This window comes from Gouania willdenowi, chromosome 1, assembly GCF_900634775.1.
Source record: "Gouania willdenowi chromosome 1, fGouWil2.1, whole genome shotgun sequence".
Taxonomy (NCBI): domain Eukaryota; kingdom Metazoa; phylum Chordata; class Actinopteri; order Blenniiformes; family Gobiesocidae; genus Gouania; species Gouania willdenowi.
In genome coordinates, this window is record NC_041044.1 from 5,265,259 (window position 1) to 5,409,437 (window position 144,179).

Here is a 144,179-nt window from a genome sequence, read left to right on the forward strand (position 1 = left end):
CTGGCACTGTTTCCAGGAAGAAGCCAAGACTTTAATGCAACAGGAAAACAACTGATCATCAGAGTGTTTGAACAATATGAGGTTTACTTTTGTTTCTACTGAAACCTTTGCATGTTTTTTTGTCCAGCTGTGCAGGGGGTTGTCACCATTTAGAAATGAACCCACCTCAGCGTCTTAGGGCCATTAGCACCTTGGTGTGGGATGGAACGCCCACAGTCTGAGGTTTTAGTTGGTGTGTGTTTTTAGTAAAGGTCAGAGGTCAAAGTAATGGATTACAAGTACTCACGTTACTATAATTGAGTTGCACTTACTCTTCTCAAAGAAGTAAAGTAATTCATTACATTTCTACACCCAACCATTACTGAGTAGATTATTATTTTTTGTGGGTTTTTTTTTATTTTTTATTTCTGTTTCATGGTCTCTTCACATTGAATATAATCCATACGTTAAATTAACACTGGCCAACCTATCAATTGTGGGTAAAAATTAACTTTGGAGGGTAACATCGTAGCGTTGCTAGCCTTTTGGGCTGGTGAAGAATGAAACAAATACCACTGCATCTGTTTGAATCGGCAGGCTGTGGAAACTCATTGTTGTCAGATTGGGCTGTTTTCTGCCAAGAATTTTGAGGGTTTTTTGTGTGTTTCGACTTTAAAACGTATGGTGTATTCTGCATGCTATGGTGTATTTCTCTGTAAGTGTATTAGTGTGTATTGTCCCCCGCTCTCATCCCTCCCCCACGGCTTAGGGTCCCATCTCACCCCGGTCCAATTGTGGAGGGTAACTTGTCATTTTCTCAGCAGCCACAGATTTGACGGTGGGCAAACTCTACGCTGCCATGATGATCATGGAATATTATCAGCAGCAGACGAAAAAGGCACTAGCGCTGCGGGAGGAACAGGTAGACTTTTACCTCAGAGAAGTTTCATCCAAGAAAAAGACCAATTTTCTACCTTAACCTTATTGAATGTTGTATTTCTGCATTGTTTTTATATTAAATGTATATGTTTTTACAATTTTAATGCATTTCTGCAATCAACTAAATTAAAGCTAGGGTCGGTGATTTTCTTTAAATACACTTTTTAAGTTTTTGGTTGAAATTGTCTTCATGTCCTGACATAAATTATGATCTTATGTGTTCTGAAAAAGGAACGAAGAAAATCCATCAACTGTAGCAGTTGTAAATCTGTAAAAACTTCAACCAATAGAAAAAAACTAACCTTTTTTTTTTTTTAACCAATCACGTCTCCCTGCACGTTCTCAATCCTTCACATGCACGAGCTCACACTGAAAGCGTGTCACCACTGACAGAGTTAAAACAGAGATTTTGGTCCTGTTTTTAACATATATAATGGTAAAGTTTATTGTGTACTTACTGCTGAATGAGACATGAGACATGAGACAACGACGTTTCTACACAATACAAGCGATGAGCTGAGCTCCTCGTCTGCAGCAGCTGTGAGTATGCATGTGAGTGAGACAGAGCATAGAGGGGAGGGGGTAGGTGGTAAAGGCGGAGCCATCAGGGAGGCTACATTCAAAATCATGCTAGCTTTTGAAAATCGCCTACCCTACCTTTAAAATCTATTTTAAAAAACATGAACGCTTAAATCTATTCTGTGGCTCATAATGTAGTTTATTTTTGATGTGAAAAATGTGGCTGGTGGAAAATCTGGTTGGCTGATAACTTTAAGAATCTACTAGCCATGCTGGCTGGGGTTCTAAAAAGATCATTTAAAGTCCTGGTTCAGGTTGTGGTTTCTATCTATTGTGTTGTTACCCACATGGCACATTTGGCACTGTTTTAGAGTTCATAAATGTAGCGAGACTTAGAGCCTGAACATTTATTTTATTTGGAATTGTATTAATTGGTGGTATTTTATTTTTAAAAGAATTGTACATTTTGGCAAACTTTTTATTTTATACAGATGCATTTGTGGATAATAAATGAAGTTCCAATTGTGCAAGATTTTATCTCTTCCTTTTTTACATGATAATTACCCAAAATAAATGTAGGGGATGAAAGTAACGAGTAACTTTTATTTTGAGTACTATTCAATTGAGTCACTTTAACTTTGTACTTGAGTACAATTCCAATCAAGTAACAGTATTTCTACTTGAGTAGAATATATCAGTACTCTTTACACCTCTTGGTAATTGTAATATCAAGAAAGCAATTAGCCCATAGTTAAAGCATGAAATGCTTTAATAAATTTAATGTCATGGTCACTGGACATTGTATTCCTGAAAAATATAAACTTTTTGAAACATATGTTTGATATTATTCATTTTATTTAATTTTTTCAGATTTCCAATATGCCGATATTATCCCACACTTATTTCAAACATACTTTTAACATAATGTCCAACTGGATCATTTACCTAAAGCATAATCTCTGCAATATAAGAACACCATTTTATCTGATGATATCGGTGGGCCGATAATGTCCCCCTTGTCTCCGTATTTCACATAGAATGCACAAATTTTTGTAAATTTATAAAAAACAGAAAACTAAGAAATCACATTTACGTAAGTATTCACAGCTTTTGCCATGAAGCTCAAAATTGAGCTCAGGTGTTTTCTGTTTCCACTGATTAACATTGAGAGGTTTCTACAGCTTCATTGGAGCTCACCTGTGGTAAATTCAGTTGATTAGACATATATATAACTTCACAGTGCATGTGAGAGCGCAAACACCAAGCATGAAGTCAAAGGATTGGTTTGTGCACAAACCTAAGGATGGAAACAGAAAACCTTCCAGAGGTGACATAACAGATTACAAGTACTCACGTTACTGTAATTTAGTTGCTTTTATCGGTACTTGTACTTTTTGAGTATATTTATGAATCATTTATTGTAATTTTACTTGTATCTAAGTGCATTTTAAAAGAAGTAAAGTAATTTGTTACATTTCTACACCCAACTGTTTCTGAGTAAATTATTTTTAGTTTTAAAATGATCCACGGAGATTGTGAAACTCCAAAAAATGAAATGACCACGCAACAATTAAATCATTACATCATAGCCGACCAATCAGATTAAACGTAATGTACGGCGACTAAACGGCATTGAATGCTGGTTATTTTCTCAGTTTTGGAGTTCATAAACGTAGCTCTACTTAGAGCTGATGATTTGTTTAATTTTGAATTGAATTCATTGGTGTTAATTTATTAAAAAAATAATTGTACATTTTGACAAGCTTTTTATTTTATACAGATGCCTTTGTGGAAAGTAAATTAAGATCCAATCTCAAATTTACTGACAACATTAATGACCATTTCTTGCAGCGCCACCATCAGGTAAAACTTACAGTTGTATAGTTACTGTATCTTGAAAATCTTTCATCCAATTTTTTTCTGATTTGGTGTGAACATTTGTGACTCTCACAGAATGAACCATATTGATTGGTGTTGGTTAGTTAAAGGTCCCATGTCATGCTATTTGTCACTCATCTCCATTTGTTCTAAGAACCACAAAAACATAGTATTTGAGGTTTATTTTCCCAAACTCGCCTGTTTTCCAGAGTTTTAGCCTCTGAAAAGTCACTTTCTGAGCAACTCTACACAAACAGGCTGATTTGCATACTACTTATGCATATTCATGAGTGGGCGTGTCTATAGACGAGACACTGATTTCCGCCTCCCCGCACGGTGACGTAGGACCAGAGGACGGCCCACTCTCCTCCCACCCACTCTGTAGCTCCTTATGCTGCTTTATAAACATGAGACAGAGCGTGGGGGCGGGGCGTTCACTGGTACATACATAGACTGTAGAAAATACATACATAGCACTGCGCGAAGAATGCTGAAATGCTCACCTTTGTGGGCGTGTCTGTTTACATGTCAATCAGGGCAGAGAGCTTCCTAGAGGCGCGGCTTCTCCAGCTCAGTGACGCGTCAAATTCATCATCAAAGTGGGAACGTGTCATTAAATTGTAGCGAGGTGTTTGTGCTCACCCTGTAGTAAGAAAGGAGCAAATCACCCTTTAACTAATGATTGATGGAATCATTGAAAAAAAAACACTTTGTACATGTGTATAAAGCTCTAATAACACTTTATGATGTTTAAAGCTCATTTAGCTTAACATGGGCCCTTTAAAGAGGGGTTTGTTGGTTTGTTTGTTTGTTTTTAATTAATGATTTTTGGTGAATCTTTTTAGTTTTGGGGATTTTTGGGGCATAATTTTTTTTATTAGGGCCTTATTGTGATGCACCTCGTTTTTATTATTATTCTTCTTACAGAAAAGAACGCATATTAGGACTGGTGAAAAATTTTATATTTTAAGGGAATTGCACATGTGAATGGCAAAATGACTCAATATGGGGGCTAATAAAAATAGTTTCACATAAAGCTATAAATATCGGTAGAATTCTGACATACGTCTCAACACTTTAACTTTTCTGCCACACCACGACGTGCAACACACCTCAACGTGCAACACACCTCAATGTGCACCACACCCTGACATGCGTGTGGTTGTGAGCACCTGTTCATCGTTGTTGTAGCTTTCATTTGGTTTTGTTTTGGGGTTATACGTGCTGGCAAATTCACAGATTTGTGAAACGGAAACCGATAAATATCAGACACACACGCATTCATGCCCATGGTGGTGGAAAGTTCTCATGAGAAAAAATACATAAACATCTAATTAGGACTCAGAGCTGACACATTACACACAGCTGATGCACATTTAAAGATAAATAAAAGTTTGCTCTTTTTTCTGTAGCTTTTTTGAGTTAGCGCTCCAATGAATGTGAGAAACCAAAAGATGACATTGTCTTTATTCAAGCACAAGTCCTCCAGTGATGTTCAGCCAACGTTAAGTTAGCAGCTGGTTGCGGTTAAAGGTGAATAAATGCTACCCGTTAATGGTCATCATATTAATTATTGAAAAGGTAATCATTGCTAATGCTGGATTCTAAATGTTTGACAGGCATGAACTCTTTCTTTAACAATTAATCTATTGTATTGTTTTAGTTGTTGGTTAAGTTAAGTCAGAGGCTGAATTTACAAAGCACATCATAAAGCAGTCGATCTAAAAGGCTGATTTAGGTTCAGGAGAAACCAGACAAACAATGAGCTTTACAACTGGATTCCCAAGCAAGCTCGCTCACATACAGAGCTGTTCTCATTCTTCTTCTTCTTCTTCTTCCAAATCACGATTCACCCTCTGAAAGATTTCTGATCGTCAGTCGTCCTGAAAGAAGAAAAATTGGGACATATTTATCAAGTAAACATGCTTATCGTCTCTATTCCCTCTACTGAGCTTAAAATGCAAAGATCTGTGGTGACGTAGAAGTCAGGTTGATATACAGTATCTGTTCTCTTTAATGATGCACTTAAAAGATTCATTCAACAATCTAACTTCATGACTTACATCTGTTTTTTTTTTTGTTTTTTTATATGTCGATTTCAAAAGCTTTAAATTATTAATAAGTGACCAATGATCATTGAATCCCCCACATTGATAATACACCTATGATTCTTAAAAAAAAATCTTATTCTCTGGTCTTTGAGGTCTCGGTTGTGGCAGTGGTGAACTTAGCCATTTGTGGGTCCCTCACACCCCTCCTTTAGATCAAGCTCTCTCTTCTGAACCCCCTGGTTCTTGTCGTATGAGTGGCCTCTACAGTTGGCAAAGTCTAATCCATGTTTGTGTCGATGCCCTAAAAAGGTCTCCCTGTGGTGTCATGGGTCGGGAAAAATCCCAAAAAGTGCTCATTAAGGGTTAGGCCTTTTTCATTTCACAATATTCTTAGCACAACGATAGCTGCTCATTGTGACTTAAATCTGGTGTACAATCCATTGTTATGGAATAGTATTTAGAATTATTTACTTTATCCACGTCGGCATCTGTTGTGAAATGAGCTCATTTTGTATTTGACAGCTTAGATATGTGTCACTGGCCTCTTTAGCAGAATAACATTCACTATTATAAAAACATATTACATGCAAACTGAAATGATGAATGGATGATCTTCAGATTTTAGAGTCAGAGTCAGTCTTTCTACTCTACAGTCCTATGGGAGCCTGAATGGTCGTGAAAGGATGGATAGAAAAGTGTGATCCTGCAGCAGGTGTCAAATAATTACATTTACCGTTTAAAGCAGAGAGCAGCCCCTCTTCTTGACCTTGGTGGGCTGAGGGCAGAGGACAGCACGGATGGCCTCGTCAAACACCGTCTTCAGACCTCGCTGGGTCAAGGCTGAACACTCCAAGTACTTCACTGCATCTGGTGATACAAAAGACAAAAACATCAATAAATAAGAAGAAAGAACCTGCTTTAGTTTCATGGAATCCATTCGCCACAAACGTAACCTAAACATCTCTTATTGTCTGAATAACACAAGCTGCATCAACACCAGTGCTTTCCCCTTTACCAGACAGCTGTAAACATACAGTGGTTCTCAAACTATTTTGAGTATTCCCCACTTTGAACGAAGGTAAACTTTATAGCTCTACCTGTGCTGATTGCCCCCCCCCAAAAAAAAACACATTTTAGAATGTAATTATAGTTTATTCATATTTTGTAATAAATAAAAAACTAAATTAAACTCATTACCTGCATTAAACACAAATGTGAAAGAACACCCTAATTTTTCCAGTTATTTATTGCAATTCAAGTCATGCAAGTCCAATGAATAGCTTGAAATGGTACAAAGGTAAGAACTGAACAGCCAGAGGTTAAAAAAAAGCTGAAATGGAAACACAGATAATGAGATTTTGTTGGGCCTAGACCATGTTGAGACAGGTTAGTTTAACCTACTGATCATGTGTTGCAATAGTTATCCTGCTGTTAAACTAAAACAGTAATCAATTTCAATACATTATTTTGATCTAACACTTAACCCAGGGGTGTCAAGCTCGTTTTAGTTCAGGGGCCAAATATGGACCATTTTAATCTCAAGTGGGCCCCAGATATAAGGTGGGAAAAAGAACAATTTTGGTTTTTAATATCAGTCATTGCTGGATGTTCACTTCAAAAAGTCTTTATTTTGTTTCTAATTTTTATGTAATTTTGTGGAATTGTTTGTAAGAAATTGCAAGATTTGTGGAAAAATTAAGTTCTTTCCACAATTTGCAATTAAAAAGACTGCATTAATATGATGTAAACAAAGGAAAACTGCAGAGTATCATTAAATTGGTATATTTGAGATATCTACACTGGGTTATTTAGTAATTTACACAATAATTCTTGATTTCTGACTCCTGCGGGCCGAATTGGATGCTCTAAAAGGCCGGATTTGGCACCCTATACCCCTATAACCTAACCTTCCTTCTCTGACTGCACATCATTGCCTGGTCCAAGTATTCCTGTTAAGACTTTGTTTGTTTATTTATTTATTTGAGCAACATAAAAAAACACATTTTATGTACAATACATGACACGTATTTAAAGGAGAAAGTGCTCAAAAGGAGTTCAAGGGACTTATACAGTAGCTGCTTACGCCTCCTTCACAGAATAACATTTTATACTTCACATTTAGTGTTTCAATATGTAAGGATACTATACAAACATATACAGTGCATATACAAACATATTATTTATTTATAGTTTATGTTCGTTTTGTAACAAAAAGTAATGAAAAAATAAACCAGAATATTTCCTCTTTGTATTTTTTTCATAAATAAATCTAGTCTTCCAGATAGTTTTGTCGTGTGCACTTCTTGTTTAACTTTTGAAAGTGTTCAAAGTTTGTACAGGCTTTGATATTTTGATTTAAGCTATTCCATTGGTCCACTCCACATCTAGTGATGCACATGCCTTACAGAGTAGTCCGACAAAACAGTTTGTTTTATTTGTTTTTGACAGGTTTTGAACTTTAATATTTCACAAAATTTCAATATCTGCATGGTCCCTGTATCCAGCAAAATGGATTGTTCGTAAAGCCTTTTTTTTGCTGTTTAAACTTGAAATAATACCTCTGTGTTGCTTTTGTACAAGTATCCCTAGACCTCTACGCAATAAGAGTGCTGTAGATGGTATGTAAGGATTTTTTATTCAAAAGAAATTTAGATTTGTACATCAACGCTATCATTTTTGTAGTTTTTGTTTTGTTTATATGGGGTTTCCAACAAAGTCTGTGATCCAGTTAAGCCAAGAAATGTATGTTCTTATGCTCGTTCTATAATTTCATTATCAATTTTAATTTCTGTTTGTAGGTTTATCTCACAATTTCCAAAGTACATAACATTCTTTTAGTTTGTCCATTTCCTGTGTAGTCTCAATCACCAGCATTAGCTCATATAGTGGACAAAATGTGTAACTGACCTATTTCCTTTGCCAAAGCCAGGCCCTGTGGATAAGTTATTGGGGCCAGCTTCTTCTCCTTCAGCTTCTCAATGGTGTCCTTCTCATCCCTCAGATCCAGTTTGGTGCCTACCAAGATGATGGGTGTGGAGGGGCAGTGGTGGCGCACCTCAGGATACCACTGAAGGAGAGAGGAATTAGTACAAAATGTGAAACAAACACATTAACATATAGGGAAGGTTTCTTGTTGTGTTTTGACCGTTCTCTGTGCACATGCATGGATATACAGTAAGGTTATTGTGTGAGTGGAATTTCTTTTGTATCCATTGGTAACAGCTGTAGGATATACCTCAGCTTATGAGTTCCTCCAGTTGGAGAATCGAGGGTTAGGAATAAAGAATGGGTTAACCCTCCTCAATGTCATTGAAAAAATGATAGTTGACTTTTTGTTATTGCTTCATATTTCTTTTCCTAATTTGATGGGTACAATTAATTAAGCATAAAATTATGATGAGAATTTTTTTTTTTCTATGTGCTTAATGCATATTACACTAATTGGTGTTCCTCTGGGGTCAATTTGACTCCAAGCTGTTTTAGCTGTGTAAAACTTGTTTGTCTGTGTGTGACCCATGTTTGACTTTACATTCTGTGTGTAATGCATTACGCACGCTCTCTCTCTCTCTCTCTAGAAAATATCCTAGAAAAGGTTTACTGTCAATGAGGTTTTGGAACAGCTCTTTCACAGTGAAAGTGACGTAGAGGATGATGTGTCTGAGACAGAGCACTTTATAGTGAATAACCCCAAATATGTTGCAAAAAAGAGATAAAAACAAGTACATGAATATGTTTATGAGAGGAAAAGGGTGAGATTGTATGAGAGTCATAAAAGTGCACCCCAAATTAGAAAAGATCCAGGAAAGGTCATATTATCACCACAACTATTAGGGTTCATACTCTTGTGGTTATTAATGTTTCATTATTTTCAAAGTTTGGCCTGATGGTGGCGATAGAGAACAGGTCATGGTTTCATTATCAAGGGGTTATTTACGTATTCAACAAATAAACAAAAACTTGGGGAACAATTTTCTGAACAAATAAATATCACTGTGGTCAGATTGGCCCCAAGGGCAAAATGTGTTGGTAATATTTTTATTATTTTATTATTATTATATTATAATAGGAAGATTAAGAAAAGTTGTTTATCAGATTTCTAACCCATGGCTGTATCATTTAAACACAGCTTTGTATTCCTGTTCAACACTGCTACCTAATGAACCTCTGACCATGCTGTTCGGGTTGGGGAGGCTAACGACTATAGACTAACAACGGTCTGAAACAAAGTGATCCTCTTTTTACAAGTTTGGTCTAAAATCTTTAAAATGTACTCATTAGAAGAGCTGTGCCTAACAAAACACATTATTATGCATCATATTCATTTAATTGTCTGCTTTACAGTTTTACAGCCTATGTTCCGCCATCTTGAAATCACGTGATTGATGATGTCACATGGCCCCACTTCCTGTAAACATCCCATTGTTTTTTTTTTTTTATTGTAGTGGAGGATTCAGCCTGCTTTTCAGATCATTTAGCAGCTTTTCAGAATATTTAGCATCTTTTTCAGTCAAAATTGCAACTATATCAGGACATTTTTTTAAGTATGCATGGTGGGTACACTAGTCATACTCAGCCACCCCATGATGCATTGCGAGCGGAATGTAAAATGGTCCTGGGATCGGCTTCAAGCTAAAAATTAAACATCCCCTTTTCAAAATAAAAGCATCTCTTCTTGTCTTCCATTAGTTTAATTTCTTATTTTTTATTTTTTATTTTTTTTTTACCACTTTTGTAAATAGGGCTCTTGTTTTGAAGTTAACCGGAAGTTTAGTCAGTTGCACAATGGAGGGTCTCCAAAAATATCCAAAATGTCGGCATGAAATTTGTATGTGAGTTTTTTTGGATCAAATGAGCACATGTTGATATTCTACTTGGTCACTTTCTCACTTAAAATGCTTTCAGAACTTTCAAAGGTGGAGAATCAACAGAGATATTTATCCTCAGTGTGATTCAGGTTTTTGTTGTTGTAGGTTCCAAATGCATCTTGGGAAACTTGGAAGTATATTTCAGTGAGAACGCTCATCATTGTAATCATATGGGCCCATCATTGAAACTAAAATGTATTATAATTTACTAATATTTATAATATTAATATAATATCCACTTGTACAATACTCAAACTCCAACTTAGTCACCAATTGTCCTAATACCAACTATGTACATATGTCTGTCTTTTTAAAGCGTTTCACTTTTGAAACAAATTGCCTAGGGACCAATCTTAATGCATATATCAAATAATAAATATGTATTGTATATATATATATATATATATATTAATTGAGTTGGTTGTGTATAGTACAGAACGTGACATTTCAAACACAGCCTGAGTGTCTTACGGACTGAACTTTGACCTTTTTGTCAACTTCCATTAACATGCTTTGTAGTGACTCGTGTTATTTTTAGAACCTTTAGAACATGCCCTACAGCTGTCAGATACAATGGCACCTGCTGCTAAATGAAATTGTAAAAGAAACGCTTGGGTTGAATTTTGAGATGATGGAAGAGGTTAATTTGTTTTCCTTCAACTGTGAAAATAGATCTTGATTTCCTCTTCTTTCCGTGACAAAAGCCTATGTCATGTAATTAATCCATGACCAGTGAAGTGCAATGTGTTCTGGGTACTTTGGATGGTTTTCATATTCCAATATTTACTTGAGTCTTTGTTTCCTTGGTTACTCTAGGTTTGATGCACTTCCAGCACACTAATGGACTTGAAGAACCTGAGTGCTTTTAAGAGAGAATGGAATAGAAAGTTTCATGGCGTTTGTTTTTTTTCCTGCGCTTTCTGTCTCAGCGTGAAGAAAACAAAAGTGTTTGAGAGCACTTGTTTTTAAGAGCTTCCATTGAAAGCTTTTATCTCATCGTGTTCAATAGACGGTTAATGCTCTTTGAGGCTGAGGAGGAAAAACACAGATACAAGGATACACGGAAAATGTAATCACCATAGACATATAACCATAGACAAGTCAGTAACAGATTATTCCTCTCATGGCTCCTGTTGTAGAAGTAGGACAGTTGAGCATCAAAGAGGCCAGTGGTTCTAAAGTCATGGTTCAGGACCCAACTGTACTGTCTTTTTTAAACAGGTAAAATCTTGTTGTTTTATTTTGAAATCAATTTTTTAATGTTGCAGACTCCCATCTGTGGCAACAATCAGGTGTCCGATGTACATTTTAGGACATCCTCAGGTCTCAGAGTGAGGTTTCATGTCGCAGCAAAACCTCCGGCAGATGAAATGGCCTCAAAAAACACAACATGGTATTTTATTTTGAAGGAACCGGGCGTACACATGAAGAAGTAAGTTGAAAAGTCGTTTTTTCCTTTTATTTTTAAAAGTTAATATACATCAACATATTGTTTGATTGATGAATATGTAAAGTAGTGCCCCAATGTTGTCGCTTTTGCGCTTTGTATTTCTTTAAAAGCACATCGCGGACTTTTTGACCTAAAGAGTTGACCCATATGAGTTATTTTAAATGATTTCTCAGGCCAATATACAGCGCTTGACAGTATTAAAGCTCCTAGTGGGGATTCCCTCTTGAAATACCGACCTTGTAAGTTTGGAGAAGACGTATCTTCTTTGGTCAGGCCATGTGACCTGGAGAATGCCTGGAGAATGTATCACTTCATGGCAGTCATGTGACCACAGGCTCTGATATACTCATTGGGCTAAGGCCTTTGCTACAATTTTTTCGCCTGTTCGACTCCTAGTCATGGCCGAGGCATTCTAAAAGTTTAAAACTGCATCTGAGGAGGCTAAAAAGACGTCGCCAAGACCAGGCCCTCTGGGAGTAGTGGGGGAGCGCCACTGACAAGGGCCAGGAGGCATGAGCACTGGGCCTTTGGCAACAGGGAGAGGAGGGCGGCGGCGGCTGCTCTTCCAGTCGCAGCACGAGCCCAGCCCCACTTCGCACCCCAGCGGGGCTGGGGATAGAAGCTAATGACCAGTAAAAAGCCCAGTAAAACTCTGGAAAACAATCACCAGGAATAAATAGTTGCTCCCTGGTACAGGGTTAGGGCTAAGGATAGATAGATAGATAGATAGATAGATAGATAGATAGATAGATAGATAGATAGCTTTTTACTGTCATTTTACAAGACAAGTCATACAATGAAATGTAGCAGCTTGCAATAGTGTTATGACACATAAAAAAAATAAAATAAAAAAACAATGAAATCTTAATAAATTAAAAGCACATTAATAATACGGTGCAAATAGTGCAATGAATGTTTATTAAAAACACAAAAGTAGCACCAAAAACCGAGCGCTGCATCTGCGTGCGCCGCCATAGCGTGCACCGCCATAGCGTGCTTATTGTATAGAAGACACTGCACTGGGTCATTATGAAGCAGATGAAGCTCTGAAAAGGTAATAATGGAGAATAAACTCACCTTTGCTCTGACGTTCTCATAGGACGCTGGGCTCACCAGAGAGAAACAGATCAGGAAAACATCCTGGAGGAGAAAAAAGAAGAAAGAGACGAGTGTATTTCTGTTATCACACTTTTATATCCACATGGTCCGTATTTGAACTAAAAGTGTATCTCTAGCCTCATCTGGAAACTTGCTGCCCTCAGGAACATTCAGGAATATTTATGTTATGTTCATTATTAGCACATGATCAATAAATACAATATTAAAAGTATATGCATCTTTATTTTGGATCGTTTTCTAAGAAGAAATATGTCAAATGATTTATCATGTTTGTAGCAATATAATGAACAATCTAAAAAGATATTATTTAAAGCAAATATTAACTGTCATGAGCAATCTTTCTTATTATGTTATTACCTAAGGTCGTCTTTAGTGTTTATTTGATTTATATATATATATATATATATATATACTTTAACTATTACTGTGGTTGTTATTATTATTATTTAGTGTTTTTTAGATGAAAATGTTTGTTTGGCTCAGCAATGTTTGGATAGAGCAAACAAACAGACAAAGATATTAACACTATTATAAATATTAGCATCATCTTTGTTTTTCTAACTCTTTAACATTATGTCCACAGCTAATAAATGAAGCTTGGGTTTACACTGTGTTATCAAAACAAGTAAATAAAAAAAAATAAAAAAATACTGTTGAAAATTGCATCTGATTTGTTTTTACTAACAAAAGTTTAGTAAAGAAAATAAAATGTGTATTTATTTAGATTCTGTGCATTTCTAATTGTCTGTCAGTGGTTTTAGTCAGTACCACATGTTGAGGATTAATATTGAGCAGAGGTGAAAGTAATGAATTGCAAGTACTCAAGTTACTGTAATTGAGTTGCTTTTATGGTACTTGCACTTTTTTGAGTGTATTTATAAATCAGTCATTTTACTTGTACGTATGTTTTAAAAGAAGTAAAGAATGTGTTACATTTCTACACCCAACCATTACTGAGTAAATATATATATTTATTTATTTTGTATTTTTTTTAATGATCAACGGACATTGTGAAAGTACAAAAAAATGGAATGACCAGACAACAATCAAATGTAACCAATGATGACAAAGCATCTGTTATTGTTGTTATTGTATTGAAAAAATGAATTGTACATTTTGACAAACCTTTAATTTTATACAGATGCAAAAATAATTTGTGGAAAGCAAATTACGTTCGTGTGTCTCTTCCTTTTTATGTTTCTACATGAGATGTTTACTGTATGCATGGGAACCGTGGCAAGATTTATTCACAAAAATAAACGTGGGGGGTAAAAGTAACGAGTAACTTTTACTCTGACTACTATTTAAATGAGCTACTTTTTACTTGTACTTGAATAGCATATATCAGTACTCTTTACATCTCTGATATTGACTGTATTTACAGTGTATTTACAGTCAGAGTCAGTGGGTGACATCTTACCGTCTGTGGGTAGGACAGTGGGCGGAGCCTATCATAGTCCTCCTGTCCAGCTGTGTCCCAGAGGCCCAGGTTCACTGGTTTACTGTCCACCATCACATTAGCTGAGTAGTTATCAAACCTGCACACAGCACCGAAGGTTATAGATTTACACTAAACTATTGATTTCAACTAAAAAAACAATCATTAAATATATTAATAAAAGTGAAATATCAGCAAAGTGAACTTTTGAGGACTGAACTGGCAGATGTTGTTTAGAATACATCTTAATAAATGCTTGGTTTTGGAACCATTTTCAAATAAAGGCATGAAATGACATATTAAACATTTGGGCAACACTGGCCTCTTGTGGTCAATCTGATAAACTACAATGGTATTATTATTAATAATAATAATTACAGTAATAATAATTTCAATAATAATAGTAATGATTATGAGCATGATAATAATAATAAAAATAGTAATAATGATTATAATAATAATAATAATAATAATAATAATAATAATAATAATAATAATAATAATAATAATAATAATAATTAAACATTTGGGCAACACTTGCCTCTTGTGGTCAATCTGACAAACTGCAATGTTAATAATATTAATAATAATTATAATAATAATAGTAATGATGATGAGCATGGTAATAATAATAATAATAATAATAATAATAATAATAATAATAATAATAATAATAATAATAATATGATCAATAGTTAAACATGTGTGTAATTATTAGTGATGAATAAATACTGAAGTAAATATCATGTTTATTGTATTTAGTGACACAGAAAAGCAGATTTGTCTTTAATAGGCTGTGTGTGTGTGTGTGTGTGTGTGTGTGTGTGTGTGTGTGTGTGTGTGTGTGTGTGTGTGTGTGTGTGTGTGTGTGTGTGTGTGTGTGTGTGTGTCATACTCACACAGTAGGGATGTATTCCCCGGGGAAAGCGTTGGTTGTGTAGCTGATGAGCAGACATGTTTTACCCACAGCTCTAAACACACACACACACACAGTGACACATGATGACATCACACTTTATTCTTTAACATGTTCTTATCATCAAAATACCAATAAATATATAAATAAATAAATATACATGTATACAGTCTGACTTTGTTTGTATGAGTCAAAGAATGTGAAATAGTTGGATTAAGCTGGAGTATTATTGATCATACAGAGCAGTTTGAGCTTAAGTGAGCTGCACATTTTAGGCAGGAAAACAAGCAATATTATGCTCTAGTTCAGGGTTTCTGAGGTTGGGACCCAATTTGGAGTCGTGAGACACTGGGGGGAGGTCGCCAAATGCATTTGACAAAACCTTTAACCTTTGCTCATTTTTACCCTTTTTCTCCAACTACACTATTTTTTTTAAACCTATTTTTATCACTTTTTCTTGCCATATTTTTGCTCCTTTTAATGCATTTTTGCTACCCTACTCCCACTTCTCCATCACGTTACAATTTTTCCACTTTCAATAGATTTTCACTACTTATAAAGTTAACCTTTGCACCACTTTTTCCACCTAACGACGCACATGTTGATCTATTATTGTCACTGTTAACCTCTTTTCACCATACTTCATGTTTATTTTTGTCAATTTGACCACATTCACCGTTTGTCATGCCCATTATTTGCCAGTTTAAACTCTTTTTTTCTACCAGATTTAAGCCTTTAATGACACTTTCAACCTTTTTTTTTTTTTTTTTTTTTACCACTTTTTCTGTCCGTTTTTAGCCACTTTGATTTTCAACTTTTCACCAATTCCTGTGGTTTTTAATCCCATTTTACCACCTTTTCCACCATTTTTTATGGTTTTCATCCTGAATGAGAAAGACAGAATTTGGAGTTTTCTTTTTTAAAACCTATATGAAGGTTCACGTGGCGTCCACTGCATTACTAAAGGTTAGCTGTATGTGTTCAGACTATAAGTGTGGCTGACTGTGTCACGGTAAAAGGACCAGGGTGGGCGAGCGCAGGTGTCAAAAAGGAACCGATTCTTTACACAAGCATCCGTTTGAAGAGAAGAGGAACCAGTAAAAATGAATAATCAAGAAAAAGAAACCGTCCACATCATGTCTTTCTATCTCTGTCTGTTGGTCTACGGCTTTGTTCTAAAGTCATGCAAATTAGCTTTAGCTGCAGTGGTTCTCAACCTTGGGGTTAGGACCCCGTTTGGGGTCGCAAAACACTGGGAGGAAGTGGCTAGACGCCTTTAAGAAACTACACAATTTTTTTTTTTTTAACAATTTGAGCCAATTTTTCATTATTTTTACCCTTTTTCTGCAACTCCACCAAACTTGTCATATTTTAACCAGTTTTCATCACTTTTTCTTGCCATATTTTTGCTCCTTTTAATGCATGTTGACTATATTACACTCCATCACACTTTGATTCCTTTTCTGCAAGTTTTTTCCACTTTCAAGACTTTTTCCATCCATCCATACATGTTTATCCATTATTGTCACTTTTAAACTCTTTTCACCATATGTCACTTATTTTTGCCCATTTACCCATTTTCACACTTTGTCATGCCCATTATTTGCCAGTTTAAACGTATTGTTCCAACTTTTTTCTCTCACTTTTAAGCCATTGACACTTTGAACTCTTTTTACCACTTTTTCTGTCTGTTTTGCCCACTCTGATTTTCAACTTTTAACCAATTTCAATGGTTTTCAAAATCCCTTTTCACCACCTTTTCGGACCTTTATTTTGGGGGTCATGGGCTGAAAAGGTTGAGGAACTACTACTTTCGTGACCTTTATTTTTTTAATTTTAATATCTTCCTTTCACCTGTTTTTGTTCACCAGATTTTCTATTTTCTCCTTCATTTTCCTGTTTATTGTTTGTCTTTTTCTGGTTGGTGGAAAGTATTGCAGTGCTACTTTGATAGACCAGTATGCTAGCACCTTAGCTTCATTGTAATAAAGCGCAAGTTTGAATCCACATTTTAACTCATTTTGAATTGATTTTTTTTTTTTTTTTTTGTAGTCCAACATCTTAAAAATACACAAGTTAAATCAGCTGGTGATTGTAGAATTGGTGATTTAATGCCTAAAGGATTGATCTGTGATTGATTAGTTCTGGTTTGCTCTGGGTTCTATAGGCTTTGTCTACCAGCTTTTGATTGACGCACACGTTTATAATGCGGTCAACATTTCTTTGGTGGTTGTAAATGTCTGTCTACTTCTGTTGGTGCATAAAGCAGGAGAGCAAACTTCCCCACAGCAGCTTTACTTCCTCATATCTGTGAGAAGAAGCCTTTTTAGTCGACCTCTGAGTCACAGAAATAAGACACAACGCAAACACAAAGTCACACAGAGGAAGCAGGGGCTGAGTTTAGCTAACGTTCAGCTATCTGTAGAGTCTGCTTTTGGGAAACTTTGGGGTTTAAAATAACTTTCTGGGGATTCCGTTTCTAACTGGCTATCAGCCAATATATATATATATATATATATATATATATATATATACATATTTAAAAATATTATAAAGGTTAATCCATTTGACTGTAGACTTTAAAACTCAACTTTAATCTTCCGGAGTGTCATTGGTGAAAGAAGAACAACCTCATCTGTTTAGTTCCATGTTTTGCTTTTGTTTTTTGTTTAGTTTTTCTTATAGTTTCTAATTCTCTGTTAATGATTTCTTTGAGCAATTTTCTATTTTGGTGGAGGTTTTTGTCAAAGGTTCAGAGACAAAATAATGTTTTTATTGAGAGATAAGTTGAGTTGGACAAAAGCAGACATGGGGAAACTGGCCCTCAGTCTAATATTGTGTGTATGTACACAAAATGACTCCAGATATTCTCAAAATGACAGAAAAATATACAAAATGATGACAAAAACACACAAAATTACAGAAAAAATATACAAAAACACAACAAAAACACAAGAAACTATGCTACATGACTCCAAAAACACACAAAATGAAACCACAGAAAGCACAGAAAGACAATTAAATAAAATATATATATACCTAAAACACAAAAGACAACAGAAGCACAGAAAACTATGACAAAAATACATGAAATGAGAGAAGAAATGACAGTGAAAACAGAAAATGTCAGTAAAAAACAAAAAAAATTACCAAAACACTCAAAACAACAAATTTATATACAAAGAAAATTTAAAAAAGTAATGTTTAGATTGGTAATGCTAACTTTAGATTCTAAATGTTGACGTTAATCCTCATAATGTGGCCCTCGGATCAGACAATCACATTTTTGTGGCACAAACAACACAAAACAACAAGATGCACACACAAAAACAAAATATGAAAAAAAAAAAAAAAAAAATACAAATTGAAAACAAAAATGACACAAATTTACTCCAAAAATAAATAAAACCATTAATTTCTGTTTGTTTAGAAACACATTCATCCACTAGATATACTTCAAACAACTATGTTTAGAGTCACGTGTTCATATCACAGTTAAAATGTATCCTGATTAAATATGATTGATTTATGAATTTATTTGAATTTGATCAGATTTGTACCAGCATAAAGCAGAGAAGTGCAACTTTTATCAGAGCGAGGGCCACACAAATGTGATTTATCTGATGTGAGGGCCACATTATCAACATTCATCTCAGCATTTAGAAAAATGACCAATGTGAGCATTAACACAGGACACAACAAAGGGTCTGTTTTGGTTTTTGTATATTTTTTTCTTTTTGTTTATATTCGGAATCATTTTGGGTTTTTTACTTTCATTTTAGGTGTTTTTTGTTGTTGTTGTTTTGTGCATTTTTATTTTCCTTTGGTATATTTTTCCTTGTAGGTTTATAGAGTCATTTTGCTTCATATTTGTATGTGTTTTGGAGCCATTTTGTGCTTTTACTTTGGGTGCCTCACAAAATTCGGCCGAGGACCGCATGTGGCCCCACCAGTTACCCATGCTCTGGCATTGAGCATAGTTAAATAATCTCTTATCTCTTCTCTTATGCGTGTGAAGGTCATTGTTGAGGAAATAACACGACAAAAACAACAACAAAAAAAACAATGAAACTAAGGCTCAGGTTTGAATACTTTTGAGTTTGTAATTCTGTGGTTTGCTCAGTGGTTCTTAAACTTTTAGGGTGTTCCCCACTTTGAAGAACTTTCAAGCTCCACCTGCACCCATTGCCCCCCAAATAATCCTGACAAATAACACATTTTCAACTATTGAACAAACAGGGAACCACTAACATCATGTTTCATAATAAATAAAAAATAAAAAAAACAAAATTAAACTAATAGCAAGAAAGTAAGTAACATTTATATGTATAGCACCACAAAGTTCAGCTTAAAATCAAAAGGTACACAATATACACGGTTTAGAATAAAAAAGTACACACATTATAAAATCATGAAATAGCTAGTTAAAAGCTTGAACAAATAAGAGTCTTAAGTTGGCTTTTGAACGTGTCAACATAGACAATCAAACACAGAGAGAGAGTGGAAGAAACAAAATGTAAAAGTACATTTGTCAAAAATACAGGAAATAATGGAGGCATTAATTTAAATATGTGTCAAAACGATTAAGAAAACAAAAAATATACATCATTTTTAAAGTTTTATTTTGTTGTTTGGCTCCACTTCACATGCTGACGTGAATCATTATTTGTGCACTTTAGTTTCACGTTACGTTTTGTTTGTGGCATATCTAATGCAGTCTAATAATTTAACACTTTTTAAATTTCATTATTACTTTCTTTGTGTGTAGGCATTTTTATTATTATTTTTTGTGTGTTAACAATCTTTATTGTCAATAAATAAACATTTTTAAAAAGTTTGGCATGAAATTGAAAATGTCCTCCTGTTTGTCACGCCCCACCTGTCATACCTCCATTCCCCAGCAGGGGGGGCGCCACACACATTGAGAAGCACTTGGTTAGCCTATTATAAATGATAATGAAATGTCCAACATTAAGGTGCTTGATGAGTAAAGTATGTTTTCTGTAATATTTTGCATTTGTATTTATGAAGTAAAGAGGTAGAAATGGGAGCAAAAATGATAAATAATGATTGTCTTTCCACTATAATTAACCTATAACGCCAAACGTATCATATTTGATACAGTTTTCATTCTTTTTGGGAAAAACCAATGTATACAATTATATACATACAATACAAGGATAATCAACTCTACAACATTATCATTTATGAGGAAAGATGCACAGGTGGTTTTAGAGGAAGAACTTTTCCAATTATGAAAATATTAAGGAAAAAACATTTAAATTTGTATTGAAACATCAACAGGAAGCGTTACTGGGTTGATAGTGTTATTTTAGTTTATATTTCATAATCTCTGTTTTAGTAAAACTATGTTGAAAATGGTGTATTAGATTTGATACAACAGGTCTATGAGGTCATGTAACTCTAAATCAGTCAATTTTCATTTTATTGCATTTCATGCATTTTACATATAATCAAGAAACAAAAAAGTTTATTTTTTATTTTTTAACTAAACTAAAAAAATGTGTATTTTGGTAATCAACATGGGAAACAGACAAACATGATTTTTGTCCATGTGTACTGTGACAAACACCAAGTGCATTTCTGTCTGAACAGGAACTGTTTTCATCACCATGCAAAAGAAATTGTTTGTGATCCAAAAAAAAAAAAAATAATAATAATAATAATAATAATAATAATAATAATAATAATAATGCATTGGATTTTATATAGTGCTTTATCATAGACACTCAAAGCACTTTACAGAATGAAGGCATTATTCTTTCACTCCACACTTAGTGGTGGTAAGCTACTATTGTAGCCACAGCTGCTCAGGGGCAGACTGACGTAAGCGAGCCTGCCATAGTGCGCCATCGGCCCCTCCGACCACCACCAACACTCACTCACACACTACATTCATACTAGGCAATATGGGTGAAGTGCCTTGCCCAAGGACACAATGACAGATACCACTGGGGTGACTGTCCCCCACTGTGGCCCCTGGAATTCTCAGTGGTCTCCATCAACTACTAACCAGGCCCAGACCTGCTTAGCTTCACAGATCTAACTAGAGATATTTCATTGTTCCATGAAAGTACAGAAAAAAATGTTCTAATGTATGTATGGAATTACCAATTTATGACAAGTTGGTTATTTATTATGTCTTTGTTGGTAAAAAAAAAAAAAAGGAAAAAACATATTTAAGCATTCAAATGAAAACTCATGAATGTGAAGTGATTTTTAATATTTTGGGTTGTTCATAGGGATCAATAAAGACTCAAACATTGAAATTTTCTGTCAGTTATTTGATAAGTCAGGCTTTACAGGGTTAAAGAAAAGAATTTATTTTAACAACTTGCCTACATGCTACGTGTGTGTGTGTGTGTGTGTGTGTGTGTGTGTGTGTGTGTGTGTGTGTGTGTGTGTGTGTGTGTGTGTGTGTGTGTGTGTGTGTGTGTGTGTGTGTGTGTGTGTGTGTCCTGTCACTGGTATCTATCTATCACTGCAGAGTTTCCGCATAGCAATGATCTAAACAGTAACAAGTTCTGGTAAACCGTCTTAATGATTGAGAAATATCCAAACTATTCTTCTTACTGTTTAGAAATGACGTTTCCTAGCCCAACACCACCCTTTGAGCCTTTGGAACCCAAACTTTAAACATGTGTTACAATATGTGAGCGTGTGACGATGACAAAATGCTAAATTGTCACTTTCTTTTTCTCTTTCTTTTTGAAGCAACATTCAGTCTTTTCACGGCTTTCCATCATGAACGAGTCTCTACACTCAACATATTTTCTTACATGTTCTGACCTGCTCAAATCAGCACCTTCACTCAGAATCAGCCCTGCTGTCCAACACAAACCAAGAACTTACACAAACACACACAAATTAACACACACACACACACACAAATACTTGGATAGAGCGTACACAAGATATTTCTTCACGTTTGTTTAAAAAAAACACCAAAACTGTGAACCAACCGTGTTTCATTTGGCTTCCCTGAAATTCTAGCCCTGAGGGCACATGATCTTTGTCACGCACTAGCTGAGCGACCACATTATTCACTACTCCCTAAAGTTACAACAAGGGTAATAATAATAAAAAACCATAAATCAAAGTGTCTTACCCATCTCCAACGACCACACACTTGATCGCCTGCATCCTGGTGCTTTAGCTTTGCTCTTCAATCTGACAGGAACACACACACGCACACACACGCACACACATACATGCACACACACACACACACACACAGGGGAAGGTGGAGATGATCATGCAGCTACCGGAAATTGTTGCACACCTCCCTCCCTCTGCTGCAACTTTTTCTTCCTCACAGCGACTTCCTTTATTTCTTCTTCCTGTTGTATTTCTTTCTTTTTTTCTTTGTATTTTCAAACAGCACACGCTTCTTTCCAAAAGGTTCTTTGTTTTTCTGAAACGAGCGATAAATGTATTAAATGCATATTTTCTTTAAAGAGTAACTAACCCCCCCTCAAACACTTCCTTTTCCTGTGTAATACAAATGTGCAAGTGTTGTTGGTTGATTCTGGTTCAACTTTTGACACAAAAATCTTATTTTCATTACTTGTGAACAAAAACTATATAAACTTCTAATGATGCAATGTTTTGTGCCTCTTTTGTTGAGTTAACCATCACTTTTCTAATTGAATCAGGTTTTCAAAACCTCAAACGTGGGCCCAAGATTTGCCTCAGGTGGAGTATCTTCATCCTTCTCAGGGTCCATCTCTTTTCTCCACACAACTATTACATGTGACCCGAAATATTGTATTGTATTGTTATTGTGACCCCAGTATCGTCTATCGTATCGTGAACTCAGTGCATCATCCCACCCCTAATATGCAATCTTATTAAAGCTGCAGTATGTAAGGCTTAATTTTTGTCAAAAGTCTATACTAACCTTTAAGCATATTGCAACTCCAAGGGGCGGATTTGCTAAAGGTTTAGGGGTATTAAAACGTGTGCAAACACCACTCCACGCGCTAATAAGGGGTACAAAGCCCAGGGAATCAGGACTGTACGTGTTCAGCGCGTCACAATGCCCCCACAATCCATTTAGCGGGGTTACATGGAAATAAATTAATGCAGTGGATGCAATGCAATCCATCAAATCTGGAACGGTTTGCGGTGACTGTTTTTGCACCAAAAATAGTACGACTCATATTCAGGTGCAAACTCACACAGAGATCATGGCTGCAGTAAATGTTGACACAAAACACAGCGGAGATGGAAAAAAAGGATCCAGTTAACCTTTCTAGTATAAGAAAATAATGTGTAGAAACAATAGTCAATATTAACGCCACTGAATACGGGGTAAAGTGTGTGTGAGGGAGGGAAGCAGCTGAACATGAGGCAGCACATGTGGAGTCTGGTACGTGTGTCCACTGCGGCGCAGACAGTCACTGTCCATAAATGTTGCTCCGGACGCACCGCTCCAGTGAGCTTCTGTGTCTTCCTCTCCATGTTTTGAATCAAACTCTTGTGTCGCGTTAATGGCAAGGAGCGTCAGGCCAGAATCAGCGTAATTTATGCAGCTGATCACATGTGAGCATGTGGTGACACAGCATTGCTCAGGAGCTCAGACCTGCTGGATGATGTTTTTCATGGTCTGATAAGAGCTGGGCTTGTAATCAGAGGGTTGCCGGTTCGAATCTCACCTGGGCCATCACAGTGGGATGTTGAGCAAGTCCCTTAACCCCTAACTGCTCCCCAGGTGCCGCAAAAATGGCTGCTCACTGCTCCTCAGGGATGGGTTAAATGCAGAGGACAAATTTCATATCTGTAATAACATACAGTATATGACCAATAAAGGCGAAAGCCCGCCAAGCCCAGCACTTTTATGTGTTTATCTTATTTTCTGCTTTAATGAATGTTTGTGCAGCAGACAGAGAAGTCCACCTGCCTCTAATATAACTTCTTCAAATGTCATTTTGTGCTTCTGTGCACTCACCTCTCCACGTTGCAAAATGTAAAATCTTCATTTAAATAGGACAGTCTCCACCACGTCTATACGCACACCTATTTGTGCTGCAGTCTTAGTGAATTCCCCACAGCAGGTGAAGAAACAGCACCACCAAAGGATTTAGGGACACGCCTGGTTTACAACCCTTAGTGAATCCGTCCCCAAGTGTTCTGAGAGGACACTGGACCTCTGCGACTTTTCAAGATGGTAGAACACAGGCTCTTAAACTGTCAACTGTGTTGTAAATATTACACTAACGTACAATACACTACAAACTCAATAAACTGTCTACTTTCTACTATAAGTATTTGGAACCTACAATGATGAAAACCTGAATCACACTGAGGATAAATATCTGTGTTAATTCTCCACCTTTGAAAGTTCTGAAAACATTTGAAGTGAGAAAGTGTGAAAATATCAACATGTGCTCATTTCATCCATGAAACTCACGTAAACACATTTCAGAGATTCCATATTGTTTACCACTTATTACTGATGAAACTTCCAGTTAACTTCAAAACAAGAGCCCTATTTATAAAAGTGTATAAAAACTAATGAAAGTCAACAAGAGATGCTTTTATTTTTGAAAAGGGGATGTTTGATTTTTAGCTTGAAGCCTGTTTCAGGACCATTTTACATTCCAGTCCCAATGCATTATGGGACGGTTGAGTATGACTAGTGTACCCACCGTGAATGCTTAAAAAATGTCTCCATATAGTATTTCTCACATACTCAATCTTTTCATACTATCTAATATGAACACACTACATACTCATTTTGAAGTCAAAGTTAGTACCAGTAGTACGTTAGTATGACATTTACAACACTTATTGTCCCATTTTTAAAAGGCAATTAAATTAATTGGGTGCATGCTATTACATTTTAGTTGGAATTTAACTTCTAATAAGTACATTTCAAAGATTTAAAGCCAAATTTGTATTAACAGTCATCATCAGTTGCACCAAATAACCACAAGATGTCACTGTTAACTGTAAATGTGTAAAGTCCTCTTACTTTCTAGCACACACACAAACACACACACACATTCATTCATTTCAATCTAGTAAAACATGACATTTGTCACATAATTTGATAAACTGTTATAAAGTTATTTTGAACAAATCCAAAATGAACCTGTTGTCTACTACAGTGGTTCTCAACCTTTTCAGCCCGTGACCTCCAAAATAAAGGTTCCAGAGAGCAAGGACCCCCACTGTAGCTGAAGGTGGTTGAACACAGACATGAACATTGAAGAACAGTCATGTGGAGACAGGACCATCTATAAGGGGGAATAAAGGGGAGAGATTTTTGGGGTCCATCCATAAAGTCAGTAAAATGATGGTCTATTGTTCTATGAATCTGTGATAACCACATTTATTAATTCATCTGAATAATATCCACTGTTATCCAGGAACGTTTATTATTATTATATAGTGATCTTAAAGATGGAAATCATTGTTTTAATCAGAATCAAAATGGGTTGAAAGTGATCAAAAAATGAAAAAGATGATTAAATGTGATTTTAAAAACCACAGAAATTGGTTAAAAGTTGCAAATTAGAGTGGACAGAAACAGACAGAAAAAGTGTTAAAAAGGGTTAAAAGTGTCAATGTTGGCCTAAAAGTGGCAGAATTGGGGAAAGTGGTGGTTGGGGTAATGTAGTTTAAAAAGTAGGAACGAAAGTGGAAAAAATGTGCAGAAATAGGAGAAATGTAGCAAAAATGCTTTAAATGGAGCAAAAAAATGGCAAGAAAAAGTGATGAAAATAAATTAAAATATGGCCAGTTTGGTGTAGTTGCAGAAAAATGGTAAAAATAAGCAAAAATGGGCTCTACTTGTTCAAAAAATATTCTTAGTTTCTTGAAGGCATCTGGCGACCCCTGCCAGTGTCTGGCAACCTTAAGGTTGAGGACCCCAGGTCTACATATATCCTAGCGCCACCAACTGAAGAATCAGGGATAATGTAAAGTGAAGTTCGGTAGCAAACAGTGAAATTTATCAAAAGTCTCTTAAATATTTAATTTGCATTTATTCGCGAATATTTTTAAGGAATTTGGGAATTTTGTACATTCATACATGTTTATAAATACATTTTCCCACAGCCTAAATAACTTCTAAATAAGGTTTTTAAAACCATTGTTTTTGGCGCTAATGTCTTTTATTTTTGCTGTAGCAGATGTATTTTGCAGAAGTCTTTGCTTCTCGTTTTTCTCTCTTTAAATTAATGCGTGTTTGACGCAGTGATGGAGAGGAAGAGGTGGAGATAAACATCCTGAGAGAGGAAACCTCTGTACGTTCACATCACACTTGAACGCTGTCCAAACTTCTACTTTCTTCACTCGTGGATGTAAATGACGGAATTCCAAATGGGTAAGACTGTATTTATCTCCCAATTGTCTTTAAATACTATTTTCCTTATGATTCTATAGATATGTGTGACTTTTTTCCTTAGTTCCATGTGACACTTTTGGTTTAGGGAAGTATATATTTGCTGCAACATGGTAATACTAAAGTTTTTACTGTTTCATTGACATGGCCCAACAGCTGCAGACGTGTTAAACATTAGGACACAAACATGCTGGTAATGCGTCAACAGAGGAACAAAGAAGTCAGTGTAATTCTTAGTTAAAATAGGGAAGAAGAAGCATTGACGTTCACACAGACAGAGGTGGAAAAAGTACGAGACTTCAGTACTCAAGTAAAAGTATAGATACTTCAATAAAAAATGACTCTACTTAAGTAAAAAAAAGTAAAAAGTAAAACAAAAGTCCCTCGAATAATACGACAGGTTTTTTTAAACCAGCAAATTCCATATATTAAATGTTTTTAAGAACTTGTAGAATATCAGTACATGGAAATTCATTAGAAAGTGTCTATTTGGTACGCTTACCAAAGTACAAGTACGTAGCGTCTTAAGTTTAGGGTTAGGGTTAGGTTATAACCCAATATTGCAATCATTTTTAGGGTTAGGATTAGGATTAGGGGTTAGTGTTAGGTTTAGGGTTAAGGTTAGGTTTAGGGTTTAGTGTTAGGGTTAGGTTTAGGGTTAGGTTATAACCCAATATCGCAACAATTTTTAGGGTTGGGGTTAGTTTTAGGGTAAGGTTTAGTTTTTGTTACGCAACCTAAACTGGCAAAATAGGGGCGCTGAGTTTGGATAGAATGTCGGTTTATTGATACAGCAACTGTATGGATAGCCACTGCCAAAAAATAAATACTCTAGTAAAGTACAGACACCAGGAAGAAAATACTTTCATTACTTGTCACCTCTGCTCTCAGAAGTCACTTTTTAAAGCTGGTATATAGTATAAAACTTAAAGTGTAGATCAGACATAGGCAACTGGCAGCCCGGGGGCCACATGTGGTCCTCAGTGTCATTTTGTGTGGCCCCTAAAACAAATCCCCACAAGTTGTATTTCAAGAAGTTGGTAGGAATATAAAGCCCAACATTATATACATAATAACTCCCAAAGCACACAAATAGGCAGCAAATTGCACAAAGTCACAAAAACACACAAAAAATCCAAAAAAACACAAAATGACAACAAAGACAGACACAACAACCACTTAAACAAACAAAATGACAGCAAAAACACAAACAACACATTACAGAATAGCTCCAAAGACATACAAACTGTTAACAAAATGACACAAAATGACAGGAAATACACACAATCAAAAATACAGAAAGTGACCACAAAACACACACAAATCGGCAACATAAATGCTGACAATGACAGAAAAATACACAAAACAACAACAAAAACACAAAAAAGAATACACACATAATGACTAAAAACTGACAAAACCCTTTTTATCCCCTGTATTTATGCTCAGATCAATCATTGTTCTAACGCTGACATAAATGCTGACATTGTGGCCCACAGATTAGATAAAGTCACATTTTTGTGGCCCCCTGCTGTGATGGAGTTGCCAATAACTAATTATGATTATTAATGATAAAGATTATGTGTGTAAGTAACTGGCTCAGACTTTAGAGACAAACGAGATTAAGGAAGTAGAAGTTCTAGATTCAGATCAGAGACCAAACCTCCCCCATATACATAACGTAAGCAGTGTCACTGACTCATTGGTTACCATCATTTTATAAAGAAAATGCTTCTCTCCATTAAATTCTGCGTAGGAGTTTAATATTATTCACTCTATAGTGGAACGTCTCAATAATCAATAAACTTGAATCCTTGAGTCTTTATGAATCAGTTATCATTCAGAAAAGTTACAGGAAATAAAATACATTCCTTTAATGCACCACAGTGCAGTCCTGTGGGTTTTTGTTGACATTTCTATCGTTCTTAGTTGTTTTTTGAGTAATTGTTGTCATTTTGTGTATTTTGTGGGTGTCATTTTGTGTATTTTTTGTTGGTTTGTTTGTTTTTAGAATCAATTTTGTGCCTGTAGTGCATTGGTTAATATCCTCAATGTATTTGTGGTAGGCTATATCTAAACATAAGTAATTGATTAATTAAAAAAATGATGTGAGTAAAAGTTGTGGTGTAACTTAAAAGACTGACTGACATCCAACATGATTATAGTTTCCTCAGATTTTACAACAAAAGAGAAGATGGAGGTGGAGAACATTAAGACGTACAGGGAATATCTTCTGGAAGACATTCAGGTAGAAACCAAATGTTTTTATTATGCTGCGTCTGATAGGAAACAATTGCTAACATCTACTATGACATTCTGCCCTGTGTGTGTGTGTGTGTGTGTGTGTGTGTGTGCAGAAGTTAAAGATGGAAATAGATCACGTCATGGGGGAAATACACAGCTTTGAGTCGGCGGAAGAAAAGTGAGTTTTTGATGGTGGTGGTGGGGGGAGGGGGTCATCCAATGAGGCTTTTTTTTAAACATCCATTAATGAAAAGGAAAAGAGTATTAAACTCATTCACTGTCAGCCATTTTAGAGCATTTTGTACTTTGACAATCTAAAATCTGAAACCAGATTCTGAAAGATTAGACTCTCTACTTTCATCAGAACATTTTTTTGTTTCTAGCTTGTTTCATTCTTCCGTAATCAGCAGTTGAATATAGGTACGTTTCACACAAACACCTCAACATCGGTTTCCTTCTATAAAACCTACATGGCACCAGTTGGTCACTACATCACGAGGCTGATATTCAAGGGAGAACTCCACCACAGTGTATCCTAGCAACCCCTATTGAATAAACACAATTAACGTATAAATGCATCAATGGCAGCGAGCTTTGGATATGAAATGACGCATATATGTGTCAATGGCAGTGAATGTGTTAATAATAAACGTTTGGTTTGCAGTCCCATAAATATCATTTGTTGGATTGTTCTGGACTTTTTGCTAGTATGTCTGGGACATGATCTCGCGATAATAACAAGGTGTATTGTCAGAGGGGGCGCCACATGAGTCGGCGGTGCTGTTTTACATTCAGATGCTGACTCTCTCTACCCTCTGTTGTTGTTTCGCACGATCTACGAGACACCAGACTTATGGTTTGGTTATATTTTTGTAATTCACATTGAGTTGTAATGCACATACCCAGAGGAAGTACCGTATTTTCCTGGCTATTGAACGCACCGCTGTATTGGCTGCATCCCAATAATTTAGCAATTTTACAAGAAAAATCCGTAACATAGGCTGCACCCTATTGGCTGATGAGGGTGCCCCTCAAACGACTGGGCCAATCAGAACGGGCTGGTAGGAGTGCTGCTGTACTCCTGTTAATGGAGGTTTCTATGTATTCTGATGAGTTTCAACAAACCGTCCATCGCCACATAAAGTCTCCTCCTCACTGCCCTACATCTGCATATCAGTCTATTTACAGCTTTCTATGCTCACATTTTATTGGATCCAGACTAATACACCCCTCCCTCCGCTTCCATGTACTATCACCTCAGGAGAGATCACGTTGATCGGACTCAGAATACTGGGTTAGGGTTAGGGTTAGGCTTCTGAACAAACGTAACATGGTTATTTGGCAACTTTATGCTGTTTATTGTTTCTTTCCGGCTGATTTTTACTTTATCCAGAGTTTTTCAGCGCTCTCTCTCTCTCTCTCTGTGTGTGTGTGTGTGTACAGTATGTGTGTTAGTTACATCAACTGTCATGCTGAGAGTCCAGTGCACGGTTGCTCCTTATAAACGTAGCAGTGATTAGACAACTTTATGTTGTTTATTATTAACCACTACTAAAAACTGGCTGAGATATCTTACATTCTAAAACGTGGCCATACCAGCCTGTCATCGCCCGATCTGGTTAGATCTCTGAAGATAAGCAGGTCTGGGCCTGGTTGGTAGATAGATGGAGACCACTGAGAATTCCAGGGGCCACAGTGGGGGACAGTCACTCTGCCTTGCCTTGCCTTGGTGGTGGTCGGAGGGGCCGATGACGTATTATGGCAGCCTCTCCTCTGTCAGTCTGCCCCAGAGCAGTTGTGGCTACAATAGTAGTTTACCACCACTAAGCGTAGAGTGAAAGAATAATGCCTTCATTCTGTAAAGCGACTTTGGGTTTCCAAAAAAGCGCTATATAAAATTGATGTATTATTATTAATAAACCTTAGTGTATTTTTCCCACTGTAAATGCATACGTGCAAACCGCTCTCCAAACCTCAATTTATTACCGGTATTTTATTTTTATTTAAACAGTCAGCAGTCTTATTTTATATATATAAATAAAAACAATTATTCAACCGACGTATGACTTACGTTACTCACTCCCACGTGAGTTATTAAAACTGAGTGTTTCACTTTCCCCACATTATCTGAAGCTTCAGTTCATTGTGATGCTCAGTACGCAGAAGTTTACCAAAAAAGTGTATCTGGAGAAAATCGCCTACCCTAGCTTTAATGAACAAAACAAAAGTTTTTCAATTTTTATATGAAAGCAACAATATGTTTTTTTTTTTTGCATTTCAGTAGGACTGCAGAGAAAGGCAAAAGATTCACGAATGGAAAGAAGAAATTCAACATGGACCCAAAAAATGTAAGTGAACGTATTCTGTCACTTTCACTGACAGAACATACAGAGAGTATTTGAGGTCACTTGGTCGCAGAGAGGCTTATTGTTGACGCCTAACAGGATGGGCCTGTAGTAGTAGTTTCACTTCTAGGTTTAGAATGTCACAGCTGTGTATCTAACACTAACACGTACAGTAATTGTTTTTCAGTTTTTACCACATTGGCCACAGTTACATGGTGTTTTTTAATCTGGAATTAGTCATTCTGAAATAGTGTGCTACTTCGTGTTAAATAATTCCTGAATTGAGGTTTACATGAAAAACCGGTTTATTCTACTTTATTCAATTCTGCTTTCTGTCTGGTGTTTGGGAAGGCTCTGATTGGACAGGGGAAGAATGTGACTGTCCGAATGTTTATGCCTCCGTCCATCCACTTTTTTCATTATGTCCATGTTTTCTAAGGCTTTTATTAAATACATTAGTTTAAAGAGGATTGAACTTTTATTCTGCTTTAAAGAGGAATTAAAGCTCCCATGTAAACGTGGCCAATGTGTCTGGGATTGGGAATGTGGGATGCAAGCCCTGAGGGATGTGACACCTGCACTTTCATAAAAACAAAAATTCATCCCCCCACACTGCTGCTCGGCCTTCACTGTAATACTGGACTGACCCCCAATTTCCACTGGATGCGGCTCAGATTATATTTAAAGTAAATACATCACCAAAAACTCATTATGTGTAAAAACAAATTCACATCCACTATATTGATTCCTCTGATACTTTAACTGTACTGGAAACTGCAGTAACTTTGGTTTAGTTCATGTTTTACTGGTGCAGTTTTATCTCTTCTCTGTTGGCTGTTGATAAAAAATGTGTCTATGACAAATCCAGAGTCCAACCTTCTTGTTCTCCTTCGTTAGGAACACTGAGCTGTTTATCTGTTTATTGTTGCGTTTATAACACAATACATTTAACCGCGTTCTCGCGCGATTATATAAATATCGTGAGAACTCCTCTGTCTTGTGACGTCACAGTCGTTCAAACAGAGCGCACCGCGGCGCACTCAAAACGCAACCGGTGTGAATTACCGGACGGCAAACAGCGATGAAATACCGGATCGGTGCCGTGGCGCAGCAGAGACGTATCCAGTGGAAACCCCGGGTGAGAGTGACTTGTGCAGCGTCTCTGCCGTACCAGGAAATAGCGATGTTTAGTCATTTGGGCTATGAAAATACTGACAGTTTCAAACTTATAGGTACTGTAGGCTATCAAAAATTGAAAAAAATCATTTATAATTATATTATAATTAAAACAAATAATCCAAATATCAATTTACCCTTGGGTAGGCACTGAATGCCGTGCCTACCCTGACTGCACGTCACTGACAAAGTGTTAACAGTGATGAGTAAAGTGTAAGTAAAGTGACAAAAAATTAGTAACAGGTGGAAAAAAAATGTCCAAAAGTGACAAAAATGTGGCAAGAAAAGAATGAAAAGTGACCAAAATTAGGCCAGAAGAAAAAAGAGGAAACAGGTGGTATATAATGGCAAAAGGTAGCTTAAATGAGCAAAATGTGTCCAGCAATAATGAAAAATGGTAAAAATGTGGAACAAAAAGAGGCAAAATGTAAGGAAAAAAGGAAACACGTGTTATTTATTGTGCAAAACGTATCTTATTTGGAGGAAAAGTGGTAAAAAAAAATGGTTAAATAATCAACAAAAAATGGATAAAAGTGTCAAAAAGAACTTGTAAAAATTGCTAAAAAATTAGGAAAAAAGGGATATTTATTGGCAAAAGGGAGTTAAAATCTGAAAAAATTCAAAACTGTCAATTTTTTTTGCAAAAGAGGCAAAAATGTGACAAAGGAAGTTACAAAATGTCCAAAGAAAAGGGAGAAAACAATTTCAACTTTCCATCTTGAGGTTTTCTTGTGGAATAATAATTATTTAATTGAAGACATAAAGAGCATCATGTTAACTATCACTGACTTAATAACAGCTTTATCATGGTTTTAGTAAATTCATTTAATAAACTAAATTGGGAGTCAACGGTTCCACCTCTGGATGCAAGTATCATGAAAAACACAACAGTTTGTGTAATGGTTTAAAATCTCTTTATTTAGGGGATCAGGTATTTAGTGGAGAACAAGCTGCTGGATGGTGGAGCTCAGTCCATTGCTGAGTTTCTATACAAAGAGGAAGGACTGAACAAGACGGCCATCGGAGAGTTTCTCGGAGAAAGGTGGGAGAGATTCAGACACACCAAGGGATAAGGTATTAATGTTGATGTGTTGGATTAATGTAAAAAAGAATGTATTTTCTTTACATTTACAGAGATAAACTTCATCTGCAGACCCTGAGAGCCTTTGTGGAACTACACGAGTTCTCCGACCTTAACTTGGTTCAGGCTCTCAGGTCAGATTCTGCTCGCTGTTATTTCCTCAGTCATTAGCAGAGTAATGTGGTGATAAGGTTTAGGTCTGTAGTACAAGGCCAAAAACGCAGGTTGGAGAAAAAAACTGGCCGTTTCACGCCGGCAGGGTTCAGCACCGCTTCTACTTCCCAACGTATTCAACGCCGTGTTCAGACCAATAATTCCATTTAGAACATTGTGAACCATGGCGTCCTCAGAGGGAGGGGCTTGTGCTAAATTAAGCACAAATAGTGTTTTTTTAATGAAAACATGAGTGAACAAACTAAATATGATATTGTCAGTTATCTTGTGATTCTGATCAGTTGACGCAGATGGCTGCCACCCCTGAGTCCGGTTCTGATGGAGTTTTTTCTCCCCACTTCATGTGAATTTGTTGGATTTTTCCTTAAGAATTTCATATTTTATTTATTATATAATCAGTCTCAATCAGCCAAGCAATTAAAAGGACCTCATTCACTTTCACTCAGGACGATAAACTGGCTGTTTGCCTCGTTTTACTGTTACATTCTGAATGTGTGTGTGTGCGTGTGTGTGTGTGTGCGTGTGTGTGTGCGTGCGTGCGTGCGTGTGTTAAGCGCTAAGATAGGGTTTTTGATTGTTAGAACACTTTAGTATAGTCCTTTGCACCTTGTGATTTCCTCAGTTGTTACTTTTGTTTGAATTGCAAGGTGTGGTTTTTAGTTGGATTTTTACCAAAATGTTTTACAACTGTTTCCACTTGTTTATTTGATTTAAATTGATCAATTTGTTGAATATTAAAGCTAGGGTAGGTAATTTTCTCCAGATACACTATTTAAGTTTTTGGTTGAAATTGTCTTTATGTGCTGACAGAAATTAAGATCTTATGTGTTCTGAAAAAGGAACGAAGAAAATTTGTCAACTGTAGCAGCTGTAAATCTGTAATAACTTTGACCACATGCACGAGCTCACGCTGAAAGCCCGTCACCGCTGACAGAGTTAAAACAGAGTTTTTGGTCACATTTTTTAACATATATAATGGTAAAGTTTATTGTTTACTTACTGCTGAATGTGACATGAGACAACGACGTTTCAACACAATACACGCGATGAGCTGCAGCAGCTGTATGCATGCATGTGAGTGAGACGGAGCACAGGGGTGGGGGGAGGGGGTAAAGGCGGAGCCGTTGGGGAGGCTACATTAAAAATCATGCTAGCTTTCAAAAAATCACCTACCCTACTTTTAAATAAATTATTCTGGTTTACCATTTTACATCAGCTTGTGTTACATCCTTAATTCTGAGACCTAAAGGGGTCGTAAAATAAGTGGGGGCTTGTCCGGGATGCTCTTTAAAGGGGACCCGAGAAAACCAAATATTATAATTATTTAGTTTGCATTTATAATTCTTGAAGTAGGTTTCTGATATTTGGGTTTTAGAGCATGTACAATAAAAATTATTTAGTAAGACAACCCACATGGCTACTTCACAGCCCCCCAAATAATCAATTTGGTCTGACATTAGGTTCCACCATTATTACCTAATAACAAGCCCAAAGCCGAATTAGAAACAAGTCCACACTAAGTTTAAGGGTCCCAACCCATGAGATGATGCAACTACTTTAGAGTGATGTCACACTTGTTTGTGTGTGTGTGTGTGTGTGTGTGTGTGTGTGTGTGTGTGTGTGTGTACAGACAGTTTTTGTGGAGCTTTCGTCTTCCTGGAGAGGCTCAGAAGATTGATCGCATGATGGAGGCGTTTGCCACGCGCTACTGTGACTGCAACACTCACGTCTTCCAATCAACTGGTACATGCACACATTAAAGTGTGTGTGTTTTGACAACAGAACGCTGTGTTTCATTGTATCTTTCACATCTCCTCCGGCTGTGCTGTGACAAAATCACAATTTTATTTTCACACTTCCTCTTTTTTTTTTTTTTTTTTTTGGTTCGTTACGTGCGTCTTCTTCTCAACATCAGACACGTGCTACATCCTGTCTTTTGCCATCATCATGTTAAACACCAGCCTTCACAACCCCAACGTGAAGGACAAAACCTCCCTGGAGCGTTTCGTCTCAATGAACAGAGGCATTAACAATGGCGCCGACCTTCCCGGGGATCTACTTTCGGTGAGAATGTAATCAATTACAAAGAGGAGCAACCGTCACGAACAGAATTGGTTGTCATCAAAGCCAGGGGTTAATGGTTTGATTCCTAGCAGCCATGTTCATGAGCAGAAGTGCCCTTTGGCCAAAGACCAAACCCCAAGTTCCCCCTAATAGATAACGGCTGGTGCCATTAGTGTGAATACAGAACACGTTAGCAAACCTTTGGGGGGTCAGAGAAAATAGAGAAATACTAGACAACCCAATGTTTAATACACATCATTATATCTATCAAGCTAAAATACTATTTTAGGCTGTCTTGCAGCAACAAAACAATCAATAACTTCAAGTCGCCATTGATTTGATGTAAATAAGAAATATCAGTAAACTTATTGTACAGAAATTATTTTTTGTGAGCTTTTGGTGTTTCTCAATTGATAAAAAACAAACTAAAAATGAATGTATGTACTGCCGTGTCTTTGTGTTAGGAGTTAGTTCCAGGGGTTAGTGTTTGTTCCAGGGAGCAGGGCCAGGGGTCGGGGGTAGGGTAATGGTTTATCTTAGCTTTTAAGGCTACGGTTTAGGGTTTATACTAGGGTTTAGGGCTATGGGTTATGGTTTTTCTTAGGGTTCAGGACTAGGAGATGGGGTTAGGCTAAGGAATAGAGGGTTTGGTCATGGATTAGAGCGAGGTCATCTTCAGGCTCTAAAATAGGGTTGAATTTTTGGGCTTGGTTTACTTTTATGTTAATTGATACTACAGTGTATATCTGTTTACTCACAGGTAACTATCAGTGATGGCATCAGGCTTTAATGTCTACCACAAAGCCACTCTAAAACATGGCCGTCCAAGTTGGGGTCAGCGGGCCAAAGTCATCCCGCAAGTGATTAGTTTTGGCTTGCTGCCCATATTTGAAATTATTTTTTATTTTTTGTTATTTTTTTAAACATCATAAATATATAATACAGTACAGTGATTTATAAGAAAAAATTGTAAAGCTTCCTGTAAAGAGTCTTTGCGTTTTCTTTGAAAAGCGCTATATAAAACTGATTTATTATTATTAATAAAGCTGAAGTCCAATTACATTATTTTTCTCGAGTTTTAAAGGATTTTCCAAGTCAGGTAAAATGTAGTGTTTTGATCATATAGGTGGGGTATGTTGTGTCCCATTTTGTTGAATATATATTGCATTAAATGTCTTTGAAGAAGATATTTAGATGTTTCATAATTTTATGCCATGAAACACATTAAAGAAAAGTGTTCTTCAATTTCAAAATGACTTTTCAGTGTTTATTTTGCACAGTTATGCTATTGGCATATCTCATTTCATGCACTGGAAGATGAATGTTTAGTTTTGGCCCTTCAACTTGATCCATGGCCATTTCTATATTTGTGTACATGTGAAGAATACTGTATTTGTGTCATTGCTTTTTCATTTTTTCATCTCCTCACAGAAACTGTACGAGAGCATACGCAGCGAGCCGTTCAAAATCCCAGAGGATGATGGGAACGATCTGACTCACACCTTCTTCAACCCCGACAGAGAAGGCTGGCTCCTAAAGCTGGGTAAATGGTTCAACATTTCAAAAATCAGAAATGGGAAGTGGGATTTGGTCACAAGTACAGTACTACAGTAGGATTCTCAAATGTGGTTGGTTTGCAAGATAAGATCAATACACCTTCAGTGAAAACCAAAAAGTGAGTAAATGTCAAGTGTTTTTTTTCTGTTCGTTCTGAAGGAGGGCGAGTAAAGACGTGGAAGAGACGATGGTTCATCCTGACCGATAACTGCCTGTACTACTTTGAGTTCACCACAGTAAGACTCTCACTGTGTTTAATCTACATCAGCATCTCACTGAAACACCTGAATTAGTTGTAATACTTTCCCTTTTTATTCTAACATCTATAGACATCAGCACAACCAAAGAGCAAAATATCACTTTCACTGATAAACAAAATGACAGCTTTAATTCAGCTTTAAAGACTTTTTAAGACAAGAGCAATTACACCCACTGTATTTGTGTTGTTGTTTTGGATTTTTACTTATTTTTTATAATTTTTTTATTTATGTGGTTTTTGTATGTGTTTTTTTTTTGTGTTTTCAATGTTTTTTTTTAGTTGTTTTTTTTTAATACTATTTTTAGGTTTTTTGTTTATAGTCATCATATGTGTCGTATGTTTTGGTTTTTTTTTGTAGTTTTTTGTCTATATTTTGCTGTATTTTTGTATGTTTTCTGAGTCATTTTGAAAATTTTTGCAGGAGGTTTTTTTTGTAATTTATTTTGACTTTGGTGAAATGTTTTTGTTTGGCGTGTTTGTGTATATTTTTAGTTTGTTGTGTATATTTGTAGGTTTGGTGTATGTTTTTCTGTACTTTTGTAGTTTTTTTGGGGTATTTTTGCAGTTTTGTGTGCATTATTGTCTTTTTTTGTATATTTTTGCTGTTTTTTGTGCACTTTTCACTAATTTTGTATGTTTTTGGAGTAATTTTATTCATATTTTTGGTGATTCTTCTGTTTTCGACTTTGAGAACGCAGCACAAACCCAAGCCTTCTGTTTGTAACGTGTCTACAGGACAAAGAGCCCAGAGGCATCATCCCGTTGGAGAATCTGTGTGTGAGAGGCGTACCATATCCTCGCAAACCTGTAAGATCTCACCTAAACACCAATCAATAAAGTGAAAGAATGAGAGTGACAGGATGAGTGTGTGGACCAGTTCTGTTTAGAGCTGTACAACCCCAACAGTCGTGGACAGAGGATCAAAGCGTGTAAGACGGAGACAGACGGTCGAGTGGTGGAGGGGAAGCACCAGTCCTACACCATCTGTGCTGCTCGTGCTGAGGAGAGGGACTCCTGGATAGAAGCCATCAGGTACACACACACACACACACACACACACACGCACAATGTGTGTCAAACTCATTTTAGTTCAGGGGCCAAATACTGGGGAGTTAATCTTAAGTGGGCCACAGATTTTAGGCAGGAAAATAAGTAATTTAATCATTATTGTGCTCTAGTTTACAATTCCAATTATTAAACAAATGACAAAATATGTACAGCACCGATAATATCAAAGCAATAAGTCACAGATATCATTTATTTGATTTTGTAGTCAATTTTTATGTAATTTGAGGACATTTTGTGAAATTATTTGAATAAAATTGCAGGATTTTGTATAAATGGAGAGTTCTTTTAACATTTTGAGATTAAAAATAACTGCCATCATGGGGGAAACGTAAGCCCTGCTAATATTGTGGAGTTTCATCGAATTTGTGTCTTATTTTGGGTGATATCTGCAACTGAATTATTTGGTAATTTACACAATGATTCATGGTTTCTCTTTGCTTTCTGCTGCGGGCCGAATCGGATGCTTTAAAGGGCCGGATTTGGCCCTCGGGCCTTGAGTTTGACACGTGTGGGTTCAGGACATAATGTGAAGATGTGGTTTGATAGATTACAGACACATAGTGTAACAACCTTTATAGATCAAAAGATACACAAGTAAAATAATAAATCCATTGATGTCAGACTCAACAAATATATTATAGTAGGGTTGTTTAGTTCAGGGGCCAAATACACAGCAGTTTGATCTTGAGTGGGCCGCAAATTATATGTGGGAAAACAACAATCTTAACATTTTTATACCCCAGTTTGATCTTTCACATATGAATAATAAGTACAGTATATAAAGCATCGCCAATAACAAGAAATAAGTGTCAAAAATGTGTGATTTCCTTGAATTTGTGACACAATCCAGAGGGATGAGAATAAAAGTGACTGCAGTCGTGTGAAACAGGCACCGGAAAATAGTGATGAATGGTTACAGTATCTACAACTGATTTATTTGGTTATTTACTGTACGTATTGATTCATGTTGGGTTTTTTGTTCTCCTGTGGAACGTTTTTGATGCTCTAAAGGGCTTTATTTGGCCCCCGGGCCTTGAGTTTGACAACTAATATTCAGTAATAAAAACACATTCTGATGCTCTACCTTGGACACATCATCAGTGCTGTGGTCTCAGAATAAACAACCTCATCTATGTTTTTCACTATTGTTTGCCACATTTTGCTCATTTAAGCTCCCTTTAGCCATTACATACCACGTTTCCTTATTTATGCCATTTTTAACTCTTTTCTTTCCACTTTTGGACCATTTTTTACCACATGTATCTAATGTTTTGTCACTTTACTTATCGCTGATGGTAACCTTCTTGGAACGGTGGTTTCGTCAAATGGCTGACTGTGATTGGCTTGATCACCATTAAATCAATTTATCTGAACCAATACATTGTCAACAATTAATCCCTCTGTAAAAAGTTCCCCTCAGGTGAGACGCGTCTGGATAGACAGACAGACAGACAGACAGACAGACAGACAGACAGACAGACAGACAGACAGACAGACAGACAGACAGATAGATAGATAGATAGATAGATAGATAGATAGATAGATAGATAGATAGATAGATAGATAGATAGATAGATAGATAGATAGATAGATAGATAGATAGATAGATAGATGGGTGGAGCACCAATTTTAAAAGTGAGGGTGTTCTAAAGGTAGGGCAACCATTGACTCACAATTTAGTTTCTTAAATGTATTAAATAAACATCTCTTTTCAGTTCTTTTTGACACTTGTATCCATTTCTTGTTGATTATTGAACCGTTTTTGCCACTTTTCTTCTAAATAAGATACATTTTGCCCAATAAATGACACTTGTTTCCTTTTTCCCTACATGTTGCCTGTTTATCTTCCACTGTTTTGCCCTTTTTCACTATTGTTTGCCACATTTTGCTCATTTAAGCTACCTTTAACCATTACATACCGCATGTTTCCTCTTTCTTGTACATTTTTTTGCCAGTCTCGACTGCTTTTTGGCGCATTTTAGCCACTTTTCACTCTTTTCTTGCCACATTTTTTGCAACTTTTGGACCTTTTCTTGCAATCTGCTACTCGTTTTTTGCTACTTTACTCACACTTTACTCATCGCTGTTAACTCTATGTTTACCTTCTCTGAACGGCTGCCTGTGATTGATCACCATTCAATCAATCTAACTGGACCAATAGGTTATGAACAATGAATCCCTCTAAAAAATGAAGACAAGTATTATTAAAGAAAGTAGAACCAAAAGCTTAAAAGTTTTCAGACTTCTGTAAGTTTCTCTCTTTCAACAGAGCGAGTATCACCAAGGATCCATTCTATGATCTGGTCTCAGTGCGGAAGAAGAAAGTGATCAACCAAACTGCTCAGGATCAGCAATGAGCCCAGCACTCACTCACTGGTTTTTTGGACATTGTGCAATGACACCAATGACTCATGGGTCACGCACCAACCGTGCACGTATGAGCTAAAAGAAGAACTTCTCCTTGGACTTCTCTTTTCTCCGACAGAGAACAAAAACGAAGTCAAATCTGCATTAGCACGACGCCTCACAGAGCAGATGTTAGAACATCTGTTTCTGTCAATGATCGACTGCTGCAGGATCCATTTTCATCCTTTTGGGTCAGATTTTCACCTCAGGAAGACAAACAACGACACTGCACACACTTAAAGGGTTGTGTCATTGAAAGACGAGTTCTAAGCTGTATAGCAGACATGGGCAACTGGTGGCCCAGGGACCACATGTGGCCCTCAATATAATGTTGTGTGCCCCCCCAACCCCCCCACTCCCAAAATAAATGCTCAAAATGACAGCAAAAATAGACAAAATGACACAAAAACCCATGAAAATGGGAGAAAAATGCTAAATAAAGAAAACTATATTATTTTAAAAAGACAAAATAGACAAATAGACAAGAAAACACAAAAAGTACTACAAAAAACAGAATCAGACAAAAATTTGTCCAAAAAACAAAATTACTGTAAAAATGCAAAATGACAAAAAAAAACTCCATACAAATGACAGAAAAATGCTAAATTACAGAAACAAATGCCAAAAAGACCAAATAAAAGTACTTAAAAAAACAACAGAATCAGACAAAAAACACAAATTGACAACAACAATAGACAAAATTACTACAAACAAACCATACAAATGACAGAAAAATGCAAACTTACTGAAAAATAAATAAAATAAATAAATAAAAAAAAGCACAAAAAGTACAACAAAAATAAAAATAAAAATCCACACTGTGAACCTGAATAAGTTACCAGAACTAATGTAGTTCCATTTACTCAAACATTATTAGTTAAAGTAACTCAAAAAGAAAGAACAACCAACTTGACATAATTAGGTTAGTAGAACTTTTTCTATAACTTTGAGTATAAACTACTTAATCTATTCAATGACTTTGAAGTTTGGGTTCACAGTGAATTAAAAACAAATTGACAACAAAAATACACAATATGACTTAAAAAAAACATACATTGCACAGAAAAGTACACAAAAGGAAACAGAAATGCAGAAAATGACTAATAACACACAAAACTAGCACAAACATTTTCAGAATGACAGAGAAAACACACATAACTCTACAAACACATAAACCCTTTTTTTCATGTATTAATGCTCATATAGGTCATTATTGTTAATGTTGATCATTTTTGTGGCCCCCACTGTGATAAAAGCATGTTTGTGTAAATGTTTAGCTCTTTTTTCATATTGTATTATCTGTATTGATTGATATGTGATTACAGAATCTCTCCTGGTCCTGGTCACACTGCCCTAAGCAGGCCAGATACCATCGCACACTGATAGCATTTACCAAGGTCTCTTCTCAGAGACTCTGTCATTGTTATGCTTAGCGCTATCAGCAGCATACAAAACCCTGAGAGCACAGAACAACGGCACATTCATTGGGACACACACACAGAAACCTCTGAATCCCAGACCGATGTCACGTACTGAATTTACCTCCGTACTGAGATTAAAACCCTAACATAATCCAATAAACAAAAAAACACATGTCCGTTCACTTTGAAAACAAAAATAAACAAAAATGAATACATTTTTTTTTTTAGCAAAATTTCACTTTTCGGTATTGCACATGTGCACGCATGTGCATATACAATTTCAGTACGATGTGAACTCAGACCATGACACTGGTCTGCCTTTAAAACCAAACCATTTGACCAAATAAACCCTGTGTCCACATCTTACCGGCAACCCTAAACCTTCACTCCATCTCATTCCATTCAAAACAACATTGATCATGTATCAGCTGATCAAACGTGAAGAACAAATAATAAATATCATAGTTTTTGGTAGCTTGCAGAGATCTGAGCTTTGCTGCTTTGACACCACACCCCATCTCACTTCCTCATTATGACACTTTATGTCACTATGTTTGTGCTGAACGGATGTTTTTCACATCCTTGCATGAGCATAGAAACCACATCTGTCTGTGGTTTGTTGCTGTAAAGGTTTCCCGTATACGCAGCACCAATAAAGACTTGCTTCAGTGCTGTGAATAGAGGAATAAACTAAGCTTAATCTAATGTTCTTTTCTCTCCTAACTACTGTATTTACATGTTTGAAACACACCTACTTTAATAACATCAAGGTTTGTCTTGTTTTAATGACATTTTTGAATTTGTTCCTCTTTTCAGTGTGGCTGTACCTCCCTATTACAATACACTGCACCAAACTCTCACTTGTTTTAATTCAACAAAACAGAATCATGTCAAAACATCCTGTAACACACCTGGTCTTTGAATTTACCAAAATAAAGCTTATAGATGCAACAGCATTTTTTTTTTTTTACTTTCCTTTATTTGAACATGATTTAATCAACTAACGTTAAGTTATTTATGAGAAATGTTAAATGTACACGTTAGTAATAAGACTAGAGAAAAGATAGTTTGGTAAATTTGAACAGCAGGTTTGGATTTTACATTATTATTTGATTATTTGCAATTCATTGTGAAATAAAGACGAGGGTTTGGTGTTCAGAGATCTGCACTAATGGAAAACTTAGGGAAGAGTTATACATAAAACTTACTTGTATTTATTTTTTTATCTGTAGACCAAATCAGAATCAGAAAAGTTTTTATTCACCTGGTACAGTTTAAAACAGCACAAGCAATTTGACTTGGCAGTTGGTGCAAAGAACATGCGCACCAACACACCGAGGCAGCCATCCGCTGCGCCATCGGTGCTTAGATGAAAAGTGTAAAACAGGATGTAAGGAGAGGGAAAAAAGGCAGGTTCTAAACTATGCTCCTTTAGAGGGGGGACAGTGTGGGATTAGGGAAAAAAAACTTCAAAAAAACACAATTACAACAAAATTTGAGGACGTAGCACCAGTGATGTGCCGTGAGCACTAGGGTTGGGTAGGCAGGGCATTGCAAATCGAGACCACCGATGTTGACACCAATGATAATTTCATATGTTTCTGCTGGCAAGTGTTAATCTAACAAAATCAACATCATAAACACCATTAAAGAAACAAACAATTATTTAATATAGCCTCCATACTCTCCCAACAAGATATATCTCATGGCACGGCAGCACATCTGTTGTTTGTGTTGGAAACACAGAAATACAGAGAAAATGACAACAACAACAACAACTCAGAACAGCCTCAGTGAGGAGCATCCACAAAGCCAATCCTTCCTTTCACTGTGAAAAGTACGAACAATGTTGTGACCTTACCTTTGCTGATGGTCTGGTAACTCAGGTGTTGGTCTCCATCTTTTAAAAGCTGTCGTTTTTCCTCAAAAAACAGTTTCTTTATCGTCTCTAGCGCTGTCATCCTGACTGTAGTGTTATCCCGCCCACTAGCTAGCGAACATAGCAGCAGCGGTCACGTGATATCAATTCACTAATGCACTGTGAACTTACATATAGCATTTAGCATAGCACGGTAGAGAGCTGCCTTTTTACGTAAATGTTTTTCATCTTGGGGAACTGACTGTGCATGCGCAAACACATAAAAACACACTATGGAAACAGAGGCAGAGCAGCAATTTGCTTGGAGGGGGTGTGGCCTCCAGGAAATAGAGATGTTTAGTCATTTGGGCTATGAAAAGCACAGAATGCTGATACTTTCAAACTTATAGGTACTGTAGGCTATCGGAAATTGAAAAATAAATCATTTATAATTATATTATATTTACAACAAATAATCAAAATATCAATTCACACTTGGGTAGGCTCTGCCTACCTTGCCTACCCTGACTGCACTTTACTGCATAGCACATACGGGGTGGGAGGCTTTGCATCATGATCCTGTTCGCTTCATCTCTATACAGTTCAGTTCATCGTCCAATGACGTGAAACGATTTTGGATAGTTCTGAATGAAAAGCAAAGGCGGATTAAGCACCTGCTTAGGGACCTGGGGCCACTAGGCGGCCTCCACATGATGGCTGTCCATTACACTTCTTTAACATGTTATTTACAGTGAACTATTACCTACTTAACACCCCCAATCTTTCAAAAAAAAGGGGGGGCGTCATTCTGCACAAACATCCTGGAGAATAGAGAGATAAAGCGGCCTTGAACAGCAGGCTGTCTGGGGGAGCCAAATGAAGAACAATTTATTTACGACCAGGTTAAGCACAATGTCTGTCAGCCTTGAAGTCCAGGTCTCAATATCTCCAACATGGTGGCCCTTAAACTTTCAAGCCTAGCTGTCAACTTCTCCAAGTTAGATTCCATACCACGTAGACGTTCCAAAGGAGCATCCTGCTTATGTTTGAGTTTGTTTATCGCATGAGTCGCAGTGTTAAGAGCTCTGCACAATCCCTCAGTAATGACAGGCAGCCTTCCCAAAAACAGTTGCCACCGTAATCCGAACTTTGCGATAAATCAGAAAACTGCCAGCTCCAATCAGCAGCATACCTGCTATCATAATTCCAATCATGTAGATGTCTTCAACATCCTCAACGGAAAGGATAGACAGCCACACGATCCTCTACTTATCCCAAGAGTCCATCGTGTATCCAGCTGCAAACGTCCCATAAGGACAGGCGGGCTCACCTCTGCCCGTTGTTTTTTGTTTGCATTGAGAGACCAGGTGATCTATTCCATAATTTTGGATAGATGTATTAGATTACATTACATTTAATGTGGGATAACTTAAAGGACAGAGAAAAAACAAATCCAACTAAGTCCGAAAAGTCTTTGTTTTTTTATGATATATAACGTATTTTATGGTATATAACTTATTTTATGATATATTTATAATTGTGAAACACTTTTCATCCGTGTTCACAAAATTTAAACAAACTAAACTAAATCTGAAGCATTATAAAATTTCCTCATTTTAACATTATGTTCACAATTGTAAAATTAATTACATCAGACTTTGGAGAAATGGAAAACATAATTTAGATTTTTTTTTATTATTATTATTGTTACAATCAGTTGAAAAACAACTACAATAAATGTTGAATACATTTAAATTTAAAGAAAAAGATAAAACATGTCTCGCAAAAACAATATTTTTACATTTTCCATCAAATAAACAATTCTGAACATTATTGAAATAAGTAAATGAAATATAACTAAATGTTTTACGTTTTATTTAAACAAACTAAATCAACTCCACTTATAAAATTTCCTCCTAAATCTATTAAATCAACAACTGACCAAACACTATTTATGTTAGCATTCTATGAAACACAAAGACTCTGAAATAAAACAGATTGTGCTCAAATATACATTTCCAGGACAAAGAAAAACAACAACAACCCTGTTTATGTTGAATTGATGGGGAGAAAAAAAACACATATTGTATTAAAATTACATTTTATCACAAGTAAAAAAGCATATTGTGGAGAATGTTGAAGCAGAAATCATCAACTATTCTTCTTCATTCTCTCTGTAAACATTTCTCCACTACGGAGAAACAGCGACAGCTAGCGGTGACTCTGTGAAAATGTATTTACACTTCTAAAGTCGTCAGTTGTTCTTTATTAAAATACACTGATTTACTCCAAGTCATAATTATTAGATAGTATGTCATAATTTTATTAATTTAAATGGTAAATGGAGTTGATTTTATATAGAGCTTTATCCCCACACTGAAACAGTCTCAAAGCGCTTTACATATCAGCTCATTCACCCAATCACTCTCACATTCACACACCAGTGGGACAGGACTGCCATGCAAGGCACTAGTCGACCACTGGGAGCAACTTAGGGTTCAGTGTCTAACCCAAGGACACTTCGACACATAGTCAGGTACTGGGATCGAACCCCCAACCTCTCGATCAGAGGATGACCCACTACCACCTGAGCCATGATCGCCCACAAATTTAATAATTTTTATTGTTATTACTGTTATTATTTTTTTTCAAATAGCAAAACGGACTTCCATAATTCATGAACTAAAAGAAAAACAGATTTCTCAAAATCTGTTTTTCATATTTGTTTTAGATCCTACATTTACAAAGTGGGGTACGGGTACCCACAGAGGTACGCAAATTGTCATAGCAGGTACATTCATAAAAAAAGATTTAAAAAAAAAAATGGAAATTAGAACATAAATTAAGCAGCAGTCAGGAGCCTCCATGCATCTCCACAAATTACACATATAATAATAATCTGTAACCATGGAAAACTATCCATGGTTACCGATTATTATTATATAGTGTTCCTCAACAGGATAGGCAAAATTCTGAGACAAATTAAAAAATAAATAAATAAATAAAGTTTGAGAACTACTGTTTTAGATTAAACTAAAGAGCTAAAATGATTTTACTAAGTTACATTGTTAGTAAAGCTTGGTCTGTTTCAAAAAACAGATTTCAGAAAAATCAAAACAGATTGAAAAATATGAGCAAAACAGAATATAAAGATATCTACGGAGCACCTGAAGAGACTAATTTGATTTTTTCTGTACTTCTAAGCACTCTAAATATACAACAAAATGCATTTAAGGGCTAAAAAAGTGGATTTAGCATGATATGTCCCCTTTAATGAGTAATTTTCTGTCATCACTTCCCACACTGAAAACATCTACAGTAATTAGACAATTACATATAATTTCAGCTTTTACTTAGAGTAGGTGGAAAAGTGATGAAAAACTTTTGTCACAGCAGGAATATAAAAATGTGATTTACTGTGACCTAAAGGTCACATGATCAACAATAATGTCAGCATTTAGAAAAATTTTGTTTTTGTTGTCGTTTTGTATATTCTGTTATTTTGCGTTTTTTGTTGTCAATTAAGTAAATGTGTGTATTTTTGTTAATGTTTTATACATGTTTCAATTATTTTGTATCTAGTTTCTGTCTTGATGTGAATTTGAAGTTTTGTGTTTTTACAAGTTGATGTTTTTGTATTTAGGTTGTCATTTTATGTATTCTTGAGTTCATTTTGTGTATTTTTGTTGTCATTTTGAAAATTTCTCCATCATTTTGAGAGTATTTCGGCATCTTGTCTGTTTTTGTGGTATTTTTTGTGTATTTCTGTTATTTTGTAAATTTTTGTATTTCTAGTCTTGCGTAATTTTTGGTTCTTTTTGTGTATTTTGATTGTCATTTTATGTATTCACGAGTTAATTTTGTTATTCTTTAGTGTTTTTCTGTACAAAGTGTTTTTGTTGATGTGTTTCAGTAAAGTTGTTTTGTGTATTTTTGTTTTTATATTTTCCATTATTTTTGTATAACTGTTGTGATTTTGCTTTTTTTTTTTAAGTCTTTTTGTATATTTTTGTGTAATTCTTGTCAACATTTTCTAAATATTCCAGTTATTTTGTAAATAATTGTTTTAATTTTCCGTATTTTTGTTGTCGCATTGTGATTTTTTTAGTGTTTGTAAATTTTTTCAGTCATTTTGTGCATAATTGTCATTTAATGTATTTTTCTGTTATTTTGAGTGATTTTGGAGTCATTCGGTAGGTTCATTTTGAGGGCCGTACAGAATTAGATCAGGGCCACACAAGGGTTGCCCCTGGTTGCCATGTCTGGTGTAGGTGAAGAAAAGCAGTGTTTAATAAAATAATTCAGGAACACATTTTCACTTTCCCATGTCTGACGGTTTTTATTGAGCACAAGATAAAAGATTTCCTCGTTTAGGAGGAAATGACCCGGGAGCATTGTTTTACTAATGAACGTTTGCTGTGCAATGACGCACATGCAGAAATATGAAATATCACGTCGGAAACACAAGATGACATTCAATAATGTAGTTTGTAAGACGTCCATGTTGGTTCTTTAAGATGAAGAGAAGGGAAACTGAAAACATTTAGTTTGAGAAACACAAACGAGTAGAGATCTCACGTACTGAGGTCAGTCTGCACCTGACAGCCGAGAGAACATTGGATCCAAGAAATTACATCAATACATCATCACTTTCTGCCCATTCCCTTTGTTTCCATCCCATAATAAACCCAGCAGTTCTTATTCACAGTGTGTGCAGCAACAGTTCTCAGTGCTCGTCTCAGGACACTTTGCACGGTTGTTTTTCTTTGTTTCGCGGGTGGAAACCTGTGAGAAAAAGACAACATTATCAGGACATCCCAAGCACATCAATCTAAAACATTTTTACCAATTGTTCTGTAATTATTCAATACGCACACTGTAAATCTTTAGTTAGATCGTATGAATACTTTTTGGGATATGGACAATATAATGAGGGGGGTATGTGTCGATTTTTGCGTTTCCTTTTTTTTCTCAAATAGGGGTATGAAAATGAACAAATTATTATTTAAAAATGATAATACCACTGAATATGACCAGCAACTCACATACCGACATTAAAATACATAAAATAAGAGGAAAATATACCAGGGTTCCCATACTTTTTTCAAAATGATTTTTCAAAACTTTTCCAAAATATTAGTTCTGAAGCGCTAAGATCTTTTTTTGCATATGCATTTCCTGGTTTTTAGCGTACACCAGCTAAGACCCGGGTTCGGGCAGGGCTCGGTCTCATTTTTAACTTTTTATTTTTTCATTTTTTGTCTCTATTACATTAATATTATTTTTTAATAAAGACAAAAACACTTCTATATTGTTGCGGTATCATTTCTAAAGTGATTTCTGCTAGTAGTGGGACGGGATATTTACAGTGTTGTGTTGCGTTTTGTTGTTCACGTTCATTGAATATTATTTGCTGATTTTGCTCATTCCTCACTTGCTGCTGGAGCACAGGGAACAAATATGATTGGTGCTTCAGTCAGGGCTGCGTTCCACGCACGTGCCGCCCGGTCTGGTCTGCATACTGTAACGAACTGGGTTCTATGTTCTGGTTATGTTCCACTTGTGTGTATTCAGTGGTTAACTGATGCTGAGATTTCCCATGGCCATGAAGGCATCACGGTTATGTGCAGCTTTCTCTGCCAATGTGTGTCTTTGTTTACATGTGTTCTGAGTGTTGATTGGCTGGGAGGCTGGGGAAAGGGCGGTGTAAGTGGAGTAAAGACTTGCGAACAATTCTGTTCCCACGGTAGTGAGTGTATGACGGTGTAAGACAGTCACGTCATTAAAATATCTTTTGGGCTGTGGTGAGTGTGTGTGCGCCCCCTCTATCCCCCCTCGCTGTGTGAGGCACAGCGCTACTAATCTACCGGCTGCAATACGTTCAATAAAATTATAATTTACGTCGGGTTTTCTTCGGGCTCAGACCTACAATTTCAGTTAATGAGTCGGGGTCGGGTCATGTCGGGCTTTATGCCCGTGGGCCCGGGTCGGATCGGGCTGGATTTTTTGGGCCTGATCTAAACTCTAACCTATGTACAATTTTGTAAATGAGGCTGAGAGTGAATTTGTGAGATCTCGTGATTCCCGCTCAATTATGCTGCCGGGCACTTTCACTTTGAGATAAGCTAAACATCTTTGGGGTTTAACATATTTAAAACATTAAAATAAAAGAAGCTATCCATAATAAACAGTTTTAAATATAAATAGTTTCAAGTGACCTGAGCTGAGCCTCATTAAAATATGTGTGGGAACAGCTTGTGGTCCATCCTCATCTGCATATGACAGCTTGTTTCACTCTGTAGTGGATCAAACTGTGACTTTTTGTTGGACATAGTATTTATTTTATTTATTATTCAGTTTATTTCCGACATGGTTACATTCACTTTTTTTTTTTTCACATTTTCTTTTCTTTTTTGTACATGCCGAAAAAGGAGACGAGAGAAGCAGTTTGCTTATCCGGGTCCCGTCCCGTGTTTTACCATCGCAAATTTACATGGGTTTACATGTCTCTCTGGTCAAAAATAGTTGAATCACTGTGACCAACGTTTTAATTAATCGCACAGCAGCAGCTGAGTGATCACAGCTGCTGTTGCTATGTGTATATATATATATATATATATATATACACACATACATATTCTGATTAAAATAATGGTTTACATCTTTAAGATTATTACATACTGTGGCACAAACAATAATAAACGTTCCTGGATAACAGTGGATATTAATCAGATAAATAAATAAATGTGGTTATCACAGATTCATAGAACAATGGACCATCATTTTACTGACTTTATGGATGGACCCCAAAAATCTCTCCCCTTTATTCCCCCTTATAGATGGTCCTGTCTCCACATGACTGTTCTTCAATGTTCATGTCTGTGTTCAACCACCTTCAGCTACAGTGGGGGTCCCCACTTTCTGACACCTTTATTTTGGGGGTCAGGTGCTGAAAAGGTTGGCAACCACTGCTGTAGATGGATGCATAGAAGTGTTTTTACTTCATTCTTACTGTGATTTCTCATGTTTGCCCCAAAAAAACTGTCAAAGTGACTTCCTAATAAATTTCTTGTGTTGTGGCAAAAAAAAAAAAAAATAAAATCAAAAATCAGGTCAAAATGTGATGTTGCAGAGTGAGGTGATGTCACTGGGAATACTGAGAACAAACTAGAACAGAAACGGAGTCGAGCCAGCCAATGTCTTCCACAGTGTTTACAGTGGAGGTAAAAACTAACTTTCAAGCAGCAATTTCAGCCTTTTACCTCTTTTTCTTTTTTCAAACTGATGTTGGATTTATTGATTTATGAGGCCTGAACTGTCTTTATATGATAAAAAATGTTCATCTCCAGTAGCTTTTGAAACAGAATCAGAAATATATTGTGATTCTTTAGAATGTATGGCTACATTTACACTGTAGGCTGAAGTGTTGTAATCCTGATTTAGTTTTCACTCACTTTCACTCACTTTTAAAACCCAATACCCAAATCTGACGTACAAATCACCCTTTGTTAAAAAATCTAACCCAAGCTAAATACATTTTAGCTCTAAAAGTGGTTCAGGTGTGTGTGTGTGTGTGTGTGTGTGTGAGATCCTGTTTCTGCAAACATCTGTGTATTAAAAGCTCAGTGTTTCTGGGTGTGTATGTTTGAATATCTCTTTGCGTCGTCTTGGGTTCTTTTGCTCAGCCTCTGGCCGTATACATGCATATCAGTTTCTTTGGTCCTGTTTGGTTTCTGCTTTGTTTGATGTGCTGTGGCAACAGGCAGTCCGGGGCCACATGTGGCCCTTGGTCTAATTTGTAAAATTAAACCAAAGTAAATGAACAAAATGACTCCAAAAACACTCAAGATGACAGAAAAATACACAAATTGACAACAACAATACACAAGATTACTCCAAAAACACACGACTATACAACAATAATACACAAATACCAGACAAATACAGAAAACAGAAATACACAAAAATGATAAAAAAAAACCCAAAAAAAAAAAACAATGAAAAGACAACAAATATACACAAAGACACCAACAAAATATACAGTATATAACAACAGATGGTGTAATGTGCATTTGTGAGAAAACTATATATTGGGATTGTTAGAAGCTCCTGATTGGCAGCTGATTTGTTTTAGTTTTTCAGCCCTACATGTGGCTCCGTTTGTGTCTGTGAGAGAGGAGGGGGGCGGGGCAACAGACACGATAGGATGGAAATATTCACATGGTAGAGGTGAGGGAAATGAGTAAAAGAAAACAAGTAGAGTTTGGTCACATTTTGTCAGTCTGAGTAAGACACTCCGCAGAGCTGCAGCTAACAAAGCAAAATGTAAAAAAAAAAAAAAAAATATATATATATATATATATATATATTTCTCTTGCCAAAAATAGAAAACTTGATACATCGCCCAAGCCTAAGCAGCTACTGGGCTATAGAAAGATTCTCTACTCACTGTTCTTGGAGCACTCATACTAAAATAATGAGTGAGTGAATACATTTGTATGCAACAAAGTCTGTAAGAAATCCTTTTTTTGATTAAGAAGTTCAGTTATGAACTACTTCAAGTAGTTTGTGGACAGTCTTTGTTTATTTTGCTGGTTTTAAAACGAGTTTTTAACTTGATCAGCCTGAACAGTTTTGAAAAAAAAGACCTAAGTAAAACCTAAAGATCTTGTAATTGTCACTCACACACTGGACATTTTCCTTCAAACCTCACGTGTCGATCGTGTGAATTGAGCATCTTTGAATTTTGACTTACCCTCGTTGTCGTGTGCAGAGTTGACAGCTTGCTCTGACGTGGCCTTTCGGGTCAGTCTGGATGGTTTTTTACTCACTTTGGGTGGGGATATCACCAATACTTCAAAGGTGTCCTCGAGACTGTCCTCCTGATCTTTCTCTGCAGGCTTAGGATCAGCCAGTGGGCTAATCGAAGGCCTACTGGAGGATTTACGCCGAAACAACTTTTGCTTCAGGGTGAGCCGTCCCTTTTTGTCTGTCTTGAGGTCTTTGGGCTTTTTAAAGATGTCACTTGGAGCTTCTGCCGGCTGCGGACTCAGCTTGTCCGCCTTCTCGCTGCTGGTCACCAGAGGCTTGTCTGGGTCCTCGTTCTCCAGTGGATGAGTTAGTGCTGACATGCGCGTTGGTCCTGGCTCCTGCAAAGAGCCTGTCGGACGTATAATGTCCCCAAACACGAGTGCGTATTTTGGATTATAAAACTTGTGAGCCGGCACCTCGATTTTCCCTTTTTTTGAATCTCCTAAGGTGACCTGAAAGCGGGATGTAGTTGCTGGTAATGGTGGGCGCTTGGACTCTGATCTGGAGCGAATCGTGTCAATGGGTCTTGCAGCCGGTGGGCTAATGTGAAACTCCTTATAGAGGTTTAGCTTCTCAGAGATGGCGTAGAGCTCCGGAAGTCGTGGTCAAAAAACTCCACAACTTGCCCGGTCATCACAGTGATCATGTTCCGATCCATTCGAGACGTGCACCAAGTGAAGCTGAAAGAGAGAGAAAAGTATTAGTAATCTCCAAACTAAACTTTACAGCTTCCAGAATTCCAGAATAAACAATACAAATAAATTTTACAATAGGTTTTGCACTGTAACCATGTTTTCTAAAAGCAATACTTTGACGCTGCGGTACGGGCTGAGTGGATGCAGAAGGTACAGAGGGAGGACTTCAACCTGACCAAAAGCATTTTAAAAATAGATATTTTATTGTGGCTGCACTGAAGAAGAGAATCATAGCCGTTTACTTTGCATGGACTGGTGCGAACTACCTGCGCCCAGACCGAGCATCTAGGAACGACACTCAACTCCCGATACAATTCGATTCACGATACTGGGTTCATGATACGATTCTCTCACGATTTATTTTACAAAATGGGACTGTAGTCAAATGATGACTGAAAAATACTATATTATTTTCCTTTTATTTTTAATTGTCAAAAGAATCCCTTGATAAACTATTCAAAACAATGCAATTTAACTGAAAATAAATCTTGAATGAAATAAATAAAGGAATAATTCAAATGAAGAAGAAGCTTATTAATTTAAATTCTGGTTCTATAGTAAACAATGCAAAACTGCATAATAGTTCTTTTTCTTTTTAAAAGTGCAACTGAAAATGTATTTTGTGCCTTAACAAATGGACTTTAAAAAAAAAAAAAAAAAAAAAAAAAAAAAAAAACAGTCATTGCACTGATTTACGTCAGATATTTGTTTGGACCAGCAGAGGGCACTGGTAACCCAGTGGTCGATTGGCATGCAGCTAATCTAGCAGTGAAGAAGAGATGCTATGCTAGCAGACAGAGCTACTAGAAAAACGTGACTTTTACAGATAGTCACGTAATATTACAAATATTCTTTCGGTGCTAAAGGGGTAAGGAATCATTTATTAACATGTAATATTAACAAGTAAGAGAAGTAAGCGGCCAGATAATATGACGATGAATCATAAACAATAAACAATAAAATATCGCACATTCCTACTGTGAATGTATGTCCACGGTATGCAATGTAACAAATGTGTGGTCAGAGAAGAGTGTCAAAGTAAATTAAAGCGTTCCTTGAGAAGCGGTGTTCAGGTGGGTGGAGCCAGGTAGAAACCCAGGGTTTCTTATACAGTTCAGTTACCACAGAGAATGTTACCATGGTGACATACTCAGAGTAGAACTTACCTTGCTTTCTAGAATCGGACACTCAGAATTTCCGGCACATACTAAGAATTTGAACATAACCCGCTTTCTGGAAAATCCCTCAGAATTTGTGCCCTGAACACAAACCGAGCCAAATAAAGGTGATAAAATGATCAGCTGTCCTCCGCCCATTTGGACCAAGTCCGGGACTAAACCAATGTTAAAGCACCCTTAGTTGTGTGAGTTTAACAATGTATGAATGAAACTAAGGGTTACGAAAGTGCCCTCCTAGATAAAGAATAGATGTGGTCCTGTTAATTAGGTTGAAAAAAAATCTAATCAAAATAAGCCATTAAGGTACGTTTGCCCTGCACCTGTTTATCAGTAAAGATGGGAACAGCAATGAATGAAACTGGAAAATAAAATCTGTGCTGCAGCTGTTTTGTTATTTCTTTCAAGCACTGTTATCTCTATTTTCATATTCCAAGTGAAAGATAAGAAAACGTTAAAGGGATAGGGAAATGTTTAACACTAACAGCATCCTTCGGACTTACCACAAGAGCTACTGCTAATGGGTTAGCAGTTCCTTTTTATTTATTTATTTATTCTGGCATTGGCAATGCAACACAGACGCACTCAAAAACCACTTCATTCACCTTTTCCCTTCTCTGAGGGTTTGAAGCATGTCTACACGTTGTTGCAGTTAAAAAAGGTGTGTCTAATAAAGTGCACTTTATTTACGAACAATTAGTGCTACTAAATGAACAAGCACGAGCAGGTTGACAAAGTAAATTAAAGCACCTTCATGTTCTGCTTTGTGCAAAATCCTCCTGAAATGTTTTACAATGTTGGGGAAGATTATCCCAGCAAACACTTTTGATTTACAGGAGTTGAATTAGTGGTTACACACATTTTTGGCTCCACAAACAGCTTACATCACCGCTTTTTATGAAAGTAGTAGGGTCTCTGATTTTATGTAATCATGGAAAATGGTGGGAAAAGGCAGAATTTACATTCTGAAAAGGAGGAAAAAAAGTATTTTACAATTTGAAATCAGAAACACCTCACATGGATGTTTTGGGACAATATCACATAATTACACAAAACTTGAGGGAGATTCTCTGTTTGGTGATATCTCACTGAAAATGAAAAGGAAATAACAGGGACTAGATCCTCACTTACACATTTTGGGACCAGATCGCACATTTTTGTGGTATTTTTCCCATAAAATGGGTGGATGAGCATCTAGCAAGTGTAGGAAACGCACATGTCAAGTTTCTTGCAACATAAATTTTAGCCTAACCCTCCCAATTGTTGTAAATCATCTGGAGTGTATCAATTAGGGCTGGGACTTTATCATATATTATTAATTGTTATTAATTTATTACAGAAAAATAATGCACAAAAAAAATAATGCAGTTAATCGCTTTGTTTTTGAGGTCCAAATAGCACAGAGTTCCCGGGATATTACCCATAATACTGATGCACAGGCCACAACACAAGAAACAGGAGAACCAGAAGAGAAGTTGTTGCTATGTTTCGTGGGCCTTCATTTTAGTTTATAACAACATGAAAAACAAAAACAAAAGCCCAGTTGTGTGCAAATTGTTCAAGAAAGAGTTTGTTGATCACTGGAGTTCTTAATGCTAAACATGTAGCAGCTAGCACAGACACTTGGACAGTGCAGGCTGATACATGCTCCGAGCAGACAGTGTCTCCAATCCACACTGACACTCAGACAGGGTTCAGAGACAAAAGGAATATATCCATGAGTGACAAATGAACTAAGTCAGTCATAAATGATTGTAGTGACAGTCGACCACTCTGTGGTAGAGGATGTGGGCGGGGCTAGAAGTGCTGCTACAGATAGCATCGTCTGACCCAACTTATCTGTTATATAGAAAAACTATTTCAGACTAAATTCATCATCTTCATCAGTTGCTCTGTTTATTTCATGATATCCACAGATATTCTAATTATTTTACACTGTTCAGTTTATAATTCTCTGGAATGTTCTGGACTAAGTGCTGTTTTTTTTAATTTATTTTAATACAAAAACACATTTGTCTGAGAAAGTTTACCAAAAATCCTGAAAAGCATGAATATAGCTTAGTTAAATTTCAGTTTGTGATTTGTGAACAATGCAATCATAATATGCTGTATTCATATTACACATTATGTTAGCACTCAGTGATGGAAATAATAAACACTATTTTATTGTTTAAGCTCATTTATTGTTTTCATTGATTCAGTCATATATCAAAATACATTTAAATTGAAAAATGTTGCTTCTCGAGTCCCACCTCTAATATAAACAAACATTAACTAGGCAAGACTTGTATTCGCAAGGCAAATACGTATTTGGCAATTTGAAAAAATTGCCAAATAGAACTGTTCATGTGAAAGACAACTTATTGTGTATTTTGTTGTTGAGTAATGTCCCTTTATGTTGTTCTTTTTACTAATTAATTTGAAAGTAATAATGCAGGAAAAACAGAAGAATGACCTCAACCTTAAATATGACCTTGAGTGAAGGTCAAGGTCACACATTGAAAGGAAATGTTGTTCAATGGTACCAGTCTGAGTACTGTATCTCAATTTGTGGCCAAGTTATAAAGAAAAAAGTATATAATTTTTTTGTGATGTCATGAACTTTGACCCAAAAAAGCTGGTCATTGTTTTTGCAAAAGTGTCAAATGGAAGAAGTTCTAACATCTATTGTTCCTCACACTAGCTTCACAGTCGATAGTCAGTCACCATTGTATCTGGATACTATTTGGATCGTGACACCGTGAAACTAAACTTAAACGTGAGCAGCTTTTTACGAGCTAAAACATCCACAAACTGAATGAAAACATGAGCAGGACCAGAAAACTGCTGAAATAAATCCTAAACAGTCCTATTGTGTGAGGAGACCTGGTCCAGAAACCAGGTGCAGTTCTCCGTAAACATCCAAATATCTCACAAACAGAACAAGTTTAACAAGTTTGCTTACCTGGTTTTTGGTTTTTCTGTATTTCTGTTTTGGTCAATTTTCAATTGCCAAATACAATAACAGTAGTTGACTCTATTAAACCTATTTAACATGTTTTGTATGATTTCAGGAAGTTTAATGGAGAGTAAAGTCATCTAAACACTACAGGGAAAGACGATGAAATGGAAAAATGCAAAATGACGCAGAAATGAATAAAGTCGGAAACAAAATTGAGGATTGACATTTTGAAACAAAAAATAAAAGGCCCTACAGTAGATAAAATGAACAGATTGTGCCTCGGACCTTGAAAAACAGGACTTCCATGGAGGATTCCAAGCATGATAGTAGTGCATTCATGCAAACAGTTTGTTACTAAAGAAACAACATGTTGCTCAGACATTTCATGCCATCACAATACAATTGTACAGTTCTCTTTGCCCACATGATCTACAACAGTGGGAATAGAAGCAGTGCCATGGGATCAGGGATAAGTACTGTATGTACTGTATATTCCATAGTACGGGAAATTATAATGTCTCCACAACCATGCAACAAAAACCATCAGCATTTTATAAAACTTGATTATCAAGCTCAACATGTTGTGGTTACATATAAGCCTGAGATGGGTGTGACCAAGGAAAGTTAGTGCATTCATGTGTGTATTCAGCAGACTAAAGGATATCAGATGTACTCAGCCAGTGGTTTCCACCTCCATATTTAAGTGATTCATTTCCGCAATGTTTAGAATCACTATAATCTTCACTTAACAGCCTCTTAACTCTGAAATCCAGCTGATCTGATTTTAATCAGAACTATGACATCACAGATTCAGTCCTCTCTTAAAGAGGCAAAATGTAAATATTATCTTAAAAGTCTCTTTTTGAACATTTTCACACATTGTATTCCAGGTGTTACAATTCCCATTATTCCAGAGAAAACTAAATCCTACCCACACTGCCACCAACTGTTACTAAAATAAACATGGGTGGAAAATGTTCAATACATTTCCACAGGAAATGAAATTCAGGAATTTTGGTAATATTCAAAACTATGCACTTTTCATGAGTATTATTTACTTGAATTAACCAGAAATTCAGAGTAACTTAAAATTTCCGATGCTGATATTTTACATCATGCTAAATTGTATGTTACCAACTATATTTAACATCTCTGTTAAGGCCCAACCTTTAATTTTGAAATATTCCCGTTAATTTGCATGGAAAGTTTCTAACTGTGAACATTCCCAGAATTTAGCAACCCACATTGAAAATGTTATGAGTTCTAACTGTATTATTTTCAACGGGTGCTAATATTTATGTTTTGTATGATAGTTATACAAAATTACTTCTAAATTCCAGTTAATCCCAATAAACATTTCCCCCAAACAGTCCCAAAATTCCAGAGTGTGTAAAAGTGTAGAAAGCACTACTCAGTGCAAAGTAAAGCCCAGAGGAAGAGAGTAAACAAGGCTTTACACCATCACGATTTTTGGGCCAATCACTGATCACCAATCAGTGAGTTTAAAAAAAACAATCCTTTGGTACTACCTGATACAGATTCACAGAAAAGTAAACAGTACCATGTTTTGGGACCTAAACGCAGCCTTGTGACTGTGAGAGAGTGGAAGAGTCGAAGAATTTCCATGCAGGACATGAACATACCATTTGTTGTCAAAGTGTGTGTGTGTGTGTGTGTGTGTGTGTGTGTGTGTGTGTGTGTGTGTGTGTGTGTGTGTGTGGCCCTTTGACTGTGAATAAATGCACTGGTCGTTCGACCACTGTGCGGAGTGAGGGGATGTGTGAGACCAGAGCAGATCAATTATAAGCTGTATGCTGTTTTTGAGTGTTTGGCAAAATAAACGTTGCAGCTGTTGAATTAACCCGGAGTCCCATGTCATACTGCTGTGAAGCAACTTCAGAGAGTTGGAGATGAAGCTGTGGAGGCAGACCACACTGGAACTACGTGAAGCCTCCATCAGCATTAGCATTATAATAGGAGCAAATACATATTTACTGACTGTGGCATTGCAAAACCTGCTGTTGCTTATAGTCCGTATTCACAGGTGCACAGTGGAGGCGGGGCGCACGCACGCACACACATGCTTCTGTGTACACCACCGCCCTAAAATGGACAGAAGTGTCCAATATGAAAGTGAAAGTAAATGGGAGAATAAACAAAACAAGCGCGCACACACACAGAGTACTATACTAACAGCAGACGCTGCCCACGCTTTCAGAGCCAGTAGACTGGGGAAGAAGTCCAGCGCTCAGCTGCTCTGCTCCAACCGATTGACATTTTCACCGTTCACTCAGATTTTGACTCAAATGTGAGCAGAATAAAGCCGTGTAAGAAAAACAACTCTTCGGTGTAAATGAGATGATAAAACAATGTAATGGGAGCATCTACAGAAAGTTTCATCACGCCAATGACATCAATGATTGGATCGGCGAATTAACACATTACAGCTGATCACATTAATTGCATAAAATGCAAAATATCGGTCGAACCAACATTGCTAATCAGATGGATGTAAAGTCGGGCTGGGATAAACAATAACTTTTTAACCGATTAATCTAACAATTCATTTTTCCAGTTCAATTCGATTAAACTCGATTCGATTATCGATTATCTCTCCATTAACTAGTAAGTAATTTATACATGTTGATTTACATATCTAAAATGAAGAAAAATAGATGAATTCCTTAACAATGCAATACATGTGTATTGCTCTTCAACTCAAAATTCCAAAATAAAGTTAAAGTATTCAGCATTCAATAAAAAATATAAAGGCAGTGGGAGTCGGCAGCCTGTCACGGGGTTCTTCCTGAACCAACAGAAGTTAGAATGTATGTTGACAACACATAGGCCTAGCTTACTGAAAAAAGTGCATATTTTAATTCTTTATTCACATGAAAATAACAACAATTTAAAGTTATACACTCTGCCACGCACATTTTTCTTAAACTCAAAATTCCAAATGCTAATAAAAAAGTGCTTTTCCAACAAACAAAAATCAACTTTCCTTTTACCTTAAGAAGTGTGTGTGTGTGTTGCTTTTTTAATCTATCTTTTTATTGATACAATTTACAATAGGTGACATTAACAAAGCAAGAGGCTTGAGTTATGTACAGTAGTCCCTCGTTTATAGCGGGGGTTACATTCTAAAAATAACCCGCAATAGGCAAAATCCGCTTTATTTTTTATTATACATGTTTTAAGGCTGTAAAACCCCTCACCACACACTTTATATACTTTTCTCAGACATAAATTAACATTTTATCACATTTCTCTCTGGTTTAAACATTCTCAAAGTTCAAACCTTCGTAGATTTCAAACATACAGCACTTCAGAGTCACATTGCTAGTGATCAGACATTGATGCCGAACACATTCAGAGTCTTTGTTGACAATGACGTCAGGCCGTCAACACGGACACTGGTCTGTCACCCATTCAACCATGGACCGGACTAAGAATGATTTGCCATGAAGGAGAATCAGTGATGAGGTGGTAGTAGCAGGTAAAAGTTCTCTCTGTAGTTTTCATCTTTGAAAGTTGGCACTGAGCAAGGATGGCATTAGCCGCTAATCACACCAGTTTTTTTTACTAGTGATTTATGTTTATGAGAGGAGAAAAAGGAGCATAGCTCCTCGATTCAGCAGGCAGTGAAAGTCACCCAGTTGGATGTGTCGCTGGTAGGCGGTGCTTCACTTCAAACGTGCATTAGAAGAGAATGGGGACATTTTTTGACCCTGCGTAATCTGCGGAACGCTTCGTGCGGCAGACACGTCTGCAGAAGACGCATTCGATGTGAACGCAGCATTAGCCAATCAGGACACAGAACACAATGCGTGTTCATACGCTGTAAAAAAAAATTCATGCAAAATTGCACTGTAAAAAAAATCTGCAAAACACCAAAGCTGTGAAAGGTGAACCGCGTTATAGCTAGGGACAACTGTACATTAAAAACTTTGGCTTCACATCAATTATTGTGTTGCGTGTTGCAGCTGCTGCTGATGTCATGGCGGCTGTTTCCTCCCTGTCGCGCTGCCGTCCGGTCATACGAGGGTTACGGGGAACAACTACCTACGACGAATGAGTGCGTATCTTCACTGCCTTGCGCTTTTGAAACTCGGAGGAGCCACTCGCGTTAGTTATTCTCGGGCACCGTCATCTTTGTTTTGGTCGGACGACACAAAAAGTAAGTAAATACAGTGGCTGTGGTTGTGTGGCGTGTATCATGTAAAGTAGAACTGTTGCTCACCTGTAGGTGCCAAACACCACTTTTTCTCCATCTACTAGCATGTATTTGCTAGCGACCGAGCCGGGCAGCCTGCCGAAGGACAGAGCAAAGCCAACGCCCTGAAGCACTCTGCATCTGATGTTCTGCAAAACACAAATCGTCACAATTAGGTCGTCAACAGGAAGTGGCAACGTTAAAGCTGTAATGAGGAGAAAATTATAGAAAAACGCTCCTGACTAATGAATGCTAAGCAACACAATGGAAACATAGAATTTTAAGGCAATCAATTGACACCATTTTGTCTAATTGATGATTACATCAATAAAAGTTTAAAGAGAAATTACAAATACAAGTAGTTACAAAATGAGTTGATTTGTTTGGCTAAATTTTTAAAACAGTATGGTTTAGCTGCTGATTTAATTTATCATATATAATAAATTATTATATTTTATTTTATAATTTAGAATAGCCCTATGTGTTTGTTTTTTTGTTTATTATATTGTAAACCAGGGATGGGCAACTCTATTGTATCTGATCTGAGGGCCACATGATCAGCATTCATGTCACCAATTACAATGACGACCAATCAGAACAGTAATACAAGTATTTTTTTGTCCTTGTCTGTGGTTTTGATGTTTTCTCAGTTTTTAGTCATTATGTGTGTTTTTTGTTTTGTGTTCTTGTTTTAATTCCTATGTATTTTTCTGTCATTTTCTGCATTTGTGCATTTTTGGGGTCACTTTCTGTATTTTTGTTGTTGTTTTCTGCATTTTCCTGTCATTTTGTGTCACAGTTTTTGGCGCTTTTGTGTAACGTGTTTTTGTAGTCATTTAGTGTTTTTTTGGGAGTTATTTTTTGTATTATGTTGGGCTTCATATTCCTTTCAACTTCTTCAATTACAATTTTTGGGGATTTGCTTTGGGGGACACAAAAAATTTGACTGAAGGCCACATGTTACAGTAATGATGCTGCTACTTTGGCACTTTACAATGCAATTCTGATAGTTTACAGATATCCTCTACTGCAGGGGTGATGAACTCATTTCAGTTCAGGGGCCAAATACAGAGCAGTTTGATCTCAAGAGGGCCACAGATTTTATGCTGGAAAACAAATACTTTCAACATATTGTGCCCTAGTTTGCATTTGTGCATATACATAAAATACAATCTCAGTCCTAACAGGATCTTCACTTTACATTTCTGAGATTTGTGACCAATTTCTATTAAATTAAGGAAAATGTTATGCAATATTTTGAGGATTTTTTTTAATATTTTGTAAGAAATTTGAGTTTTTTTTCAAGAGTTTATCATTAAAAATGACTGTCATCATGTGATATAAGCACCGGTAATACTGTAAGTCCCTGCAAATAATGTTGAGTTTCATTTACACAATGATTTATGTTTTCTCTGTCATTTCTAATTTCTCCTGAGGACCAAATTGGAAGCTCCAAAGGGCTGGATGTGGCCCTCGGGCCTTGAGTTTGACAAATGTGCTCTACTGCTTTGATAAAAGCTAAAAGAGGCCCATTTGTCTCCTGTGTCTGAATGCAATTGCTATGTTTTTCAAAAAACAAAGCAAAAAAATCCATCACTGGTTACAGTGAGAAACAAAGAAATGTGGCTCGAGATGCAACAATTCCAAATCAAATCCATCGTAATTGAATCGTGAAGTGTCTAAAAATAACCACCCCTAGTTTATAATCATTTAAAACATTAAACTTGAACTAAAGATATACCCCAACCTAAAAGAAATATGAGTTCAGCTAAAGCATTTATAAAGGTGATTAATGGGCTAATACTGGATGTAATGAGCTCACCCTCAGGTGGTGCACACCAATCTGCAGCCTTGAGCACATGTCCAGGAAGTGTGGCACGCCTTGTTCATCCAACAGAATGTAGACGGGCACAGAGCGACGCCAGGCAGCGTCCATCAGATCCTGTAGAATCTGGACATCGGTCAACAGGTCCATCACGATGGCTATCAACTGCAGGACAAACAGGGAAACAACAAGTAAATATAAAGGACTGGAGACTGTGAACAATCTTGTTCAAAACTAATTTCAACAAACAATTCTAAAAAGATTTCACTGTGTTTTGCTTTTTAAATCAGTAAAAAGATCAATTCACATTATCACAGAAACACAATCACATTATTGTGATAACAGGAGCCACAAAAACATGATCCGACCATTTTCTCAACAATCATGTCAAAAATGAGAAAATTAACCATAAAGGAAAGATCAAAGAGGTTGTGTATTTTTGTTGTCATTTACTGTAGTTTTTTATCATTTTTGTCACCTCGGCCAAGGAAGTAATATTTGTGTTTTCTTGTCATGTTTTGTTGTTACTTTGTATATTTTATTATAATGTCATTTTGTGTTTGTGAAATCATTTTGTATTTTTATATTTTGTTTTTTTTTGTTGTTGTTTTTGATGACATTTTGTCTGTTTATGCATTTTCTATACATTTTGTATTTTTTCCTCTTAATTTGGATGGTTTTTGTTATTTTTGTATATTTTGTGTGTTTTTGGAGTCATTTTGTATTTTCTTTTCTTATTTTGTATGTGTTTTTTTATGTCATTGTGTGTGTTTATGTATTATGTAGTTTTTCCTCCTCCCTATTGTATGTTTTTTGTGTTGTTTGTTGCTGTTGTTTTGTTTTCTTTGTTAGTTTCAGTTTAGATTGATTTTGCGTGCTTTTGTTGTCATTTTAATAGTTTTTTCCTCCTATTCTGTATGTTTTTTTTATCATTCTACGTGGTTTTGGTATCAAGTTGTGCATTTACATTGGGGGCCGCTTGTAATAAGGCACACGGCCGCATGTGTGCCCTGGGCCACCACTTGCATACTATAGTTAGTCAGACGCTGATGGCTGATGGTGGTGTGTTTAAAGGACTCTTTAGGACAAGCGGCTTCTGTCCATTTAAAGAAAGGTTGTTGGGAAAAGTGCCTCTTATAAGATTTACTACAAATGTTTCTCAGTGAGGAAGAAAAGGCTGTTGTTCAAACTTGGTGTGTCACTAGGAAAAAATGCTCAGTCGGCCTGGGCCTCAAACAGCATGAAAAGAAACCAAGTTACCAGAAACCATGACTTCTAACACACTGTAAAGACTTTTTGTACGAGCAGTGGAAGGGTTCTCATTCTCCTTAATGTGTCTGTTTTTAATTAGTTTTATTTTGTGCAATTGTTGATCGACCTTGCTAGTTCAGTGGTTCTCAACCTTTTCAGCCCATGACCCCCAAAATAGAGCGAGGACCCCCACTGTAGCTGAAGGTGGTTGAACACAGACATGAACATTGAAGAACAGTCATGTGGAGACAGGACCATCTATAAGGGGGAATAAAGGGGAGAGATTTTTGGGGTCCATCCATAAAGTCAGTAAAATGATGGTCCATTGTTCTATGAATCTGTGATAACCACATTTATTTATTCATCTGAATAATATCCACTGTTATACAGGATGTGTATTAGTATTGTGCCATAGTATATAGTCATTTTTATTATGTAAATTCTCGTTTTAATCAGAAATAAAATGGGTTAAAAGTGACCAAAAAAGGTGGTGAAATGGGATTTTAAAAACCACAGAAATTGGTTAAAAGTTCCAAATCAGACTAAAGTGGCCAAAAACGGACAGAAAAAGTGGTTAAAAGTGTTCAAATTGACAATAATGGCTTAAAAGTAGCAGAAATGGGCATAGGGGGTTTGGGGTAATGTAATTTAAGAACTGGGAACAGTTTAAACTGGCAAATAATGGGCACAGCAAACTGTCAATGTGGTTAAATTTGCAAGATTAAGTGTTAAAAGTGACAATATTGGGTCAACATATGTGACATTAGCAGCAAACATGCAAACAATGATGTTGAAGTGTCAGAAATTGGAGTAATGTCGCAAAAATGCTTTAAAAGGAGCAAAAAAATGGCAAAAAAAGTGATGAAAATAAATTAAAATATGGCAAGTTTGTTGTAGTTCCAGAAAAATTGTAGAAAATAAGCAAAAATTGGCTCAAATTGTTCATAAAATAGTCATAGTTTCTTGAAAGCATCTGGGGACCCCCTCCCAGTGTCTCATGACCGTAAATGGAGTCCTGAAAATTTAGTTTTTCCACCTCTGTTGTCTGGAGTTCTGTTCTCTTTTGAGCTGAGTAGGAATAAAAAGTTGACATATTGACAGTTATTTCTTTTGTTTCACACTATAAACCTGATATATGAATGTTACAATGTACAGTAACAGATAATACAGGATCTAATGCTGTAAATCTCAGGATAAAGGTTATATCTACTGCTCTGTAATAACAAGATCAACGGTCAGAGGATTTTAAAAAGAGAGAAAACATTAACAAAAGCAATAAAGAGGACGATAATTTCCAGTAAATGCTGATACATGCTGTAAAACAATGGGAATACATGACTCATGCTCCACAGCTCCTTTCTTGACCTACTTTATGGAGGCTTGACAAGTTGGGCGAGGCATGTCACTGTCAGCACACGGAACAAATGACTCAGCTTTAGCTGCAGAGAACTGAGCAAACATCTCACCTGGCATCACTGGTATTCACACACTCACACACAACACAAACTATGTGGTAGGAAAGCCCCAACATGAGCAATAGGAAGACAAGCGGGAAGCAGGGTTTCCCCCAGTGCTGTATAGGCGTGGTGGGCCACCGGGCTTTGCTTGTCTCTGTTACCTGGAGCTCACCGCTAAGCTAACCCACCGACACATAAGGCTGGGCTAAGAGCTAACGCTAACCATTGCATGAAAAAAAGAGACTAGTAAAAAGTACACAGCTTACCGTCATCAAACCCTATAGGGCCACAGATTTATTAATGGTCAGATTTAACACTTTTATGGAAGGATAAAAGCTAACATGTCACATCATGTGAAATACATTTTGGTATAAAACTATTGTTGCTATTCATCTGTCCCGACTTGTGAAACACAATATTTTTAATTATATTTTACGTGTTCACAGACAAACCTGGCCTCATTAGACAGTAATGTAAATATTGTGATTATTACCTAAATATCCTGTTAGTACTGCTCTCAGTATATTAATGATTACATCATCAGTCTGACCTAGTTTAATTATAGGAAATCAGTTAGATATTTATCAACCATAACTTTATGTAACTTATTATCAGATATAAAATAAACTAGATTCAGCAGCAGTAAAAACACTATTGTAGTTATTTTTGCTTTTCATGTGCTTTTTATTTTTTTTCAGAAAATAATTGTATTTTAAATGAGGAAATAAATGAATTACATACTATAACACTAATGGAGTGACCCACATGCACAAACATGTTGAATAATTATTTCTTCATCGACTGCTCTTTTCAATCGTAGCTTTGCTGAAACAATCTGATCACAAATAAAGAACTTCTTTTGGTAATAACATAACATGTAGGGGTTTGCCAAAATATCAATACGACGATATAGCACAAGGTTTCGTCTCGCGAGACGTTATTGATTCACTGACGCCAAATATCGATTTTTCTTCTTACTTTTTATTGCAAAATACAAGACATGACGAAAACAATATGTGTGTGTGTGTGTGTGTGTTAAGAAGAGCCACTGTGCAGTATACACTTTGTTTTACGTGGCTGTCATTTATAGGACATTGACTGACAATGTTTTGTGAAATTATTCAGTGCAGTCAGTAATTTCAGAATTTCTTCAGTGACGCAGATATCGTAATGTATCGTGGATGAAATTTCCCGCGATATATCAATTATCGCTGTATTGTGATAATATTGTTATTGTGGGCAAAAATATCGTGATGTATCATATTGCGAGCTTCCTGGTGATACCCAGCCCTAATACACAAAATGACAAAAAAAAAAAAATCATAAAAACGACAACAAAAACACACAAAACACACAAGAATATAGGACAACAAAACAGACAAAAGTGAATCCAAAAAACACAAAATGACAACAACAAAACACAAAACGGCATAACGTACAACATAATATACTAAATAACGACAAATATACACAAAATGACAACAAATCTGGTCAAAAACGGTCCCACCTGATTTGAGTTTAATGTGAAGATAAAAGAAGAAATGTCACGTCTGTATTACATCTTTAGTTTTGTTTCATTACAACTCAATACCACATGCATTACTAAACAATCAGGGCCATTAGAACTTGTTTATTTAATAATATTTAGTCCAAGTTTTATTCTGCGTTCCAAGGGATTATGTTACGAAGCGAAATTACCTCTTATTACAAAGCTAAATCACCATGGTAACTTATGCTGAATGGTGAGCCTGGTCGGGAGCAGGTTTTGCTCTGGCAAGGATTTTAGCGAGTGATAAAGTCCCGCCTCCTGACCAATCAGTTCTCTTCGAAAGCGAGCTGTCCAATAAAAGATGATGTGTGAACACGTCACTGTGTGGATCAGCATCGATGTCTAAATATTCCCTTCAATCCTTTCATTTACCGATGACATCCTTTAGGAAAGATTTAGATTTATATCTGTTGGACTGATCTACAATCAGCTGATGAAGCCTGTGTCTTGATTGTACACGCAGACACAGGCTTCATCAGCTGATTGTGAATGCATAAAAGCGTCACATTATTTATAAGATTAATCAATTAAATGGGATATCCCATCCAATGGATTAATATGATGAATAATATGACACTTTTACGCATTAACAGTGTCAGCAGCTTCCTGCCTGGGTTCTTTCATTCCTGCCTTTTCTGTTACAACAGTGTTGTTTTTGGTCTGAATTATGGAATAGAATTATTCATAATTTTAAATTTAAGCTGCCAGGTTTCTCTATTGTAGTGATTGGTCAGACGCTACAATCTCAACCCCTTTTATGTGAACGCACACGTACCGAGGCTGAAAACACTTAAATTAGCATGTTGTGATCGACTGTTGTAAAACAGCTTCTCTCTGTTGGTTAGGTGAAGCCCGCTAACATTTTGACTTATCCTCTCATAACTTCGGCATCCTTGAGCTTGGACTACAAAATAAAAGCGAGAAATAAAAATGGCGGATTGCTCGAAGTGTTGGGCCTGGAGTCGATGTCCTAATTTGGCAGTTCCGCTGCAAATATTGTGACGTTATTGTTCAAAAAATGTAATAGAGAATCGAAAAATCAAAACAGATTGAAAAATATGACCAAAACATAATATAAAGATATCTACGGAGCACCTGAAGAGATTAATTTGAACATTTCTGTACTTCTAAAAACTCAAAATATACAACAAAATGCATTTAAGGGCTAAAAAAAAGTGGATTTAGCATGATATGTCCCCTTTAAATGTTATTCATACCTTCAGGTAAAACGTGTGCATAATGATTTCTAACAGCTCATGAATACACAGCACAACTGGTTCCACTCCTTTGTAAAGAGCATTCGTTTTGCCTGAAGAGAATAGTTTAGAGTCAATGGTGTGAGAAATGATTGCTAAAGCAAACCTATGAAACAGATTTACAAATAAATCATTTAGTGTTAGTTTAGATATGAACAGCATCGACTCATCCAGAGTAGGTCCTCTGATTTTCCGTGATTGCTAAAAATGAACTGAAAATACAGAATTCACTTCCTGAAATGAAAATGGATTATGGCACTATTGTTACATTTTACCCACAATCAAGCAAGAATTGCAATTTCAATTTCACCTCATGTGAGATAGAGAGATGGAAATATTAATTCTCGTGCAAAGTTGGATGTATAAGGCGGTGTGACAGACTTAGGGGTGTAACTAAATAGTCAACAAACGGTGCGACATGTAATACGATATAGGGCTCAAGATAAGAAAAACTCACGAAACAATACAGAAAATGAAAAAAAATTCCCAATGAAGAGAAACAAATGTGTAACAAACCTTTGATGGTGAAAAACTATTTGACTCTAAAAGTGTGGCTCCTGTTTGGAGCACGTAGCTTTTTATTTCCCAACCATCGTCTCAGTGATGTGGGCTCTAAATCAGTGGTTCTCACACTTTTTGGGCTCTAATCCCCCCTCTCTCTTATTTCTGAATCCAAGTCCCCCCCTTTGTCCGACTACAACATTTTGCTTTGAAAACTATTTAAAAACAACTATAGATCATAATGATGGTATGAAAAAGTGATTACACACATTAGACACTTTATTTGTTAATTTTCCACTCTGTCTCTCAAGATGTAGTGCCATCGCGTACCCCTAGGGGTACACGTACCCTAATTTGATAAACACTACTCTAAATTGTAATGCACTGAAATTTCGGCCACCAAAAATGTTTCGCCGATAATGGCTGTTCAGTGCATTTTTGGTTATTGGCCAAAACACTTTTCTCACCAGAACACGCCGACCGAAACAGGATATTGTGAGCAAACAATCTGAAAACGAGCAACTTGTCCGCGGACTCACAGAGCGGCTGTATTTAAACACATCTGAGCAATAAAGTGTTTTCTGAGCAAAGTTGAAAAAGCATGTACGTGAGATTTATGTTTCTGTCACTTAGACACTAGTTAAGTGCCCTCTGTTAACACGGACCCCTACACTGTGATGCGTGGCTGTGCATTGGCAGCTTGAATGTGGTTTCAGAGTCAGTGCACGTTTTACAGAGATGCTCTGATCATCATCCTGACTACTGGTCCACATTATAAAGACCATTACTTGGATGCGATTAAATCAACACACATAAGAAAAGTATACACAAATACATTGTGTAGGAGCCATACAGGTTGTTTCGCACACGTTTATAAATGAGGTTCATGCATGTGAATGGGTATCGTGCACGCACTCAGAGTATTCACGCTTCTGCACCACGGTGATTGGGCGTGGCACGTGGGAGTAGTTTATATTAGTACGTGTGCTCACCTGGGGGGGTGTTTTGTTTGGCTTGCATCATGCTGGTGGGGTGAGCTTGGGACTGCAACTTTCTGTTGACCGCAACATCCTGTGATCCATCTACAATCTGCACTGTCATGAGGTATCTGTAAGGCAACCAATGCATGCTACTAAAGTAAGTGCCGATGTCTCCAACGCGATCTGGAACAGTAAACCTCTCAACTCTGTGCAATTGTTGGGCGTGCGTGTCATCACAGTTAAATCCCTCCTTGCTTAGCCTACATGGCATGGAATAACTGGCTTTTAGTCCATATGCCACAACACATTGTAGGAGTTCTTCTTTTTCTTCCGCAACTTGCTTTGTCCTAGAACGCCTCCTAGGCTATGAATCAGCACTAATGATACGTATGTAATCTCATGGGGCAATGTCAAGAATTTGCAGTCGACCTGTTTTGGAGCCAAAATCTCAAGGTCAAAAACCAAAATTTACAAGTACAAGTTTGATGCTTACATTTATGAAAAGCTCATCTCAAGTGAAGTATTTTATTTCGTTGGACCGAAGCTGTACTACCTACCAGTCAAAAGATCGGTAGGGGACAAAGTTCATGACGTCACAAAAAGGGGAAAAAAAACTTTTTCCCAGCAACTTGGCCACTGGTTCCCTTGAACAACATTTCCTTTCAATGTGTGACCTTGACCTTCGCTCAAGGTCATATTTAAAATCAAGAACTCCTCAGAAAAGTGAACAAAGAGAGACCTCAACTCTCTCAGGATGACAAAGCTCGCCCAAAAATAAAAAAGTTCCCTATAACTTGGCCACAAATTGGGATACAGTGCTCCGACTGGTACCATTGAATAACATTTCCTTTCAATGTGTGACTCAAGGTCATATTTAAGTTCAAGGTCAGTCTTCTGTTTTTCCTGCATTATCACTTTCTTTTTTTTTTTTATCACTGATATCATACACTATGAATTTTCCAATTTTATTTATTTATTTTATTGTAAAACATTGAAAAATACCTGTGAAACAATACAAATGTGTTGTATTCACAGCACATGAGGTAGTTATCTCAAAAATACATTTAAAGTTTAGAACATTGCTGTCTAAACACTGAATTATATCGCTTCCTTAAGTCTTTCATTTTTCACATTTTAAAAACAAATAAAGTGTCCCTCAGGTTCCACTGTAGAGCTGTTTGGAGCTCTTTGACAAAAATAAATGGCACAGTCGTATTTTGGTTTTACAAATAAATTAAATCACAGGGTTTGAGGTAGATGACAAAATATTAATCTACAGAACAAAACTAACAAAACATCTTACAATTTAAGTGTCTTTGTAATGAAAAAATAAAAACGCCCAAATGCAGCTTCTTTGTGGATATTTAAATGTAAAAATATTATTCTAAAAATAACGCAATATCTACAGGATAAAAGCTAAAGGTCAAACATTCTAAAAAAACAATAAAGTGCATCATGTGTAATGTTTTCATAAGTCAACGTGTAATGACAGATTGAACATGACACAGGTTAGTTGCATGAATTAGGAGAAAAATAAAGTTCCCATTTTTAATATCTTATGGTTTCATTTATTCAGACAACTGTTTTTCAGGAACTTTGATCTCCTGACAAGTTTTGACTGTCAACTGCCAGTCCTCTTCAGAGGTGTCAGCTGATCACTTTGATGTGAAAAACAGAAGTCTGAATAAATTCAACCTTAACATATTATTAAGACAAGAAGAACATGCTGGAGTTATTTCCTACCTTTTAAAATGACTGCTAGCCTTCCTTATTAAGTATTTAAGAAGTGTTTTTCTAACTGGTAGCTCTTCAGACTATACAGTACCTATGAAGTAGCTGACAGTTTCACAAAGGTTGGCGACACCTGGTTTAGGGTTTAATGACTTGTAATGACATCTGTTTAGAGAAAGCTGATGAAACAATGAACTTGTTGCGCCAAAGTAGCTTTCAAACAATGTATCTATACAGTGAGTTGTATTACTGTATGAAACAACGTGAAATGTGTATTCACTTAAATGACATTGTCCACAGGTTTGTACCCAGGGAACTTTACTACAGACGTCAGTAGTCGTTTTATCACGAATCAACCTCTCAGTGTCTTTCCCTAAATGCTCTGCATCCACAATGTTATAAAGAAATTGACTGTTTGCAAAAAATAAAAATAATAACGTAAAGCAGCACATAATTTGTAATAATGTGCTGCTTTACATAAAAAGTGTTCCTTGAGAAACAGTGTTCAGGTGGGCGGAGCCAGGTAGAAACCCAGAGTTTCTTTGATAAAACCTGCCAGCGAACAGGTTTAGTTCACGGACAACGTTACCATGGTAACATACTCAGAGAAGAACATACCTCGCTTTCAGGAATGGGATACTCAAGTTTGAACATAACCCGCTTTTTGGAACTCCCCTCAGGTCATATCTCCAGTTATAAACAAATGGGTCAGAGTCGAATCCAATGTTCACGGTAGTTGCTCGTTGTAATGCCCCGCCCATCAGTTGCATAATGTATACTGTAAAAGTAGCAGCTTCTAACTAAAACTAAAAGTGAAAGAGAAAGAAAAGCTCAGTGCATCGCAGCAAAGTTCCTAAATCTGTTGATACGTGTTACTTATATAAACAGGTTAACGTTAAATAAAGGACTCAATATAAGCCTTTAAGTGATTTATTTATAATGTCTCCAGCTGTTAGCTTCACAGCTCACATAACTATTGTGTTAGCATTCACAAACTGGCCACAGTAAATCTCTTACATATAAACCCAGAATAAGTGTTTATTGGCCAAAACAAATACAATTTGTTTTGAGAAAATAAAGGTTATTAAAAAGTAAAATAATCATCATTATTAATTTAATAAAAACACAAAACTTAAACTAAACTAAAGGTCACATTATAAATGACTTGAAAATGAAAAAAATGAGCATTAACAAAATTCTTGAACAAATTAGAAAGAAATATAATAAGAGGATGTAAATAAATAAAAACAAATAAATTATGGTAAAATCAGAGATTTGGTTTTAAGAAGTGATTCCAATTGCCAAATCAAACTCAGTTTAGTTATGGTTAGTTAAGATTAGTTAGTTAGATTATTGTTCAGTTCTCTACTGTTCTATTGTGTGGCCACATTACCTATTTCAAAAGATTTCACCTTATTTAATGATTTAATGAAAAGTTACAAGTAACAACATGTAAAATTGTCAATGAAAAGTTTAATAAAGATGTATTTTGGAGAAAATAGCATAATAACAGTGAAATTCAGGAGCAAAACATCTAAATACATTAAATAGTTTGAGATTAAATAAGACTGATTATTTCATTCAGGAGTAAACCTTATTCCTGGAGGTGCTACTGCAGATATAGTTATGTTAAGGTTTTGTGTGATCCAAAAGGTAGTGTCAGCAGTTTGTTTTTATTTAGTTTGTGGTAAATTAGTAAATCGTGGCGATATGTGTACGTGAGAAAAGGTCAACTTGGCGACCCGGGGGCCACATGCGCTCCTCTGTCAGATTTTGTGTGGCCCCCAAAATACATACAGAAAATGATGGCGTAAACATACGACATGTGTATTTTTACTATCATTTTGAGAGTCATTTTTGTGTAAGTGTGTTGTCCTTTTGTGTATTTTCCTATACTTTTGCATGTTTTTCTGCCTCTTTAGTGTGTTTTTGTTGTTGTGTTGTATATTTTTCTGTCATTCTCTGTATATTTCTTGTTCTGTTTGTTATGAAACCATTTGCATATTTTATTGTCATTTTGTGTTTTTGCGAATCATTTTTGTTTATTTTTGTAGGCCTTTTGTGTATTTTTCTGTACTTTTTCATGTTTTTCTGCTTCTTTTGTGTAATTTTGTTGTCGTTTTGTATATTTTTCTGTCGTTCTGTGTATTTTTGTTGTTCTGTGTGTTGTGAATCTATTTGTATATTTGTAATAATAAAAATGCATTGCATTTATATAGCACTTTTTATTGTTTTTTTATATCATTTTTGTGTATTTTCGTTGTTCTGTTTGTTAGGAGTCATTTTGCATAGATGTCTGTTGTCATTGTGTGTTACTGGAGTCAGTTTAATGTGTTTTGCTTGTCCTTTTGTGTATTAATGGAGGACTTATATTTGTGTTTGCGTGTTTTTTTAGTCTTTTTGTGATTATAATATGGGGTTCCAAAAAATTGGACCAAGGACCACATCTGCTCCCCGGACCGCCACTTGCCTATAACTGATTTTGATGTGTTTTTTTTTTTTTTTTTTTTGATAGACAGACAGACTGTGTGTAAGGTTGACAGGTTTTGTTCTCATTGGAAGCATAGCTGACGTGAACTGTTTGAACTGGAACCTGTTGCCTTTACACCGGTGGTTCCCCTCCAACCTTTTTCTAGTTCTAACCCCATTTTTATATCACAAATGTCTGGCAACCTCAGAGACTTTCTTTCTGTAAAACTAGTTTTTTTAATCATGTTTGTTATAGTATGTTATAAATACAAAGTGACATTATAAATTAAGCTCATAAAACTGCTTTTTATTTGAACTAGATTTATATCATAGAAAGTGAAAGTATAGAATACAGTTGTTCGAGAAATGATGTGGTGTTTTAATTTGAAAGAGAATAACTGTCCCTTCCTGCACTCTATATCTATTTCTGTGACATTATTGTCAATATTGATTTGCATATCATTGTATATTTGAACCATTATTTTATAACGTTAACTTGGGGACGTTATTGCGTTATGTACAGTAGGGCTGGGAAATATGGACCAAACTCATGTCTCAATATTTTTTTCTCAAAATGTAGATACATGACATTGATCTAGATATTTTTAACTGAGCTAAGTCTGACCAGAAAAAACAATTCTGGGTTAAATATGCAAAATGCCACACAGACACATTTATTAACAAACAGCAGCACAATATGTGCCACTTTTGGCTTTTTCTCCTCTAAGGGACAACACGTGTTAGTGAGTTCTGTAGCGTAGCTTTTTTAGGGGAAGGTCTGGTTTAGAACGCACTCAGTAATCCATCTAACTGCTTTTTATGCTGTTCTGAGAAGTAGTGAAAGCAGTGACTCCTAAAACAAGTATTTTAATACAAAATAAGTTATAAAATATATATCTCAAAAATATGAAATAATTGTAAAGAAGGATACAGTTTGACTGTACTCTTTGAATAATATTAAATACTTAATGTATGCTGTTATTTGTACTGTGATTATATAAATAAAAACAAGTTAACAAAAGAGACATAGGCGACATCGTCATTTTCTATATCGCTAAAATAGAAAACTTATATATCTTGAATCACGATATATTGCTGAGTGCTAATGTACAGTACATGCTCATGCACATCATGACAAATAAAAATCCTTGAAGCATTTATTGATTTTAAAAACAACGCATTTTTTTTTAAATAAACGCATATTTACATTTTTTTTTATTTTTTAAGTTTAAATTAAAAATATTATCAATTTTAATCAGTAATGTTTTGATATTTTAATATTACTAGACATTTCAGGCGACCCCATTTTATTTCCAGGCAACCGCACATGGGGTCACGACCCCAATGTTGAAAAACCCTGCTTAAATACTCTCTTTTCTGTCTTTCTTACCTTGCTCGCCTCTTGGATGAGCTTCCTCACCACCTGTTTGATGTGAGGCCCGTTTTCTTTGGGGGGGTGGGTGTGCATGGCCACCCGGGTCACCCCTTTAAACTTGGCCCCACTGGGCCAACCGATGTCCAGAGGCGGGACCTCCGTGTCCGACATCTGGGGCCAGTAGGTGGAGTGGACCCCGGAGTCATCGTCCGCTGTCACCGGTCCTTCCTCCCCCTCGTCCTTCCCTGCCCCAGCGGGTGTTTTGGTCATACTCACACTTTCGCTGTCATAACGTCTAAAAATGTTCAACAACAGTCGTATCTCTTTGGCGGACAGGAAGTCCTTCATGTTGTCTTCTTTGAGTCGTGTTTTAAAAGCTCCGTCGCCATTCTTCACTAGCTCCTCGATGGCCGCTCGCTGCTCCTCGCTGTAGAAAAACTCCGGCCTGGACTCCGGGACTTTGTCTCCGATGTGTCCGTCCTCCATACACATGAGCTGGGACTCGGCCATGGCAGCAGAGAGGGTCGCCCCAAGTGGAGCTCCGAGGTCGGCCGAACACCAGGAAACCGTCCCAGCAACAGTGACTTCATTCCCAGCGTACGTCACTGGGAAAGTTTCTCACCTGCTTTGGAGGTGGGACCTGGAGGTGAGCCGTGGTGCGTTCAAGGTCACCAGAACGCAACGGTTCACACTGCAGTGATTGAGCACAAAAAGTGTCGATATGGACTTGTTTTTGATATTAAAGTTGTTGTGGCTGTTAGGTAATTTTTTTTTAATACGTATAAAAAATGATAATAATGTTAGGGTCTGTGAAAAAAGTTACAGGGTGTTTAGGTAAAAAATGTAATGCAGCAGAGTTTTCCCAAGACAATTCTGTTGCCATGGTAACGACATCTGGTATTTTCTATTCTCACTTAGTACTTCAGAATACATATCCTCTAAAAATCCCCAACAAACTATTCAGGCAATAATTTTAAAATGTTCACTTCTAAAAGTTAATATAAAAAATGTGTAGTAAAAATGTGTTCTTGTTTCATTTCTGTTTGAGTTTTTTTGTTGTCATTCTGTATATTTAATCATTTGTGTGTTTTTAGTGTCATCGTTGTGAATCTTTGTTGTCACTTTGTGTAATTGTGTTGTCATTTTGTAGACATTTTTGTATGTGTTTATTTTCATTGTGAATGTTTTTGTTGTTTTTTGTTTGGTTTTGGGGGCATTTTGTGTATCTTGTGTGCTTTTGGAGTGATTTCTATTCATTTTGGTTTTCTTTTAGTGTATTTTTCTGTCATTGTCTTTGTTCTTGGAGTCACTTTTGTGTAAATGTAAACTTTTAAAATTTGGGGTTTCTGGACTCATTTTTGTGTAAACCTTTAAGCCTTTAATGTACTATTTTCTGGCATTTTTAGTGTTTTTTTATTCATTTTGTGCATTTGCTTTGGGGTCTGCACAAAATGGTGTTCATTATTCAGTATAGCAGATTTTTGTCGTTTTTTTTTTTTTTTTACTTAATTTTTTTTAATGAACACAATAATCTTGTTTTAATACAACTGATTAAAGTGATGTTGGCTGATAGGTGGCATTTTTGATATGTATAACACATGATTAATCAACTTTGACAAAAAAACAAAAAAAATGTTAATAAAAATAGTGTTAGACTAAAAAAAAAAAATCGTGTTTTTAGGTAAAACTTCAATTCAGCAGAATCTTAAAAGCGTTAGATGTCATAAGTTATTATGAAAAATAAAGAGTCAAAATATGTTCATTATTTACTGTTTTTGGAGTGTTTTTTGTTGATATTTTGTATATTTATATGTGTGGTTTAGTGTTATTTTGTGGGTTTTTCTGTTTTTGAGAGATTGTGTGTATTTCTGTCATTTTGCATATTTTTGGTGTTTGTGTGGTTTTGGAGTAATTTTTCTAAAATCTTGTGTGGAATTATTTCTATTCATTGTGGTTGTCCTTTAGTGTATTTTTCTGTCATAATATTTGTTCTTGGATTCATTTTTGTGTATTTTTGTATATATTTTCTCATTTTCTTTGTTTTTGTTGACTTTTACCTTTGGTTTGCTGGAATCATTTTTGTTGTCTTTTAATGTATTTTTCTGGAATTTTGTGTTTTTTGAGTAATTTTTTTGTGCATTTACTTTCTTTTGTGGGGGCCGCACAAAATGACATGGCAACAGGTGTTAATTATTCAGTTTTCATTTTTTGTAACGATTATATAATAGTTATCTTGTTTTATTAAAACTGAGCTATCAGCTGCATTAAAAACGTTCCTTTATTACAGCCATATAAAAGGACTTTAATAGGAGGATTTTTTACACGTGAAGCAATTTTTTTCTAAAACTCTGCAAATGCAGGGCCGCGGGAAGTGGGGGTGTCAGCACCCCTGAGTGGCGAGAGGGACATAAATGTAGTATTTATTTTACTGGCATGTTTTATTTTACGCGTGTGCGTGTATGTGTGTGTCAAATAATGTTGATATAAAACACAACCAGTAGTCAATGTGCAACCTGCCAATTAAATGGTGAATTTAAGCTACTCTATAAAAGGGTTCAAATATTTCTAAATTTGATTCTGAAAAAGTCAGTGCCTCTGTACGTTTTGTTTTTTTTTTTCATGGAAAAACTCCACAACAGATATTTTGTCTCATTTTGACTTTATTTATTCTGTATGCTATAATATTTCCATAACATGTTTAAGACTGTGTATCTGAAGCGTTCTCTCTCTCCCTCAGGTGATGAACAAGAATGGAAGTGCAGAGTTTCAGATCTCCACTAACCACACCTTCACTGTGAGCCCAGAGTTCATTGGCTCCAGGTTCCTGCTGAAGATGAGAAAAACGGCTGAACAACATCTGCAGGTGTCAGTCCAGAAGGTCGTCATCTCTGTGCCTGCAGAGTTTGATGAGAGGCAGAGAAACTCCACCATCAGAACAGCTAAGCTTGCAGGTTGTTAAAGCCTCTGCTGTTCAGATCCCACATCTTAGCTGAGATATACTCTGTATGTTGGAAATATTCTCTATATACCAGTTATGGATCCTGTTCCTGCATCAAGTCCCAAGCTGCTGTTTTTCACTTATGAAAACACAGGAAGATGGCAGGACTGTCCTTAGTATTCTGTGTGCTGGAGTACCCATCCATCCATCCATCCATCCATCCATCTTCTTTCACTTATCCGTAGTCGGGTCACGGGGGAGGCAGCATCTTAGAGTTGGGAGCTACTGGGACTAGCCGTGTTCCTCTTACCTATTGTAACTTGCTGGTAATAGGCGTAGTTGGTGGTTTGTTTCCCTTTGTTGGGAGCAACAGGTGGAAGGAAAGACTGTGTTGGAAGACGATCGGGGGTGGTGGGAAGGACTAGTCTTTTCTTTTGTTGTCTTATTGGTCCAATCGGGGGGGAGAACTACTTTGCCATCAGATTTGTTTTCCCCAGGTTTATTAGCTAAACTAGGGTGATAGTGGCTGCCGGTTCGAAAACGTAACAGGTTTTCTTGATTGCGGATTTCTACATATTCCTTATTTTTGTCCGCTATGTATTCGTCGATCCGATTGGATTTTAACTTTTGGCGATTGAGAAGTTTCTTTTCATTGTTTAATTCCTCATTAAGTTTTTGTTTTTTCAAAGACTCTTGTTGTTTCACCTGCTTTTTCAGGAGTTCTTTGTGAGTCAGCAAATCCTGTCGACGCTTCTCATCTTCCCGTTTCTGTTTGGCAAGGTGGGCCTGAAGTTCTTTGACATCATTTTCTTGCTGTTTTCGCTGATGAGCAAGTTCTGTGACCCTGCATTGAGCCTTTGTTTCCAACTGCTGTGCCAAACCTTTCTGCAACGACTTGATCTTATTTGCTTTATTCTCAGCCAACACTTTTTGCTTTCTTTTCCACTCATCGTCTTTGATTCGTTTGAGTCGTTTAAATTCCGCTTCATGGTCCTGTTTCATGTTCTTATTTATTCTTTTAAGTTGATCTGACACCAAATCAACAGGTATCTGTCGTAGCTGCTTGAGTTTTTGTTTTTTAGCAGCAATTTCTGCCTGTTGAGAATCTTTCTTATTGATCCAATCTTTGATTTGAAGGGATTCCTGTATTTCTCCCTCTAATGCTTCCTTTTTCGCACGTTTTTTCTCCCTAGTAAGAAGTAAGTTTTGTTGGGCATTCCACTTTGTTTCAGCCTTTTTGGCCTCCCTAGCCATTAAGTGTGACTGAATACATTCCTGGTCCATTTCTGCATACTCCTTTTCACAACTCTTTTTCCTATCTTCTTCTATTTGCACCTGCTTTTTGCGCTCTTCTATCTGTGTTTTGATGTACTTAGCATTTTCAGTGCAGTTTTTGTCTGTGTCGTTGACCAGTTATCCTGCCGTCTTTCCCAGTGTCGCATCCCTTCAACTTATCTAAACGTGCTTTCTCTTCCATCTTCTCAGCTTGGATTTTTTCCTTTTCAAAATCTGATCAACTAAATCACTCTGCAGCTTAAGTGCAGTAATTTGTTGATTTATGTTTTGTACCCTCTTATCTTGCTCAAATTCCTTAAGTTCTTTCTGCATGATGAAGTCCTGGTGACGTGCCAGCATCTCTAACTCTTCTTCAGTCATTGAACGCTCCTCGTCAATGTTTCTTATCACACTTGCATCATCCACGCTTTCTTTTCCTTGTTCCTCTGTCTTTTTACTTTCTTCTTCAAATGTTTCCTCTCCTTGTCCCATTATAAGTTCACCTGTTGTGCCATTGTACTTATCAGGGAGCTGACAGATCTCTTCAATTGTAATATTGTAGGGTGACATCTTTTTTTTCTTTTGCTCACTTTCTTTATCAACCTGCGTAACAACATTTTGCCGACATGCTGGCTTCATTGACTTCTCTTCATGATGTGGTTTTTTCTTCAAATGTTTCTTTTCTTTGTATTTTAACTGACAAGTTTTACGTTGTTTAAGTTTTTCCTCACCTTCTTTCCTTTGCATCTCTTTCTTTGCCTCACGCTGTTGCCATACAAGGTCAGTTTGTTTGCACTTAGGGAGGAGAAGAGGGTCTTTACCAGGAAGGTTCTTGGATGACTTTGTTGTTTTTTCTTTATCCTGAATATAATGGTTTGCACGATCCATCCTAAACCGGTAAGGTTCATAATGCCTCTTACAAAAAGCCATAGTCCACTTGGTTTTAGCCTTTTTGTCCTTTGCTCTGAGCTCAAATCTGTCTTTCTAGATTATTGGTGAGATGCAACCTCAACAAAATGTCTGACACCACTAAGGTTAAAGCTTGATTAGATCAGAGGTGAACTCTAAAAGTAACTTGGAGTGTGATGTCACAAGTTTCCATATAAAGCTCCCTCTGCTGGCTGCTGATTGGCTGGTGACACATCACCAGTATCCATTCCTTTGACGATGTCACTATTGTATTCCTGTGTGATGATGTCACTGTTTCAGTAACCAGATTTCAATTAATGTATTTATTTATCTCTGAAAAAACTAAATAACCTGCTTTAAGGAAAGTTGGATTCCTTTATTAATGTAGCCATGTGATAATTTAAAAGGTTAAAAATGTAGAGTGGTTAAAACTGTGTATTTTTGTTATTCTAAAATGTAAAGTTCATTAGAATGTTTAAAATGCATCTTTGTATTTAATTTAATTCATGTTAATTTGTGCAACCCTTAATTATTTTGTAGATTTATCTTATTATGAAAGGCCACCCTGGACACAGATGTAGAAAAAATGTGCGTTTGACGGACGAAAGGTGCGAGAAAAACGGGAGAAAGACGTGAGGAGTGAGGGAGTGTTACACGAGTAATGCAAAGAGTTTGTGTTTTACTTTTATGAAGGATTATTGGCAAGATAGTCTTCATATTGTCTGTGAGCACTAGAATGTCTGCTTGATGTTTTGAGATGCTTTTAGACTTAAATACCTGCTCATTAACCCAGTGAGGGGGAGAGAAAGTGACGTACACGTGAAGGACATCACGCTGCAGCAAGCTAACTCAGCTCGTGTTTTTAGCTTCATCTGGACACCTGGTTGTTCCTTTTTTTGACCTAAAAACCGTAGAAAACATCCAGATAGCGCACTGAGCCACGTGTGGATGCTCAGAGTTCCTCTGGCAACGTTGGAACAATCCTGGACTTCGTGATTCAGTTCGCCTGTGGACAGAGATAGCAAAAATACCCAGATTCTTTGATTGAGTAGAAGTAAAATACCTATGTAAACAAACGACTTGAGTAATCAATTATCTACCCAAATAAAAGTAAAAAGCACAGGCTCTGAAATGTACTCAAAAGTACTTTTAAGAATAAAAAGTATTTCTGTTGCACAATTCACTGGCTGCAAAGTGATATAACACAGGATCATTTATATGGAATCTGCTTTAGCAATATTATTGTTTGTACAAACATGTCTAGTATCATAATGTACAGTATGTACTTCACTATATAGTCCTTTAGGCATTTGTATTGTACACTTAAGGTTCAAACATCACACTTCTGAACATTGTGTACACCCCTGGTTATGAAATAAGGCTCTTATGTCATAACCAGGGGTGAACACAACAATTTTGATCTGGTTCTCAAGGAGCACTAAAGGTGGTTTCTTGGTGGCGCTCATTTTTTTAATGTCTGAGTCATGGGTCAGATATTTTTTCTGATAAAATAAGACTCAATACTACATTGACAGTTAAATAAAACCTACAGATAACATTTGACTGCATAAAGTGAAAAAGAAAAAAACCCACAAGTTTCACTATAATATTACTGCTGTTAACAGTACTGATTATTGATCATTTTAACAGTAGCAGCACCTAAAATCATTTCCCCAGACAATGTTTGTATCCCTGAGAACAAGAACATGAATAGCAATAATGTCTTCCCTGTAAAATGTTATGTACTCATGAGCACTAACACACTTGTGGTGCTCATTTGAATATTTTCAGCGCTTCATGTCCTTCTCTGATGTCACCTGGCTTGTTACTAACAGTGCTGTGCAGCCCTAATATCCTCAACAAACTTCTCAGGCTAGAATCTTCAAATCGTTACATGTTGTAAGTTATTATGAAAAATAAAGAGTAAAAATATGTTCATTATTTGCTGTTTTGGAGTTTTTGACTATAATAATAGTAAACTTCCTGGATAACAGTGGATATTATTCAGATCAATAAATAAATAAATAATTGTGGTTATCACAGATTCTCTTCTGCTTCTCAACAAAGGCAGTCACATTGTTTTTTCTCCCTTTCTTCCCACCCATATCTGTCCCTGCTGATACTTTGTTTTCTCTGGTCTCGTGAATCTAACAGGCGCATCCTGCGTCTCATCCAAAACTGGAATAATGGAATTGATCAGTTGGTCTCTCAATGCAATCGACCAGATTTTTTTGACAAAAAGAACGGGGAATGGTGAACCCCCTTGTTCAAGCGGGATGTTTACGGCTGGATATGCACTGGACCTTTGGAACAAGTGGAGAGTTGTGTGTCTGTCGATCCTTTCTGTGGAAGAAAGTGTTCCTTGAGAAAGTGTTCAGGTGGGCGGAGCCAGGTAGAAACCCAGGGTTTCTTTGATAAAACCTGCCAGTGAACAGGTTTAGTTCACGGACAACGTTACCATGGTAACATACTCAGAGAAGAACATACCTCGCTTTCAGGAATGGGATACTCAAGTTTGAACATAACCCGCTTTTTGGAACTCCCCTCAGGTTATTAAAAAGTAAAATAATCATCATTATTAATTTATTAAAAACTAAAACTAAACTAAACTAAAGGTCACATTATAAATGACTTGAAAATGAAAACAATGAGCATTAACAAAATCCTCGAACAAATTAGAAAGAAATATAATAATCAGAATCAACTTTATTGACCAAGAGTGTATGAATACACACAAGGAATTTGTTTTGGTGACCTGTGCTCTCTCAGATAGTGTAACATAAAATAATAACAATCAACTAGAATAAAGACAAAAAAAATTAAAAAAAGGAGTATAAAGATAAGAGTAGTTAGACTAATATGTGCAAACTAAATAAAAATAACAAGATAATAATAGTAATAATAAAATAAAATAAAAATACAATAATAATAATAAGATAGTAGTGCATTGATGAGTAGTGCAGGTGAACATTTAAATGAAAATACTATGTCCATAAACATTCTCAGTGACGGGTTGATCCAGGGTTGTTATGTTTAGTTCCAGGTTATTTCACAGTAACAGAAACAGGTCTGACACTCTATGACTGTGTAGTGTTGATCACAGTGACAGCCTGGGGGAAGAAACTGTTTTTATGGAGGGTAGTTTTGGCGTACAATGATCTGTAGCGTCTGCCGGAGGGGAGGAGTTTAAACAGATTGTGTGCAAGGTGTGAGGGGTCTGCAGTGATGCTACCTGCCCGTTTCCTGACCCTGGTCAGGTATAAGTCTTGGATGGAGGGCAGATCAACACCAATGATCTTTTCTGCAGTCCTGATTATCCTTTGTAGTCTGTGTCTGTCTAGTTTGGTTGTAGATCCAAACCAGACAGTGATGGAGGTGCACAGAACAGACTGAATGATGGAGGTGTAGAACATTATCAGCAGCTCCTGGGGCAGGTTGAACTTCCTCAGCTGACGCAGGAAGTACATCCTCTGCTGTGCCTTTTCCTGGTTGTGTCTATGTGGGAGGTCCACTTCAGGTCCTGTGAGATTGTGGATCCCAGGAACCTGAAGGAGTCCACGGTAGCCACTTTGCTATTCAGAATGGTAAGGGGGGTGAGTGGGGGGGGATTTCTCCTGAAGTCCACTGTCATCTCCACAGTCTTGAGCGGGTTTAGTTCCAGATGGTTCTGACTGCACCAGAGGATGTAAATAAATAAAAACAAATAAATTATGGTAAAATCAGAGATTTGGTTTTAAGAAGTGATTCCAATTCCCAAATCAAACTCAGTTTAGTTATGGTTAGTTAAGATTAGTTAGTTAGATTATTGTTCAGTTCTCTACTGTTCTATTGTGTGGCCACATTACCTATTTCAAAAGATTTCACCTTATTTAATGATTTTAATGAAAAGTTACAAGTTACAACATGTAAAATTGTCAATGAAAAGTTTAATAAAGATGTATTTTGGAGAAAGTAGCATAATAACAGTGAAATTCAGGAGCAAAACATCTAAATACATTAAATAGTTTGAGATTAAATAAGACTGATTATTTCATTCAGGAGTAAACCTTATTCCTGGAGGTGCTACTGCAGATATAGTTATGTTAAGGTTTTGTGTGATCCAAAAGGTAGTGTCAGCAGTTTGTTTTTATTTAGTTTGTGGTAAATTAGTAAATCATGGCGATATGTGTACGTGAGAAAAGGTCAACTTGGCGACCCGGGGGCCACATGCGCTCCTCTGTCAGATTTTGTGTGGCCCCCAAAATACATACAGAAAATGATGGCGTAAACATACGACATGTGTATTTTTACTATCATTTTGAGAGTCATTTTTGTTTAAGTGTGTTGTCCTTTTGTGTATTTTCCTATACTTTTGCACGTTTTTCCGCCTCTTTAGTGTGTTTTTGTTGTTGTGTTGTATATTTTTCTGTCATTCTGTGTATATTTCTTGTTCTGTTTGTTATGAAACCATACATATTTTATTGTCATTTTGTGTTTTTTTGGAATCATTTTTATGTATTTTTTTGTACTTTTGTATGTTTTTCAGCCTCTTGTGTATCTTTGTTGTCGTTTTGTATATTTTTCTGTCATTCAGTGTATTTTGTTGTTCTGTGTTGAATCAATTTGTATATTTTTATTGTCATTTTGCATTTTTGGGAATCATTTTTGTTTATTTTTGTAGTCCTTTTGTGTATTTTTCTGTACTTTTTCATGTTTTTCTGCTTCTTTAGTGGAATTTTGTTGTCGTTTTGTATATTTTTCTGTCGTTCTGTGTATTTTTGTTGTTCTGTGTGTTGTGAATCTATTTGTATATTTGTAATAATAAAAATGCATTGCATTTATATAGCGCTTTTTATTGTTTTTTTTATATCATTTTTGTGTATTTTCGTTGTTCTGTTTGTTAGGAGTCATTTTGCATAGATGTCTGTTGTCATTGTGTGTTACTGGAGTCAGTTTAATGTGTTTTGCTTGTCCTTTTGTGTATTAATGGAGGACTTTTGTTTGTGTTTGCGTGTTTTTTTTAGTCTTTTTGTGATTATAATATGGGGTTCCAAAAAATTGGACCAAGGACCACATCTGCTCCCCGGACCGCCACTTGCCTATACCTGATTTTGATGTGTTTTTTTTTTTTTTTTTTTTGATAGACAGACAGACTGTGTGTAAGGTTGACAGGTTTTGTTCTCATTGGAAGCATAGCTGACGTGAACTGTTTGAACTGGAACCTGTTGCCTTTACACCGGTGGTTCCCCTCCAACCTTTTTCTAGTTCTAACCCCATTTTTATATCACAAATGTCTGGCAACCTCAGAGACTTTCTTTCTGTAAAACTAGTTTTTTTAATCATGTTTGTTATAGTATGTTATAAATACAAAGTGACATTATAAATTAAGCTCATAAAACTGCTTTTTATTTGAACTAGATTTATATCATAGAAAGTGAAAGTATAGAATACAGTTGTTCGAGAAATGATGTGGTGTTTTAATTTGAAAGAGAATAACTGCCCCTTCCTGCACTCTATATCTATTTCTGTGACATTATTGTCAATATTGATTTGCATATCATTGTATATTTGAACCATTATTTTATAACGTTAACTTGGGGACGTTATTGCGTTATGTACAGTAGGGCTGGGAAATATGGACCAAAACTCATGTCTCAATATTTTTTTTCTCAAAATGTAGATACATGACATTGATCTAGATATTTTTAACTGAGCTAAGTCTGACCAGAAAAACAATTCTGGGTTAAATTTGCAAAATGCCACACAGACACATTTATTAACAAACAGCAGCACAATATGTGCCACTTTTGGCTTTTTCTCCTCTCAGGGACAACACGTGTTAGTGAGTTCTGTAGCGTAGCTTTTTTAGGGGAAGGTCTGGGTTAGAACGCACTCAGTAATCCATCTAACTGCTTTTTATGCTGTTCTGAGAAGTAGTGAAAGCAGTGACTCCTAAAACAAGTATTTTAATACAAAATAAGTTATAAAATATATATCTCAAAAATATGAAATAATTGTAAAGAAGGATACAGTTTGACTGTACTCTTTGAATAATATTAAATACTTAATGTATGCTGTTATTTGTACTGTGATTATATAAATAAAAACGAGTTAACAAAAGAGACATAGGCGACATCGTCATTTTCTACAGTTGTGTGCGAAAGTCAGGGCACCCCTTTAAAAACAGCATATTTTATATATTTAAAAAGTTATATTCATATTTACTGTCTCTCTGGTATATGGGAAAAAAAGACAATATTGTCAGGAAACATTAATGCATAGTTACATTTTATTTTATAAATTGAACAAAATTACAAAAATGAAAAACATAATTTTGGCATGTGCAAAAGTCAGGGCACCCTGAGAGTTTCAAAGTGTCAGATTCTTTTTACAAGCTCAGACCTCTACCAGCTCATTGGTCCTGAAGCATGTGTCAACAATTGTCATTAGGGAGTGCCAGCTGGTGCCAATTTGAGGGTTTCTTAAATACGGCGACTCCACAAACCTTGTACAAACACTCAGCAACCATGGGTTCCTCTAAGAAGCTGTGTAAGACAGAAAAAATGAAAGTAATTGATGCCCAAAATGCCGGGGAGGGCTACAAGAAGATAGCAAAGCGTTTTCAGCTTGCAGTTTCCACAGTGCGAGGCATAATTAAGAGATGGCAGGTGAGGGGAACTGTGGAGGTCAAGAAGAGATCTGGAAGACCAAGGAAACTCTCGGAGAGAACAGCTCGTAGTCTGGTCAGAAAGGTAAACCAAAACCCACATTTGACTTCAAAAGACCTCCAGGAAGATTTAGCAGACTCAGGAGTGGTGGTGCACCCTTCCACTGTGCGTCGATACTTGCACAAACAAGACCTTCATGGAAGAGTCTGTGGAAAAAAACCTTATCTACGACCTCATCATAAAATACAACGTCAAAAATATGCAACAGAACATCTACAGAAGCCTGATGACTTTTGGAAACAAGTGCTGTGGACTGATGAAGTTAAAATAGAACTCTTTGGCCACAATAAGCAAAGGTATGTTTGGAGAAAAAAAGGAGCAGCATTTCATGAAAAGAACACCTTGCCAACTGTTAAATATGGGGGTGGATCCATCATGCTTTGGGGTTGTGTTGCAGCCAGTGGGACAGGAAACATTGCTCGGGTGGAGGGAAGAATGGATTCAATTAAATACCAGCAAATTCTGGAGGCGAATATCACAGCATCTGTAAAAAAGCTAAAGCTGAAAAGAGCATGGCTTCTACAACAGGATAATGATCCTAAACATACCTCCAAATCCACCATGGACTACTTCAAGAAACGCAAGCTGAAGGTTTTGGAATGGCCTTCACAGTCTCCCGACTTAAACATTATCAAAAATCTGTGGGTAGACCTTAAAAGAGCTGTGCATGCAAGACGTCCTAGGAATATTGCAGAACTGGAAGCCTTTTGCAAGGAAGAATGGGGAAAAATCCCAAATAATAGAATCCAGAGACTTGTTGTTGGCTATAAGAAGCGTTTACAAGCTGTGATATCTGCCAGAGGGGGTTTTACTAAGTACTGAAGGTACTGATGGTGTAGGGTGCCCCGACTTTTGCACATGCCAAAATTATGTTTTTCATTTTTGTAATTTTGTTCAATTTATAAAATAAAATGTAACTATGCATTGTTTCCTGACAATATTGTCTTTTTTTCCCCATATACCAGAGAGACAGTAAATATGAATATAACTTTTTAAATATATAAAATATGCTGTTTTTAAAGGGGTGCCCTGACTTTCGCACACAACTGTATATCGCTAAAATAGAAAACTTATATATCTTGAATCATGATATATTGCTGAGTGCTAATGTACAGTACATGCTCATGCACATCATGACAAATAAAAATCCTTGAAGCATTTATTGATTTTAAAAACAACGCATTTTTTATTTTTTTTTAAATAAACGTATATTTACATTTTTTTGTTTTTAAGTTTAAATTAAAAATATTATCAATTTTAATCAGTAATGTTTTGATATTTTAATTTTACTAGACATTTCAGGCGACCCCATTTTATTTCCAGGCAACCGCACATGGGGTCACGACCCCAATGTTGAAAAACGCTGCTTAAATACTCTCTTTTCTGTCTTTCTTACCTTGCTCGCCTCTTGGATGAGCTTCCTCACCACCTGTTTGATGTGAGGCCCGTTTTCTTTGGGGGGGTGGGTGTGCATGGCCACCCGGGTCGCCCCTTTAAACTTGGCCCCACTGGGCCAACCGATGTCCAGAGGCGGGACCTCCGTGTCCGACATCTGGGGCCAGTAGGTGGAGTGGACCCCGGAGTCATCGTCCGCTGTCACCGGTCCTTCCTCCCCCTCGTCCTTCCCTGCCCCAGCGGGTGTTTTGGTCATACTCACACTTTCGCTGTCATAACGTCTAAAAATGTTCAACAACAGTCGTATCTCTTTGGCGGACAGGAAGTCCTTCATGTTGTCTTCTTTGAGTCGTGTTTTAAAAGCTCCGTCGCCATTCTTCACTAGCTCCTCGATGGCCGCTCGCTGCTCCTCGCTGTAGAAAAACTCCGGCCTGGAATCCGGGACTTTGTCTCCAATGTGTGCGTCCTCCATACACATGAGCTGGGACTCGGCCATGGCAGCAGAGAGGGTCGCCCCAAGTGGAGCTCCGAGGTCGGCCGAACACCAGGAAACCGTCCCAGCAACAGTGACTTCATTCCCAGCGTACGTCACTGAGAAAGTTTCTCACCTGCTTTGGAGGTGGGACCTGGAGGTGAGCCGTGGTGCGTTCAAGGTCACCAGAACGCAACGTTTCACACTGCAGTGATTGAGCACAAAAAGTGTCGATATGGACTTGTTTTTGATATTAAAGTTGTTGTGGCTGTTAGGTAACTTTTTTTTAATACGTATGAAAAATGATTATAATGTTAGGGTCTGTGAAAAAAGTTACAGGGTTTTTAGGTAAAAAATGTAATGCAGCAGAGTTTTCCCAAGACAATTCTGTTGCCATGGTAACGACATCTGGTATTTTCTATTCCCACTTAGTACTTCAGAATACATATCCTCTAAAAATCCCCAACAAACTATTCAGGCAATAATTTTAAAATGTTCACTTCTAAAAGTTAATATAAAAAATGTGTAGTAAAAATGTGTTCATTGTTTCATTTCTGTTTTAGAGTTTTTTTGTTGTCATTCTGTATATTTAATCATTTGTGTGTTTTTAGTGTCATCGTTGTGAATCTTTGTTGTCACTTTGTTACACTTTGTGTAATTGTGTTGTCATTTTGTATGTGTTTATTTTCATTGTGAATGTTTTTGTTGTTTTTTGTTTGGTTTTGGGGGCATTTTGTGTATCTTGTGTGCTTTTGGAGTGATTTCTATTCATTTTGGTTTTCTTTTAGTGTATTTTTCTGTCATTGTCTTTGTTCTTGGAGTCACTTTTGTGTAAATGTAAACTTTTAAAATTTGGGGTTTCTGGACTCATTTTTGTGTAAACCTTTAAGCCTTCAATGTACTATTTTCTGGCATTTTTAGTGTTTTTTTATTCAGTTTGTGCATTTGCTTTGGGGTCTGCACAAAATGGTGTTCATTATTCAGTATAGCAGATTTTTGTCGTTTTTTTTTTTTTTTTACTTAATTTTTTTTAATGAACACAATAATCTTGTTTTAATACAACTGATTAAAGTGATGTTGGCTGATAGGTGGCATTTTTGATATGTATAACACATGATTAATCAACTTTGACAAAAAAAGAAAAAAAATGTTAATAAAAATAGTGTTAGACTAAAAAAAAAATCGTGTTTTTAGGTAAAACTTCAATTCAGCAGAATCTTAAAAGCGTTAGATGTCATAAGTTATTATGAAAAATAAAGAGTCAAAATATGTTCATTATTTACTGTTTTTGGAGTGTTTTTTGTTGATATTTTGTATATTTATATGTGTGGTTTAGTGTTATTTTGTGGGTTTTTCTGTTTTTGAGAGATTGTGTGTATTTCTGTCATTTTGCATATTTTTGGTGTTTGTGTGGTTTTGGAGTAATTTTTCTTTTTTTTTTTTTTTTTTTTTTTTTTTTTTTTTTTTTTTTTTTTTTTTTACCTTGTCTGCACATGCTTTCGAAGGTTAACACTACAAGAAGTGCAATCTTTTGACAGCAATGCATATTTTATTATTGCAATTAAATAAATTTATTTATTTCATTGCATAATTGTGACCGTCACCAGCCCTCCCTAGGGAAGGGTAAGAAATACTTTATTAAAGGGAGGATGTAAAAAAGAGAGGGCAGTGTTACACCAAGGTGAGGGGTTGGAGGGGGGTGGGGAAGTTAGCAGGGAAGAGGGATACAAGATAGGATATGGAATGGGTGAGGAATAGTTTTAAGTGATGCGATGTGAAATTGTGGTTGTGTATATTGTGTTTATTGTTGTGTTGTCAAGCCAGTTTGGTGACCAGTGTGTGGTTTAGGAATAATGGTGGTGGCTGTGAACAGAGGAAGAGGTGAGTGGAAATTCCATAAAACAGGTATTTGGGAACAACGTGTCTAAGGTTGAGCCCAGTATGAGTGTTATCCCACAGCCCAAGGCCAGTGCATCCATGACAAATGTATTTCCAAGTACCGCCACTGCAAAACCCAAGAGCCGCCCCCGGGCCCGAAGAAGCAGTCAGGCCAGCAGCAAGAGCAGGCAGCCTAAGGGCCCCCGGCGACCACCCCACGGCCAAGCAGTCCCCCGAACGCCCCCAAGATCCCAAGCCGAGAGGCAGCCATCGCCCCCCCATACACACCCGAGAAAGCCCCAAGGAGCCAAGGACCCAGCGCACCACGCCACCGATCCCAACCCCCAGACCCCCCACCCCATCGACCCCCCCACCCCCCCACCCCACCCCCGCGCCTAACCCCCCGAGGGGAGGGCCCAGAGAACTCCCTGCCCGAGGCCCCAGCGGAGGAGCCGAAGCCCACACCCAGCAGACGACCAGAACCGCGCCGAACAGGCAGCCAGTGGGCACCCGCCGGCGAGCCCAGAGCCAGCAGGGGCCCGACCCCAGGCCAGAAGGACCCGGAACGGATGCAGCACCAGGAGCAGCCCGCCCAGGGAGGACGACCACACCCCAAGCCGCATAAGGCACCAGGGGGCCGCTGGGAGTCTCCCCGCCGGCCCCCAGGCACCCCAACCTAGCCCCCCACGGCGCCCCAGAGTAATTTTTCTAAAATCTTTTGTGGAATTATTTCTATTCATTGTGGTTGTCCTTTAGTGTATTTTTCTGTCATAATATTTGTTCTTGGATTCATTTTTGTGTATTTTTGTATATATTTTCTCATTTTCTTTGTTTTTGTTGACTTTTACCTTTGGTTTGCTGGAATCATTTTTATTGTCTTTTAATGTATTTTTCTGGAATTTTGTGTTTTTTGAGTAATTTTTTTGTGCATTTACTTTCTTTTGTGGGGGCCGCACAAAATGACATGGCAACAGGTGTTAATTATTCAGTTTTCATTTTTTGTAACGATTATATAATAGTTATCTTGTTTTATTAAAACTGAGCTATCAGCTGCATTAAAAACGTTCCTTTATTACAGCCATATAAAAGGACTTTTATAGGAGGATTTTTTACACGTGAAGCAATTTTTTTCTAAAACTCTGGAAATGCAGGGCTGCGGGAAGTGGGGGTGTTAGGAGTGCATCAGCACCCCTGAGTGGCGAGAGGGACATAAATGTAATATTTATTTTACTGGTATGTTTTATTTTACGTGTGTGCGTGTATGTGTGTGTCAAATAATGTTGATATAAAACACAACCAGTAGTCAATGTGCAACCTGCCAATTAAATGGTGAATTTAAGCTACTCTATAAATGGGTTCAAATATTTCTAAATCTGATTCTGAAAAAGTCAGTGCCTCTGTACATTTTTTGTTTTTTTTTTTTCATGGAAAAACTCCACAACAGATATTTTGTCTCATTTTGACTTTATTTATACTGTATGCTATAATATTTCCATAACATGTTTAAGACTGTGTATCTGAAGCGTTCTCTCTCTCCCTCAGGTGATGAACAAGAATGGAAGTGCAGAGTTTCAGATCTCACTAACCACACCTTCACTGTGAGCCCAGAGTTCATTGGCTCCAGGTTCCTGCTGAAGATGAGAAAAAAGGCTGAACAACATCTGCAGGTGTCAGTCCAGAAGGTCGTCATCTCTGTGCCTGCAGAGTTTGATGAGAGGCAGAGAAACTCCACCATCAGAACAGCTAAGCTTGCAGGTTGTTAAAGCCTCTGCTGTTCAGATCCCACATCTTAGCTGAGATATACTCTGTATGTTGGAAATATTCTCTATATACCAGTTATGGATCCTGTTCCTGCATCAAGTCCCAAGCTGCTGTTTTTCACTTATGAAAACACAGGAAGATAGCAGGACTGTCCTTAGTATTCTGTGTGCTGGAGTACCCATCCATCCATCCATCCATCCATCCATCTTCTTTCACTTATCCGTAGTCGGGTCACGGGGGTGGCAGCATCTTAGAGTTGGGAGCTACTGGGACTAGCCGTGTTCCTCTTACCTATTGTAACTTGCTGGTAATAGGCGTAGTTGGTGGTTTGTTTCCCTTTGTTGGGAGCAACAGGTGGAAGGAAAGACTGTGTTGGAAGACGATCGGGGGTGGTGGGAAGGACTAGTCTTTTCTTTTGTTGTCTTATTGGTCCAATCGGGGGGAGAACTACTTTGCCATCAGATTTGTTTTCCCCAGGTTTATTAGCTAAACTAGGGTGATAGTGGCTGCCGGTTCGAAAACGTAACAGGTTTTCTTGATTGCGGATTTCTACATATTCCTTATTTTTGTCCGCTATGTATTCGTCGATCCGATTGGATTTTAACTTTTGGCGATTGAGAAGTTTCTTTTCATTATTTAATTCCTCATTAAGTTTTTGTTTTTTCAAAGACTCTTGTTGTTTCACCTGCTTTTTCAGGAGTTCTTTGTGAGTCAGCAAATCCTGTCGACGCTTCTCATCTTCCCGTTTCTGTTTGGCAAGGTGGGCCTGAAGTTCTTTGACATCATTTTCTTGCTGTTTTCGCTGATGAGCAAGTTCTGTGACCCTGCATTGAGTCTTTGTTTCCAACTGCTGTGCCAAACCTTTCTGCAACGACTTGATCTTATTTGCTTTATTCTCAGCCAACACTTTTTGCTTTCTTTTCCACTCATCGTCTTTGATTCGTTTGAGTCGTTTAAATTCCGCTTCATGGTCCTGTTTCATGTTCTGATTTATTCTTTTAAGTTGATCTGACACCAAATCAACAGGTATCTGTCGTAGCTGCTTGAGTTTTTGTTTTTTAGCAGCAATTTCTGCCTGTTGAGAATCTTTCTTATTGATCCAATCTTTGATTTGAAGGGATTCCTGTATTTCTCCCTCTAATGCTTCCTTTTTCGCCCGTTTTTTCTCCCTAGTAAGAAGTAAGTTTTGTTGGGCATTCCACTTTGTTTCAGCCTTTTTGGCCTCCCTAGCCATTAAGTGTGACTGAATACATTCCTGGTCCATTTCTGCATACTCCTTTTCACAACTCTTTTTCCTATCTTCTTCTATTTGCACCTGCTTTTTGCGCTCTTCTATCTGTGTTTTGATGTACTTAGCATTTTCAGTGCAGTTTTGTCTGTGTCGTTGACCAGTTATCCTGCCGTCTTTCCCAGTGTCGCATCCCTTCAACTTATCTAAACGTGCTTTCTCTTCCATCTTCTCAGCTTGGATTTTTTCCTTTTCAAAAATCTGATCAACTAAATCACTCTGCAGCTTAAGTGCAGTAATTTGTTGATTTATGTTTTGTACCCTCTTATCTTGCTCAAATTCCTTAAGTTCTTTCTGCATGATGAAGTCCTGGTGACGTGCCAGCATCTCTAACTCTTCTTCAGTCATTCAACGCTCCTCGTCAATGTTTCTTATCACACTTGCATCATCCACGCTTTCTTTTCCTTGTTCCTCTGTCTTTTTACTTTCTTCTTCAAATGTTTCCTCTCCTTGTCCCATTATAAGTTCACCTGTTGTGCCATTGTACTTATCAGGGAGCTGACAGATCTCTACAATTGTAATATTGTAGGGTGACATCTTTTTTTTCTTTTGCTCACTTTCTTTATCAACCTGCGTAACAACATTTTGCCGACATGCTGGCTTCATTGACTTCTCTTCATGTTGTGGTTTTTCCTTCAAATGTTTCTTTTCTTTGTATTTTAACTGACAAGCTTTACGTTGTTTAAGTTTTTCCTCACCTTCTTTCCTTTGCATCTCTTTCTTTGCCTCACGCTGTTGCCTTACAAGGTCAGTTTGTTTGCACTTAGGGAGGAGAAGAGGGTCTTTACCAGGAAGGTTCTTGGATGACTTTGTTGTTTTTTCTTTATCCTGAATATAATGGTTTGCACGATCCATCCTAAACCGGTAAGGTTCATAATGCCTCTTACAAAAAGCCATAGTCCACTTGGTTTTAGCCTTTTTGTCCTTTGCTCTGAGCTCAAATCTGTCTTTCTAGATTATTGGTGAGATGCAACCTCAACAAAATGTCTGACACCACTAAGGTTAAAGCTTGATTAGATCAGAGGTGAACTCTAAAAGTGCCTTGGAGTGTGATGTCACAAGTTTCCATATAAAGCTCCCTCTGCTGGCTGCTGATTGGCTGGTGACACATCACCAGTATCCATTCCTTTGACGATGTCACTATTGCATTCCTGTGTGATGATGACACTGTTTCAGTAACCAGATTTCAATTAATGTATTTATTTACCTCTGAAAAAACTAAATAACCTGCTTTAAGGAAAGTTGGATTCCTTTATTAATGTAGCCATGTGATAATTTAAAAGTTAAAAATGTAGAGTGGTTAAAACTGTGTATATTTGTTATTCTAAAATGTAAAGTTCATTAGAATGTTTAAAATGCATCTTTGTATTTCATTTAATTCGTGTTAATTTGTGCAACCCTTAATTATTTTGTAGATTTATCTTATTATGAAAGGCCACTCTGGACACAGATGTAGAAAAAATGTGCGTTTGACGGACGAAAGGTGCGAGAAAAACGGGAGAAAGACGTGAGGAGTGAGGGAGTGGTACACGAGTAATGCAAAGAGTTTGTGTTTTACTTTTATGAAGGATTATTGGCAAGATAGTCTTCATATTGTCTGTGAGCACTAGAATGTCTGCTTGATGTTTTGAGATGCTTTTAGACTTAAATACCTGCTCATTAACCCAGTGAGGGGGAGAGAAAGTGACGTACACGTGAAGGACATCACGCTGCAGCAAGCTAACTCAGCTAGTGTTTTTAGCTTCATCTGGACACCTGGTTGTTCCTTTTTTTGACCTAAAAACTGTAGAAAACATCCAGATAGCGCACTGAGCCACGTGTGGATGCTCAGAGTTCCTCTGGCAACGTTGTAACAATCCTGGACTTCGTGATTCAGCTCGCCTGTGGACAGAGATAGCAAAAATACCCAGATTCTTTGATTGAGTAGAAGTAAAATACCTATGTAAACAAACAACTTGAGTAATCCAATTACCTACCCAAATAAAAGTAAAAAGCACAGGCTCTGAAATGTACTCAAAAGTACTTTTAAAAATAAAAAGTATTTCTGTTGCACGATTCACTGGCTGCAAAGTGATATAACACAGGATCATTTATATGGAATCTGCTTTAGCAATATTATTGTTTGTACAAACATGTCTAGTATCATAATGTACAGTATGTACTTCACTATATAGTCCTTTAGGCATTTGTATTGTACACTTAAGGTTCAAACATCACACTTCTGAACATTGTGTACACCCCTGGTTATGAAATAAGGCTCACAACAATTTTGATCTTGTTCTCAAGGAGCACCAAAGGTGGTTTCTTGGTGGCGCTCATTTTTTTAATGTCTGAGTCATGGGTCAGATACTTTTTCTGATAAAATAAGATTCAATACTACATTGACAGTTAAATAAAACCTACAGATAACATTTGACTGCATAAAGTGAAAAAGAAAAAAACCCACAAGTTTCACTATAATATTACTGCTGTTAACAGTACTGATTATTGATCATTTTAACAGTAGCAGCACCTAAAATCATTTCCCCAGACAATGTTTGTATCCCTGAGAACAAGAACATGAATAGCAATAATGTCTTCCCTGTAAAATGTTATGTACTCATGAGCACTAACACACTTGGATGTGGTGCTCATTTGAATATTTTCAGCGCTTCATGTCCTTCTCTGATGTCACCTGGCTTGTTACTAACAGTGCTGTGCAGCCCTAATATCCTCAACAAACTTCTCAGGCTAGAATCAGAATCAGAATCAGAATCAGAAGAGCTTTATTGACCAGGTACAGTTTAGAACAATACGAGGAATTTGACTAGGTAGTTGCAGTGAAAGGAGACACATCAACACACCGGAGCAGCCATTTGCGGCGCCCACATATTTAGGTGAAAAAAGGGATCAATAACAGGAGGAGAGGAGGGGTGAGGGGAAAAAAACTGCCAGTTTGAAACTGATTTCCCTAAACAGAGAAAACAGTGTGAAACCAGGAAAAAAACCGCCTCTGCAAACATAAATGTAAGCATGACACAGTCAAACAACTCGAGACAAGGCATGTAGGAAGGGTTGGGTGGGAGGTTGGCTGGGGGAGGGGGTCAGGTGGGAAGAACAACAGGAGTCCAGCCGTTTGGGGACATGGGCGTGCTGCCAGTCGGCGCTGCAACCACGCCTCCATGCAGCTGCGGTTGGGGGGTGGGGAAAGATGGCCGACGAGGCATTTGAAGTTGAAGACCTGTAGCTGCGTTACTGACAACCAGATGACGTGTGGAAAAGTTCAGCATCAACAGTTCCAGGAGGAATGTAGGGAAGGAGCGGGGGGAGGGAGTGGGGGTAAGAGCCGCCGTCTGCAGAAACTTCCTGGTGATAAGAGTTGAGACAACCTTGGCTTTAGCCTTGGCAGCTGGGGAGCCGAAAGGGAGATAAGCAATGTGATTTGATACAGGCTATGTTAATTTCCAATAGCCTTATGTCCTGGGTCTCTCTGCTGTAATCCAAGGAGTGGCCTAGTTTCCACTTCCAAGCCGGGTCTCGAACTTCTCCCAGTTGTTATCCATAACGCGTAGACGATCCAAAAGCAGCTCTTGCTTGCTTTTGATATCGATCAACACATGAGTCTGAGTGTTCAGAGCCCTGCTACATCCTTCAGAAATCACTGGCAGCTTTTCCAAAACAGTCGCCAGCGTAGTACGGACTTTTCGATAGATTAGGAAGCCACCAGCTCCGATCAGCAGCATGCCTACTATCATTATTCCAATCATGTAGATGTCCTCCACGTCTTCCACGGAAAGGATGGACAGACACACAACTCGCCACTTGTTCCAAGGGTCAAGTGTGTATCCAGCCGCAAACGTCCCGCTTGGACATGCGGGGTCACCACCCCTGGTTCTTTGCGTCGAAAAAATCTGATCGATAGCACTGAGAGACCAACTAATTAATTCCATTATTCCGGTTTTGGATGAGTTGCAGAGAGAGGCTCTTGTTAGTTTCACAAGACCTGACAAAGCAGCAGCTAGGAGAGAGATAAGACGGAAGGGAGGGAGAAACAGAGAGTGCGACTGACCTCGTCGAGAGAAGCAAGAAGAATCTTCAAATCGTTACATGTTGTAAGTTATTATGAAAAATAAAGAGTAAAAATATGTTCATTATTTGCTGTTTTGGAGTTTTTGACTATAATAATAGTAAATTTCCTGGATAACATTATTATTCAGATCAATAAATAAATAAATAAATAATTGTGGTTATCACAGATTCTCTTCTGCTTCTCAACAAAGGCAGTCACATTGTTTTTTCTCCCTCTCTTCCCACCCATATCTGTCCCTGCTGATACTTTGTTTTGTCTGGTCTCGTGAATCTAACAGGCGCATCCTGCGTCTCATCCAAAACTGGAATAATGGAATTGATCAGTTGGTCTCTCAATGCAATCGACCAGATTTTTTTGACAAAAAGAACGGGGAATGGTGAACCCCCTTGTTCAAGCGGGATGTTTACGGCTGGATATGCACTGGACCTTTGGAACAAGTGGAGAGTTGTGTGTCTGTCGATCCTTTCTGTGGAAGATGTGGAAAACATCTAAATGATTGGAATAATGATGGCAGGTATGCTGCTGATTGGAGCTGGCAGCTTCCTGACCTATCGCAAAGTCCGTATTATGCTAGTGACTGTTTTGGTAAGACTGACAGTCATTTTTGAAGGATGGGGCAGGGCTCTCAACAGTCAGACTCATGTGATGAATGAACTCAAAAGCAAGCAGGAGCTGCTTCTAAATCGTTTACACAAAATTGAAACCACCAGGAAGTTTCAGCAGACAGGACACTGTACCCCCTCCTCCCCCTCCCCCAACCACCTGGAACTCTTGTTGCTGAACTGAATTGAACTGTTAAAGGTCGTCACACGTCATCTGGCTGTCTTCAGAAATGGAGCTAAAGGTTTATTTTTCAAAGCCTTCGTCGGCATATTTAAGTTCAAGGTCAGTCTTCTGTTTTTCCTGCATTATCACTTTCTTTTTTTTTTTTATCACTGATATCATACACCATGAATGTTCCAATTTTATTTATTTATTTCATTGTAAAACATTGAAAAATACCTGTGAAACAATACAAATGTGTTGTATTCACAGCACATGAGGTAGTTATCTCAAAAATACATTTAAAGTTTAGAACATTGCTGTCTAAAGACTAAATTATATCGCTTCCTTAAGTCTTTCATTTTTCTCATTTTAAAAACAAATAAAGTGTCCCTCAGGTTCCACTGTTGAGCTGTTTGGAGCTCTTTGACAAAAATAAATGGCACACAAACAATAAAGTGCATCATGTGTAATGTTTTCATAAGTCAACGTGTAATGACAGATTGAACATGACACAGGTTAGTTGCATGAATTAGGAGAAAAATAAAGTTCCCATTTTTAATATCTTATGGTTTCATTTATTCAGACAACTGTTTTTCAGGAACTTTGATCTCCTGAAAAGTTTTGACTGTCAACTGCCAGTCCTCTTCAGAGGTGTCAGCTGATCACTTTGATGTGAAAAACAGAAGTCTGAATAAATTCAACCTTAACATATTATTAAGACAAGAAGAACATGCTGGAGTTATTTCCTACCTTTTAAAATGACTGCTAGCCTTCCTTATTAAGTACTTAAGAAGTGTTTTTCTAACTGGTAGCTCTTCAGACTATACAGTACCTATGAAGTAGCTGACAGTTTCACAAAGGTTGGCGACACCTGGTTTAGGGTTTAATGACTTGTAATGACATCTGTTTAGAGAAAGCTGATGAAACAATGAACTTGTTGCGCCAAAGTAGCTTTCAAACAATGTATCTATACAGTGCGTTGTATTACTGTATGAAACAACATGAAATGTGTATTCACTTAAATGACATTATCCACAGGTTTGTACCCAGGGAACTTTACTACAGACGTCAGTAGTCATTTTATCACGAATCAACCTCTCAGTGTCTTTCCCTAAATGCTCTGCATCCACAATGTTATAAAGAAATTGACTGTTTGCAAAAAATAAAAATAATAACGTAAAGCAGCACATAATTTGTAATAATGTGCTGCTTTACATAAAAAGTGTTCCTTGAGAAACAGTGTTCAGGTGGGCGGAGCCAGGTAGAAACCCAGAGTTTCTTTGATAAAACCTGCCAGCGAACAGGTTTAGTTCACGGACAACGTTACCATGGTAACATACTCAGAGAAGAACATACCTCGCTTTCAGGAATGGGATACTCAAGTTTGAACATAACCCGCTTTTTGGAACTCCCCTCAGGTCATATCTCCAGTTATAAACAAATGGGTCAGAGTCGAATCCAATGTTCACGGTAGCTGCTCGTTGTAATGCCCCGCCCATCAGTTGCATAATGTATACTGTAAAAGTAGCAGCTTCTAACTAAAACTAAAACTGAAAGAGAAAGAAAAGCTCAGTGCATCGCTGCAAAGTTCCTAAATCTGTTGATACGTGTTACTTATATAAACAGGTTAACGTTAAATAAAGGACTCAATAAAAGCCTTTAAGTGATTTATTTATAATGTCTCCAGCTGTTAGCTTCACAGCTCACATAACTATTGTGTTAGCATTCACAAACTGGCCACAGTAAATCTCTTACATATAAACCCAGAATAAGTGTTTATTGGCCAAAACAAATACAATTTGTTTTGAGAAAATAAAGGTTATTAAAAAGTAAAATAATCATCATTATTAATTTAATAAAAACACAAAACTTAAACTAAACTAAAGGTCACATTATAAATGACTTGAAAATGAAAACAATGAGCATTAACAAAATCCTTGAACAAATTAGAAAGAAATATAATAAGAGGATGTAAATAAATAAAAACAAATAAATTATGGTAAAATCAGAGATTTGGTTTTAAGAAGTGATTCCAATTCCGAAATCAAACTCAGTTTAGTTATGGTTAGTTAAGATTAGTTAGTTAGATTATTGTTCAGTTCTCTACTGTTCTATTGTGTGGCCACATTACCTATTTCAAAAGACGGAAAGATTTCCCCTTATTTAATGATTTTAATGAAAAGTTACAAGTTACAACATGTAAAATTGTCAATGAAAAGTTTAATAAAGATGTATTTTGGAGAAAGTAGCATAATAACAGTGAAATTCAGGAGCAAAACATCTAAATACATTAAATAGTTTGAGATTAAATAAGACTGATTATTTCATTCAGGAGTAAACCTTATTCCTGGAGGTGCTACTGCAGATATAGTTATGTTAAGGTTTTGTGTGATCCAAAAGGTAGTGTCAGCAGTTTGTTTTTATTTAGTTTGTGGTAAATTAGTAAATCATGGCGATATGTGTACGTGAGAAAAGGTCAACTTGGCGACCCGGGGGCCACATGCGCTCCTCTGTCAGATTTCGTGTGGCCCCCAAAATACATACAGAAAATGATGGCGTAAACATACGACATGTGTATTTTTACTATCATTTTGAGAGTCATTTTTGTGTAAGTGTGTTGTCCTTTTGTGTATTTTCCTATACTTTTGCATGTTTTTCCGCCTCTTTAGTGTGTTTTTGTTGTTGTGTTGTATATTTTTCTGTCATTCTGTGTATATTTCTTGTTCTGTTTGTTATGAAACCATTTGCATATTTTATTGTCATTTTGTGTTTTTTGGAATCATTTTTATGTATTTTTTTGTACTTTTGTATGTTTTTCAGCCTCTTGTGTATCTTTGTTGTCGTTTTGTATATTTTTGTCATAAAGTGTATTTTGTTGTTCTGTGTTGAATCAATTTGTATATTTTTATTGTCATTTTGCATTTTTGGGAATCATTTTTGTTTATTTTTGTAGTCCTTTAGTGTATTTTTATGTACTTTTTCATTATTTTCTGCTTCTTTAGTGGAATTTTGTTGTCGTTTTGTATATTTTTCTGTCGTTCTGTGTATTTTTGGTGTTCTGTGTGTTGTGAATCTATTTGTATATTTGTAATAATAAAAATGCATTGCATTTATATAGCGCTTTTTATTGTTTTTTTCTATATCATTTTTGTGTATTTTCGTTGTTCTGTTTGTTAGGAGTCATTTTGCATAGATGTCTGTTGTCATTGTGTGTTACTGGAGTCAGTTTAATGTGTTTTGCTTGTCCTTTTGTGTATTAATGGAGGACTTATATTTGTGTTTGCGTGTTTTTTTAGTCTTTTTGTGATTATAATATGGGGTTCCAAAAAATTGGACCAAGGACCACATCTGCTCCCCGGACCGCCACTTGCCTATACCTGATTTTGATGTGTTTTTTTTTTTTTTTTTTTGATAGACAGACAGACTGTGTGTAAGGTTGACAGGTTTTGTTCTCATTGGAAGCATAGCTGACGTGAACTGTTTGAACTGGAACCTGTTGCCTTCACACCGGTGGTTCCCCTCCAACCTTTTTCTAGTTCTAACCCCATTTTTATATCACAAATGTCACCAACAGAGGGGCCAGGCCCCCACCGAAGAGGCCCAAATATGTGAGCCAACCCACCACCCTGTTATGGTGCCTCTCCATTCCCCAATGGAGAGGCACTTCCCTATCCCCTGTGTGAGTGTGTGTGTTTAGTGAATGTATGGGGTGTAATTAAAAGAAGGGGAATGGAGGGGAGCGCCCCCCCGCCGCCAAAGAGAGCGGCCGAGCAGGGGGGAGGCCCGTGCCCGCACCAGGGCCAGCACAGGCCCACCCGGCGCCACGATACAACACCCTCCACCGGAAGGCGGCCCCGGCCCCCCCGACAAAAGAGGACACCATCTACCGCCAAGCAGGGCCACCCCGCCAGCCACGGACCGGCAAGCCCGAGTACCGAAGCACCCCCAGCCCAGTACCGCCATCCCACACCAATGGCGCCAGTAGAGCCCCCCCTGACGACCCACGCACCGGCACGAGACACCCCTCCGACGCCAGCACACCCCGGACGACAGCGGGCCCCGGGCCACCAGCCCCGCCCCGCCCAAGGCTGCGCAGCGCCACCTCGAGCCGCGGCCGGTCCCCAGGCAGATGACAGGAGAGCACGCCCCCGGACACCCAGACCACGGATCCACCCCCGGGACACCCCCGCCCCGGAATGGCGCCCACGGCGCCCCGTGCACCCAGCCAGCAGACCAGCCAATCCCGACGCGGATCCACCAGGTCAAGAGCCACGCGCCGCGCCCCCGCACACCCACCCAACACGGCCCCCGGGGAGGCCCCATAGCACCCCCCACCCCACACCCCTAGCCGTACTGGCCACACCCCGGCCATTGCAGTCCACAAAAAAAAAAAAAAAAAAAAGCCCCGGAGGGGGGCCCCGCCCGGCCCGTCACGCAAGCGACATCCCTGGCGAAGGTGCGCCCCAGGGAGCCAAGCCGAGGACCCGCAAGGGCCGACGGAGCAACCCACAGCCACACCCCGCCACCCAGCGGCCCAGGAGGCAATCGCCCACCCCGGGCAGCAGCCACCCCCAAAGCCACCCCCACCCCGGATCCCCCCGGACCGGAGCCACGGACCCCACCGCCCCAGGCCCCCCAACAAGACTACCTCCCCAGCCAACCCACCCGGCACGGCACCGCCCGCCCCCCCCACCAGTCCCCAGGCCAACGGGAGCCCCCCAAACCCAACCCACCAGGATGGCGGGCGCAAGAGCAAAGGAGGGGGGGGGGGGGGGGGGGAGGATGAGACAGGGGGACAGGGAGCAAGGGGAAGGAGCGGCAGAGGAGCACGCAGGGCCCCAGCCCCAGAGACCAACCAGATGCGCATGCAAGGGGCAACAGCGCCAAATCAAACAGCCCCGGGACCCTGTGAACACCCAGAAGGAATGCACACCCGCGCTGAGGCAACCAGGCACCCCGGCAACCCTCCCCAGCCACCCTGGCCAAGAAAGGAATTCTGCAGTCCAAAATGGAGGACAGTTTTTCAGTAATTAAAATCCAAAAGTGTAGCACTGGGGAGCAAAGCCATAAGGCATGTAAATAGGAATCCGCTGTATTCTGGGTGCACTGAGAGCAGATGTCTGTTGAGGAGAAGCCCATTTTATGCATTTTCTGTTGGGTAATGTGGGATCTGTGGAGGACCTTGTATTGAATTAGCTGAAGGTTTGTGTTTCTCGTCATCTTAAAAGTATTACAACAAATTTCTGTCCAGAAATCAATGCTCGGGGTGAGTAATTACAGTTGGTGATCGAGAAAGCTCTGTATATTTTTGAGAGTTTTTCTGATTTTGTTGAGATTTTTTTCATATATATAGCCAGTTCTGGAGGTTGTAAAGTAGTTAAGTCTAGTGGAGTAGTTTTCTTTATTGTCTCTGTTACTTGTAAGTACTGTAGAAAGTTACATTTATTTATATCAAATGCTTGGGTTAGATTATTATATGTCCTGAGCTTGTCATTTTCAAAAAGGTCTTGGAGATGAGTGATTCCACTCTCTTCCCATGTCTTCAGATAGAGTGGTGTTTTTTTATTTTTAAAGGGGGGTTGTGCCAGATTGGAGACAGTATACTAGTTTTTAATTGGACATTTGTGATGTCCAGGGCTTTCCACCATGCAGTCAGTGTGGAGGCAATTAGTGGGTTTTTAAAGCAGTTGTGATGTTTGAGGGTCGCAGTGATAAAAGGGAGATCAGAGAGTTTAATGTGTTTGCAGTCTAACTGTTCTATTTCTAGCCAGGTGTTGTAGTATTCTTTTGGTTTTAGCCATTCTGTTAAATATAATATTTGGTTTGCTAAGTAATAATGCATGAAATTAGGGGCTTCCAAACCACCCTCGTCTTTGTTTTTTTGAAGGGTTGAAAGGCTTATTTTAGGTTTTTTATTTCTAGTATAGAATTTTGTAGTTGCAGAATCTAGTCTTTGAAACCATTGTTTTGGTGGTTTTAGTGGTATCATTGAGAACAGGTAGTTTATTTTTGGTAAGATTTTCATTTTAACTGAGGCTATCCTGCCAAGCAGTGAGATGGAAAGATTGTTCCATCTCCGCAGGTCTTCTGTGACTTTGTCCAACATCGGATCATGATTTAGTTTAATTCATTCATTTAAGTTTGGTGATATGTTTAAGCCTAGATATTTAATTGTATTTGTGGTGGAGGGGTGTTGTGGATTTTGGTTTGCAGGATTCCATGAGTTTTTTGTCAAAGGGAGGATTGATGATTTTGTCCAGTTAATGGAATAGTCTGATAATTTAGAGAAGCTGTTTATTAGATTAAATACTTCCTCTAAAGAGGATTGTGGTTCTTCCAAATAGAGTAAGATGTCATCCGCGTAAAGATTAATTTTGTGTTCTGAGATGGATGAGTGGATTCCTTTAATAACAGAGTTCTGACGTACAGCTGCTGCGAGAGGTTCAACGAATATTGCAAAAAGCAAAGGTGAGAGTGGGCAGCCTTGTCTGGTTCCCCTCTGCAGTGTGAAGCTTTGGGATGTTATTTTGTTTGTGGTTACTGAGGCCTTAGATTTATTGTACAGGGTGGAGATCCATTGGATGAATGATTCTCCAAAGCCAAATTTGCCAAGGACAGCTAGGAGGAACGACCAGTTTACTCTATCAAATGCTTTTTCTGCATCGAGTGACAAGATTATTTTTTTCTTTTTAGAGTTCTGTGCCATGTTGATCACATTAAACAGTCTTCTCACTAGGGATGTAACGATTAATCGTAAGGCAGTTAAAAATCGATTTATAGGTATCACGGTTGATATCGATTTTCTGAAAATTGAATCGCAGTACTTTTTTTAACCAGCAGAGGGCGCTATCCACAAGTGTAGGCGGCGGGCGGAGTCTGCTAATACTTTCTTTCTGGCCGCCTTCTACTCTTAAATATGTTAATAAATGATTCATTACCCCTTAAGCACTGAAAGAATATCTGTAATATTACTTGATTATCTGTAAAAGTCACGTTTTTCTATTAGCTCTGTCTGCTAGCATAGCTTCTCTTCCTCACTGCAAGATATCTGCATGCCAACCGACCACTGGGTTACCAGCGCCCTCTGCTGGTCCAAACAAATATGACGTAAATCAGTGCAATCCCGGTTTTTTTTTTTTTTTTTTTAAAGTCCAATTGTTAAGGCACAAAATACATTTTCAGTTGCACTTTTAAAAGAAAAAGAACTATTATGCAGTTTTACATTGTTTATTATAGAACCAGAATTCAAATTAATAGGCTTCATTTTCATTTGTATTATTCCTTTATTTATTTCATTCAAGATTTATTTTTAGTTAAATTGCATTGTTTTGAATTGTTTATCAAGGAATTCTTTTGACAATGAAAAATAAAAGGAAAATAGTATAGTATTTTCTAGTTTTTTTCCCAAAAAGAAACTAAATCGTGAAAGAATCGTATCGTGAACCCAGTATCGTGAATCGAATCGTATCGGGAGTTGAGTGAATTGTTACATCCCTACTTCTCACATTGTCTGTGGAGTGTCTATTTTTAATAAATCCTGTCTGGTCTTGGTGTATAATTGACTGTACTACTTTCTCTAACCTGGATGTGAGTGCTTTGGAAATAATTTTTAAGTCTGTGTTAATAAGTGAGATGGGACGATAGCTTGAGGGTAATATGGGGTTCTTGTCTGGTTTAAGTAATAATTTAATGTTCGCTGTATTCATGTGACCTCCTTGACCTTTATTTTTGATCTCTGTTACTACTCTGAAAAATAGTGGAGCCAGCATTGACCAGAAATGTTTTAGGAATTCAGCCGGGAACCCATCTGGACCTGGTGCTTTGCCTGTTGACATGCTGTCTAAAGCATTTTGTAATTCTTGTAAGGTTAATGGTGAGTCTAAGGTGGTTTTCTGATCTATAGTGAGCTGTGGTAGGTTTAGTTTATTGAGAAAGGTTTTAATATCTTCAGGGTCAGGGTTTAAATTTGATGAGTATAAGTTTTGATAATAATCATGAAAAATGTTATTAATGTCCTGAGGTAAGTTTAAAGTTTGACCTGCATTATCAGAAATTGCTGCTATAAAGGAATATTCTTTATTGTGTTTGAGCTGATTTGCTAAGTATTTGCCTGATTTATTATTGTAGTCAAAGTTTTTATATCGTAATTGTTGCAAAATGAAGTCGGTTTTTTTAGATAAGATGATATCCAGATTAAGTTTTGTATTTTGAAGTTTTTCCCATAAAAGTTCAGAAGGGTTAGCTGCGTATTCTTCCGTAAGTTTTTTAATCTTTTCTTCAAGTGTTTTTTCTGCTATCTGTTCCTGTTTTTTCTTAAAAGAAGAGTATGATATAATCTTCCCTCTAATGACAGCCTTGCCAGTTTCCCAGAGTAAGGACGGTGATATTTCCGGGGAGTCGTTTGTCAATAGAAAGTCCTCCCATTCTTTTCTTATAATTTTTTCAAATTTACTGTCATTAAGTAATGAAGTGTTAAAGCGCCACAGAGAGGATACTTTCTGATTAGAGTCACACTGCAGGGTGAGGGATATTGGGGCATGATCGCTAATAATTATAGGATGTATTTTAGAGGACATCTTATGTACGATGGAATTATTTGAAAGAAAAAAGTCAATTCGGGAGAAGGATTTATGCACGGGGAGAGGAAGGTATATTCTTTTTTAGTTGGGTTATTCAGTCTCCATACATCACCTATTCCAAGATCTTCCATGTATCCATTAATACTTTAGCAGATGGTTTTGTATTTGAGCACTTACTAGATCTGTCCAATGATGTGTTGAGCGCCAGATTGAAGTCACCTCCGATGATTAAAGATGAGTCTGCAGAAAGGTCTGAAAGCTCTGAGAAAATTCTATGGAAGAAATCAGGGTCATCATTATTGGGGGCATATAGATTTAGAATTGTGAAACATTTATTATAGATTACTACTTTGATAATAATATATCTACCCTCTGGGTCTATGACGGAGTTGATTATGTTAACAGGTAACCTTTTGTTGAGAAGAACCGAGACTCCTCTTTGTCTGGAATTGAAACATGAATTATATATCTTGTTAAAATTTGAATCTGTCAGGGATTTTTCTTCTGATTTAAGTAAGTGAGTTTCTTGAAAGAAGACAATGTCTGCATTCAATCTTGATACATAGTCAAATATCTTAATCTTTTTAGCCAGCATTTATTGTTTTTAAAAACAACGCATTTTTTTTTTTTTTTTTAAATAAACGCATATTTACATTTTTTTTTTTTTTAAGTTTAAATTAAAAATATTATCAATTTTATTCAGTGATGTTTTGATATTTTAATATTACTAGACATTTCAGGCGACCCCCTTTTATTTCCAGGCAACCGCACATGGGGTCACGACCCCAATGTTGAAAAACACTGCTTAAATACTCTCTTTTCTGTCTTTCTTACCTTGCTCGCCTCTTGGATGAGCTTCCTCACCACCTGTTTGATGTGAGGCCCGTTGTCTTTGGGGGGGGGGTGGGTGTGCATGACCACCCGGGTCACCCCTTTAAACTTGGCCCCACTGGGCCAACCGATGTCCAGAGGCGGGACCTCCGTGTCCGACATCTGGGGCCAGTAGGTGGAGTGGACCCCGGAGTCATCGTCCGCTGTCACCGGTCCTTCCTCCCCCTCGTCCTTCCCTGCCCCAGCGGGTGTTTTGGTCATACTCACACTTTCGCTGTCATAACGTCTAAAAATGTTCAACAACAGTCGTATCTCTTTGGCGGACAGGAAGTCCTTCATGTTGTCTTCTTTGAGTCGTGTTTTAAAAGCTCCGTCGCCATTCTTCACTAGCTCCTCGATGGCCGCTCGCTGCTCCTCGCTGTAGAAAAACTCCGGCCTGGACTCCGGGACTTTGTCTCCGATGTGTCCGTCCTCCATACACATGAGCTGGGACTCGGCCATGGCAGCAGAGAGGGTCGCCCCAAGTGGAGCTCCGAGGTCGGCCGAACACCAGGAAACCGTCCCAGCAACAGTGACTTCATTCCCAGCGTACGTCACTGGGAAAGTTTCTCACCTGCTTTGGAGGTGGGACCTGGAGGTGAGCCGTGGTGCGTTCAAGGTCACCAGAACGCAACGTTTCACACTGCAGTGATTGAGCACAAAAAGTGTCGATATGGACTTGTTTTTGATATTAAAGTTGTTGTGGCTGTTAGGTAACTTTTTTTTAATACGTATAAAAAATGCTAATAATGTTAGGGTCTGTGAAAAAAGTTACATGGTTTTTAGGTAAAAAATGTAATGCAGCAGAGTTTTCCCAAGACAATTCTGTTGCCATGGTAACGACATCTGGTATTTTCTATTCCCACTTAGTACATCAGAATACATATCCTCTAAAAATCCCCAACAAACTATTCAGGCAATAATTTTAAAATGTTCACTTCTAAAAGTTAATATAAAAAATGTGTAGTAAAAATGTGTTCATTGTTTCATTTCTGTTTTAGAGTATTTTTGTTGTCATTCTATATATTTAATCATTTGTGTGGTTTTGTGTGTTTTTAGTGTCATCGTTGTGAATCTTTGTTGTCACTTTGTGTAATTGTGTTGTCATTTTGTAGACATTTTTGTATGTGTTTATTTTCATTGTGAATGTTTTTGTTGTTTTTTGTTTGGTTTTGGAGTCATTTTGTGTATCTTGTGTGCTTTTGGAGTGATTTCTATTCATTTTGGTTTTCTTTTAGTGTATTTTTCTGTCATTGTCTTTGTTCTTGGAGTCACTTTTGTGTAAATGTAAACTTTTAAAATTTGGGGTTTCTGGACTCATTTTTGTGTAAACCTTTAAGCCTTTAATGTACTATTTTCTGGCATTTTTAGTGTTTTTTTATTCATTTTGTGCATTTGCTTTGGGGTCTGCACAAAATGGTGTTCATTATTCAGTATAGCAGATTTTTGTCGTTTTTTTTTTTTTTTACTTAATTTTTTTTAATGAACACAATAATCTTGTTTTAATACAACTGATTAAAGTGATGTTGGCTGATAGGTGGCATTTTTGATATGTATAACACATGATTAATCAACTTTGACAAAAAAAACAAAAAAAATGTTAATAAAAATAGTGTTAGACTAAAAAAAAAAATCGTGTTTTTAGGTAAAACTTCAATTCAGCAGAATCTTAAAAGCGTTACATGTCATAAGTTATTATGAAAAATAAAGAGTCAAAATATGTTCATTATTTACTGTTTTTGGAGTGTTTTTGTTGATATTTTGTATATTTATATGTGTGGTTTAGTGTTATTTTGTGGGTTTTTCTGTTTTTGAGAGATTGTGTGTATTTCTGTCATTTTGCATATTTTTGGTGTTTGTGTGGTTTTGGAGTAATTTTTCTAAAATCTTGTGTGGAGTTATTTCTATTCATTGTGGTTGTCCTTTAGTGTATTTTTCTGTCATATTTGTTCTTGGATTCATTTTTGTGTATTTTTGTATATATTTTCTCATTTTCTTTGTTTTTGTTGACTTTTACCTTTGGTTTGCTGGAATCATTTTTATTGTCTTTTAATGTATTTTTCTGGAATTTTGTGTTTTTTGAGTAATTTTTTTGTGCATTTACTTTCTTTTGTGGGGGCCGCACAAAATGACATGGCAACAGGTGTTAATTATTCAGTTTTCATTTTTTGTAACGATTATATAATAGTAATCTTGTTTTATTAAAACTGAGCTATCAGCTGCATTAAAAACGTTCCTTTATTACAGCCATATAAAAGGACTTTTATAGGAGGATTTTTTACACGTGAAGCAATTTTTTTCTAAAACTCTGCAAATGCAGGGCCGCGGGAAGTGGGGGTGTTAGGAGTGCTGCAGCACCCCTTAGTGGCGAGAGGGACATAAATGTAATATTTATTTTACTGGCATGTTTTATTTTACGTGTGTGCGTGTATGTGTGTGTCAAATAATGTTGATATAAAACACAACCAGTAGTCAATGTGCAACCTGCCAATTAAATGGTGAATTTAAGCTACTCTATAAATGGGTTCAAATATTTCTAAATCTGATTCTGAAAAAGTCAGTGCCTCTGTACGTTTTTTTGTTTTTTCTTTCATGGAAAAACACCACAACAGATATTTTGTCTCATTTTGACTTTATTTATACTGTATGCTATAATATTTCCATAACATGTTTAAGACTGTGTATCTGAAGCATTCTCTCTCTCCCTCAGGTGATGAACAAGTGCAGAGTTTCAGATCTCACTAACCACACCTTCACTGTGAGCCCAGAGTTCATTGGCTCCAGGTTCCTGCTGAAGATGAGAAAAAAGGCTGAACAACATCTGCAGGTGTCAGTCCAGAAGGTCGTCATCTCTGTGCCTGCAGAGTTTGATGAGAGGCAGAGAAACTCCAACATCAGAACAGCTAAGCTTGCAGGTTGTTAAAGCCTCTGCTGTTCAGATCCCACATCTTAGCTGAGATATACTCTGTATGTTGGAAATATTCTCTATATACCAGTTATGGATCCTGTTCCTGCATCAAGTCCCAAGCTGCTGTTTTTCACTTATGAAAACACAGGAAGATAGCAGGACTGTCCTTAGTGTTCTGTGTGCTGGAGTACCCATCCATCCACCCATCCATCCATCCATCTTCTTTCACTCACGGGGGAGGCAGCATCTTAGAGTTGGGAGCTACTGGGACTAGCCGTGTTCCTCTTACCTATTGTAACTTGCTGGTAATAGGCGTAGTTGGTGGTTTGTTTCCCTTTTTTGGGAGCAATAGGTGGAAGGAAAGACTGTGTTGGAAGACGATCGGGGGTGGTGGGAAGGACTAGTCTTTTCTTTTGTTGTCTTATTGGTCCAATCGGGGGGAGAACTACTTTGCCATCAGATTTGTTTTCCCCAGGTTTATTAGCTAAACTAGGGTGATAGTGGCTGCCGGTTCGAAAACGTAACAGGTTTTCTTGATTGCGGATTTCTACATATTCCTTATTTTTGTCCGCTATGTATTCGTCGATCCGATTGGATTTTAACTTTTGGCGATTGAGAAGTTTCTTTTCATTATTTAATTCCTCATTAAGTTTTTGTTTTTTCAAAGACTCTTGTTGTTTCACCTGCTTTTTCAGGAGTTCTTTGTGAGTCAGCAAATCCTGTCGACGCTTCTCATCTTCCTGTTTCTGTTTGGCAAGGTGGGCCTGAAGTTCTTTGACATCATTTTCTTGCTGTTTTCGCTGATGAGCAAGTTCTGTGACCCTGCATTGAGCCTTTGTTTCCAACTGCTGTGCCAAACCTTTCTGCAACGACTTGATCTTATTTGCTTTATTCTCAGCCAACACTTTTTGCTTTCTTTTCCACTCATCGTCTTTGATTCGTTTAAGTCGTTTAAATTCCGCTTCATGGTCCTGTTTCATGTTCTTATTTATTCTTTTAAGTTGATCTGACACCAAATCAACAGGTATCTGTCGTAGCTGCTTGAGCTTTTGTTTTTTAGCAGCAATTTCTGCCTGTTGAGAATCTTTCTTATTGATCCAATCTTTGATTTGAAGGGATTCCTGTATTTCTCCCTCTAATGCTTCCTTTTTCGCCCGTTTTTTCTCCCTAGTAAGAAGTAAGTTTTGTTGGGCATTCCACTTTGTTTCAGCCTTTTTGGCCTCCCTAGCCATTAAGTGTGACTGAATACATTCCTGGTCCATTTCTGCATACTCCTTTTCACAACTCTTTTTCCTATCTTCTTCTATTTGCACCTGCTTTTTGCGCTCTTCTATCTGTGTTTTGATGTACTTAGCATTTTCAGTGCAGTTTTGTCTGTGTCGTTGACCAGTTATCCTGCCGTCTTTCCCAGTGTCGCATCCCTTCAACTTATCTAAACGTGCTTTCTCTTCCATCTTCTCAGCTTGGATTTTTTCCTTTTCAAAAATCTGATCAACTAAATCACTCTGCAGCTTAAGTGCAGTAATTTGTTGATTTATGTTTTGTACCCTCTTATCTTGCTCAAATTCCTTAAGTTCTTTCTGCATGATGAAGTCCTGGTGACGTGCCAGAATCTCTAACTCTTCTTCAGTCATTGAACGCTCCTCGTCAATGTTTCTTATCACACTTGCATCATCCACGCTTTCTTTTCCTTGTTCCTCTGTCTTTTTACTTTCTTCTTCAAATGTTTCCTCTCCTTGTCCCATTATAAGTTCACCTGTTGTGCCATTGTACTTATCAGGGAGCTGACAGATCTCTTCAATTGTAATAATGTAGGGTGACATCTTTTTTTTCTTTTGCTCACTTTTTTTATCAACCTGCGTAACAACATTCTGCTGACATGCTGGCTTCATTGACTTCTCTTCATGATGTGGTTTTTTCTTCAAATGTTGCTTCTCTTTGTATTTTAACTGACAAGCTTTACTTTGTTTAAGTTTTTCCTCACCTTCTTTCCTTTGCATCTCTCTCTTTGCCTCACGCTGTTGCCTTACAAGGTCAGTTTGTTTGCACTTAGGGCGGAGAAGAGGGTCTTTACCAGGAAGGTTCTTGGATGACTTTGTTGTTTTTTCTTTATCCTGAATATAATGGTTTGCACGATCCATCCTAAACCGGTAAGGTTCATAATGCCTCTTACAAAAAGCCATAGTCCACTTGGTTTTAGCCTTTTTGTCCTTTGCTCTGAGCTCAAATCTGACTTTCTAGATTATTGGTGAGATGCAACCTCAACAAAATGTCTGACACCACTGAGGTTAAAGTTTGATTAGATCAGAAGTGAACTCTAAAAGTGCCTTGGAGTGTGATGTCACAAGTTTCCATATAAAGCTCCCTCTGCTGGCTGCTGATTGGCTGGTGACACATCACCAGTATCCATTCCTTTGACGATGTCACTATTGCATTCCTGTGTGATGATGTCACTGTTTCAGTAGCCAGATTTCAATTAATGTATTTATTTACCTCTGAAAAAACTAAATAACCTGCTTTAAGGAAAGTTGGATTCCTTTATAAATGTAGCCAGGTGATAATTTAAAGGTTAAAATTGTAGAGTGGTTAAAACTGTGTATTTTTGTTATTCTAAAATGTAAAGTTCATTAGAATGTTTAAAATGCATCTTTGTATTTATTTTAATTCGTGTTAATTTGTGCAACCCTTTAAGTCAATTATTTTGTAGATTTATTTTATTATGAAAGGCCACCCTGGACACAGATGTAGAAAAAATGTGCGTTTGACGGACGAAAGGTGCGAGAAAAACGGGAGAAAGACGTGAGGAGTGAGGGAGTGGTACACGAGGCAGGAGTTGATCAGTTTCTTTTGACAAGTAATGCAAAGAGTTTGTGTTTTACTTTTATGAAGGATTATTGGCAAGATAGTCTTCATATTGTCTGTGAGCACTAGAATGTCTGCTTGATGTTTTGAGATGCTTTTAGACTTAAATACCTGCTCATTAACCCAGTGAGGGGGAGAGAAAGTGACGTACACGTGAAGGACATCACGCTGCAGCAAGCTAACTCAGCTAGTGTTTTTAGCTTCATCTGGACACCTGGTTGTTCCTTTTTTTGACCTAAAAACCGTAGAAAACATCCAGATAGCGCACTGAGCCACATGTGGATGCTCAGAGTTCCTCTGGCAACGTTGGAACAATCCTGGACTTCGTGATTCAGCTCGCCTGTGGACAGAGATAGCAAAAATACCCAGATTCTTTGATTGAGTAGAAGTAAAATACCTATGTAAACAAACGACTTGAGTAATCCAATTATCTACCCAAATAAAAGTAAAAAGCACAGGCTCTGAAATGTACTCAAAAGTACTTTTAAGAATAAAAAGTATTCCTGTTGCACAATTCACTGGCTGCAAAGTGATATAACACAGGATCATTTATATGGAATCTGCTTTAGCAATATTATTGTTTGTACAAACATGTCTCGTATCATAATGTACAGTATGTACTTCACTATATAGTCCTTTAGGCATTTGTATTGTACACTTAAGGTTCAAACATCACACTTCTGAACATTGTGTACACCCCTGGTTATGAAATAAGGCTCACAACAATTTTGATCTTGTTCTCAAGGAGCACCAAAGGTGGTTTCTTGGTGGTGCTCATTTTTTTAATGTCTGAGTCATGGGTCAGATATTTTTTCTGATAAAATAAGATTCAATACTACATTGACAGTTAAATAAAACCTACAGATAACATTTGACTGCATGAAGTGAAAAAGAAAAAAACCCACAAGTTTCACTATAATATTACTGCTGTTAACAGTACTGATTATTGATCATTTTAACAGTAGCAGCACCTAAAATCATTTCCCCAGACAATGTTTGTATCCCTGAGAACAAGAACATGAATAGCAATAATGTCTTCCCTGTAAAATGTTATGTACTCATGAGCACTAACACACTTGGATGTGGTGCTCATTTGAATATTTTCAGCGCTTCATGTCCTTCTCTGATGTCACCTGGCTTGTTACTAACAGTGCTGTGCAGCCCTAATATCCTCAACAAACTTCTCAGGCTAGAATCTTCAAATCGTTACATGTTGTAAGTTATTATGAAAAATAAAGAGTAAAAATATGTTCATTATTTGCTGTTTTGGAGTTTTTGACTATAATAATAATAAACTTCCTGGATAACAGTGGATATTATTCAGATCAATAAATAAATAAATAAATAATTGTGGTTATCACAGATTCTCTTCTGCTTCTCAACAAAGGCAGTCATATTGTTTTTTCTCCCTCTCTTCCCACCCATATCTGTCCCTGCTGATACTTTGTTTTCTCTGGTCTCGTGAATCTAACAGGCGCATCCTGCGTCTCATCCAAAACTGGAATAATGGAATTGATCAGTTGGTCTCTCAATGCAATCGACCAGATTTTTTTGACAAAAAGAACGGGGAATGGTGAACCCCCTTGTTCAAGCGGGATGTTTACGGCTGGATATGCACTGGACCTTTGGAACAAGTGGAGAGTTGTGTGTCTGTCAATCCTTTCTGTGGAAGACGTGGAAAACATCTAAATGATTGGAATAATGATAGCAGGTATGCTGCTGATTGGAGCTGGCAGCTTCCTGACCTATCGCAAAGTCCGTGTTATGCTAGTGACTGTTTTGGTAAGCCTGCCAGTCATTTTTGAAGGATGGGGCAGGGCTCTCAACAGTCAGACTCATGTGATGAATGAACTCAAAAGCAAGCAGGAGCTGCTTCTGAATTGTTTGCACAAAATCAAAACCAACTTGGAGAAGTTCAGTGCCCGGCTCGCAAGTTGAGGACACTTTATTGGATTACTGTTGAGAGACCAGGACACAAGGCTATGTGAAAATTGACATAGCCTGTATCGAAAACACATTGCTTATCTCCTCTTTGGCTCCCATCGCCAGCTTCAAAGCTGTCTCATTCTTATCACCAGGAAGTTTCAGCAGACAGGACACTGTACCCCCTCCTCCCCCTCCCCCAACCACCTGGAACTCTTGTTGCTGAACTGAATTGAACTGTTAAAGGACGTCACACGTCATCTGGCTGTCTTCAGAAATGGAGCTAAAGGTTTATATTTCAAAGCCTTCGTCGGCATATTTAAGTTCAAGGTCAGTCTTCTGTTTTTCCTGCATTATCACTTTCTTTTTTTTTTTTATCACTGATATCATACACCATGAATGTTCTAATTTTATTTATTTATTTTTATTGTAAAACATTGAAAAATACCTGTGAAACAATACAAATGTGTTGTATTCACAGCACATGAGGTAGTTATCTCAAAAATACATTTAAAGTTTAGAACATTGCTGTCTAAAGACTGAATTATATCGCTTCCTTAAGTCTTTCATTTTTCACATTTTAAAAACAAATAAAGTGTCCCTCAGGTTCCACTGTTGAGCTGTTTGGAGCTCTTTGACAAAAATAAAGGGCACAGTCGTATTTTGGTTTTACAAATAAATTAAATCACAGGGTTTGAGGTAGATGACAAAATATTAATCTACAGAACAAACTAACAAAACATCTTACGTTTTAAGTGTCTTTGTAATGAAAAAATAAAAACGTCCAAATGCAGCTTCTTTGTGGATATTTAAATGTAAAAATATTATTCTAAAAATAACGCAATATCTACAGGATAAAAGCTAAAGGTCAAACATTCTAAAAAAATAATAAAGTGCATCATGTGTAATGTTTTCATAAGTCAACGTGTAATGACAGATTGAACATGACACAGGTTCGTTGCATGAATTAGGAGAAAAATAAAGTTCCCATTTTTAATATCTTATGGTTTCATTTATTCAGACAACTGTTTTTCAGGAACTTTGATCTCCTGACAAGTTTTGACTGTCAACTGCCAGTCCTCTTCAGAGGTGTCAGCTGATCACTTTGATGTGAAAAACAGAAGTCTGAATAAATTCAACCTTAACATATTATTAAGACAAGAAGAACATGCTGGAGTTATTTCCTACCTTTTAAAATGACTGCTAGCCTTCCTTATTAAGTATTTAAGAAGTGTTTTTCTAACTGGTAGCTCTTCAGACTATACAGTACCTATGAAGTAGCTGACAGTTTCACAAAGGTTGGCGACACCTGGTTTAGGGTTTAATGACTTGTAATGACATATGTTTAGAGAAAGCTGATGAAACAATGAACTCGTTGCGCCAAAGTAGCTTTCAAACAATGTATCTATACAGTGAGCTGTATTACTGTATGAAACAACGTGAAATGTGTATTTACTTAAATGACATTATCCACAGGTTTGTACCCAGGGAACTTTACTACAGACGTCAGTAGTCGTTTTATCACGAATCAACCTCTCAGTGTCTTTCCCTAAATGCTCTGCATCCACAATGTTATAAAGAAATTGACAGTTTGCAAAAAATAAAAATAATAACGTAAAGCAGCACATAATTTGTAATAATGTGCTGCTTTACATAAAAAGTGTTCCTTGAGAAACAGTGTTCAGGTGGGCGGAGCCAGGTAGAAACCCAGAGTTTCTTTGATAAAACCTGCCAGCGAACAGGTTTAGTTCACGGACAACGTTACCATGGTAACATACTCAGAGAAGAACATACCTCGCTTTCAGGAATGGGATACTCAAGTTTGAACATAACCCGCTTTTTGGAACTCCCCTCAGGTCATATCTCCAGTTATAAACAAATGGGTCAGAGTCGAATCCAATGTTCACGGTAGCTGCTCGTTGTAATGCCCCGCCCATCAGTTGCATAATGTATACTGTAAAAGTAGCAGCTTCTAACTAAAACTAAAACTGAAAGAGAAAGAAAAGCTCAGTGCATCGCTGCAAAGTTCCTAAATCTGTTGATACGTGTTACTTATATAAACAGGTTAACGTTAAATAAAGGACTCAATAAAAGCCTTTAAGTGATTTATTTATAATGTCTCCAGCTGTTAGCTTCACAGCTCACATAACTATTGTGTTAGCATTCACAAACTGGCCACAGTAAATCTCTTACATATAAACCCAGAATAAGTGTTAATTGGCCAAAACAAATACAATTTGTTTGGAGAAAATAAAGGTTATTAAAAAGTAAAATAATCATCATTATTAATTTAATAAAAACGCAAAACTTAAACTAAACTAAAGGTCACATTATAAATGGCTTGAAAATGAAAACAATGAGCATTAACAAAATCCTTGAACAAATTAGAAAGAAATATAATAAGAGGATGTAAATAAATAAAAACAAATAAATTATGGTAAAATCAGAGATTTGGTTTTAAGAAGTGATTCCAATTCCCAAATCAAACTCAGTTTAGTTATGGTTAGTTAAGATTAGTTAGTTAGATTATTGTTCAGTTCTCTACTGTTCTATTGTGTGGCCACATTACCTATTTCAAAAGACGGAAAGATTTCCCCTTATTTAATGATTTTAATGAAAAGTTACAAGTTACAACATGTAAAATTGTCAATGAAAAGTTTAATAAAGATGTATTTTGGAGAAAGTAGCATAATAACAGTGAAATTCAGGAGCAAAACATCTAAATACATTAAATAGTTTGAGATTAAATAAGACTGATTATTTCATTCAGGAGTAAACCTTATTCCTGGAGGTGCTCCTGCAGATATAGTTATGTTAAGGTTTTGTGTGATCCAAAAGGTAGTGTCAGCAGTTTGTTTTTATTTAGTTTGTGGTAAATTAGTAAATCATGGCGATATGTGTACGTGAGAAAAGGTCAACTTGGCGACCCGGGGGCCACATGCGCTCCTCTGTCAGATTTTGTGTGGCCCCCAAAATACATACAGAAAATGATGGCGTAAACATACGACATGTGTATTTTTACTATCATTTTGAGAGTCATTTTTGTGTAAGTGTGTTGTCCTTTTGTGTATTTTCCTATACTTTTGCATGTTTTTCCACCTCTTTAGTGTGTTTTTGTTGTTGTGTTGTATATTTTTCTGTCATTCTGTGTATATTTCTTGTTCTGTTTGTTATGAAACCATTTGCATATTTTATTGTCATCATTTTTATGTATTTTTTTGTACTTTTGTATGTTTTTCAGCCTCTTGTGTATCTTTGTTGTCATTTTGTATATTTTTGTCATAAAGTGTATTTTGTTGTTCTGTGTTGAATCAATTTGTATATTTTTATTGTCATTTTGTGTTTTTGCGAATCATTTTTGTTTATTTTTGTAGTTCTTTAGTGTTTTTTTTCTGTACTTTTTCATGTTTTTCTGCTTCTTTTGTGTAATTTTGTTGTCATTTTGTATATTTTTCTGTCGTTCTGTGTATTTTTGTTGTTCTGTGTGTTGTGAATCTATTTGTATATTTGTAATAATAAAAATGCATTGCATTTATGTAGCGCTTTTTATTGGTTTTTATATATCATTTTTGTGTATTTTCGTTGTTCTGTTTGTTAGGAGTCATTTTGCATAGATGTTTGTTGTCATTGTATGTTACTGGAGTCAGTTTAATGCGTTTTGCTTGTCCTTTTGTGTATTAATGGAGGACTTATATTTGTGTTTGCGTGTTTTTTTAGTCTTTTTGTGATTATAATATGGGGTTCCAAAAAATTGGACCAAGGACCACATCTGCTCCCCGGACCGCCACTTGCCTATACTTGATTTTGATTTGTGTTTTTTTTTTTTGATAGACAGACAGACTGTGTGTAAGGTTGACAGGTTTTGTTCTCATTGGAAGCATAGCTGACGTGAACTGTTTGAACTGGAACCTGTTGCCTTCACACCGGTGGTTCCCCTCCAACCTTTTTCTAGTTCTAACCCCATTTTTATATCACAAATGTCTGGCAACCTCAGAGACTTTCTTTCTGTAAAACTAGTTTCTTTAATCATGTTTGTTATAGTATGTTATAAATACAAAGTGACATTATAAATTAAGCTCATAAAACTGCTTTTTATTTGAACTAGATTTATATCATAGAAAGTGAAAGTATAGAATACAGTTGTTCGAGAAATGATGTGGTGTTTTAATTTGAAAGAGAATAACTGCCCCTTCCTGCACTCTATATCTATTTCTGTGACATTATTGTCAATATTGATTTGCATATCATTGTATATTTGAACCATTATTTTATAACGTTAACTTGGGGACGTTATTGCGTTATGTACAGTAGGGCTGGGAAATATGGACCAAAACTCATGATTCAATATTTTTTTCTCAAAATGTAGATACATGACATTGATCTAGATATTTTTAACTCAGCTAAGTCTGACCAGAAAAACAATTCTGGGTTAAATTTGCAAAATGCCACACAGACACATTTATTAACAAACAGCAGCACAATATGTGCCACTTTTGGCTTTTTCTCCTCTCAGGGACAACACGTGTTAGTGAGTTCTGTAGCGTAGCTTTTTTAGGGGAAGGTCTGGGTTAGAACGCACTCAGTAATCCATCTAACTGCTTTTTATGCTGTTCTGAGAAGTAGTGAAAGCAGTGACTCCTAAAACAAGTATTTTAATGCAAAATAAGTTATAAAATATATATCTCAAAAATATGAAATAATTGTAAAGAAGGATACAGTTTGACTGTACTCTTTGAATAATATTAAATACTTAATGTATGCTGTTATTTGTACTGTGATTATATAAATAAAAACAAGTTAACAAAAGAGACATAGGCGATATCGTCATTTTCTATATCGCTAAAATAGAAAACTTATATATCTTGAATCACGATATATTGTTGAGTGCTAATGTACAGTACATGCTCATGCACATCATGACAAATAAAAATCCTTGAAGCATTTATTGATTTTAAAAACAACGCATTTTTTTTTTTTTTTTTAAATAAACGCATATTTACATTTTTTTTTTTATTTTTTAAGTTTAAATTAAAAATATTATCAATTTTAATCAGTAATGTTTTGATATTTTAATATTACTAGACATTTCAGGCGACCCCATTTTATTTCCAGGCAACCGCACATGGGGTCACGACCCCAATGTTGAAAAACGCTGCTTAAATACTCTCTTTTCTGTCTTTCTTACCTTGCTCGCCTCTTGGATGAGCTTCCTCACCACCTGTTTGATGTGAGGCCCGTTGTCTTTGGGGGGGGTGGGTGTGCATGACCACCCGGGTCACCCCTTTAAACTTGGCCCCACTGGGCCAACCGATGTCCAGAGGCGGGACCTCCGTGTCCGACATCTGGGGCCAGTAGGTGGAGTGGACCCCGGAGTCATCGTCCGCTGTCACCGGTCCTTCCTCCCCCTCGTCCTTCCCTGCCCCAGCGGGTGTTTTGGTCATACTCACACTTTCGCTGTCATAACGTCTAAAAATGTTCAACAACAGTCGTATCTCTTTGGCGGACAGGAAGTCCTTCATGTTGTCTTCTTTGAGTCGTGTTTTAAAAGCTCCGTCGCCATTCTTCACTAGCTCCTCGATGGCCGCTCGCTGCTCCTCGCTGTAGAAAAACTCCGGCCTGGACTCCGGGACTTTGTCTCCGATGTGTCCGTCCTCCATACACATGAGCTGGGACTCGGCCATGGCAGCAGAGAGGGTCGCCCCAAGTGGAGCTCCGAGGTCGGCCGAACACCAGGAAACCGTCCCAGCAACAGTGACTTCATTCCCAGCGTACGTCACTGGGAAAGTTTCTCACCTGCTTTGGAGGTGGGACCTGGAGGTGAGCCGTGGTGCGTTCAAGGTCACCAGAACGCAACGTTTCACACTGCAGTGATTGAGCACAAAAAGTGTCGATATGGACTTGTTTTTGATATTAAAGTTGTTGTGGCTGTTAGGTAACTTTTTTAATACGTATAAAAAATGCTAATAATGTTAGGGTCTGTGAAAAAAGTTACAGGGTTTTTAGGTAAAAAATGTAATGCAGCAGAGTTTTCCCAAGACAATTCTGTTGCCATGGTAACGACATCTGGTATTTTCTATTCCCACTTAGTACATCAGAATACATATCCTCTAAAAATCCCCAACAAACTATTCAGGCAATAATTTTAAAATGTTCACTTCTAAAAGTTAATATGAAAAATGTGTAGTAAAAATGTGTTCATTGTTTCATTTCTGTTTTAGAGTATTTTTGTTGTCATTCTGTATATTTAATCATTTGTGTGGTTTTGTGTGTTTTTAGTGTCATCGTTGTGAATCTTTGTTGTCACTTTGTTACACTTTGTGTAATTGTGTTGTCATTTTGTAGACATTTTTGTATGTGTTTATTTTCATTGTGAATGTTTTTGTTGTTTTTTGTTTGGTTTTGGAGTCATTTTGTGTATCTTGTGTGCTTTTGGAGTGATTTCTATTCATTTTGGTTTTCTTTTAGTGTATTTTTCTGTCATTGTCTTTGTTCTTGGAGTCACTTTTGTGTAAATGTAAACTTTTAAAATTTGGGGTTTCTGGACTCATTTTTGTGTAAACCTTTAAGCCTTTAATGTACTATTTTCTGGCATTTTTAGTGTTTTTTTATTCATTTTGTGCATTTGCTTTGGGGTCTGCACAAAATGGTGTTCATTATTCAGTATAGCAGATTTTTGTCATTTTTTTTTTTTTTTTTACTTAATTTTTTTTAATAAACACAATAATCTTGTTTTAATACAACTGATTAAAGTGATGTTGGCTGATAGGTGGCATTTTTGATATGTATAACACATGATTAATCAACTTTGACAAAAAAACAAACAAAAAAAAAATGTTAATAAAAATAGTGTTAGAGCTAAGAAATGATTCATGGGGTTAGTTAGTTGAGCTTAAAATCAAGAGATTTTTCAACATAAAAGAAAACATTTGTTACATGGACTTATTATAACAAGTTGATAACTTATTTTAATAAGTTGGTCCAGCTGAAAATATGGGGTTAGTTAGTTGAGCTTAAAATCAGGAGTTTTTTCACCATAAATGTGTTACATGGACTTATTATAACAAGTCTATGACTTATTTTAATAAGTTGGTCCAGCTGAAAATATAGAAAAACTGTTAACTTAAATATGTATACTTTTTCAACAAAACATTTGCATGACCAAAGGGCAAACCCAAAATCAGTTCCACCTCCTTCATTGTCTGAGCTGAATCACAACCGGCAACTGGCAGATGAGAAATAACTGAAAAATATAAATTTAAATAAATAAACGTAAAATAAGTAAGACAAAATATTTTCCTAAATGTCTAAGGGCTGAATTTATGTAAGACTTTCAAATCATGCTTTAAGTAGAGATGTTCTCTTTCATAAGTCTTAAAGAGGTGAGGTTATATTCTGAGGTTTCTTTTGAGGACCTTTGAGCAACCGACCGACCACATTAAACATCCTTTATTTCAAAACAAAAGCACAGGTAATGTGCATAGTAATATGAGCTTTTATTTTGAAGAGAAAAAAAACCAGGATGTTCTTTCCTAGTGGCAGCTTGAGCTGATTTTTATCGTGCAATCACATACATAGAGGAGCCAATGCTTCAGGATTTACACCGTCAGGGGATGGAGATTAATGTATGTAATGTTTTGAATGAAGTTAAAATTATTATGACTTAGGGAAAAGGATAAAACTCTGGTTCATACTCCGATACAGTAGGTGGCGGAAAATGCACATTTCTCTGATGAGCGCCACCCGCCAATAAACCACAGAAGAAGAAGAAGAAGAGAGGCGCGAGGCTGCGACCGTTAACACCTGTTGGAAAATTTAAAAAATCAGAAGAAAACAAGAGTTTCTATGGATTATCACTAGGTAAGTACCTGTTTTGATTTATTTTGTTCATAACCGCTACTAACTGTATCAAGAATTCGTTTTTTTTTAACACAGACAAAATTGATATTAAGCTAACTTCGTGATTGTAAATGGTAGACCCTTGGCTGCTTCAGCAGCGACTTCCCTCCGCGACACAACCGGCCCCCAACCGTTTATTCCTGCCGAGGTGACCGTCAAACACAGACGTCTTCTGCTGCATGGTTCGTGTTTTTGTTTACTGTGGCAGGCAGCCGAATTATTTTAATTAATTAAACGTTCATTGTGTCGCTGCAAAGGTACGAGGGATTGGTGTTTTGTTTGGTCCAAATTTAAAGTTTGTACTACATTGAAGAAGCTAACCTACAGGTTAGCTCCACTCTGCATGGTGATAGCTAATCACCTGACGGTCTCAACTAAACCTGTAACAAATTATTTCATAAGTTTTAAGTCTATACGTGTTGGTCTGTGTTTATGTGCAATGCGTTAAAACACCGACATTACTTGTAGAGACGCCATAGAAAAGGTTTCCTTTTGGTAAGGCTGCAGGAGGCCTGGGTATTTTTCTGTTTTGCTATTGAAACACGTAGCATTTTCTGAAGTTAGGAATGATTGAAATGTGTGTGTAGTCAACACAACTTCTGTTGTTTCATTTTCATTATTTTTTTCTTGTTAAATTCACTTGCAGTTGGTTGCTAGCAAATTTTTAGTTTTTCCAAATTCAATTTAGAAACACATATTAGGCTACAAGTTTTTCTAAATGTGATATTGCACAGGTTTAAAGCACTATAGCTTTGAAATACTAAACAATTGAAAACAAAAAAAAAAAAAATCAAGCAGTTTAGACAGAGCTTTGCTTAGTTTTAAAAATGAATTGGACCTGTAAAATTTGCAAATTTGAAGTGTCAAGAAGAACTGATCTTTTAAAGCATTATAGACTTAGACATGGTCATGGTGGAGAATTTCTCCCTTGCCTCTATTGGGAGTGTTATTGCTCGTTTAAAACATGGGGCAGCCTGAGAACCCATCTGTCAAGAAGCCATTCAACACGTGAGAAAGGGACACGCACAGAAGTTCTGTCCTTTAAATGTTCATGTTGTTCTTTAAACACAATCTCCACAGAAAGAGAATACTTTGAACACATTGGCCGTCATTTAAAAAAGCAGGAAACCGTGTCTTGTGTTTTTGAAAATTGCTCTTTTAAAACAAACATTTATGGAACATTTGCCTCTCACAGGAGCCGGAAACACACTCCTCATTCTCTGGATGACTTCAGGCCTGAGCTCTTGCAGAGGTTTGTTAATCCTTCAAATACAGGAGACGATCCTATTGAGGAGGATATGGAGGGTACAGTGAGTGAAGATCCTGAAGATGAAGAAATGAGAGAACTGCCATACTTAATTGAAAAAAATGTTGCCCACCTGCTGCTGAAAATGGAGAGCATATTCAATGTACCACAAAGGTGTATTGATGAGTTAGTGGAAGAACGTCACTTTATACTTTATTTTACGGTCATGCTTAAAGAAGCATAATTGTGAAGTTGATGATTTTATCATCTCAGAGATGGCGACAGACCTATGTAAATCTAACCCAATTACATTAGCTCTAGGACATAATCCTCCTCTGTCCACCTCCTACAAAAGAAGAGAGTATTTCAAGGAGCATTTTTCCATGGTGGAACCTATAGAGTACATTCTCAGTGCTAGGGAGAAAAGAAGTTTCCAATATGTACCTATTTTAAAGTCCTTACATGAGGTTTTGAAGAAGAAAGAGATCCAGGATTTGCTCAGACATAGCTCTGAAGCAGACAGCAGGTCTGATACTCACTTCTACAAATCATTTCATGATGGCATACATTTTAAAAACAATACATTGCTATCAGAAAACAATCCAGCCATTTCTCTCATTCTGTATGTGGATGATTTTGAAGTGTGTAATCCATTTGGCACATCAAGAAAAAAACACAAAATTACTGCTGTGTATTGGGTTTTAGCTAATGTGCCACCATTGCTCAGATCCTTGCTGACATCAATCTACCTTGCCATTCTCTGCAAGGCTGATGATGTTAAAAAATTTGGCTATAGTGCTGTGTTAGAACCACTGCTAAAAGACCTTGCCAGCCTAGAAGAAGAGGGACTTTACATTCCTTCACTAGGTCTTCGAGTCAAAGGTACTGTGTATTGTGTCGTTGCAGATAACCTAGGTGCCCACTCTATCGGAGGGTTTGTGGAGAGCTTCTCAAGTACACACGTCTGAAGGTTCTGTCTTGGTGAAAGATCCCAATTCCAGGTGAGTGAAGTTAAAACAGGAGCATTTTGTCCTCGGACAACACAAGAGCACAAGGTGCATGTTCAGACAGCGCAGAGAGATACAAGTGCATCTCATTGTTATGGAGTAAAGAGACAGTGCCCACTGACTGACAAACTAAAATATTTCAGTGTTTTATCTGGCAACCCACCTGATTTGCTACATGATCTATTTGAAGGTATTGTGCCTTTAGAGTTAGCACTATGCCTAAATGCCTTAATCAAAGGGAAATATTTCACACTCGATGAATTAAATAACTTAATCAAAGAGTTCCCATACAGATGGGCAGATAGAACGGATGCACCACAACCAGTTCCACTGACTTTTGCTGCAAGGAAAACTGTTGGTGGGAATGCCTATGAAAACTGGGCTTTGCTTCGCCTCCTTCCTTTGATAGTTGGAGAAAGAATCCCTGAGAATGAACCAGCATGGCTGATCCTTCTGAACCTTAAGGACATAGTTGAGCTTGTCCTTTCTCCTGTTCATACAGACCTCACTATTTACCTCACTATTAGGATCTTTTGCAGTAGAGTCTGTAGAAGTATTTTTGTGGACACAAACATAACACTTGCTGCGAAGTTTGATGATGAGGAAATGTCACAGTGTAATGTAAAAACCTCTCAGCATACTAGTTTTTATGATGAATGTGATGAAAAGTCTAAGTCCAAAGCTTGTATTTATCTAGAGGACTTTTTAGTGGTCATATTCTTCTCCCATACTAAATGCTTATGTGATGTCTGCACACATTCTATAACCCAAACTGATGTAATGTTTTCTCTTATAGATACCCTGATGTCTTCTCAAGTCAAACTTCGGATCATTCTTCAGGACCACGAAATTCGCAAACTGGATTTACCTCATGGAATCCCTGATACTGTGAATGAACTTGAGTCTATTGTGAGAGAGAAATTTGGGCTTGATGGGAACTTTACCTTGCATTATAAGGATGCTGACTTTGGAGAGGAATATTTTTCTCTTACATCAACAAGTGACATCAAAGACAAAGATACCATTAAGGTGGTTCACATTGTTGAACCTCCTGCAGTTACTCTGACCTTTACTGATGTGGACAGTTCTTTTGAAAGTGTATTAGTAACCTCGCTCCCTAATTCAGAGAACTCTGTCCATCCTGCTAGCAGCGGCAGCTCTTCTGGATCGCAGGACACACTGATTCTTTCATCACCTGAACGTGTTACTCAGCGTACACAGCGTTGGCCCACTAAATTTCCAGTACCTACTTTTGCCTATAACACAGAGCTTGTGCTGGCCTCAGGAAATGAAGTTTTCAAAAAGGATGGAATTCAGCTCAGCTTTGCCACAATCCTTTCAGACATCCTTGAGAAGCTGGCTGAAAGCATCTTTCTGTATGTTGCCTACCCCACAAGTGCGCAGTTGAACGATGTTGCTGAGGCACTGATTCAGAAGCATCCTTGCCTTAAAGAACCAGGTTCATATAACGGATGCTATGGATGGCAGCAAAGATTGAAATATAAAATGGCTGGCTATAGATCTAAATTGAGAGGGCTTGGATGCCCTGAGCTTGATGTGAACTCTCTTAAAAAGAAGCAAGCACATGAGAAAGCACCTGCAAAGAATATCAAAAAGCCAAAAAGAGCAGAGGTGAACTATTTACCTCCTCACCCACAAGGAGAAACGGAAGGAACTTTGGAACATGTAAGATTAGAGCTCCTTGATGAAGTAAAGAAGAGGAACAACAGCCTGGTCATCAGTGAGAAAATGGCAAAGACATTCTCCATTCGCAGGCAGGAAGTTGTCAATGAAGCACCAACAATCAGTGACTTAAGAGACCGATGGCCTGCTCTTTTGGATACAACGCAGGTTAATATTGTTTCAGAAAATTGTTTGTGGTATGTGCAATGTCATTCAATTTTCTACATTAACAAATCACGCCCTTTTATTTGTGTTTTATACAGATAAATGAAGAATTCAGAAGGATCACCACTGTTGGTCTTGAGACAACATTTATGGCAAAACTGGACCAGTATACCCCAAAAATAATGGCCTTGGTGTCCTCAAGAGGAGGAGCTGCAAAAAGGAAGATTCAGCACATAAAGAACATGCTGCTGGAGGTATAAATACATGTAACAGTTAATTTAAAATACAAAAAAGTTAGTTAAATAAATCATAAAGGAGTACATAATAGATTTGTATTTAAAATTGTCATTATTCAACACTTCCAAAACGAAAGAATATACAATAATGAATAAATGTTATATTTTTTGATTTGCACATTTCTTTTTAAAGATTTGTTTTTTAAATTCCATTTTCTTGTATTATTTACAGGAACAGTCTGTAGAAAGGAGGAGAGAAGCTGCAATCCGTAGCCTAATGGTGTACCTGAGAGAACAGGAGGAGGATCTCTTCAAAGAACAGTTGGTAGGTAAATCCAACAGTTCTACTGATAACTTCAGGATTTAACCTGGGCTGTATTTAGGGATGGTAGACAGTGCAACTGAATAATAACTATAATCAGGACAATTTGTGATATATTCAGTAAGTTTTGTTTTTGTCTGAAAGCAAAACTAAGTTTGAACTGGGCTTTGTGGGCAGTGTTTGTGTTTAAAGTATGCCATTAATATTGTTTGTTTTGCTACTAAATGGCATTCCCTAAACCCAGGTTTAATCCTGAAGTTATCCCTAAAGTTCAGATACACTGCATTTTTGTTGTTTTTATATATGACAAAAAACACTGACATTGATTCTGACCTACTTATACCAGGATGGAGATGAAGTGATGAAGATTGTTGTGAGCAGAGGGGCATCTGAACCAGCCAATGCAACGGTGGTGATTGAGGGAGCAGAAGTCCTGGATGGCCTGACTGTCCCGAGAGCATGTGCCTTGCTCATGGGACTAATATATACATTCAACCTGAGCTACCCAAAAGAACTAAAGAGCACTTTTGAGGCATTTCAAAAGATCTTCCTTGAGCTGGATGCTCTGCGAGCTAGTCCCAAGGTAATGTCTTTAAAAAGTAAACTGTTGTTCTAAAATGTAAGCTGCGTTCTAATTCCACAAATGTTGCACTATTATATTTGTGTTGGTTTTTGGTGCAACATACAGCACCTCTATTGTTCCCAGTTGGTTATTGATTAGATACACCCAGCTAAAATAAATGCAGTTACATACAACAGTCACTTCATTTAATTATACATTTGAAAAGTAGATTGTAATTTTTTGTACTTTTGAGGTTTTATCAATATTTAGACTTTAACTGAAATACATAGAAAAAACTAAACAACATATAGCTATAATGCATTATAGTTTTACAACAAGCACAAACAAAAATCTAGGCAGCATAAAAAATGATAAAGCTGAATCAACAACACTTTAAAAAAACAAAAGAAAAAAAAAAAAAACTGCATCAATTTTAGCTAGTTATATTTGCATTTGTATATGTTGATTTACACATTTTTTGAACTATTAATGTGTTCGGTATATATAGAAACTGTTTTACTATTATTCAGGGAGGACGCGTATAGCCATTTGATGTATTTTTTTTCCAAACACCAGCAACATTGTTTTATGCATTCCTTTTTTCATGACAGTTGTGTTTCCTTTTTTTTGTTATTTAACATGCAGAGAGTGACACATTGAATTTAGTTTAGGGGATCAGTCTTCCAAAATTCAAATATTAATTTGAATTTAAGTTTTTTTTTGTGTGTGTTTAAGAGCAAACTCCTGCAAATATTTGACTTCTTGTCTTCATTTGGAGCTCCTCCATGTTTATTTGATGGTTGGCATTTGTACACAATAAATCCGTTTGACCATTAAACTGACTGAACTGTATTCATGTTAATAAAATGAATGTTATTGATAAGAAATTGAGGAAACAATTTGAAATGATATTTGTGATGAGAAATGCAAAACAAATGAGCTGGAATAGCTTAAATTAAGTAAAATGATACCTTAATTTAACATGAACCATTTTATTAAAATTAAGTTGTTTCACCTTAATTTAACATGAACCATTTTTATTAAAATTAAGTTGGTTCAGCTTAATTTAACGTGAGCCATTTTATTAAAATTAAGTTGTTTCACCTTAATTTAACATGAACCATTTTTATTAAAATTAAGTTGGTTCAGCTTAATTTAACATGAACCATTTTTATTAAAATTAAGTTGGTTCAGCTTAATTAACTGAGTTTCTAACATTAAAAGTCTTGTTGGATTTACTGAAAAATTTTAGTTGAAATTTATTAAAAAGATTGATGCAAATTGTTACCTTAATTCAATTAAGTGGAGCCTTTGTATTTTTTTTTAGTGAGTATGTGAAAAAAAAAAATTGTGTTTTTAGGTAAAACTTCAATTCAGCAGAATCTTAAAAGCGTTAAATGTCATAAGTTATTATGAAAAATAAAGAGTCAAAATATGTTCATTATTTACTGTTTTTGGAGTGTTTTTGTTGATATTTTGTATATTTATATGTGTGGTTTAGTGTTATTTTGTGGGTTTTTCTGTTTTTGAGAGATTGTGTGTATTTCTGTCATTTTGCATATTTTTGGTGTTTGTGTGGTTTTGGAGTAATTTTTCTAAAATCTTGTGTGGAATTATTTCTATTCATTGTGGTTGTCCTTTAGTGTATTTTTCTGTCATAATATTTGTTCTTGGATTCATTTTTGTGTATTTTTGTATATATTTTCTCATTTTCTTTGTTTTTGTTGACTTTTACCTTTGGTTTGCTGGAATCATTTTTATTGTCTTTTAATGTATTTTTCTGGAATGTTGTGTTTTTTGAGTAATTTTTTTGTGCATTTACTTTCTTTTGTGGGGGCCGCACAAAATGACATGGCAACAGGTGTTAATTATTCAGTTTTCATTTTTTGTAACGATTATATAATAGTAATCTTGTTTTATTAAAACTGAGCTATCAGCTGCATTAAAAACGTTCCTTTATTACAGCCATATAAAAGGACTTTTATAGGAAGAGTTTTACACGTGAAGCAATTTTTTTCTAAAACTCTGCAAATGCAGGGCTGCGGGAAGTGGGGGTGTTAGGGGTGCTGCAGATGTAATATTTATTTTACTGGTATGTTTTATTTTACGTGCGTGTATGTGTGTGTCAAATAATGTTGATATAAAACACAACCAGTAGTCAATGTGCAACCTGCCAATTAAATGGTGAATTTAAGCTACTCTATAAATGGGTTCAAATATTTCTAAATCTGATTCTGAAAAAGTCAGTGCCTCTGTACGTTTTTTTTTTTTTTGGTTTTTTTTTCATGGAAAAACTCCACAACAGATATTTTGTCTCATTTTGACTTTATTTATTCTGTATGCTATAATATTTCCATAACATGTTTAAGACTGTGTATCTGAAGCGTTCTCTCTCTCCCTCAGGTGATGAACAAGAATGGAAGTGCAGAGTTTCAGATCTCACTAACCACACCTTCACTGTGAGCCCAGAGTTCATTGGCTCCAGGTTCCTGCTGAAGATGAGAAAAAAGGCTGAACAACATCTGCAGGTGTCAGTCCAGAAGGTCATCATCTCTGTGCCTGCAGAGTTTGATGAGAGGCAGAGAAACTCCACCATCAGAACAGCTAAGCTTGCAGGTTGTTAAAGCCTCTGCTGTTCAGATCCCACATCTTAGCTGAGATATACTCTGTATGTTGGAAATATTCTCTATATACCAGTTATGGATCCTGTTCCTGCATCAAGTCCCAAGCTGCTGTTTTTCACTTATGAAAACACAGGAAGATAGCAGGACTGTCCTTAGTGTTCTGTGTGCTGGAGTACCCATCCATCCATCCATCCATCCATCCATCCATCCATCCATCCATCCATCCATCCATCTTCTTTCACTTATCCGTAGTCGGGTCACGGGGGAGGCAGCATCTTAGAGTTGGGAGCTACTGGGACTAGCCGTGTTCCTCTTACCTATTGTAACTTGCTGGTAATAGGCGTAGTTGGTGGTTTGTTTCCCTTTTTTGGGAGCAATAGGTGGAAGGGAAGACTGTGTTGGAAGACGATCGGGGGTGGTGGGAAGGACTAGTCTTTTCTTTTGTTGTCTTATTGGTCCAATCGGGGGGAGAACTACTTTGCCATCAGATTTGTTTTCCCCAGGTTTATTAGCTAAACTAGGGTGATAGTGGCTGCCGGTTCGAAAACGTAACAGGTTTTCTTGATTGCGGATTTCTACATATTCCTTATTTTTGTCCGCTATGTATTCGTCGATCCGATTGGATTTTAACTTTTGGCGATTGAGAAGTTTCTTTTCATTATTTAATTCCTCATTAAGTTTTTGTTTTTTCAAAGACTCTTGTTGTTTCACCTGCTTTTTCAGGAGTTCTTTGTGAGTCAGCAAATCCTGTCGACGCTTCTCATCTTCCTGTTTCTGTTTGGCAAGGTGGGCCTGAAGTTCTTTGACATCATTTTCTTGCTGTTTTCGCTGATGAGCAAGTTCTGTGACCCTGCATTGAGCCTTTGTTTCCAACTGCTGTGCCAAGCCTTTCTGCAACGACTTGATCTTATTTGCTTTATTCTCAGCCAACACTTTTTGCTTTCTTTTCCACTCATCGTCTTTGATTCGTTTAAGTCGTTTAAATTCCGCTTCATGGTCCTGTTTCATGTTCTTATTTATTCTTTTAAGTTGATCTGACACCAAATCAACAGGTATCTGTCGTAGCTGCTTGAGTTTTTGTTTTTTAGCAGCAATTTCTGCCTGTTGAGAATCTTTCTTATTGATCCAATCTTTGATTTGAAGGGATTCCTGTATTTCTCCCTCTAATGCTTCCTTTTTCGCCCGTTTTTTCTCCCTAGTAAGAAGTAAGTTTTGTTGGGCATTCCACTTTGTTTCAGCCTTTTTGGCCTCCCTAGCCATTAAGTGTGACTGAATACATTCCTGGTCCATTTCTGCATACTCCTTTTCACAACTCTTTTTCCTATCTTCTTCTATTTGCACCTGCTTTTTGCGCTCTTCTATCTGTGTTTTGATGTACTTAGCATTTTCAGTGCAGTTTTGTCTGTGTCGTTGACCAGTTATCCTGCCGTCTTTCCCAGTGTCGCATCCCTTCAACTTATCTAAACGTGCTTTCTCTTCCATCTTCTCAGCATGGATTTTTTCCTTTTCAAAAATCTGATCAACTAAATCACTCTGCAGCTTAAGTGCAGTAATTTGTTGATTTATGTTTTGTACCCTCTTATCTTGCTCAAATTCCTTAAGTTCTTTCTGCATGATGAAGTCCTGGTGACGTGCCAGCATCTCTAACTCTTCTTCAGTCATTGAACGCTCCTCGTCAATGTTTCTTATCACACTTGCATCATCCACGCTTTCTTTTCCTTGTTCCTCTGTCTTTTTACTTTCTTCTTCAAATGTTTCCTCTCCTTGTCCCATTATAAGTTCACCTGTTGTGCCATTGTACTTATCAGGGAGCTGACAGATCTCTTCAATTGTAATAATGTAGGGTGACATCTTTTTTTTCTTTTGCTCACTTTTTTTATCAACCTGCGTAACAACATTCTGCTGACATGGTGGCTTCATTGACTTCTCTTCATGATGTGGTTTTTTCTTCAAATGTTGCTTCTCTTTGTATTTTAACTGACAAGTTTTACTTTGTTTAAGTTTTTCCTCACCTTCTTTCCTTTGCATCTCTTTCTTTGCCTCACGCTGTTGCCTTACAAGGTCAGTTTGTTTGCACTTAGGGAGGAGAAGAGGGTCTTTACCAGGAAGGTTCTTGGATGACTTTGTTGTTTTTTCTTTATCCTGAATATAATGGTTTGCACGATCCATCCTAAACCGGTAAGGTTCATAATGCCTCTTACAAAAAGCCATAGTCCACTTGGTTTAAGCCTTTTTGTCCTTTGCTCTGAGCTCAAATCTGACTTTCTAGATTATTGGTGAGTTGCAACCTCAACAAAATGTCTGACACCACTGAGGTTAAAGCTTGATTAGATCAGAGGTGAACTCTAAAAGTGCCTTGGAGTGTGATGTCACAAGTTTCCATATAAAGCTCCCTCTGCTGGCTGCTGATTGGCTGGTGACACATCACCAGTATCCATTCCTTTGACGATGTCACTATTGCATTCCTGTGTGATGATGTCACTGTTTCAGTAACCAGATTTCAATTAATGTATTTATTTACCTCTGAAAAAACTAAATAACCTGCTTTCAGGAAAGTTGGATTCCTTTATAAATGTAGCCATGTGATAATTTAAAGGTTAAAAATGTAGAGTGGTTAAAACTGTGTATTTTTGTTATTCTAAAATGTAAAGTTCATTAGAATGTTTAAAATGCATCTTTGTATTTCATTTAATTCGTGTTATTTGTGCAACCCTTAATTATTTTGTAGATTTATCTTATTATGAAAGGCCACCCTGGACACAGATGTAGAAAAAATGTGCGTTTGACGGACGAAAAGATCCTGGACTTCGTGATTCAGCTCGCCTGTGGACAGAGATAGTAAAAAATACCCAGATTCTTTGATTGAGTAGAAGTAAAATACCTATGTAAACAAACAACTTGAGTAATCCAATTATCTACCCAAATAAAAGTAAAAAGCACAGGCTCTGAAATGTACTCAAAAGTACTTTTAAAAATAAAAAGTATTTCTGTTGCACGATTCACTGGCTGCAAAGTGATATAACACAGGATCATTTATATGGAATCTGCTTTAGCAATATTATTGTTTGTACAAACATGTCTAGTATCATAATGTACAGTATGTACTTCACTATATAGTCCTTTAGGCATTTGTATTGTACACTTAAGGTTCAAACATCACACTTCTGAACATTGTGTACACCCCTGGTTATGAAATAAGGCTCACAACAATTTTGATCTTGTTCTCAAGGAGCACCAAAGGTGGTTTCTTGGTGGCGCTCATTTTTTTAATGTCTGAGTCATGGGTCAGATACTTGTTCTGATAAAATAAGATTCAATACTACATTGACAGTTAAATAAAACCTACAGATAACATTTGACTGCATAAAGTGAAAAAGAAAAAAACCCACAAGTTTCACTATAATATTACTGCTGTTAACAGTACTGATTATTGATCATTTTAACAGTAGCAGCACCTAAAATCATTTCCCCAGACAATGTTTGTATCCCTGAGAACAAGAACATGAATAGCAATAATGTCTTCCCTGTAAAATGTTATGTACTCATGAGCACTAACACACTTGGATGTGGTGCTCATTTGAATATTTTCAGCGCTTCATGTCCTTCTCTGATGTCACCTGGCTTGTTACTAACAGTGCTGTGCAGCCCTAATATCCTCAACAAACTTCTCAGGCTAGAATCTTCAAATCGTTACATGTTGTAAGTTATTATGAAAAATAAAGAGTAAAAATATGTTCATTATTTGATGTTTTGGAGTTTTTGACTATAATAATAGTAAACTTCCTGGATAACAGTGGATATTATTCAGATCAATAAATAAATAAATAATTGTGGTTATCACAGATTCTCTTCTGCTTCTCAACAAAGGCAGTCACATTGTTTTTTCTCCCTTTCTTCCCACCCATATCTGTCCCTGCTGCTACTTTGTTTTGTCTGGTCTCGTGAATCTAACAGGCGCATCCTGCGTCTCATCCAAAAGTGGAATAATGGAATTGATCAGTTGGTCTCAATGCAATCGACCAGATTTTTTTGACAAAAAGAACGGGGAATGGTGAACCCCCTTGTTCAAGCGGGATGTTTACGGCTGGATATGCACTGGACCTTTGGAACAAGTGGAGAGTTGTGTGTCTGTCGATCCTTTCTGTGGAAGACGTGGAAAACATCTAAATGATGGGAATAATGATAGCAGGTATGCTGCTGATTGGAGCTGGCAGCTTCCTGACCTATCGCAAAGTCCGTATTATGCTAGTGACTGTTTTGGTAAGACTGCCAGTCATTTTTGAAGGATGGGGCAGGGCTCTCAACAGTCAGACTCATGTGATGAATGAACTCAAAAGCAAGCAGGAGCTGCTTCTGAATTGTTTGCACAAAATCAAAACCAACTTGGAGAAGTTCAGTGCCCGGCTCGCAAGTTGAGGACACTTTATTGGATTACTGCTGAGAGACCAGGACAGAAGGCTATGTGAAAATTGACATAGTCTGTATCGAAAACACATTGCTTATCTCCTCTTTGGCTCCCATCGCCAGCTTCAAAGCTGTCTCATTCTTATCACCAGGAAGTTTCAGCAGACAGGACTCTGTACCCCCTCCCTCCACCTCCCCCAACCACCTGGAACTCTTGTTGCTGAACTGAATTGAACTGTTAAAGGTCGTCACACGTCATCTGGCTGTCTTCAGAAATGGAGCTAAAGGTTTATTTTTCAAAGCCTTCGTCGGCGTATGCCCACCCCTCCCCCCCTCTGTGCCACACGGAGGTGTGGTGAAGCACCCAAGGCTGCATGCCCGTGTCCCCAAACGGCTGGAATCCTTTTCTTCTACCCGCCCTGACCCCCTCACCCAGCTAACCACCTATCCCACCCTACCTACAGTACATGCCATGTCTCATGCTCTTTGACTGTGTTTTTGCTTATGTACATGTTGCCAAAGGGTTTTTTCCGAGTTTAAAGGTCTCATGTCATGCTATTTTTTACCCAACTCCATTTGTTCTAAGAACCCCAAGAACATCATATTAGAGGTTTATTTTCCCAACTTTCCTGTTTTCCAGAGTTTTAGCCTCTGAAAAGTCACTTTCTGAGCAACTCTGGACACTGACTTCCTCCTCACGGCACGGTGAAATAGGGCCAAAGGATGAACCGCCCGCCTTCCTCCCACCCACTCCGTAGCCAAGCTCATGCTCAATGCGCACATTCGTGGGCGTGTCTGTTTACATGTCAATCACGCCAGAGAGCTTCCAGGAGACCCGGCTTCTCCAGCTCAGTGTCGTGTCAAATTTGTCATCAAAGTGGGAATGCGTCATCAAATTGTAGCGAGGTGTTTTTGGGCTCGCCCACCAGTAAGAAAGTCGCAAATCACCCTCTAACTAACAATTCAGGGAATCAATAAAAAAAAACACTTTAGACATGTGTATGAAGCCCTAATAGCACTTTTATGATGTTTAAAGCACAGAAAAGTTGATTTAGCTTAACATGGGCCCTTTAACGCTGTCTTCTCCAATAGGGAATTCAGTTTCAAACCACAGCCTTTTCCCTCTCCATCACCTCTCCTCCTGTTTTTGTCCCACCTTTTCATCTAAATATGTGGGCGCCGCAAATGGTGCCCTGGTATGTTGATGTCTGTCCTTCACTCCAACTGCTGAGTTAAATTCCTTGTACTGTTTTTAAACTGTACCTGGCGAATAAAATCATTTCTGATTCTGATTCTGATAGAACAATGAACCATCATTTTACTGACTTTATGGATGGGGTCAAAAGTCTCTCCCCATTATTCCCCCTTATAGATGTCTCTGTCTCCACATGACTGTTCTTCAATGTTCATGTCTGTGTTCAACCACCTTCAGCTACAGTGGGGGCCCCCGCTCTCTAGAACCTTTATTTTAGGGGGTTGAACAGGTTGAGAACCACTGCTCTTATACAGATGCATCTTCATACAGATACCGAAGTAATGAGGTAATTGGTGGTAATCACTCTTTGTGTCTGAGATCACAATGGAAATGTTAAATGATGCATAAATAGCAGTGAAGTAAATACTTTGAGTTGTTTATTGCAGGTAAAATGAGTTTCACTCTTTAGGGACGGCAGTAAAATCTATTTTACACTTAATCTCTTACACGTGATTCTCTTTCATTTTTGTACATCATATTTCCAACAAATTACAAAAGTAATCACACTTCTGGCTGTTATTTCTACATTAACCAACTCTTTATAAAATGTTCTTAAATGTGTCCTTCAGTTTGATTTTTGTGCACAGAGGAGATCAGAGATCAATAAGCTATCACAGGTTTTAGCTGAGCTCATACTCAACGTGTAATTGGATTGTTTAAACTGAAGCTTTTCTCAGCTCTGACTAATGTGTATTGACAGCTCTGCCAACATCAGGGCAACACGCCTAAACTAAGAGTATATTCTATGGTGCTGTCACTATTTGTGCCCAGTCCTCCCTGTAAAACTAGATTTAAAAGTTGTAAATGAAAAGTGACAACCTGTTGTTGATTCAGTTCTCACAGATACTGCTACTGTAAGCCACAGAGCCTCTATACTGTATATGCAGAAATGTTCACCAACATGCACATTAAAGGTAATAATGATTTATTTTTAAAATAAATTGTACACATTTGATTAAAGGGTGTAGCTGGCCTGGAATGAGGCTTTAGTCAGATATGGGCAACTTCTATCAAAGCAAGGGCCGCAAACGTGATTGTCTGACCTGAGGGTCACATGATCAACATTAATGTCAGTATTTAGAATAATGGCCTGATCTGAGCATTAACTCAGGATATAATAAATGGTTTGGGGGTTTTGTTGTCATTTTGTGTATTTTATGGTCATTTATGTATGTTTTCTGTTGTCATTTTGTATATTTTTCCTCTCATTTTGTATTTTTTGTTTAATGTGAGTTTTTTTGTTTATTTTTGGTTTTTGAAGTAATTTTTGTCTATTTTATCTTGTGTTTTTATATAATTTACTATAATTATGTATGTAATGTCTGTGTTTTTTATTTTTGTAGTAATTTTGTATATTTTTTTCTTATTTTGTGTTTTGTTTCTGTTTTTTTTGTCATTTTGTATTTTTGTATTTATTTGTATTTTTGTTGTGACATGTGAGTTATGTGTATCATTTTATGTTTTTGGAGTCATTTTTGTCTATTTTTCATTGCCCTGTTGTGTATTTTCTATAATAATGTGATTTGTCTGCATATTTTTGTTGTTTAGAGTATTTTTCTGGAATTTTGTATGGTTTTTGAGGAAAAAAACAAATTCTGATATTTTCTAAACATCATCTAACATCATCTAAATTCAAAATGTATTTAGCAAGAATTTCCAAGCATGTGTTTACATCATTTAGCTCTTTTTGTTGTTTGAAATCAACTGATCTGTGGGTATCACACATGGCCACATGGGTTTTGATGTGATCGTTCATGTCCTAACAATAGATACAACCTTCGGGGGACCTTTGAGGACCAAACCAGCAACTTCAACTTATTCAGTGTTTTAAACTCTCAATATCTCATTCAATTTTAAAGCCTGATTGTATAAACTTTGGTCAGGAGTTTTATTTTATTGTCATGTTCATAATTCAATGATCACTTTTATTGCAACATGTATAGAACAGGAGGGTCAGCAGAGTTTTATTACATAGAGTATATAATGAAAACTTTATATCTATGGAACGATCTGATGAGAAAAAAAATTTCATAACTGTTTTATACAGCTCAAAGTGTGTAAAACATTTTTTAAAGGTGACCGGAGAGTTGACAAGCTCCCCCTAAAGGTCCGTTTTGGTTATGTCACTGTCGCAAACACTCCACACCCCCCGCCGTCTGCCCCACCCCACAGCTACATGCACACCTTTGCTCTCCCAAGACAGTAGCAACCGATCACTGAAAAATCCTAATACAACAGTGACACTAAGGGTGCTTTCACACATATAGTCCTATGTGACCATGTGAACAGTATGAGGAAGAGAGACAAGTAAAGTAAATGAATGATGAGGGAGTAATACGGAAGGGTGTGTGGAACGGTGTGTGATGTGTTTGTTTGTGTGCTGACAAAGCGGCTCTGAAAATGGATGGATGGATATTTGTGTGTGTGCTGCCTGATGGAGCGCTGTGTTGTGAGTGTGTGTGTGCGTGTTGCCGTGACGAGCGTGTGTGTGTTTGCTGTGTGTTGCTGCTGAGCTGTCACTGCATGGAGTTGCTTCGTTCCTCGGACAAAGGTCTTCTCTGCCTTTTTTTTTGCTGACTCCGCCATGACATAGGTTTGAGAAAAGTGGATTTGTAGACAACGGTGTGCAGCCACGGGGCTGCTCATAATCTAGCATTAGTTTGTATAGGGCTGTCGTAAAGTAGTATGTCTTGCCACCGGGTTGAAGGCAGGAAAGTTGCAAGTGCTGTTTTTCTGGCCAAAGACAGCAGGGGGAGATGAAAGACCCCCAATCACCCCATAAACACTTGTATTACCCTTACAGGGACTATGAGAAGGATTTATTAAGGTGAAAAAGTTACTTAGTTCTGCTTGAAACACTATTCCTCTGACCTTCTCCTGAATTTAAAAGCATGGCCTCATTTTACACTGCACTTGTTCTTTGTCATTTGTCCATCCTTTCAGAACCAATGTGATGAGTGTTTGGGGTGTTTTATCTTGTTTTGTTGAATTACCTATTACACTGAGCCTGCCTTCTGGAATAGACAAGTGTTGTAGCACATTAACAGTCTCTATTTCAGCTTCACTGAACCATATGATGAACGTTCAGGAAGATAAGCTCTACTCAGGGCGTCTGCTAGCAGCACTTCTTTTTCTTTTTCTCTCGCATGTACCACATCTAAATCCTACTTTTGAATGTACAGCATCATTCTCTGAAGTATTTTAGGCGCACTCAGAAGTGGTTTCCTCACAACGATTTCTAATGGTTCATTATCACTTTGTACAGTAACTTTGCAAACATAAGTGTACTAGTAGAACTTTTCCATGCTGAAAACCATTGCTAATCATTTTGGCATCTGTTTGATGGCACACACCGTTGCTAGCTCTATCTTTAGTCCATAGTGTCAGAAGATGCATGCTGCTTCCTTTTTCCTCAGCTTGAACCTGTCGGCATTTAGTTTGATTGTCTTTTTTTTTGCACTCGTCCAGGAGCAATCTCAGTTTTTTTGTCATTATCAGCCTCTGCTGCTTCCTGTTTCTCATCTTTAGCTGTGATTAACACGTCTGTAATGATGTATAAACCAGGAAGGTCTTCCAGTGCTTGTGTGAGCTTCCTCTGAAAGATTTCAGGATCTGATTTTCAATGGCATCCATTGGTTTGGTTAACAGTGGAACTGTTATGAAATCTAAAACGATGCTTGATTGATTTATTCATAAAAGCATCATTTCAGGTTAAATCACTATTATTTGACAAATATGTACTCTGTTCAAGTAACTCATTGTTTATATCAGTTGAATAAACTTGCTCTGTAAAATGGCACAAGCTGTGGCACATTATGGACTCATTTTGTATGTAATATGTACTCATGACTTGTTAAGACTTGAATGGCCTTGACTTGAAACTTGACTCAGGGCTTCGTTGACAAGATGTGAGACTTACTTGAGAATTGAGAACGAGTGAATTGTTCCCACCTCTGATTGCTCCTCATGCTTGACATGCCAGAAACCACTCTTTACATTACAGACGGTAAAAACTGGAAGGATCGCATCAATGGTTAGTAATGGGAAGTTTCTCGGGTCTCTTATCATGACTTTAAATTTCCTGAGTGGCATCAGTTTACTTTTGAAATACATCAATAAAACAGTGTTTGGGGGTTCTAGTTTTGTGTCAGAAGCAGATCATCTGGAATCACATTGCAACTTGCACCACAATTCACCTGGAATCTAACCAAGTTATGGCCAAGAAGCATGCCAGCAAAGAGTATCATCTACTTTGCTAGTGTCTACAGCATTTAATATCTCAGTCCCTGCTATAGTAACAAAATGCATGTTCTCATGTTCATCACCCTCACATTAATTTACATTATGCACATATTGTTTTTTTTTTCTGAGGGTACTGCTAAATGGCTCTCTCTGCCACATTTTTTACAGTTTTTATCATATGCTGGACATTTCTTTTTATTTTCCTGTGTCTTTACACAAAACTTGCAATCTATTGTCTCACTGTATTTATTTCCCTGTTGCATTCCTCCTTTTAACGGATTAACTTCCATATTGGGTCCTGTAATAGCTTTACTGTTCTCCCGGGGTTACTCTGCTGCCCTGCAAGGCTGTACGCATGTGTCGAGTGTCATATTCTTCTTCCTCAACAATGTCTCACTCATCTTAACGTTGTTGAGTCTACACACAATTCTGTCTGAATGAGTGAGTCTCTTAATGTCCCAAAATTACACGTTTTGGTAAGCCACTTTAGCTCTGTATATAGAGCTGTCAATATAATCACTCGCATGTAGCTCTCTGATGAAGAAGCGTTCCACAGTCTTTTTAATAACAGGGTTGCAGTCAAATTATTCATTAACATCAGAGAACTTAAGTTCCATGCAACATCCACCATTAGCGTGTCAAGTGGCTCCCGTTCCCTCTCGCCGACCAGATAGCTTAAAAGTTTAACTTTATTCCTGGCTGTCAATGTTAAGTCCACATAAAGCACAAACTCGTCCCTCCAGATCTTCAATGTCCTCAACAGATTTCCGGAGTCGAGTCACAAAGTTTGCGTTGGTTTTATTTCATCCATAGTTAAGGCGGTGAAGCTGCTCGGCACCAGGCTTCGTTTTCTCGGATAGTCCGGTCAGTTTGCACTGGTGTGAAAGCTTGTTTGAATTCTGATGTGGACCAAACAAGCAATGTCTGGTCGGTTTGCCTAAAGTGAAGCCTGGTGCAGTTTTCTGACGTGAGAAAGCCAACCCTCTTGTTATTTTGTATTTAACTGTATTGTATTTTGTTTTTTGTGTGTATTTTTGTCGTCATTTTGGGTTCTTGATGTGTTTTTTGTATAATTTATTGTCATTATACATGTTTTCTTCTGGGTCATTTTGTGTATTATTTTTAGTTTAGTGTATTTTTCTGTAATTCTGTATGGTTTTTGTGAGCGATAAAAAACAAATACGTTTTTTGATGTGAGAAAGCAAACCCGGACCAAATATAGGAAGTGGGACCAAAAACAGGACGTGACATGGAAACACAATGCATCATCGGGACAAGGAAACACAAACAAAAATTGTGCGTACAGTCATAGTATTCTGCTTTTAATATACTCACTGACCAAATAATATCTGTTTAACCCAACCGTTTATTCAAGTTAAATCAGAACCTGCACTCAGGTACATGACTAATGTGCCACATGGGTAACAACATAATAGGTAGAAACTACAACCTGAACCATAGAAAGTGGCTGGATGTTGATCAGAAATGGATATGGATTAAAATATATGGATTATGTTCAAACCATGAA

The 144,179-nt window shown here is 37.2% G+C and overlaps 9 protein-coding genes, 2 long non-coding RNA genes and 1 pseudogene across 14 annotated transcripts; 5 read left to right on the forward strand and 7 right to left on the reverse strand.

Annotated features, from left to right (window-relative positions):
* Positions 1-4,765: 4,765 nt before the first annotated feature.
* On the reverse strand, positions 4,766-22,430 carry rac2 (Rac family small GTPase 2). The gene is made up of 7 exons (XM_028444813.1): positions 22,284-22,430; positions 15,138-15,209; positions 14,221-14,338; positions 12,759-12,821; positions 8,274-8,433; positions 6,100-6,233; positions 4,766-5,198 (listed from the first exon to the last, which is right to left on the reverse strand). The coding sequence occupies exons 1-6, from the start codon at positions 22,316-22,318 to the stop codon at positions 6,103-6,105; spliced, it is 579 nt and encodes a 192-aa protein (XP_028300614.1). The 5' UTR covers positions 22,319-22,430; the 3' UTR covers positions 4,766-5,198; positions 6,100-6,102.
* Positions 22,431-26,377: 3,947 nt separating this feature from the next.
* Positions 26,378-41,298, forward strand: cyth4b (cytohesin 4b). Its single transcript, XM_028448311.1, has 13 exons — positions 26,378-26,507; positions 28,691-28,773; positions 28,883-28,947; positions 31,051-31,117; positions 33,214-33,332; positions 33,425-33,505; positions 35,176-35,288; positions 35,461-35,609; positions 37,041-37,152; positions 37,326-37,402; positions 38,161-38,232; positions 38,303-38,457; positions 40,763-41,298. The coding sequence occupies exons 1-13, from the start codon at positions 26,489-26,491 to the stop codon at positions 40,848-40,850; spliced, it is 1,200 nt and encodes a 399-aa protein (XP_028304112.1). The 5' UTR covers positions 26,378-26,488; the 3' UTR covers positions 40,851-41,298.
* A 7,192-nt stretch (positions 41,299-48,490) lies between these two features.
* LOC114464237 (protein FAM83F-like) lies at positions 48,491-77,081 on the reverse strand (annotated as a pseudogene).
* Positions 67,021-75,911, forward strand: LOC114464318 (uncharacterized). The gene is made up of 4 exons (XR_003674176.1): positions 67,021-67,031; positions 70,345-70,350; positions 75,369-75,371; positions 75,704-75,911. It is a non-coding gene; the product is annotated as an uncharacterized LOC114464318 (long non-coding RNA).
* LOC114464307 (heat shock 70 kDa protein 13-like) lies at positions 76,869-79,802 on the forward strand. The gene is made up of 2 exons (XM_028448347.1): positions 76,869-77,056; positions 79,148-79,802. Exons 1-2 carry the CDS (start codon positions 76,880-76,882, stop codon positions 79,367-79,369), a joined length of 399 nt encoding a protein of 132 aa, XP_028304148.1. The 5' UTR covers positions 76,869-76,879; the 3' UTR covers positions 79,370-79,802.
* A 1,057-nt stretch (positions 79,803-80,859) lies between these two features.
* Positions 80,860-90,233, reverse strand: LOC114464297 (protein FAM83F-like). The gene is made up of 2 exons (XM_028448343.1): positions 89,636-90,233; positions 80,860-82,538 (listed from the first exon to the last, which is right to left on the reverse strand). The coding sequence occupies exons 1-2, from the start codon at positions 90,128-90,130 to the stop codon at positions 82,530-82,532; spliced, it is 504 nt and encodes a 167-aa protein (XP_028304144.1). The 5' UTR covers positions 90,131-90,233; the 3' UTR covers positions 80,860-82,529.
* Positions 90,234-93,457: 3,224 nt separating this feature from the next.
* LOC114464247 (vicilin-like seed storage protein At2g18540) lies at positions 93,458-96,794 on the reverse strand. The gene is made up of 2 exons (XM_028448300.1): positions 96,686-96,794; positions 93,458-96,184 (listed from the first exon to the last, which is right to left on the reverse strand). The coding sequence occupies exon 2, from the start codon at positions 95,379-95,381 to the stop codon at positions 93,996-93,998; it is 1,386 nt and encodes a 461-aa protein (XP_028304101.1). The 5' UTR covers positions 95,382-96,184; positions 96,686-96,794; the 3' UTR covers positions 93,458-93,995.
* A 96-nt stretch (positions 96,795-96,890) lies between these two features.
* Positions 96,891-110,015, reverse strand: LOC114464286 (protein FAM83F-like). Its single transcript, XM_028448336.1, has 2 exons — positions 109,281-110,015; positions 96,891-96,914 (listed from the first exon to the last, which is right to left on the reverse strand). The coding sequence occupies exons 1-2, from the start codon at positions 109,776-109,778 to the stop codon at positions 96,906-96,908; spliced, it is 507 nt and encodes a 168-aa protein (XP_028304137.1). The 5' UTR covers positions 109,779-110,015; the 3' UTR covers positions 96,891-96,905.
* Positions 110,016-111,982: 1,967 nt separating this feature from the next.
* Positions 111,983-135,236, reverse strand: LOC114464229 (trichohyalin-like). Its single transcript, XM_028448288.1, has 2 exons — positions 133,026-135,236; positions 111,983-112,471 (listed from the first exon to the last, which is right to left on the reverse strand). Exon 1 carries the CDS (start codon positions 134,959-134,961, stop codon positions 133,027-133,029), a length of 1,935 nt encoding a protein of 644 aa, XP_028304089.1. The 5' UTR covers positions 134,962-135,236; the 3' UTR covers positions 111,983-112,471; position 133,026.
* On the reverse strand, positions 112,443-122,934 carry LOC114464208 (protein FAM83F-like). Of its 3 annotated transcripts, none has more exons than XM_028448275.1 (3): positions 122,195-122,934; positions 115,198-115,426; positions 112,443-114,661 (listed from the first exon to the last, which is right to left on the reverse strand). In XM_028448275.1, exon 3 carries the CDS (start codon positions 114,405-114,407, stop codon positions 112,473-112,475), a length of 1,935 nt encoding a protein of 644 aa, XP_028304076.1. In that variant the 5' UTR covers positions 114,408-114,661; positions 115,198-115,426; positions 122,195-122,934; the 3' UTR covers positions 112,443-112,472. The 3 variants fall into 3 exon arrangements, with proteins under 3 accessions (XP_028304076.1, XP_028304070.1, XP_028304082.1); XM_028448281.1 differs by having other exon boundaries at positions 112,690-114,661; positions 122,195-122,928; XM_028448269.1 differs by having other exon boundaries at positions 112,443-115,426.
* On the forward strand, positions 124,782-127,118 carry LOC114464322 (uncharacterized). Its single transcript, XR_003674177.1, has 3 exons — positions 124,782-124,866; positions 126,101-126,157; positions 127,058-127,118. It is a non-coding gene; the product is annotated as an uncharacterized LOC114464322 (long non-coding RNA).
* On the forward strand, positions 128,039-132,661 carry LOC114464269 (uncharacterized). Of its 2 annotated transcripts, none has more exons than XM_028448317.1 (5): positions 128,039-129,009; positions 129,105-129,260; positions 129,475-129,567; positions 129,911-130,147; positions 132,530-132,661. In XM_028448317.1, the coding sequence occupies exons 1-5, from the start codon at positions 128,665-128,667 to the stop codon at positions 132,587-132,589; spliced, it is 891 nt and encodes a 296-aa protein (XP_028304118.1). In that variant the 5' UTR covers positions 128,039-128,664; the 3' UTR covers positions 132,590-132,661. The 2 variants fall into 2 exon arrangements, with proteins under 2 accessions (XP_028304118.1, XP_028304126.1); XM_028448325.1 differs by having other exon boundaries at positions 129,481-129,567.
* Positions 135,237-144,179: the final 8,943 nt, after the last annotated feature.

Coding starts and splice junctions, on each gene's coding strand:
- rac2 (XM_028444813.1), bottom strand. CDS start 22,318: ATGCAGGCGATCAAGTGTGTGGTCGTTGGAGATGG. Junction 15,210..22,283: donor TGTGTGGTCGTTGGAGATGG/GTAAGACACTTT, acceptor GTGTGTGTTTAG/AGCTGTGGGTAAAACATGTC. Junction 8,434..12,758: donor ATGAGAACGTCAGAGCAAAG/GTGAGTTTATTC, acceptor TCTCTCCTTCAG/TGGTATCCTGAGGTGCGCCA.
- cyth4b (XM_028448311.1), top strand. Junction 33,506..35,175: donor AACTTGGTTCAGGCTCTCAG/GTCAGATTCTGC, acceptor GTGTGTGTACAG/ACAGTTTTTGTGGAGCTTTC. Junction 35,610..37,040: donor TTCCCGGGGATCTACTTTCG/GTGAGAATGTAA, acceptor ATCTCCTCACAG/AAACTGTACGAGAGCATACG.
- LOC114464307 (XM_028448347.1), top strand. CDS start 76,880: ATGTGTCCGTCCTCCATACACATGAGCTGGGACTCGGCCATGGCAGCA. Junction 77,057..79,147: donor TTTGGAGGTGGGACCTGGAG/GTGAGCCGTGGT, acceptor TCTCTCCCTCAG/GTGATGAACAAGAATGGAAG.
- LOC114464297 (XM_028448343.1), bottom strand. CDS start 90,130: ATGGCCGAGTCCCAGCTCATGTGTATGGAGGACGCACACATTGGAGAC.
- LOC114464247 (XM_028448300.1), bottom strand. CDS start 95,381: ATGACTGAAGAAGAGTTAGAGATGCTGGCACGTCACCAGGACTTCATC.
- LOC114464286 (XM_028448336.1), bottom strand. CDS start 109,778: ATGGCCGAGTCCCAGCTCATGTGTATGGAGGACGGACACATCGGAGAC.
- LOC114464208 (XM_028448275.1), bottom strand. CDS start 114,407: ATGGCTTTTTGTAAGAGGCATTATGAACCTTACCGGTTTAGGATGGAT.
- LOC114464269 (XM_028448317.1), top strand. CDS start 128,665: ATGGCTGGCTATAGATCTAAATTGAGAGGGCTTGGATGCCCTGAGCTT. Junction 129,261..129,474: donor TAAAGAACATGCTGCTGGAG/GTATAAATACAT, acceptor TATTATTTACAG/GAACAGTCTGTAGAAAGGAG. Junction 129,568..129,910: donor ATCTCTTCAAAGAACAGTTG/GTAGGTAAATCC, acceptor TACTTATACCAG/GATGGAGATGAAGTGATGAA.
- LOC114464229 (XM_028448288.1), bottom strand. CDS start 134,961: ATGGCTTTTTGTAAGAGGCATTATGAACCTTACCGGTTTAGGATGGAT.